This window comes from Pogoniulus pusillus, chromosome 22 (genome assembly GCF_015220805.1).
Source record: "Pogoniulus pusillus isolate bPogPus1 chromosome 22, bPogPus1.pri, whole genome shotgun sequence".
NCBI classification, from domain to species: Eukaryota; Metazoa; Chordata; class Aves; order Piciformes; family Lybiidae; genus Pogoniulus; species Pogoniulus pusillus.
The window spans coordinates 4,590,626-4,724,978 of NC_087285.1; the positions used below are offsets into that span (position 1 = coordinate 4,590,626).

The 134,353-nt window shown below is 52.6% G+C and overlaps 1 protein-coding gene across 3 annotated transcripts; it reads right to left on the reverse strand.

Annotated features, from left to right (window-relative positions):
• Positions 1-8,770: 8,770 nt before the first annotated feature.
• Positions 8,771-82,454, reverse strand: PDLIM4 (PDZ and LIM domain 4). 3 transcript variants are annotated; one of them, XM_064161510.1, is made up of 7 exons: positions 82,299-82,454; positions 60,626-60,777; positions 45,578-45,662; positions 25,242-25,417; positions 19,290-19,447; positions 13,252-13,372; positions 8,771-9,200 (listed from the first exon to the last, which is right to left on the reverse strand). In XM_064161510.1, the coding sequence occupies exons 1-7, from the start codon at positions 82,389-82,391 to the stop codon at positions 8,996-8,998; spliced, it is 990 nt and encodes a 329-aa protein (XP_064017580.1). In that variant the 5' UTR covers positions 82,392-82,454; the 3' UTR covers positions 8,771-8,995. The 3 variants fall into 3 exon arrangements, with proteins under 3 accessions (XP_064017580.1, XP_064017581.1, XP_064017582.1); XM_064161511.1 differs by lacking the exon at positions 82,299-82,454 and adding an exon at positions 79,837-79,905; XM_064161512.1 differs by lacking the exon at positions 82,299-82,454 and adding an exon at positions 79,650-79,784.
• Between the last annotated feature and the right edge of the window lie 51,899 nt (positions 82,455-134,353).

Genomic DNA, 134,353 nt, shown 5'->3' on the forward strand with positions numbered 1-134,353 from the left:
AGCAGGATGTGGGAAATGAGGTTGGAGAGATTCCTGCAAGGTGAAATCCGATCCTGAGGAGCCGGCAGAGGAAAGGGAAAGGTGCCTGTGCCCCAGGAGGAGAGGGAGCAAATCCTAGAGTAGCTGAGAATCCCCCTCTTGTGCAAGCATTTTGTTGTGCAAACAGACTTTCTAAAGTGGCCTAAACCAGTCAGGCAGGGGCTGGGGGAAGAAGCAACACAGGCAGGCTGCTGGGATGCTGCAACAAGCCCAGAGGCCATGGAGCAGCCCAGGCCCTGCTCCTGTATTGTCACATCATCCCCACCCTGGTGACACTGCTGCCAGGCATGGCCATCACCAGAGCTGGTCTGCTCTGGGTTAGGGTAGTTACTCCCTTTCTGCTCTTTCTGTTCTGCTTGAGCAAGACCCTTCTCAAGGGATCCTCTGCTTTGGTGGGACTCACTCTCCCAGTAGCCCCCCAGAGAGCTGAGAATTAAGGAAAGAGGTGAAAATGAGAGGTTTGTAATTGCCTGTTGCTCATGAAGCACTTGGGTTATGGAGATGCTGGAGCATCCATGGGGCAAAGCAAAACCCTTTTCTAAGGGGCTTTTAGTTTGGCCATGCTCTGCCCAAAGTCTTGGCTTCACACTGCTGCCAGCCTGCTGCCCACCCTGGCATGGCTGGAGATGGTGAAACCATATCCCACTGGATCCATGGCAGCTGCTAGAATGGAAATGAAAAGCCTTTGGAAACTCCTGAGAAGGCACTTGGGATATTTCACCCTTCCTGCTCTGCCAGCAGTGCTGAGCATGGCCCAGGACAAAGCTCACTTGAAACCATGTTAACTGCTGGGACTTAGAGCTCCTAGGGGCACTGTGGGCAGTGGTGTGTGAGCTCTTCCTCTCCTAGGCAAGGGCTGGGCAGATAAACCCTCAGGGGGGTTATTTCTCACAGAACTACAAGTCTGGTTTGAGTGGAAAGGACCTTTAGGATCATCCAGTCCAACCACTAACCCAGCCCTGCCAGGTCACCACCAAACCATGTCCTTCAGCTTTGAAACCCCTCCAGGGATGGGCAACCCTTCTGGGGAAGAAATTGTTCTTCATGTCCACTCAAACCTCCCCTGGTGCAACCAGAGGCCATTTCCCCTTCTCCTATTACTTGCTGCTTGAGAGACCAACCCCCACCTGGCTCCAGCCTCCTTTCAGGGAGATGTAGAGAGTAATAAGGTCTCCCCACAGCCTCCTTTTCTCCAGGCTGAACAACCCCAGCTCCCTCAGCTGCTCCTCACCTGGGCCTGGGAAAGGTCTGCCAAACACATCTGGTCCAGAGGAAGCAGCTTTTCTAAGACCTTCCAACCACTCACCAAGGACTTAAGTAGTTTTACCTGTTGCAATGCCTCTCTGGTCAGGTTAGGCACAGTGGTGTGGGTCAGAGTGGGTAGGGCTGCATCAGAGGAAGGGAAGGCCAGGGGAAAGGGGGTGAAGTTGTGCCTGGGGAGGTTTAGGCTGGGTGTTAGTGAAAAACTCTTTGCTGCAGGAGTGGTCAGGCATTGGAACAGGCTGCCCAGGGAGGTGGTGGACACACCATCCCCAGAGGTGGTCAAGAACCATGGCAGTTTGGGACACCTTTTAATGGCCAGAATGGACTTAGGTTGGACTTGATGATGTTAGAAGTCTTTTCCAGTCAAAGCAGTTCTGTGATTCTCTGTCTGACAGCATGGAAGTGCTCAGGGGATGAGCTCCAAGCCATTGCTACTGTCCAAGACCACTTAAAACCAGAGCATCCCTTGCAAGCCTCAGAGCGGGTTTGGCTAATTCCCACCCAGAAAAGCACCCCACAGGAGCTCAGGTTCTCCTTCCCTCCTGCCTGCAAGCGCTGGATGTTTCGGTTTCCATCACTAGGTGGTGCAGCAGACAGGCAGAGAGCCCTGCGGAGCTGGGCTGAAGCTGGATCATCCTCATCACGTACCTCATGTGCCTCCCACATTACAGAGTCCACGACTGGGCTGTTTTGAAAGGGAGTTAAAGCTCATCCAGTCCAACACTCAGCAGGGACTCCTGCAACCAGGGCAGGTTGCTCAGAGCCCCAAACATCCTGACCTGGAATGGTTCCAGGGATGAGCAGCTCCCACCTCTCTGGGCAACCTGGGCCAGGCTCTCACCACCCTCAGTGAAATACATTTCTTACTAGCATCTAACCTGAATCTTCCTCTTTTAGTTTAAACCAACCCCCCCTTGTCTTGTCACAGGCCCTGACAAAGTCCTTCCCCATCTTTCCTGTACCAATCCTGAAGCACTGCAAGGCCACCAGAAGGTCTCCCTGGAGCCTTTACTTCTCCAGGCTGACCAAGCCCAACTCTCTCAGCCTGGGCTCACAGCAGAGCCCTTCCAGCCCTGCCAGCGCTGCTGTGGCCTCCTCTGGCCCCACTCCAACAGGTCCCTGTCTGTGCTGAGGACCCCGGAGCAGGACCCAGTGCTGCAGGAGTGGTGAAGCAGATGCTGCAAATACACTGGAATGGTGCCTGGGGGCAGCTACTCTCCATCCTGAAGACCTCCTGTGAAGGCTGTAGGTGGCTGGTGTTGTCTGGGAACAGTAGCATGGATTGAGTGGCCTCTGGAGGTCCCCTCCAGATGCCTTTTCCACTGATGCTGTTCAATGTGTCTCAGGTGAGCCCCAGCCCTGATGTCCCACAGTATCACAGAATCAGGCAGGTTGGAAGAGAGCTCCAAGCTCATCCAGCCCAACCCAGCACCCAGCCCTGGCCAACCAGACCATGGCACTAAGTGCCCCAGCCAGGCTTGGCTTCAACACCTCCAGCCACCTCCCTGGGCAGCCCATTCCAATGCCAATCACTCTCTCTGACAACAACTTCCTAACAACATCCAGCCTAGACCTGCCCTGGCACAGCTTGAGACTGTGTCCCCTTGTTCTGTTGCTGGCTGCCTGGCAGCAGAGCCCAACCCCACCTGGCTACAGCCTCCCTTCAGGCAGCTGCAGGCAGCAATCAGCTGTGTCCCAGGCCCCTCCCCAGCTTTGTCGCCCTCCTGTGGACACCTTTCAGTACTGCAACACCTCTCTTGGCTTGAGGAGCCCAGAACTGGACGCAGCACTCAAGGTGCTGAGTCCAGGAGCAGAATATCCTCCCTTGTCCTGCTGCCCACACTGCTCCTGAGCCATGCCAGGATGCCAGTACCTTCAGTTTGTGTCTCATCTAAGCCATCTCAGGGTGGAGGGAAGATGCTCATCACCCTGCAGGGTTTCCTTCTAGCCCTCAGGTTTGGGAGTGCAGAACAGTGGTGCTGCTTCCAAACACAAGTAGCAGTTTTCATTCATGAAGCTAAAACCCCCAAGGGCTGCTCAAGCAGCAGCTCTGCACAGCCAGAAGATGACCCTGTGCACTTTGCCCACCCAAAGCAGCCACTCTGGCCACGGTCCCAGCCCTCCCTGCACAATGAACTGCTTTAGGAGCACATCAAAAAGCCAAACAGTTCAAGTTCCCTGCTGGAGAAGCTGCTGCTGGGCTGGGGTGGGGGAAGCTGGGTGGATGTTTCCAGCCAGCCTGGGCTTTCCCCGAGGAGAAAAAGGGAGACAAAACCAACTCCCAGCAAAGTCCCCTCACAGGCAGGGGCAGCTCTTCGTGTGGGGAAGGTTTGTTTGCCCCCCTGAGTTCGTTAAAGTAGCCTCTTGCACAGCTGAGAAAAGAAAAGGAGGAGAGGGCACTTGTCCAAAGAGCCTCTTTCCCTCCTGTGCCACAAGGACCTTTGTCCCCATACAAATAGACCCACGGAGAGGTTTTGTTTTCTGTTTTTAAGGTCCCTGGGGCAAGCAGCCAGCAACCAAAGTCAAACAGCTCCAAACAAAAGCAGCAGCAGCAGCAGCAAAGGGGTGTGGTGGTGGAAATAATGCCCAACCAAGTGGGAAAGGTTGATGATGATACATGGGAAAAGTTAAACAATTAGGACTTGGATCAGTTTGGCTCCAATCCCACCTCGTTTACTTAATAAATGAGACCTTCGTTGTGCCTGATCTGATTTGCCAAAGCACTGAGGAGCCTGGAGGAGGAACCTGGGCTTGGGCAGGGCAGATGGTGGCTGCTGGGTGGGCTGGAGCTGTAATGGGGACAGCAAGAAGGGGGTCTCAGAGGGACCTGTGTCCCCCTTTTGGGGTTGGTCAGGTCAGGTGGTGGCTGTTGGGTGGAGTAGGTCTCAGAGGGACCTGTGTCCCCCTTTTGAGGTTGGTCAGGTCAGGTGGTGGCTGCTGGGTGGGCTGGAGCTGTAATGGGGACAGCGAGAAGGGGGTCTCAGAGGGACCTGTGTCCCCCTTTTGGGGTTGGTCAGGTCAGATGGTGGCTGCTGGGTGGGATGGGTCTCAGAGGGACCTGTGTCCCCCTTCTGAAGTTGGGCAAGCCAGATGGTGGCTGCTGGGTGGGCTGGGTCTCAGAGGGACCTGTGTCCCCCTTTTCAGTCTCACACTCAGGGGTGACCTCATGGAGCTCAGCAGCATGGCATCAGCAGAGGAGCTGGTCGGTGGCTGTGGAGCATGAACCCACCTGGCAGCTGTGTGATGCCAGGAGGCAGCTGTGACCATGTCCCCTCTCTGGCTATGTGCACTAATTAGATGGGGAGCTCCTAGGCCCTCGCTGGATGGAGATCTGCTGTGCCCCAGGTGGGTCCTCAGAGGCTGGGTCTTTCTAAACGTTTTAAGCACATTCAACCAACAGTTTCCACATAGGAAGAGCAGGAAGGTAGAGGCTTGGCAAAGGAAACCTCTCAGATCAAACCTTTGCTGGAGGCACTCCACAGACACAGCTCCTGCCATGCCCACATGCCAGTGACTGGACACCAACCACTAAACTGAGACCTCTTGAGGTTTACCTTCACAGGCACATGGAATCCCAGCACAGGAGTCTGGGAAGGACCTCTGGAGATCATCCAGCCCAAGCAGCCTGCCAAGGCAGGGGCATGCACAGCAGCTTGCCCAGGAACACAATGTCCAGGGTGGGGTTGGAATCTCACAAGGCTCCACAACCTCTGTGGGCAGCCTGCTCTGAGGCTCCAGCACTTTTCACAGCTAAGGTTTTCCTTCTGTTCAGATGGAACCTCCTGGGTTCCAGTTTGTGCTCACTGCCCCTTGTCTTGTCACTGGGCACCACTGAGAAGAGTCTGGCCCCATCTTCTTGCCCCTCACCCTTTAGCTCTTGCTGAGCATTGCTCAGTTCCCCTCTGGGCCTGCTTTTCTGCAGGCTCTCAGCCCCAGGGCTCTCAGCCTTTGCTCCTCACAGAGATGCTCCAGGACCCTCAGCATCTTAGCAGCCTCAACTGGACTCTCTCCAGTAGTTCCTTGACTCTCTTGAACTGGGGAGCCCAGAGCTGGACCCAATACTGCAGCTGTGGCCTCACTGCAGCAGAGCAGAATGGGAGCAGAACTTAAGTAGTAGAGGAAACACCCCTCAGTTATACAGCTGCTGGACCCCAGTGAGCCTGCCTTCACCCTCCTGTCCTCCACCCCCCAAACAGGTTTCTGTGGTTCAAGGGTCAACAGGCAATGACAAGGTGAGAGAGGGCTTCAGGGACCAGCTTTGCCCCTGCCATGCTGGTGCCACAGCTGCAGGTTTCCAGGGCTGGCTCATGAGGAACAAACCTGAACGGTGCCACAGCCACCAGGGTTTTCAGGAGCACTTAGGGCTGTATCATGGTCCACATCCTGGGGAGAAGGGAGTTCTCCAGCCTGGCTGCTGCAGATGACATTGCCAACCCCAAACACCTGTGGCTCCATCAGGTGGAAGAAGGCAGCCCTGGAGCAGCATTGTGGCTGGTTAAACACTGCTGACAAACCAAAGTCGTTTGCCTTCTGTAGGGGAGGTGCAGGAAATCACAGATGGTTTGGGTGTCAACATCAACCCCCCTGCACTCAGCAGGGCCATCTGCAACTCCAGCAGGGTGCTCAGAGCCCCAACCAACCTGACCTGCAATGGTTCCTGGGATGGGACATCTCCCACCTCTCTGGGCAACCTCATACTGAAGATTTCTTTCCTTCTCTCCGGCCTGAATCTCCCTCTTTCAGTTCCAACCATCACCCCTTGTCCTGTTACAACAGGCACTGCTCAAAAGTCAGCTTTCTGATCGACCCTTCTCAGTTAAAAACCCAACCAGCCCCCACCAAACCAGACACCCAACCTCAGTCAAAGCTCTCAACACACAATGCCATGAGAAGTGCAGCTCCCCAGGATGCTATTTAAGGTTTATCCAGTGTCCTCCTTACCTGGATGCCAAGGGACTCCTCTGCATGTAGTGGTACCACCATGGGAGAGACCAAACCAGGCTCCAGACAAAGCCCAGCTGAAGTGATGTGAGACATAAAACCACCAATACAGCTTTATTTTGTATCTCATACAAACAGCATTACCTGGTGCCATGAGACCCTCACCTCTGGCAGCACCTACAGACCCCAGCAGCTGAATGAGGTGGCCCAAAGCCAGGATGCACCCCAGAATGAAGCTGTGAGAGGCAGCTCCAGCTCTAAGCTCCATGGTGGGATGATTGGAGTTGGTCACTCCTAAGGGAGCCAACTGCATGGAAAAATTGGATCTGTGGGAACTCAATTTGCAATGGGAAGAAGTGCCCCGTGCCCAGCACTTCCAGTGCTGTGCAGGTGCAGCAGCAGGGTGGGACCCCCAGGGGTGCCCCAGGCAGCAGCCTGGTACTGTTCAAACTGAGGCCAATGAGGCAACTTAGGAATTTCTCAGATGCTGCTGGTGCCTGGGCTGCAGGACATGAGCATCCCCACAGGACACAGCCACCAGCTGAGTCCAGAGGGGCACGAGAACTGCCACAAGTGACACATCCCTGGCTGGCAGCTGGGGAAGGTGGGAAAAGCTCCTGTGCCATTTGTGTCATGAGTTTTCCATGCCTTAGCCAAGCTGGGCTCGGTCCCAGGTCTGGGTGGCACCTGCCCTTCCAAGCTACAGGCTCAGCTCAGCACTGCAAGAGGTTAGTGGAGGAATCCAGGACAAATGTTTATGCCAGTGGCCAGCTGAGGAGAAGCTCCAAGCAGAGGCTGCAAACAAGGGCACTAATTCCCCCTGATGATTGTTCATCTCCTCCTCAATTACAGTTGTCCCAAGTATTTCCCTTCAGATGGTCACAGAATCATAAACTGGTTTGGGCTGGAAGGGACCTTAAAGATCATCTAGCTCCAATCCCCCTGCCATGGGCCTGGGACACCTTCCACTAGCCCAGGTTGCTCAAGACTCCATCCAACCTGGCCTTGAGCACTTCCAGGGAGGGAGCAGCCTGTTGAGCCAGGCCAAAGCCATGCAAATACTGGCAAAGTTTCCTGTGTTTTTCTTGTCCTTTAAACATTAAAGCTCCTGATGGCAGGGAGGAGGAGGAGGTTGTTCTGCTGAGAGCAGGAACCTGTATGACCCGCATCCCACCACAGCATGGTGGTATCCAGTGAGGATACTGCCAGGCACAGGGCAGGAACTGCCTCAACTCCTGTAAGGCACCAAGTGGAAAGGATCAGTAACAGCCTAAACCTCTTAGCCCTTTCTGGGGAGGAAACCAGTAGGAAGAAAGCCACAACCAGGATAATACAACCTTCCTCCAGTCCCAGATTTCCTCCTTCCACAGGTGGAAGGGGAAGGAGTGCTTTGACCATCACCCCATCTCGTTTCCCTTGTCCATGGAAGGGAAGCCAGCACAGACCTTTCTTTTTCTTCTTCATGTCCTCCCTCTCCAAAGTGAGGAGGAAGGAGGTTGTCTCAAAGCAGAAGGAACCTCATGGTACCAAACCAATGGCTCCCCCAGCACCTGACTAAACCCTCTCTGCTCCAAACACTACCACGAACCCCACATTTCTCCAACCAAGTACCCCCCCAAGAGCTTGTCCCCATCAAAGAAAGTGGATGATGGACCCAGCTGAAAGCACAGCCTTGGGATGTGGGGGTAAACCTCCACCTGCTGCCTCTGGACTCAGGCCTTTCCACCACTCCAGCCACTTCCCAAGGGCTTGGAGGGATTTTATCACCGGCTCCCTGCTGGGAGGCAGACCCAGATGACAGCAGCCTGGAGATAAAGGACCACAAAAATAAGGAAAAAGGTGGGAAAAAGTCAGGACAGGGGCAAAGCAAGGGCAGTAGGAGCGTGGGAGGTGGCACCAGCCAAGGTGGGCTCTGTGCTGCTTCAGTGTCCTTTCAAGGTGCGGTGCCTGGGGGGTTAGATGGCACAAAACAAACGAGCGAGCAAGCACAGGAGGAAGAAAAAGCATCGCTGCATGCTCACTAACGACATCTCCTGGGGAGCTCAGACCCACCCATGTCAGCCTCAAACTGCTGTGCCCTGATCCAGGGAATTTCCTAGCAACTGCAGTCTGAGGAGATCTCCCTTCCTTGGCATATCTGGTGGGACGGGGCTGAGCTGGGGACCCCAACCCACCGGTGCCACATCCCTGACTCCTGGGGTGGGGCTGGTTGTAATCACCGGGGGCAGGAGATGAAGGGCAGGAGACAGGAGTCAGCTTCTTTTAAAGTGCCTTATTTCCTTTGAGCTTTTCAGACATCTTCCTGTTCGTTTGTTTGTTTGTTTGTTTTTTCAGGAGGAGAGGGAGCAAAAATACAATATAAAATAAAGGCAAACCGATTTGCTAGGAAAACAGGGCAGAGAATTAACCACTATTTACACAGACCTTGGAGGAGCTTATGGCACAGCCTAACAACCCACCACAGCAACCCAGAAAGCAGAGTGTCAAGAAGAAAGGGGACAACAACAACAAAAAACAACACCAAAAAACACCACCAAAAAAGCCCAAAACAACCCAAAAAAAACCAACCCTGTGGGGATGCTTTCAACGCCATCCCCTGCAGCTCCCCAGTGTAAACGTTTTTATCTAGGAGAAGGCGATTGGAACTTGGGCTTTGGTAAGGGGAGTGGGTTCCAGCTCGGCGGCGGCGGGGAGGACGTGGGTGGGCGGGCGGGCAGGCGGCCACCCGAGCTCTCCAGAGCTCAGCCTGGCTTTAGACGAGTTCGACTTTGGCGTTCGGATAAACAGCCACCACGTCATAGCCCTCGGGGGGCTTAACCCTCTCCTTGGCGTGGGTCTCGCAGTAGAGCTGCTCCTCGATGAAGAAGTAGCCTCGCTGCTTCAGGTTGAGCCCGCAGTCGTCGCACATGAAGCACTCCGGGTGGTACAGCTTGTCCCGGGCTTTGACGATGGTGCCCCTAGGGGAGGGAGGGATGGGGAGAGCTTGGGTGAGGTGGGAGGATCGCAGAAGGGGAGGGGTTGGAAGGGAGAGGCCTTGAGCACAGCCCTACGAGGAGAGGCTGAGGGAGCTGGGATTGGTTAGCCTGGAGAAGAGGAGGCTCAGGGCAGACCTTATTGCTGTCTGCAACTACCTGAGGGGTGGTTGTGGCCAGGAGGAGGTTGCTCTCTTCTCTCAGGTGGCCAGCACCAGAATAAGAGGACACAGCCTCAGGCTGTGCCAGGGGAGATTTAGGCTGGAGGTGAGGAGAAAGTTCTTCCCTGAGAGAGTCATTGGACACTGGAATGGGCTGCCCGGGGAGGTGGTGGAGTCGCCGTCCCTGGAGCTGTTCAAGGCAGGATTGGACGTGGCACTTGGTGCCATGGTCTGGCCTTGAGCTCTGTGGTAAAGGGTTGGACTGGATGATCTGTGAGGTCTCTTCCAACCTTGGTGATACTGTGAGTCTGCCCTCCCCAAGGCAGGTTCACCTAAAGGAGGTCACGCAGGAACACGTCCAGGTGGGTTTGGAATGTCTCCAGAGATGGAGACTCCAGTACCTCTCTGGGCAGCCTGCTCCAGGGCTCCATCACCCTTAAAGAAGATCCTCTCCGTGTTCTGAAGGAACATCTTATGGGAAGCAATCAGCACCAACAGCTTCCTCTGCTGCCTCCAGTACAAGGCAATAGAACAAGGGGACACAGTCTCAAGCTGTGCCGGGGGAGGTCTGAGCTGGATGTGAGGAGGAAGTTGTTGGCAGAGAGAGTGATTGGCATTGGAATGGGCTGCCCAGGGAGGTGGTGGAGTCACCATTCCTGGAGATGTTCAAGAAAAGCCTGGCTGAGGCACTTAGTGCCATGGTCTGGTTGACTGGATAGGGCTGGGTGCTAGGTTGGACTGGATGATCTTGGAGGTCTCTTCCAACCTGCTTGATTCTATGATTCTATGCAAGGGTGTTAGCATGGGTTCCCATCTCAGCCCACCCAAAGCTGCCACCCTGCTCTTTTTCCTCATGAAGGGATGCTCCACCTCCATCTGGAAACACAGAATTGTAGAACTGTTCTGGTAGGAAAGGATCTGCAGGACTAAGCACACCATGGCCATTAAACCATGGCTCCAGGGGCCATGGCCACCCCTTTCTTCAACACCTCCACCACCTCCCTGGGCAGCCTGTGACAAACCCTGACCACTCTTGCAGCAAATAAATTTTTCCTGAACTCCAACCTGAACCTCTTCTGGTACAATTTTTGGCCATTTCCACTTGTCTTATCACCTGATACTAGGGAAAAGAGACCAGCTCCCACCTGTCTCCTTTCAGGGAGTTGTAAAGTGCCAGAAGGTCTCCTCTCAGCCTCCTTTTAGCAGGCTGAGCAACCTCAGTTCCCTCAGCTGTTTCTCACCAGCCAGGTTCTCCAGACCCTTTCCCAGCTGTGTTGCCCTTCTCTGGACCTGCCCCAGCCCCTCAATGTCCTTCTTGGAGTGAGGGGCCCATAACTGAAAGCAGTGTTTGAGGTGTGGCCTCACCAGTGCCCCGTAGAGGGGCACAATGACTGCCCTGGTCCTGCTGGTCACACTATTGCTGATCCAGGCCAGGATGCTGCTGGCCTTCCTGGCCACACTGCTGGCTCACGTTCAGCTGGCTGTCAACCAGCACCCTAGGTCCTGTTCTGCCACATCCCCTGCTGCTCCCCAGCTCAATCCAAAGCTGAGCCTCAAATATCTACTAAGCTCAGCAAGGACCAGCAAGGAAAGGGTTACAAGCTTTTGCTGAGCAGACTCTCAGCCAGCAGATCTGGCTCAAGCAGAACATAAATTACAACAGGAGGGAGCAGAAATCCCCCTGCACTCCCTGAAAGCAGACCCAGCATCCATCCATCCCAGAGTCCCTCTTCAACAAACAAACAAAGATCACCCACAGATTATTCTACTTGACCCCCAAAGTGTTTCTCCCTTCTCAAGGCACTGGAGGAGTGTCAGCTCCACCAGCACTCGTAGTGCCTGGGCAGCCACTACAGATAAGCAGGAACCACCCCATGAATCATCCCCATTTTGTGGCAAGATTCCCTTAAAAGGGGCAATCCAAGCTGTGCTCCTCAGGTCCAGCTCCACATGCGGCCACCAAAGAACCCAGGGAAGGATTCAAGGGGTGTCTGGGGGGAACTCTAACCCCTCGTGTCTGCTGCGACCCAACCTAGTCTGGTCTTACCAACCCCAGCCCAGCCACACGTCCTGGTGCTTGCAGCCCCAGCACAGCCACCTCCTGATGTTACCAATCTCAACCCAGCCAGGTCCTGCTGCTTCTGGTCTTACCAACTCAGTCACACATGCCAGTGCTCCTGGCCTCCAAACCCAGCCAGGTCCTGCTGCTTGCAGCCCCCAACCCAGTTACACATCCCAGTGCTCCTGGCCTCCAAACCCAGCCAGGTCCTGGTGCCTGCAGCCCCCAACCTAGTCACACATCCCAGTGCTCCTGGCCTCCAAACCCAGCCAGGTCCTGGTGCCTGCAGCCCCCAACCCAGCCACGCATCCCAGTGCTCCTGGCCTCCAAACCCAGCCAGGTCCTGGTGCTTGCAGCCCCCAACCCAGCCACACATCCCAGTGCTCCTGGCCTCCAAACCCAGCCAGGTCCTGGTGCTTGCAGCCCCCAACCCAGTCACACATCCCAGTGCTCCTGGCCTCCAAACCCAGCCAGGTCCTGGTGCCTGCAGCCCCCAACTCAACCACACATCCCAGTGCTCCTAGCCCCAACCCAGCCACACATGCTGGTGGTTCCATCCCCAACCCAGCCACATCCCAGTGCTCCTGGCCTCCAAACCCAGCCAGGTCCTGGTGCCTGCAGCCCCCAACTCAACCACACATCCCAGTGCTCCTAGCCCCAACCCAGCCACACATGCTGGTGGTTCCATCCCCAACCCAGCCACATCCCAGTGCTCCTAGCCCCAACCCAGCCACACGTCCTGGTAGTTCCATCCCCGACCCAGCCACACATCCCAGTGCTCCTAGCCCCAACCCAGCCACACATCCTGGTGCTCCCATCCCCAACCCAGCCACATCCCAGTGCTCCTAGCCCCAACCCAGCCACACATCCTGGTGGTTCCATCCCCAACCCAGCCACATCCCAGTGCTCCTAGCCCCAACCCAGCCACACATCCTGGTGCTCCTAGCCCCAACCCAGCCACACATCCCGGTGGTTCCATCCCCAACCCAGCCACATCCCAGTGCTCCTAGCCCCAACCCAGCCACACATCCTGGTGGTTCCATCCCCAACCCAGCCACACATCCTGGTGGTTCCATCCCCAACCCAGCCACACATCCTGGTGCTCCCAGCCCCAACCCAGCCACACATCCTGGTGGTTCCATCCCCAACCCAGCCACATCCCAGTGCTCCTAGCCCCAACCCAGCCACACATCCTGGTGGTTCCATCCCCAACCCAGCCACATCCCAGTGCTCCTAGCCCCAGCCCAGCCACACATCCTGGTGGTTCCATCCCCGACCCAGCCACACATCCCAGTGCTCCTAGCCCCAACCCAGCCACACATCCTGGTGGTTCCATCCCCAACCCAGCCACATCCCAGTGCTCCTAGCCCCAACCCAGCCACACATCCTGGTGCTCCCAGCCCCAACCCAGCCACACATCCTGGTGGTTCCATCCCCAACCCAGCCACATCCCAGTGCTCCTAGCCCCAGCCCAGCCACACATCCTGGTGGTTCCATCCCCGACCCAGCCACACATCCCAGTGCTCCCAGCCCCAACCCAGCCACACATCCTGGTGGTTCCATCCCCAACCCAGCCACATCCCAGTGCTCCTAGCCCCAGCCCAGCCACACATCCTGGTGGTTCCATCCCCAACCCAGCCAGGTGCCACTGCTCCCAGCCTCAACCCAGGCAAGTGCTGGTGCTGTCGACGCCAGCCCAGGCAGGTCTTGGTGCTGCCGGCCTCAACCCTGGCAGGTGCCGGCGGTGCCCAGGGCGGCCAGGTGGCGGCGCTGCCCTCCCCACCCGAGCAGCGGCCGCGGCGGAGCAGACACTTACACGATGCCGTTGCCGCAGCGGGTGCACTCCGGGAGCATCTGCAGCCCAGCCACGGCGCCACCGAGCTTTGACACCGGGGGCTTGATGTTTCGGGGGTTGCTCAGCCTGTCGAGTTTGTCACCTGCCAAGAATTTTAAACAGACACAGACTGAAAGCTTGTCCCCTCGGGGCTTTCATTTGACCTTCTCCCAAGGCAAAGCAGCCTTACTGTCACCCCTCTGGAAAGGCTGGACCAGGCTTGGAGCCACCTAGTCTAGTTGCAAGGGGTTGGACTGGATGAGGTCCCTTCCAACCCACACCATTCTGTGATTAATCCAGACGTGAGAAATGAATCTGGCTGCAGATGTGGCTGGGTTGGAGGGCAGAAGGGCTCTGCAGAGGGACCTTGACCGCCTGGACAGATGGGCAGAGTCCAGTAGGATGGGGTTCAATAGCTCCAAGTGCAGGGTGCTGCACTTTGGCCACAGCAACCCCATGCAGAGATACAGGCTGGGGTTGGAGTGGCTGAGAGCAGCCAGACAGAGAGGGATCTGGGGGTGCTGATTGATACCCACCTGAACATGAGCCAGCAGTGTGCCCAGGTGGCCAAGAGAGCCAGTGGCATCCTGGCCTGCATCAGCAATGGTGTGGCCAGCAGGAGCAGGGAGGTCATTCTGCCCCTGTACTCTGCACTGGTTAGACCACACCTTGAGTGCTGTGTTCAGTTCTGGGCCCCCCAGTTTAGGAGGGACATTGAGATGCTTGAGCGTGTCCAGAGAAGGGCAACGAGGCTGGGGAGAGGCCTTGAGCACAGCCCTACGAGGAGAGGCTGAGGGAGCTGGGATTGGTTAGCCTGGAGAAGAGGAGGCTCAGGGGAGACCTTATTGCTGTCTACAACTACCTGAGGGGAGGTTGTGGCCAGGGGGAGGTTGCTCTCTTCTCTCAGGTGGCCAGCACCAGAACAAGAGGACACAGCCTCAGGCTGTGCCAGGGGAGATTTAGGCTGGAGGTGAGGAGAAAGTTCTTCCCTGAGAGAGTCATTGGGCACTGGAATGGGCTGCCCGGGGAGGTGGTGGAGTCGCCGTCCCTGGAGCTGTTCAAGGCAGGACTGGACGTGGCACTTGGTGCCATGGTCTGGCCTTGAGCTCTGTGGTAAAGGGTTGGACTTGATGATCTATGAGGTCTCTTCCAACCCTGATGATACTATGATATGATACTACTCAGTGAATGAAGAAAGAAGAAGTGCTGTCACACCAGCACTGCAGGTATGCACCAGTCACAAAATGCCAGGCAAGTTAAACCAAACCATGACAGAACTTTGGACAAGTTTCTTCCTAGAACACTCATTTTACCTCAAGGAATCTACTATAAAGCATTGTGACAGAAGAGTGAGCCAGCAGTGTGCCCAGGTGGGCAGCAGAGCCAGTGGCATCCTGGCAGTGTGGGCAGCAGGACAAGGGAGGTTCTTCTGCCCCTGTGCTCAGCACTGCTCAGGCTACACCTTGAGTGCTGTGTCCAGTTCTGGGCTCCTCCATTCAAGAGAGATGTTGCAGTACTGAAAGGTGTCCACAGGAGGGCGACAAAGCTGGGGAGGGGCCTGGAGCACAGCCCTGTGAGGAGAGGCTGAGGGAGCTGGGGGGGTGCAGCCTGCAGCAGAGGAGGCTCAGGGCAGAGCTCATTGCTGCCTGCAGCTGCCTGCAGGGAGGCTGTAGCCAGGTGGGGTTGGGCTCTGCTGCCAGGCAGCCAGCAACAGAACAAGGGGACACAGTCTCAAGCTGTGCCAGGGGAGGTCTAGGCTGGATGTTAGGAGGAAGTTGTTGTCAGAGAGAGTGATTGGCATTGGAATGGGCTGCCCAGGGAGGTGGTGGAGTCGCCGTGCCTGGAGGTGTTGGAGCAAAGCCTGGCTGGGGCACTTAGTGCCATGGTCTGGTTGGTTGTCCAGGGCTGGGTGCTAGGTTGGACTGGATGAACTTAGAGGTCTCTTCCCACCTGCTTGTTTCTATGACTCTAAGGTCTTCTGGGCACCAAGCCTCCTTTCATAAAGGTCCAACAATGGGATTTAACATCTGCCTTCGTGCTTTGGACAGCACAACTGTGTTTGTTCCCCACCACTGGGACACTTCAGAGCTTCCAGCATTCATTGTGTGGATTTTTGTGGCTCACAACTGACTGCTCTTTTGGGTACACATTGATCTGTGGTTCCTCTGTGGTAGCTTTAAGGTTACAGGAAGGAAAAGCTCATGAAGGAGGACAAAGGATTTCACTCCATCATCTACCAGAGCTTGGAAAAGCAGCAGAGAAGCTCTTGGATGAGCCTGATATTCTTCAGTGCTTAGGCTTCTCTTGCTGCCCGAGCTTCCAGGGTGGTGTTTCAGCTCCTGGTCAGTCTTAAAGCTCCCAGCTCCCAGAAGGTCTCAGCAGCAGCCCAAGCACCTTCTGCCCCAGCTGTCCACATGCACTGCACCAGTTTTGCAAACTCCCACTTGGATTTTGCCCTGAGGTGCCATCCATGGCTCCAGCAACGTCTCTGCCTTTCCTGAAGGGAACTGTTGGTGCCTGAACTGCTGCCTCATTGCTGATGGATCCCATGCAGCTTTACAGGGTCTGTTCTGAAGGGCATTGCTTGGCAGAACTTCAATCCATGGATAGAGCCCTGCTCCCTAATCCAGCATGTCTTGGGAGTGCCCACTGTCCTGGGCTGGGGAGGTGGGAGCACACCCAACCCTGACTCCCTGGGGGCTTACCTTTGGGGTGCATGAGGCTTCAATCATCTGCAGCTGTGGCTCTGATCCAGAGACCAAGGCTCCAAAACCCACAAGGACTCACTTCCCACCAAACCTCTCTTTCCCAAGACAGAGTAGAGATGCTGAGAGCCTCAGTATGTGCGAGTCAGCCTGCCCAGGAGCCAGCTGGGGCTGCTCCACCCCAGGGGTCCTCCAAGTGCTTGGTTTGTTCCAGCCAAGCTCTCTTGTGGACTCCTTCTGCTGCCTTGCTGGGAACAAACCGAAACTGCTCAAGCTGTTGGCTTCTCCAGCGTGAGAAGGGACGTGCTTGGACCAGACACACTCCTCTGCCAGCATGCAGCAGTGAAGCTGTCACTGTCTCAGAGCCTTGGACAAGCTGCTTAGAAGAGAGAGAGGAGAAAAAAGACCTGGTGAAAGGTCTGCTTCTCATGTCTCCAAACTAGGGATCATTTCCTTCCATTTATCAGCCCACACCCTCAGTGTAACTTATGGCCTTTGCAAGGCTGTGAGATGCTTTAACTCCACAATCTGAACCATCACTGCCTCCATTTGTGGCTGCAGTGCCCAATGCACAGAGATGGTTCCTCCAGCTTCCATCAGGTCCTTGGCACAAAGCTCCTTATGGGCAAGGGACGAGGTTGGCAATGCTGAAGAGAATACATCATCCAGGAGAAACAACTTCCATATAAACCTGGCTGTTGCCTGAGGCACTCAGCTCCTCAGGAGAGGAGATCTTGACTTTAAAAGGACAACATACAGCAGGCTCAGGCCAAAATGTATGCTCTAGGGCTTAAGGAAATAGGAACAGGGATGGAAGCTGTAAAACAACCTAGCAGGAACACTCCCAAGGATTTAAGCTGTGCTGGAACTTTATGGCAGGAGAGATGCTTCTCACTTAATTTCTCATCCTTTATGAAACAAACAGAAAGTTGTGCTGACCAAGGCCTGAGTGAGACTGTGCCTGCAGCCAGTCACATGTGCCTCTTGCCCAGCATGGCTGAGGAGAAGGCAGCTTGAAGTGGTTTGGTTTTAATGCTCACTTAGTCTAACCCCCACCTGCCCCAGTTGGCAGGGACATCTGCAACTAGAGCAGGTTGCTCAGAGCCATAAACAACCTGAGCTGGAATGGTTCCAGGGATGGGGCATCTCCCACCTCTCTGGGCAGCCTGGGCCAGGGGCCCACCACCCTCAGTGGAAAAAATGTCTTCCTCCTCTCCAGTGAAAATCTTCCTCTTTTGGTTTAAAGCCATCACCCCTTATCCTGGATTTCTGCCCGGGGATGCAGGGGCAGGCAGCAACAAAACAGAAAAGCTCCACTGTTGCTCCTTTCCCTGGCACAGATGAGGCAGGCAGGCAGGCAGCAGGGTCATTAACTGGGATTAACACAGTCACTTCCCATTTGCCTCTTCCTAACAAGGAGACCTGGGGGTGCAGCAGGCACCTCACTGGGATGGCTGCTCCCAGTGAGTGATCTGAAGGTACACCTGGAACTTGTAATTAACCTCACTTTTCCTGCCAGCCTCACAGGGGCTGTCGTGTTTGCATGGCTGAACCCATCTCCTGCTTTTCAGCCATGCCCAAGTACCACTGAGGGCAGCTGGTGGCAGCTCGAGCCTCAGATGTGCCCCACCACAGCCGTGCTGCTTGGGAAGTGAGAAGCAGTATCCTTCAAGCCAAACAGCATCACAGAACCAGAGAATCCTTTTGGCTTTAAGATCACTCAGTCCAAACACTCTCTAACTCCACCAAAGCTGGTGCTAAACTGTGGCCCTCGGCACCACACCTTTGAAACACCTGCAGGGATGGGGATTCCACCACCTCCCAGGGCAGCCTCTTCCAGTCCTTGAGAACCCTTTCAGGGAAGAACTTTCATTTGCTGTCCAGCCTAAAACTTCCCTGGAGCACCCTGAGGCCGCTGGATGAGGCACTTAGTGCCATGGTCTAGTTGATTGGACAGGGCTGGGTGATAGGTTGGATTGGATGAGCTTGGAGGTCTCTTCCAACCTGGTCGATTCTATTCCATTCCATTCCATTCTGATTTCCTCTTGTCCTACCACCTGCTCCTTGGGAGAAGAGACCAGTATCCACCTCACTCACTCCAGCTTCCTTTCAGGGAGTTGTAGAGGAAGAGGAGGTCTCCTTTCCTCCTCTGTCATGTCACACAGACAGAAGCTGAGGAGCAGCAGCCCGACTCGCTGCCTCTCGCACCTTCATGATGAGATTTGCAGCAGCTGGGATTTTCCCATCAAAACTAAGTTCCTGCATTCACATGATCCAAAAGTACGAGGCTGTTGGAAGGATGCAGAAGGAAGAGTCTTGCCCTGATGATTGTAAAGTGAAGCCTGAACGTTTGAAGGTGAAAGTCCCGATGGACTCAAGGTTGAAAGGCAAATAAGCAGCAGCTGAAATGTGGTTTGGGGACTTGGTTGTTTAATGCTCAGGACTGGCTCCTTCCCACATTAGCAGCGCAGACAGGAAGCTGTGACAGACCTGAGAAGCGAGCCAAGAGCTCCTGATCTCTATCCCTGCCTCACTGAGGACCATCCCACGTCCTTATGCAAATGCCATTCAGTGGAGCTGGTTCTCCACCAGTGATCTTACACAACTGCTTTGGCCGTGACAGCTCCTAGCCCGTCCCAGGAACGCAGCTGCTGTGCAGGAGCTGTTTGCAAATCAGCTTTCACACGATGCTCAAGTCAACTAGAAAATTAGGTAAGCCTCCAGATGCCTGAGCATCTGAAACCTGCCAGCTGGGTGTTCCACCTCACAGGGAGCTTGGACCTTCAAGCTTCACTTGAACTTAAGGAGAAACTTCTTTAGCTCGAGGGTGCAAGAGGCAACGGGCACAGACTAGAACCCAAAAGGCTCCATCTGAAGATGAGGAGAGAATTCTTTACTGTAAGGGTGCCAGAGCCTTGGAGCAGGCTGCCCAAAGACCATCCTTCTCTGGAGACTTTCAAAGCCCTCCTGGGCACTGTGATCCTGGGCAAGCTGCTGTGGGTGACCCTGCCTTAGCAAGGGGGTTGGACTGGATGGTCTCCAGAGGTCACTTGGAACTTCTCCTGTTCCATGATTCTATTCTACTGAGCTGAGCTGCCTCGACACCAACAGGTGGTAAAATGACAGAGCAGAAGAGTTTGCCAACCCACCCCATCACCTCTAGAGGTTTCACCAGCATCCTCAGCAAGGGAAGGGGAAGAAGGCTAAGCCTGCAGGAGCAACTCGGTGGGTATAGAGGGACCAGATGATGATTCAAGCCCATGGGGAGGAGTAGAGGACCTGCTGGGACATTGTATGGGTGCCAGAGCTCCTTACCATTCTCACCAGCCTCCAACATGCCCTGCAAGTATCGGAAGGAGCCGGACTGCTTGGGCTCTGAGACAGGCCTCTCGTAATCCTGGAGCATCTTGTAGACATCTGACTCCACATCAATCCCGTTCCTGTTCCGTGGGACACACTTCAAGGGGTCAAGGCTGTTGTAAAGAGGAGCAAGAAAGGCTCGAGTCAAATATAAACAGCAATTGTCAGCTCATCAGGAGGTAGGAAACCTCCCTATTCCCACAGAGTCATTAAGCAGCTCACCATTCCCATGGGAGTCTCTGCCTGGAGCTATGTCTGTCCCAGGCACAGCCACTGAAGTTGAACCTGTTCCCAGCTGGGCTTCGATTGAGCAACACGGGGCTGGCCCAGCTACCAGATGCTTCCAGGAAGGAGAGCAGCACCGTGAAGTGCTCTGCCAGAGGTGGGGTGGGTTGCCAAGACAGGAACAGCAATGTGTTGTTCTGCAGGCTCACTAATGAAGGAGCACCAGGGGACCCCCCAGCCCTCCTACTGCTGTCCAGCACGGGGACAGGGCAGCAAAGCCTTCACCACCCCCAGATGGCCCCTCTGAAGACAGCCTTTCTGTAGGTGACTGCAGCAGGAAATCTGTTTTCCAGGCACTGTTGTCCTGTACTGGCCACACTTTGAGTGCTGGGTTCAGATTTGAGCCCCTCACTCCAGAAAGGACACTGAAGTGCTGGAGCAGGCTCAGAGAAGGGCAGCGAAGCTGGGGAAGGGGCTGGAGAACAGGGCTGAGGAGGAGCAGCTGAGGGAACTGGGGGTGTTCAGCCTGGAGAAAAGGAGGTTGAGGGGAGACTTCATTGCTCCTTACAGCTCCCTGACAGGAGTTTGGAGTGAGTGAGGTGGGGGTTGGTCTGTTCTCCCTAGTATCAGAGGATAGAAGGAGAGGAAATGGCCTGGAATTGTGCCAGGGGAGGCTTAGATTGGAGATGAGGAACAATTTGTTTGCTGCAAGAGTGCTCAGGGATTGGCACAGGCTGCCCAGGGAGGTGGTGGAGTCCCCATCCCTGGAGGGCTTCAAGAAAGGTGTGGCCATGGCACTTGGGGACATGGTTTAGTGGTCGTGGTTGTTCAGCCTGGAGAAAAAGAGGTTGAGGGGAGACCTGATTGGTCTTTACAAGACCCTGAAAGGAGGCTGGAGCCAGGTAGGGGTCAATCTCTTCTCCCAGGGAACTAGAAGTAATGGCCTCAAGTTGCTCCAGAGCAGATTTAGGTTGAACATGAGGAACAACTTCTTTCCCCAAAGGGTTGTCAAGCCCTGGCACAGGCTGCTCAGGGCAGTGATGGAGTCCCCACCTGCGGAGGGGTTTCAAAGCTATGTAGATGTGGTGCTGAGGGCCATGGTTTAGTGGTGCCCTGGCAGTGCTGGGTTATTGGCTGGACTGGATGATTTTAAAGGTCTCTTCCAAACAAAGCAATTCTGTGATTCTACAACACAGCCCACAGCTCAAATGAGAAAACCACTCCTGTGCTGCTCTGCACCAAGGATGGGACACAAATACAGCCCCATAACTCCCCCCCAACCACATGCTGACCTTCAATATCCACACCTGATGCTGTTCCTTGTCTGTATTGCAAGATGATGGAGCTCAAGAGACAAAACCCAGTCATTTAAACCATTATTCCAGCTCATCCAATACATCAAAACATGGATTTGGCATCGAGTTTGGAACCAAATGAGTTTGGAATCAAACTTATCTGGGGGAGATGTTTAAGTGTCCTGCTGAGTAGAGCTGAATTCAAGTGCAGTTGTGCTCCACTGCGGCCTCACAGCTCAGCAGAGCTTTGGGGGAAGGGAGTCCTTTCCTTTTTTAAGGAGATCATGGTCATGGAAGCTGTCCCTGACCATGGCTAGGGCTTGGAACTACATAATCTTTAAGGTCTCCAAACCATTCTGTGATCAATATAAACCCCAAGGGCCTTGGAGCCCATCTCAACACATCTGAGCCATCACAGAATCAGTCAGGGTTGGAAGGGACCACAAGGATCATCTAGTTCCAACCCCCCTGCCATAGGCAGGGACACCCTACCCTAAATCATCATCTGACTCATGTTCTCTACCAGCATCCTATTCCACAAGAATCATCTAGTTCTAAACCCCCTGCCACAGGCAGGGACACCCTACCCTAGATCAGCATCTGACTCATGTTCTCTACCAGCATCCTATTCCACAAGGATCATCTTGTTCCAGATGCCCTGCCACGAGCAGGGACACCCTACCCTAGATCAGCATCTGATTCATGTTCTCTTCCAGCATCCTATTCCACAAGAATCATCTAGTTCTAAACCCCCTGCCATAGGCAGGGACACCCTACCCTAGATCATCATCTGACTCATGTTCTCTACCAGCATCCTATTCCACAAGGATCATCTTGTTCCAGATGCCCTGCCATGAGCAGGGACACCCTACCCTAGATCAGCATCTGACTCATGTTCTCTACCAGCATCCTATTCAACAAGGATCATCTAGTTCCAACCCCCCTGCCATAGGCAGGGACACCCTACCCTAGATCATCATCTGACTCATGTTCTCTACCAGCATCCTATTCCACAAGGATCATCTAGTTCCAACCCCCTGCCATGGACAGGGACACCCTACCCTAGATCATCATCTGACTCATGTTCTCTACCAGCATCCTATTCCACAAGGATCATCTCATTCCAGATGCCCTGCCATGGACAGGGATACCCTACCCTAGATCAGCATCTGACTCATGTTCTCTACCAGCATCCTATTCCACAAGGATCATCTCATTCCAGATGCCCTGCCATGGACAGGGATACCCTACCCTAGATCTGCATCTGACTCATGTTCTCTACCAGCATCATATTGATGGCTGCCTCAAAAAAGAAAAGTGAAAGGAAGAAAATTCCCTTTAAAGGAAATAAAGAGGGAAAATAAACCCCACCCAAAGAAAATCCACTTTCAAAGCAAAGCCAAGACTCTGCTTTCTGAGCTGGACCCACTGGGTGGTCCCAGTGCTTGTGGGCATAGGAGTGCTGGGCAGGGCTGCAGCTGCTCCCTCATTCTCAGCCTCTCGCAACAAGGAGCAGAAGTGCTGCTGCCAGAGGAGAGAGCCCACTTCCATGGCTCCCAACCAGCCCAAAGCCTGCCTGTGTGCCTGCCTGCCTGCCCCAGCCCCCTCCTACAGCAATTCACACCTTTTCAGCCCCAAAAGGCCACTTTTGGCCGGTCCAGCCTGACTTGGAGGATGCACTTTTGACCCGGTTCTACTCCAGCTAATCTCCTGCCCTTTGGCTCGCACACTGCAAACATCAGATTTTCTTCTCCGTGGTTTTTCTGTGTGGATCTCTCCTTTCCAACTTCCCTGGAGCAGCACAGGGAATACTCTGGCTCGCAGCATGGCTGGAACACGAATTCGTGCAGCACAGAGTTCCTGGGCTGAAGAGAAACTCTCTTTGCTCTTTGTGTTCAACATAGCCGTGAGCCTCTTGCAAAACCTTTTGCCAGCCTGGAGGACCATAAATCATCATCAGCAGAAGCCTTGTGAAAGCAGCACAGTCCACAACCTGGCCTGTCTCAAAGTCCACCCAGACCCTTCTTGGCTCCACAAAAGCTTTCTCTTTCCTACCAGCACTATTTATTTTCCCAGCCTCCTGGACAGCTGCAGTGAGCAGATCCTGCACTTATAAACAGCCCAAGTTGAGTGGGGTTCACCTTGAGTGCTGTGTCCAGTCCTGGGCTCCTCCATTCAAGAGAGATGTTGAGGTACTAGACCAAGGGTGACAAAGCTGGGGAGGGTCCTGGAGCACAGCCCTGTGAGGAGAGGCTGAGGGAGCTGGGGGTGTGCAGCCTGCGGAAGAGGAGGCTCAGAGCAGAGCTCATTGCTGTCTGCAAGTACCTGCAGGGAGGCTGTAGCCAGGTGGGGTTGGGCTCTGCTGCCAGGCAAGCAGCAACAGAAGAAGGGGACACAGCCTCAAGCTGTGCCAGGGCAGGTCTAGGCTGGCTGTTAGGAGGAAGTTGTTGTCAGAGAGAGTGATTGGCATTGGAATGGGCTGCCCAGGGAGGTGGTGGAGTGGCTGTGCCTGGAGGTGTTGAAGCCAAGCCTGGCTGGGGCACTTAGTGCCATGGTCTGGTTGGCTGGCCAGGGCTGGGTGCTAGGTTGGTCTGGCTGAGCTTGGAGGTCTCTTCCAACCTGCTTGATTCAATGATTCATTTTCTCCACTGATACCCTCAGCTCCCACACCAAGCCTGTGCTCTGGGGTCTGTGGAAGTGTGATCCCCATTCCTAAGAGGGTAAAATCCAATGGATGCATCCTGCCTCAAACATAAACTGTGAGAAATCAGGATACTGACACTTGTGACACCCCTTGGCATTCATTCCAGTTTAGGGACTGGATCTGATGCCACCAATCTACCCACACCCATGGAAGGATCTTATGCAGCTCTGGAAAACCAGCACCTTCACCTACAGAATCACTTTGGCTGGAAAAGACCTTTAAGATCATCCAACCACTAACCCAGCACTGCCCACCACTACACCATGTCCCTCAGCACTGTATCTCCACAGCTTTGAAGCTCCTCCAGGGCTGAGGACTCCATCTGACAGATAAATAGTTGAATGCTGCTTCAGCATCAGAAACTTGAACTCAGTGTTGCAGTTGCTACATCCTTACACGTGGCCACTTTGCTCAGAACTTGGTGCCTCCAAAATACCTTTTGTTGCCGTTTAGTTTTGCTGCCCTACATTCAGCAGCTCTGGAGTTCAGCTTGGCAACTCTAGAGCTCAGCCTGGCAGCTCTGGAGCCCAGCCTGGCAATTCTAGAGCTCCACTTGGCAACTCTATAGCTCAGCAGCTCTGGAGCTCAGCCTGGCAACTCTAGAGCTCAGCTCAGCAGCTCTGGAGCTCAGCCTGGCAACTCTAGAGCTCAGCTCAGCAGCTCTGGAGCTCAGCCTGGCAACTCTAGAGCCCAGCTCAGCAGCTCTGGAGCCCAGCCTGGCAATTCTAGAGCTCCACTTGGCAACTCTAGAGCTCAGCAGCTCTGGAGTTCAACCTGGCAACTCTAGAGCTCAGCTCAGCTTAGGAGCTCTGGAGCTCAGCCTGGCAACTCTAGAGCTCAGCTCAGCAGCTCTGGAGCTCAGCCTGGCAACTCTAGAGCTCAGCTCAGCAGCTCTGGAGCCCAGCCTGGCAATTCTAGAGCTCCACTTGGCAACTCTATAGCTCAGCAGCTCTGGAGCTCAGCCTGGCAACTCTAGAGCTCAGCTCAGCAGCTCTGGAGCTCAGCCTGGCAACTCTAGAGCTCAGCTCAGCAGCTCTGGAGCTCAGCCTGGCAACTCTAGAGCCCAGCTCAGCAGCTCTGGAGCCCAGCCTGGCAATTCTAGAGCTCCACTTGGCAACTCTAGAGCTCAGCAGCTCTGGAGTTCAACCTGGCAACTCTAGAGCTCAGCTCAGCTTAGGAGCTCTGGAGCTCAGCCTGGCAACTCTAGAGCTCAGCTCAGCAGCTCTGGAGCTCAGCCTGGCAACTCTAGAGCTCAGCTCAGCAGCTCTGGAGCCCAGCCTGGCAATTCTAGAGCTCCACTTGGCAACTCTAGAGCTCCGCAGCTCTGGAGTTCAACCTGGCAACTCTAGAGCTCAGCTCAGCTTAGCAGCTCTGGAGCTCAGCCTGGCAGCATTAGAGCTCAGCTCAGCAGCTCTGGAGCTCAGCCTGGCAACTCTAGAGCTCAGCAGCTCTGGAGCTCAGCCTGGCAACTCTAGAGCTCAGCTCAGCAGCTCTGGAGCTCAGCCTGGCAATTCTAGAGCTCAGCTCAGCAGCTCTGGAGCTCAGCCTGGCAACTCTAGAGCTCAGCTCAGCAGCTCTGGAGCTCAGCCTGGCAACTCTAGAGCTCCAGAAGCACCACAACCTCAACACTCCCTTGAAAACAAGTTTGCATGCAGAAGAGCAGGAGCCATGTTCTCACCCTACCTGTGGGCAGGAGCAATGTGGAGCCCACTCAGCTGCCCTGGCAGAGCAGCCTCGGAGCTGGTGTAGAGCCGGGTTGGGTGCTGCTGCTGCTGCACGTTCAGCATCTGCTTGGTGTCTATGGGGCTGCCACCAGCCCCGTGGGGCGACGACCTCCTGCTTTGGGCAAACCCATTGTCCTGGAAGAGAAGAAGCAGCAGAAGACACTGAGATTTATGGGTTTCAGCATGATGATGCACACTGGGATGTGCAGTTTGCAGGCTGAGAGACCTGGGGCAGTTTGGCCTGGAGAAGAGCAGCCTGAGTGGAGATCTTCACGATTCTGAGTGGGTGTCAGGAAGAAAGGGCCAGGCTCTTTTCAGTGGTGCTGTGTCATAGGACAAGGGGCAAGGGATACAAACTGGAACCCAGGAAGCTCCACCTCAACATGAGGAAAAAGACTTCTTTCCTGTGAGGATGCCCTGGAGCAGGCTGCCCAGAGAGGTTGTGGAGATTCTCTGGAGACTTTCAAAACCCACCTGGATGTGCTCCTGTGTGACCTGCCCTGGGTGATCCTGCTTTGGAAGGGGGAATGGAGCTGATCTCCAGAGGTCCCTTCCATTCTATGGTTGTGTGATTAACAGATAAAGAAGAGGCTGTAGAGAGAGAGGGTGCAGTTTGCTGAAGCTGGATGAAGGGAACAGGAACAGAGATGACCATCTCCAGAGGTCCCTGCCAGCCCCTACCATTCTGTGGTTGTGTGATTAACAGATAGAGGAAGAGGCTGTAGAGAGGCTGGGTGCAGTTTGCTGGAGCTGGATGAAGGGAGCAGGAATGGAGCTGAGCATCTCCAGAGGTCCCTGCCAGCCCCTACCATTCTGTGGTTGTGTAATTAAGAAACAAGGGAAGAGGCTGTAGAGAGGCTGGGAGCAGTTTGCTGAAGCTGGATGAAGGGAGCAGGAATGGAGCTGAGCATCTCCAGAGGTCCCTTCCAAACCTACAGTTGCTATAATGATGCTTTATAGGTGGTGTGGAAAACAGAGCTGGGCAGCAGGAAAAGGAGAGCTCAGGCTGGACCTGCAGTTACATGTGCAGCTCTCCTTGGTCTCCGAGCAGATGAACTTGCCTCTTTCCCCAGGGGCAGCCCCTGCCAAGCACTCTGCCTTTCCTCTCCTGCAAAAGCAGATCTGTGATCTCCTCAAAACCCGAGGCTGGGGATCTGCTTCTCATTTGCTCTTACCTCAGCCCAGCAGCACTTGCTGCTGCTGGGGCAATGCCTGCTGATGGCCTGCTGCAGAGCCTGGTGAACCCAACTGCGCAGCTACCCAGAGAGCTTGGGCAGTGCCTGCAGCCAGGGGGCCAAGCTGGCTGCTCTCACTTCAATGCAGCTGCCCTTGCCCACAGAGCTCCGTGCCCATTTTAGCAGCTTTTCTTCTGCAATAAGGTCAGCCATTCCCAGTGGGAGAAAGGCAGCGGGCGAGGGCTCAGCTGGGCATCCCTAGTTTCATTGCTTCTTTGATTCCCAGGGCAATCTTGTTGGGAGAGGACCTCAAGTCAGGCACTCAGCTGCCATCAAAACACAAACCTTCCACGCTATTTTACACAATCCCAGCTTGGTGGGGTGGGAAGGGACCTCTGGAGATCACCTAGTCCGACCTCTTTGCTACAGCAGAGGCACTCACAGCAGCTTGCCCAGCAGCACAATGGCTGGGGCAGGGTGGTTGGAAGATCTCCACAGAAGAAGACCTCACAACCTCTGTGGACAGCCTGCTCCAGGGACCCAGCACCCTCACAGATAAGTTTTTCCTTCTGTTCAGATGGAACTCCTGGGTTACAGTTTGTGCCCATTGCCCCTTGTCCTGTCATTGGCCACCACTGACAAGAGTCTGGCCTCATCCTCTTGCCCCACACCCTTTATCTCTTGCTGAGCATTGATCAGATCCCCTCTGGGGCTGCTCTTCTCCAGGCTCTCAGTCCCAGAGCTCTCAGCCTTTGCTCCTCACAGAGCTGCTCCAGGCCCTTCAGCATCTTTGCAGCCTCCACTGGACTCTCTCCAGTAGCTTCCTGTCTCTCTTCAACTGGGGAGCACAGAACTGAACCTTGTCCTCCAGATGCAGCCTCACTAGGGCAGAGTAAAGGGGTAGGAGAATCTCTCTTAACCCACTGGCCAGTGTTCCTCATGCAGCTCAGGACACCATTGACCCTCTTGGCCACAGGCACACTGCTGGCCCATGGACAACTCACTGTCCACCAGCACTCCCAGATCCTCCTCCAGAGAGCTGCTTTCCAGCAGGTCCCCCCTCACCTGTAATGCTGCAGGAGGTTACTCCTCCCCGGGTGCCTTTGTTGACCTCCACGAGGTTCCCCTCACCCAACTCTCCAGCCTGGCTGCCTGGCACCACAACCTGACTGTGTCAGCCCCACATCCCAGCTGCGTGCCCGTGCAGTCCGTGCCCTCACCCAGGTCACTGCTGGAGGTGCTGAGCAAGGTGATTACCTGCATTGCCCAGGTGCTTTCCCAAAGCTGTGCCAGTCAGCCCACGCACACCACCAACCCAACGCTGCCCACTGCTCATCTCACCACGTCCACCTGAGACAGGCTTTACCAGCTGGACTGCAGAGAAGCTAATTCCAGCCATCAGGCAAAGCAGCAGAAAGCTGGACACAGCCCAGGGACTTATGCTGGCTGCTGCTGTCTCCAGCCATGTGAGTCAGAGCCAGGGAAGAGAGAGATGCTTGTGTAAGAGGCTGTGAGCTGCTTCATCTGCTCTAATCTGCTTTAATCTCTTTAATCCAGGTTAATCTGCTTCAGGCAGCGATGCTGCCTTGCACCTTCAGCAGACTGAAGTAGAAAAAGAAAGCTCACAGTCCTGGAGAAAAGAAAGCTCCAGGGAGACCTTAGAGCAGTCTTCCAGTACCTGAAGGGAGCCTACAAGAAAGCTGAGGAAGGACAGGATGAGAGGGAATGGACTGAAGCTGGAAGAGTGCAGATTTAGACTGGAGATTAGGGAGAAATTCTTTCCCGTGAGGGTAGTGAGACACTGGAACAGGTTGCCCAGGGAGGCTGTGGATGTCTCCTCCCTAGAGGTCATAGAATCAGGCAGGGTTGGAAGGGAGCACAAGGAGCAGCCAGTTCCAACCCCCCAGGGACACCCTACCCTAGAGCAGGCTGCCCACAGCCTCATCCAGCCTGGCCTTAAACACCTCCAGGGATGGGGCCTCAACCACCTCCCTGGGCAACCCATTCCAGCCTCTCACCACTCAAGGTGTTCAAGGCCAGGGTGGATGAGACCTTGGGCAACCTGGACTAGTGGATGGTGTCCCTGCCCACAGCAGCAGAGTTGGAACTAGATGGACCTTTCAGGTCCCTTCCAACCCAACCCACTGTTGATTCTACGATTCCCTGCAATAACCAAGTGCACAGATTGAGGGGCTCCAACACAAAGCTGGCTTTTGACTAAACCACTCCAATAAATACTAATTGGAAGCAAATGTCTGTCAGTGGTGCACAGCAGAAAACACCTCCCAAGCCTTGTAAAAATGAGCAGCTAAAAGAAATAAAAACCAGACCCTGCTCAGACAAAAAAAAAAAAGAGATGCTGCAAGTCCAAGCCTTGAGTTTTTCTGAAGGCAAAACTCCCATTGATAAAAACTGGGCTGAATGAAAGCCTCCAGGAGGCTGCCTCTGAGGCTTTTTTTTTCCCCCCCTGCCACCAGCTGAAAAACTGCAGACTTCAGCAAGCTCCCAGTGCTTCCATCACCTCAAAATCCTCAGCAGCCACCCTGAGCACTCCTGGCAGTGCTCCTTCCACCCCATGCATGCACATGCACGTGGGGGAAACTGCTTCCAAAACCATAACTGCAAATTATCTATTCAAGAAGGAATTTTGCTGCCAGCATTAATGCAATGTTAACTGCTCCCCAATTTATTAGCTGAAAATAAACTAAAACACAAGCAGGCTTTGGGGTTTCCAGTTCCCAGACTCACATAATTATTTCAAGTGAATTCCCAGAATCCCAGCATGGTAGGGTTTGGAAGGGACCTCGAGGGAGATGTTTAAGGCCAGGATGGAGGAGGCTGTGGCCAGGCTGATCTAGAGTAGGGTGTCCCTGCCCATGGCAGGGGGGTTGGAACTAGATGATCATTGTGGTTCCTTCCAACCCTGCCTGATTCTGTGGTTCTATGATTGTCCAGTCCAACCCCCCTGGCTAAAGCAGGATATCCACAACAGCTTGCCCAGGATTGCAATGGCCAGGGGGGGTTGGAATCTCTCCACAGAAGGAGATTCCACAACCTCTCTGGACAGCCTGCTCCAGGGATCAAGCAAGTTCCTCCTCCTGTTCAGAGGGAACCTCCTGACTTCCAGCTTGTACCCATTGCCCCTTGTCCTGTCCCTGGGCACCACTAACAAGAGTCTGGCCCCATCCTCTTGCCCCCCATCCTTTATCTTTTGCTGAGCACTGATCAGATCCCCTGTTAGGGCATCCTGGTTGTCACCAGCAACTTGTCCCTGTGGGAGCAGCGTGCTGCTGGTGGTGGCATCTCACCTTTACATCTGCTCAGCCACGTTACAGCAGTATTCACAGGCACCAACAAGCTCCTTCTGAAGGAAACCAGAGTGCTCTCACTACCCTAAATCCTACCAGCACAAGATAATGGAGATGAAGATGTGGATTTCTCCACCAAGCCCTTTGCAGGGTCTGGAGAGCCACACTTGGTGGCAGTGGCTCTGTGGGAAACACACAGGAGGCATTTTCCCCTCTGAGACCACAACGCCCTTTGCCTGCCTGACTGCTCCCAGTTTCTTCACTGCTGTTGCACAAAAAGCTGTTCCTGGGCCAGTGCTTGGTCTCCTTCTCATCTCAGAGGGTGCAAGATCACAAAGCTTCAGATTGTTTCTCCTCAGAAACCTAGAACCAGGATTTCTGCCTGGTTCTCAAACGCAAGATCACAAAGCAAAACTTCCTCCCCATCCCCTTTGGGACCTAATTTGCTTTTCTCTGCTGCTTTTTTCCTTCCTGCTTTTTATGGCCTCTCTTAAATTATGAGGCTTTGCAAACCCTTCCTAAGAGCTGGCCTGCAAAGCTGCACCGAGGAGAGCTCTTTTAGCTGATGAACCAGAAGCTCACTCTCTGCTTTCTCACACTCGCCTTCCAGGACCATCAGTTAGGAAGCGTAACCAAGCTCCTGACACGCAGCCTTGGGAGCTCCTGGAGCCCAGGCCTCCTCCTTCCTGGCAAGTACAACTCATGCAGCTGGTACCACACCAGATAAACATGGAGCAGAGCTAGAAAGGAGCTGTTTGAAGTCCAAGTCCCAGGAAGCAGATGGGTTTTGTGTGTGGTTCCAGTCTGGACTCCAACTATGATTGGGGTCAAGCCATTCTGTGATGCTGTGAGTTGGGTCTGCTCAGCCTAGAGAAAAGAAGGCTCTGAGGAGACCTCATAGTGGACTTGCAGAACTCAAACAGGGCTCCAGGAGAGCTGGAGAATTATTTGTAAGGGCCTGTGGTGATAGAACAAGGGGTAGTGGTTTTAAACCAGGGCAGAGGATAGATTTAGAGCAGACATTAGGAAGAAATGCTTTCCACTGAGGATGGTGAGACACTGGAACAGGCTGACCAGAGAAGCTGTGGATGCCCTCTCCCTGGCAGTGTTTAAGACCAGGCTGCACGAGGCTTCAAACAGCCTGACCTAGTGGAAGGTGTCCCTGCCCATGGCAGGAGGCTGGAACTGGAGGATCTTCACAGTCCCTTCCAACCCAACACAATGATGTGCAACCAGACCAACCTATTCTGGTGACTGCCTTGCTGGAGATGCTCAGCTTGTCCCTTCCCACCAGGAATAAGCAGAGGGAAAGGGATTATTTGGAGAGGAATGAGCCAGAGCACACACTAAAAAAAGATGACCTGCATCAACCCACCTGCCTTGGCTACCCCATCCATGGCCTCATCAAATCATCTCCTCCCCTGGATGCTTTTATCAGCACTGCACTAATGCAGCCTCTGCCTTATCAGGCACAGGTAAGGGCTGCCCTTATCAAGCCAGTATTTACACCCCTGAGGAACTATTTCCAGCAGGAGGCAAACATGACAGGGTGCAGGGGAGTGTTTCTCTTGGCAGGAAGTGCAGGAAGCCAGGGCAGAACTACAAGAGCAAGACTGGCAGCAAGCAGCACCTTGTCCCAAGCTGCTGGAGGCACCGGTGAGGCACCTGGGGTTGGCCATTTTGCTGCCTCACATTTCCTGTTCTCAGGAAATAGGATTTGTTTGGGGGCATTTTGTACACTGACCTCTTCCAACTCCAGCCATTCTAGGAATCTGTGAATGCCCTGCTTGTCCCTCCAGCCTTGTCTGACCACAAGTCTAGAGAGCACAGGGCTAAGAAACAGCTTTAGAGGACATCAGACTTCATGTTCAGATCCAAAGCTCAATCACGGAATTGTCTCGGTTGGAAGAGACCTTTAAGGTCACTCAACCCAAAAGTTAACCCAGCATTGCCAGGTCACTACTACACCATGTCCCTCAGCATCATGTTTCTGCCTCTTTGAAACACCTCCAGGGATGGGGATTCCACCACCTCCCTGGGCAGCCTGTGCCAGCCTTCGAGAACCCTTTCAGTGATGAAGTTTCTTCTGACGTCCAATCTAAGCCTCCCCTGGTGCAACTTGAGGCCATTTCCTCTTGCCCTGTCCTTTATTCCTCAGGAGAAGAGACCCAACCCTTGCCATGCTCCAGCCTCCTTACAGGGAACTGTAGAGAGCCCAAAGGGCCCAAAACTCAACCTGAACACCAGATCAGGAGTGATGGCACCAGAGAGGTGAAAGCTAAATGCTTCCTACCAGCTCTAAGAATGTCACTTTTGGCAGGAGTCATCTACAATGTGTTTGCACAGGCAGGGGAGTTTCTAAACCATCTGCAAACAATGCTTGGGAATCTCCTGATTTCCAGGAGGAAGACATCCAGCCCTTCCCAAAGTGCCCTCAGGAGAAGCAGCTCCAGGATGTACAATGAGGTATTGCTAAAATAAAGTGTTGCTAGGGGGAGCTGGGCAAACAGTCCAGCTCTCCTGGCACACACCCTGCACTCCCTGTGTTCTGACAGGGGGTGAGGGGGTTAAGCCAAAAGAAGGTGGATTCAGACTGGAGAGAAGGAAGACATTTTTTCCACTGAGGGTGGTGAGAGCATGGCCCAGGCTGGCCAGAGAGGTGGGAGCTGCCCCATCCCTGGAACCATCCCAGGTCAGGTTGTTTGGTGCTCAGAGGAACCTGCTCTAGTTGCAGATGTCCCTGCTGAATGCAGGGGAGTTGGACTGAATCACAGAATCAGGCAGGGCTGGAAGGGACCACAAGGAGCAGCCAGTTCCAACCCCCCTGCCATGCCCAGGGACACCCTACCCTAGAGCAGGCTGGTCAGAGCCCCCTCCAGCCATGGGGCCTCAACCACCTCCCTGGGCAACCCATTCCAGCCTCTCACCACTCTCCTGCTCAACAATTTTCTCCTCACTTCCACTCTGACTCTCCTCACCCCCAGTCCTGTCACTCCCTGATTAGCCTAAAAAGTCCCTCCCCAGCTTTTTTGTAGCCCACTTCAGATCCTGGCAGGCCACAAGAAGGTCCCCTGGGAGCCTCCTCTGCTCCAGCCTGCACAGCCCCAACTCTTTCAGTCTGTGCTCACAGCAGAGCTGCTGCAGCCTCTGAGCATCCTCCTGGCCCTGCTCTGGACACACTCCAGCATCTCCACATCCCTCTTGTCCCAGGGTTTCCAGAGCTGGATGCAGTACTCCAGGTGGGGTCTCAGCAGAGCAGAGCAGAGGGGGAGAATCACCTCCCTGGCCCTGCTGGCCACACTGCTGCTGCTGCAGCTCAGGCTCTGGTTGCTCTCTGGGCTGCAAGTGCACACTGCTGGCTCCTGTTGAGCTTCTCCTCCAGCAGCAGCCCCAAGTCTCTCTCCTCAGGGCTGCTCTCCAGCCACTCACTGCCCAGCCTGAATTTGTGCTTGGCATTGCCTGACCCAGATGCAGGACCTTGCACTTGGTCTTGTTGAACCTCCTGAGGTTGGCTTGTGCCCACCTCTGCAGCCTGTCAAGATCTCTCTGAAACAGCTCTAAAGGTCCCTTCCCAGCCAAACCATTCAGTGATGCAGGACAGCACAAGGACATCACCCAGCCAGCCCATCTCACAATTACAGCTAAGCTCCACAGGCCCTTCTGGAGGAACAAAGCCTTTTCCACCTTGGGGCAGTCATGCTGATAGCCACTGGCCAGGATCTGATGACAGCTGGCTCTCAGAAGCTCCACAAACATCTTCACTTTGGCAGAGAGGTTGGACTGGGTGATCTCTGGAGGTCCCTTCTGACCTCTAAGGTCCTGTGGTTCACCCCCCTGGAAAAGCCACAACCCTGGCACAGCTTAACTCACACGGGAGACTTGAGCTGCAGCACCACGACTCAGTCCCTGAAGCTGCCTGCCACCCCAGCAGCCTCTTAAAAACCCACAGCCATGGAAAAACCTTCCCTTGGACCAGCAAGATTAAAATGTGTTTCCATTTACCTGGCTTGCTCCAGTGCAGAGGGCAGGGCTGTAAGATGCAGGGGGCATGGGGACGTTCAACAAGCAGACAGAGGCAGGGTTTGTACAGGGGCCTGGGGCTGATTAACACCTTCATAAAGGAAGCCAGAAGGCTGAGAACCAGGGGCTCTGTTAAACTGAAGGTCACATCTGGAGCATGAGGCCACAGCTGGAGTGCTGTCTCCAGTTCTGGGCTCCCTGGTTCAAGAGAGACAGGGAACTGCTGGAGAGAGTCCAGTGGAGGCTGCAAAGATAACCAGCAATAGAACAAGGGGACACAGTCTCAAGTTGTGCCAGGGTAGGTATAGGCTGGATATTAGGAAGAAGTTCTTCACAGAGAGAGTGATTGGCACTGGAATGGGCTGCCCAGGGAGGTGGTGGAGGCACCGTCCCTGGGGGTCTTCAAGAAAAGCCTGGATGAGGCACTTAGTGCCATGGTCTGGTTGATTGGATAGGGCTGGGGGATAGGTTGGACTGGATGATCTTGGAGGTCTCTTCCAACCTGGTTGATTCTATGATTCTATGAGGGGCCTGGAGCAGCTCTGTGAGGAGCAAAGGCTGAAAGCCTGCAGAAGAGCAGCCCCAGAGGGCATCTGAGCAATGCTCAGCAGAAGATAAAGAGTGGGAGGCAAGAGCATGGAGCCAGACTCTTCTCAGTGGCACCCAGGGACAGGACAAGGGGCAGTGGGCACAAACTGAAACCCAGCAGGCTCCATCTGAACTGGAGGAGAAACATGTTTGGTGTGAGGGTGCTGCAGGCCTGGAGCAGGCTGCCCAGAGAAGTTGTGGAGTCTCCTTCTCTGGAGAGCTTCCAACCCCCCCTGGCCATTGTGCTGCTGGGCAAGCTGCTGTGGGTGCCTCTGCTGTAGCAAAGGGGTTGGGCTGGATGACCTCCAGAGGTCCCTTCCCACCCCACCACACCGGGGTTCTGTGTAAGGCATTAGGCATACTGGCTGCACTTCCAAAACACCTTCAGGCAAAGCCCTGCAGACCAATCCCTTCTGCACAGGCAGCACAAACACATCTGGAGGTGTGTTGCAGTAACAGAAACCCTGCTAAGGCTCAGCCAGGTGTGACTCTCTCCAGCTCTCCCTGTCCTAAGCCACAGTTTCACGTGTGAACACAGCACTAACACTCACCAGGGAAGATGCTGCTGTTTCCATTCCAGTGCCACATTGAAAGCTGCCAGTAAATCACTTTTCTCACCATCTGGTGTTCGGCTTAACCTCAGGCACTGAACCCTAGCAGGCAACATCCTGGTTTCATCCTTTTCAGTGTTCTGCCTTTCCCTTGCACTCACAGCTGGGGAATTGCTGCTTTTTCAGGTGTTATCATATCACACTTTCTCATTTTCTTCCCATGGCTGCTACCAGTAGCTAGTTGAGAGCAAGCAAAGCTTCAGATTATACAAACATCACTTCTTTAAACCCCAAAGCTGCTACCTCATCAGTGTGGCTTACCCAAAACATCTCTTTCTGTAGAAGCCAGGGTGAGGTACACAAGAAAAGAACCACCAAAAGCTACAGGATAGATTTTTTTTTTTCCCCCCAGTTTGGAATGCCCCAAAATTTTGCTTTTACTCATTAAGAGTGAAGATAAAACTCAGCTCCAGTCAAAACCTCAGCCTGGACTTCCCTGCTCACAAACAAGCCCTGGCAGTGCCCATGGAATATCCCAGCAGGAGTGAGGTGTTGCAGGGGATGGAAGCAGCCAGGGAACTTGGCCATCTTGAGCTCCCCATGCACCCAGGCTGCCATTTACCAACCCCTCCTGCCAAAGGGAGCTGTGAGGGCTGCTCACCCCATCCCTTTCACCCACTGCTTCACCCCATGCTGCTCTGCTGGCTGCAAGAAGTTAGAGGGAGCACAGCGAGCATCCCTCCCACACCAGGCATCCCCCTCCCTGCACCCAGCACCCCTCGACTCACATTCAGCATCCCCCTCCTCTGCACCCAGCACCCCTCGACTCACATTCAGCATCCCCCTCCCTGCACCCAGCACCCCCTGACTCACATTCAGCATCCCCCTCCCTGCACCCAGCACCCCTCAACTCACATTCAGCATCCCCCTCCCTGCACCCAGCACCCCTCAACTCACATTCAGCATCCCCCTCCTCTGCACCCAGCACCCCTCGACTCACATTCAGCATCCCCCTCCCTGCACCCAGCACCCCTCAACTCACATTCAGCATCCCCCTCCTCTGCACCCAGCACCCCTCGACTCACATTCAGCATCCCCCTCCTCTGCACCCAGCACCCCCTGACTCACATTCAGCATCCCCCTCCCTGCACCCAGCACCCCTCAACTCACATTCAGCATCCCCCTCCCTGCACCCAGCACCCCTCAACTCACATTCAGCATCCCCCTCCTCTGCACCCAGCACCCCTCAACTCACATTCAGCATCCCCCTCCCTGCACCCAGCACCCCTCAACTCACATTCAGCATCCCCCTCCCTGCACCCAGCACCCCTCGACTCACATTCAGCATCCCCCTCCCTGCACCCAGCACCCCTCGACTCACATTCAGCATCCCCCTCCCTGCACCCAGCTCTCTCCACACGTTCTCATCCCAGCAGGCCACACATTACTACAAAGAGCAAAGCCTTCATCTGAACTGAGCACCAAGGCAAGACCACAGCATCATCACCATCTCTCAGGTTGGAAGGAACCCATGGGAGTTGTTTTCCCCCTCTGGATAAGAAGAGGAATGCTGTGACATATAGGTGTGCTTCCAGACAAACACCTACTGCCCCTGAGCACACCAGCTGGCAGCTCCCTTGCCTGTGTGAACAGAGTCATCCTCACTGAAACTGATGTTATCAGGCAGAACAACCCAGTGCACAGCTGTGCTCGCTCTTCACCCAACAGCATTTGCTGGGCTGTCCCAAACCACCCCACACTGTCACTCTTGCACCAGAGCTCCCATTGACCTGCATAGAACCACTGAATTGTTTTGGTTGGAAAAGGCCCCTCAGATTGAGTCCAACCCCACCATGGCCACTAAACCATGTCCTCAAGTGCCATGGCCACTGGTTTCTGGAACACAGAATCAATCAGGTTGGAAAAGACCTCTGGGATCATTGAGTGTAACCTATCACCTAACCCTTCTAATTAACTGACCCATGGCACTAAGTGCTTCATCCAGCCTCCTTCTAAACACCTCCAGGGATGGGGACTCCACCACCTCCCTGGGCAGCCCATTCCAATGCCAATCACTCTTTCCACAAAGAATTTCTTCCTAACATCCAGTCATTGGACACTGGAATGGGCTGCCCGGGGAGGTGGAGGAGTCGCCGTCCCTGGAGCTGTTCAAGGCAGGACTGGACGTGGCACTTGGTGCCATGGTCTGGCCTTGAGCTCTGTGGTAAAGGGTTGGACTTGATGATCTGTGAAGTGTCTCTTCCAACCTTGGTGATACTGTGATACTAAACCTGCCCTGGCACACCTTGAGGTTATGTCCCCTTGTTCTGTCACTGGGTTCCTGGCAGAAGAGCCCAATCCCACCTGGGTACAGCCTCCTTTCAGGGAGCTGCAGACAGCAATGAGCTCTCCCCAAGCCTCCTCTTCTGCAGGCTGCACACCCCCAGCTCCTTCAGCCACTCCTCCAGGGATGGGGACTCCACCTTCTCCCTGGGCAGCCTGTTCCAATCCCTGACCACTCTTGCAGCAAAGAAATTGTTCCCAACCTCTAATCCAACCCTCCCCTGGCACAATTTCAGGCCATTTCCTCTTCCAGTATCACCTGATGGTAGGGAGAAGAGATCAACTCCCACCTGTCTCCAACCTTCTTTCAGGATGGTCTCATTTCAGTGTCCTTTTCTCTAGGCTGACCAACTCTCAGCTCCTCCTCACCAACCCTCTTCTCCAGCTTTGCTGCCCTTCTCCTGTCCCACTCCAACACTTCAATGTCCATACTGGAGTGAGCAGCCCAAAACTGAACCCAGTTCCCAGGAGAGGCATTCTGTGATGAGAGCAAACTCCTGAAGCTGCCTGGCCAGAAGAAAACACCACATTGAAGTTTCCATTCTTGTCTTTTCCCCCCCTCCTTTTCCTTTGGGCTTTTTCATTCCTCTCCCATGTACCAGGATTACTGAAGCTCACTTAGAGCTGCTGATTTATGGGATCCAGAGGATTCCACACAGCAGTTACAGCCACGAGAGGCCAACTGGTGAATGGTACTGAGAAAATCCTTCTGTTGTCAAACGATTCTATGGGGAGGGGGAGACCACAGCTGGAATTTTCACACTGTATCACAACAACAACAACAACAAGAAGAAAAGAAACCCCCAAGTATGAACCAATTTGTGCTTAACCTCTTCTGGTGCTGTACCAACCTCTGACATCCGAGATGCTGCCCCAGGAGCTGCAGCCTGAAGGCTGAGCTCACTTATAGACAGCCGTCAGGATCTAGCATGTTTCTGCTCTGAAATCAAGCCCTCAGACACCATGGGGGAGTTCCCCTGCAATGGGAATGTGAGCCAGGGCATTAGCTCATCCTTTGTTTTCCCAAAAATGGGAGGCAGACATCTTCCCCTCCTCCTTCTGCCCCAACACCACCAGGGAGGCGATTCTCCCCCTCTGCTTTGCTCCCACGACCCCACCTGGGGTGCTGTGTCCAGTGCCCCCAGCACGAGGAGGACATGGAACTGTTGGAGCAGCTCCAGAGGAGGCCATGGTGATGATCAGAGGGCTGGAGAAACTCCCCTCTGGGCACAGGCTGAGGGAGTTGGGGCTGTTCAGCCTGGAGAAGAGAAGGCTCCAGGGAGACCTTAGGGCAGCCTTCCAGTGCCTGAAGGGAGCTGGAGAGGGACTTTCTACAAGGGCTTGTAGTGACAGGACAAGGAGCAATAGCTGTGAGCTGGAAGAGGGGAAATGGAGACTGGAAGTTAGGAAGAAATTCTTTCCAGTGGGGGTGGTGAGACACTGGAACAGGCTGCCCAGGGGGGTCATGGATGTCCCCTCCCTGGAGGTGTTCAAGGCCAGGCTGGATGGGGCACTGAGCAACCTGGGCTAGTGGGAGGTGCCTCTGCCAATGGCAGTGGGGTTAGAACTGGATAACCTTTAAGGTCCCTTCCAGCCCAACCCATTCTGTGACGCTGCAGAGCCCACACTGCCTGCAGGACACATGCAAAGGGAAGAAGCAGATCTTCAGCCAGGCTCCAGCAAGCAGAGCCACCTGTGCCCAGCCAGCACAATACTAGCCCTGCAGCCACACAGACCCCACCACCACGTTTAACAGAGCAGGTCTGGCCCCTTCTTCATTGCCCATCAGTCTGCCCTAAACATGGCTTTGGGCTTCTTGCCCTGCCTGGCTAAGCCTGTTTAAACAGCTCTGGTAGGTCCAAGTCTGCCCCAGTTACTCCTCTTCACCCCATCCTGGTTGGTATTTTCCTATAGCAAGCTGCACACCTTGCACCTGATTTTGGGCAGAGCAACAAACAGCAGGGACTAGAAGATCTCAGGAGGTTCCTTCCAACCCCTACAGACTCAGAACTTGGTGTCAAGCACAAACCAACACACTAGAGAGAAAGACCTGAGGCTGAGCCCCTGGCAGTGGAGAAGGACCAGATCTTCACTGCTCACAGCTCAACCCTTGGCTGGGCTTGGAATGCTGCTGCTCGCCAGGCACAAAGGGCAAGAGGAACCAGAAGCCACTCGCCCAGGCAGAAGGCACTGAGATGGCATTGCCATGGGGATGGGGAAGTGTGGGAAGTGCCTCTCCCTCTCCAGGCAGCCAGAGGAAACCCAGCCTCCCACCCCAGGCTGCCGACATCAGCCAAGTGTCCAGGTCTGGAGGACTCACATCCTATTCCAGCTCCGGCTCTGTGCTGCCAGCTGAATTCCTGCTGCAGCAGTTCTCACACCCAGACACTTGATCTACCACCAATTAGCACTGATGGGGCTCTGCCCCAGGGCCCAAAGCCCACGTTTCCAGCCCCCACCCAGGCCAGAAAGCTGCCAGTTCTGGCAGTATGAGAATGGGCCAGGAGACAAACATCCTCTGCTTTTATTAGCACCACATGCTGCTATTTTGACTAGAAGCTGCAGACAGTGGGACTTCCAGAGCCTGATGGATGGGTGATCCTGCTCTCTTGGGAAGGGATGGCCAGGGATGGTGCACAGAATGATGCCAAGCCTGGCCAGGCAGCTATGGTAAACCAAAATGAACTCAGCACATCAACACTGACACCAGGATTCCCACCAAGTAGCCATGACTTCACGTAATGGCTCTGGAGAGAGCACTGAGCAGCTCAGTGACATCTCTGTGGGTCCCACCACCACTCACAGGGACTAAGGATGCAGCCCTTTGTTATTGGGGTTCATTATTTAGGATGCAGGTTCCCCAGGAGGTGGTTCAAGCCCCATCCCTGGAGGTATTGAAAAGACAGAGAGATGTGGTGCTGAGGGACATGGGTTAGCAGCAGCCTTGGGAGAGTTAAGAGTTGGAATCTGTGATCTTAAAGGTCTCATCCAAGTTTCAGAGCATTGAATTTGAGTCCTGCTCTCTAGACCCTTGCTGTTAAGGACAGGCTGTAACCACCTGATAACCACAGTCTACCCTTTAAAAACATTCCTTGAAGGTGGCTCCTGAGCATCCTGCCCAGAGTCTTTCCTGCTCATTGTCTTCACTACAAGGAGGACACTGAAGTGCTGGAGCCAGTCCAGAGAAGGGTGACAAAGCTGGTGAAGGGTTCAGAGCACAAATCTTGTGTGGAGCAGCTGAGGGAACTGGAGTTGTTCAGCCCAGAGAAAAGGAGGCTGAAGGGAGAATCCATTGCTCCTTACAGCTCCCTGCAAGGAGGTTGGAGCCAGGTGGGGCACAGTCTCCTCTCAAGGAATGAGTGACAGGATGAGAGGAAATGGCCTCAAGTTGCACCAGGAGAGGTTCAGGTTGGAAGTTAGAAGAAACTTCTTCACTGGAAGGGTCTTCAAACACTGGAGCAGGCTCCCCAGGGAGGTGGTGCAAGCCCCATCCCTGGAGGTGTTGAAAAGGCAGAGAGATGTGGTGCTGAGGGTCAAGGTTTAGCAGCAGCCTTGGGAGAGGTAGAGAACTGCTGGATTCCAGGATCTTAAAGCTCCTCCCTAAGCAAAGCCATTATCTGATTCTATGCCTCTGAGCAAGCAGCTCCCTCCACGTCCAGCTGCTGCAGCATGAGGACACTGCTCCCTTGCAGTCAGCATCTCTCCCAGCCAGCCAGCAACAGAACAAGGGGGGACAGCCTCGAGTTGTGCCAGGGGAGGTCTAGGCTGGATGTTAGGAGGAAGTTGTTGGCAGAGAGAGTGATTGGCATTGGAATGGGCTGCCCAGGGAGGGGGTGGAGTGGCTGTGCCTGGAGGTGTTGAAGCCAAGCCTGGCTGGGGCACTTAGTGCCATGGTCTGGTTGCTTGGCCAGGGCTGGGTGCTAGGTTGGGCTGGCTGAGCTTGGAGCTCTCTTCCAACCTGCTTGATTCTATGACCTTTAGAGGCCCTTCCAGCCCAAACCTATCCATGATTCTATGGTTTGGGACTGGCAGGCAGAACACCAGCAGAATTCTTTGCCCTGTTTCAAAGCTGATGGTGTTCTTCCAGGTGTGAGGAGGTGCACCTAAAGGTTGCAGGTTTAGAGCCAAGCTCTTTCTGAGGAGTCTTTCTCCCCAACCCTACTCTAATAAGTGCCTTTGCTACAGGAGCTGAATGGAAACAGCATGGCTCAGCCCTGGGTCATATGGCATCACATGGAACTCCAGAGGAGGCCACCAAGATGCTCAGAGGGCTGCAGCAGCTCTGCTATGAGCACAGGCCAAGAGAGTTGGGGCTCCTCAGGCTGGAGAAGAGAAGGCTTCAAGAAGACTTTATAGTGGCCTTGCACTATCTGAAGGGGACTACAGGAGGGCTGGGCAGGGACTATTGACAAGGTCTTGCAATGGCAGGACAAGGAGGAATGGGTTTGAACTGGCAAAGGGGAGATTCAAAGTGGATGTTAGGAAAGGGCTCTTTGCAGTGAAGGTGGTGAGACACTGGCACAGGTTGCCCAGGAAGGTTGTGGCTGCTCCCTGCCTGGAGGTGTTCAAGGTCAGGTTGGATGAGGCCTTGAGCCACCTGTTCTAGTGGGAGCTGTCCCTGCCTGTGGTAGGGGGTTGGAACTGATCCTTGAGGTCTCTTCCAGCCTAAACCACTCTGTGATTCTATGATCATGCCAGAGAGGACCCCAGCCAGGACTGGGAAGGCTGCTCCTTAGGGTTGGGATGCCTGCTGCAAGGGTTTATGCTCTTGGGTGTTGACCATCGCCCTCAGCATCATTCAAGCCAGAGGACATCTGCAGTAAGGCAGGGGTTAGGACAGCTACTGGCACATGTCCTGAGCAGGAAGCATGATTTACACTCCAGGCACAGTTAGTCTGAAGATGGAGAGAAGTCCATCAGAACAGCATGGGTATAACCACAGCAAGAATGCACTCATGTGCATGTGGCACCTCCTTCACCTCCTCTCTGGGAAACAAAAGCAGCCACTAAGCAAGAAGATGTAGGAACACAGGCACTGAAAAACATCACAAGAGACATTTGCTGCCTGGACCTGCTCAGTTTTGTTCACAGGCTTCTCTGACTGCCTTGCCATGACCACATCTGCTTTGCTTACCAAGTAGAATCATAGAATCAGTCAGGACTGGAAGGTACCACAAGGAGCAGCCAGTCCCAACCCCCCTGCCATGCCCAGGGACACCCTACCCTAGAGCAGGCTGCACACAGCCTCAGCCAGCCTGGCCTCAAACACCTCCAGCCATGGGGCCTCAACCACCTCCCTGGGCAACCCATTCCAGCCTCTCACCACTCTCAGGCTCAACAACTTCCTCCTCACAGCCAGGCTCAATCTCCCCACCTCCAGCTTTGCTCCATTCCCCCCAGTCCTGACACTCCCTGAGAGCCTAAAAAGTCCCTCCCCAGCTTTTCTGTAGCCCTCTTCAGGTACTGGAAGGCCACAAGAAGGTCACCTGGGAGCCTCCTCTGCTCCAGCCTGCACAGCTCCAACTCAATCTGTGCTCATAGCAGAGCTGCTGCAGCCTCTCAGCATCCTCCTGGCCCTGCTTTGGACACTCTCCAGCACACCCACATCATTCTTGCAATGGGGGCTCCAGAAGTGGCTATAGTGCTCCAGGTGAACACAGTGCTCCAGGTGAACACAGTGCTCCAGGTGAACACAGTGCTCCAGGTGAACACAGTGCTCCAGGAGTAGTCCCCAGATTCAGCCACGTTCAGTGTGGGTCTGGCCTGAGGAAACTCCATCTCTCCTTCCTCATTACATTCCCTGCAGCTGTCTAATTTTTAAGAAGCTCCATATGTGACATACATTCATAGCCAGATTCAAATCCAATCTGCATTAAACCTCAGAAATGTTGTCTCTGGCAGCAGAACCGCTGCACATTTGGTCCTCATTTAATCTTTCAGAGGGGTTTGGGGCACATCAAAGTCTATTAAGAAAAAAAAATCTCTGTCAAAAAGAGATTGCTGTAATTGATTAATGAAGCAAACATGGCCAGAACTCAAAACCCAAGCTGACAGATCTCCCTGCTCCGTCAGTCAGGGCAGGAGAGATGAGCAGATCCATGCATGGTTGGGTGTGATGGTGCCATTCTGCAGTCAGTGCAGCTCCAAGACCCTCTGCCTTCTGCTCCTGGGCAGAAATGGAGCTTACATACAGTGAGGATGGTGAGAAACCACAACAGCTTGCCCAGGGGGGTTGTGGATGCTCCCTCCTTGGAAATGTCCAAAACCAGGTAGGACAGGGCTGTGAGCAACCTGGTCTAGTGGAAGGTGTCCCTGCCCATGGCAGGGGGTCTGGAACTAGATGATCTTCAAGGTCTCTTCCAACCCAAGCCATTCTGTGATGTGGTTGTGTAATACCTGCCAATCCTACGTGGCTGCAATGGCCCAACAGACTCAGCTGTGACTATACATGTCTGCTCTTTGTGGAGCTTGGAGAAGCTCACCTTCACCCCTATCATTTAAGGGAATCATGGAATGGTTTGGGTTGTAAGTGACCTTAAAAATCCTCTAGTTCCAACCTCTATTTGAAGCAGTCTCTGTTGCCAGTGCTCTCTCCTCACTCCTCCATGAAGGAAAATTAGGCCAACATCACTTCTCACAGCATCATCCTATCCTCTTCCACACTTTCCTGTCTTGGCATGGCTGTGAGGGACCTTAAGACCCTCACCAGGACACTTTAGGAGCCACTTCCAGGAAGGAGCAGCAGGACTAAGCCAGCAGCATCTGTAGGCATCCAGTTGACAAGCACTGGAGAAAAAGCTCTCGTGGAACAGCTCATTACACAAATCACCTCAGTGGAGAAAGAAACCACAGGAGCAGGAGCTGAACACTCAACATCAGCACACAGTGCTCCCAGCATTGCCATGGCCATCACAGGAGCTGTTTTTGAACTGATACACTTTTGTTTTCCATAGCTTGCAGGCAGCTCAGGTGTTTCTGTTCTGGGAGGGGGTGGCCAACCTGCAGCAGTGAGAAGTCTCAGGAGGCTTCAGTCCTGCCACCTGTCACCACACATGCCCTGAGAAAGCCTGCAGCATACACATCAATTCAGCACCCACCTGAGAAGCAGCAAGACAGCAGAGTCCCCTCCTGTCCCGTCCCCTCTCCTTGTGGTCTCCTCTTTATTCCCCAGGTACCTTTTCAGCAGGCATCACAAGTCAGCACATCCAAAGCCCAAGAGTCAGGTAGCTCAGAGGAGCAGGGGCAAGACACTGTTCCTTTTTGCTTTGAGAAACAAGCAAAACCGGGGAGGTGGTGGAGTCACCATCCCTGGGGGGCTGTTCAAGGCAGGATTGGATGTGGCACTTGGTGCCATGGTCTGGCCTTGAGCTCTGTGGTAAAGGGTTGGACTTGATGATCTGTGAGGTCTCTTCCAACCCTGATGATACTGTGAGAAGACAAGAGTCATGTTTGACCTTGCTAACAAGCCATTAGTTAAGAGATGGGTAAGCTAGATGGAGATCTGTTCAGCTCCATCCACCTCCTGATAGCAGGCTGCTGCTGGAGGTGGCACTGCCCTTGTCCCACCTCTTGGAGACAGGGAAGGGAAAGTAAGGGAAGGGCAGGGCAGGCAGAGTGCAGGCAGGGGAGTCTATGGAAGCAAGCTGAAGCCAAGCTGCAGAGCAGAGAGAAGGAAGAGACAGGAGTGAGACAGAAGAAAGAGAAGAGCCTGCTCCAAGAAGCCATCCAGCACCACCTGGAGTGAATCCCCACGGCAGCACCGTGAGGAGGGTGCGGTGCATTTTGGAAGCAGCCAAGCCAGAGGCACGCTGGCCAAGGCAGGTGCAAACAGACCCTGGGCATGCTGTGTTCCTGGAAGGGCAGGCACTGGGCAGCACCCCTCAAGGAGGCTCCCAACAGCTCCATCACAAGTAATGCTGACCACCATTCTGTGATTCTATGAGCACGGACACTGGCTTTGAGGGGGGTCCAGTGCTGGGGGCAGGAGGGGCTCTTAGTGCTGCCCAACCTGCCCCTGCCACCAAGCAGCTTCAGCAAAGCCTAACTTGGGTGGAGGACAATTACAGAGCTGGGTTTGAGCCACATCAGGTCAAGGATCTGGTTCACCACAGCAATCTGGGCTTTACCAGCTTGAGGAAAGCACAAGCAAGACCTGCGTGGAAAAGTCTAACACGAGGTTTAAAGCCACTCCACAGACTCTGAGAGGACTGCAGGCAGAGCAGAGGCCTTCCCAGATTCCAGACATGGATCTGTTCTCCCAAAAAAGCAAGTTGGAAAACCAGTCTGTGTACAAGGCTGCTGCTGCCCTACCTGTGGATCTGGCTCGATGTTGATCCGATACGCTTGAGCCTTGCCATCTTCCAGGACAGGAGGTGACCAGGTCTTCCCTTCAGCTCTGCAGGGGGGAAATTCAGCCAACTCAACTTCAATTGCCTTTAAATAAACCCCACAACAACCACCAAAAAAACCCACCCAACAACCCAGAAAGCCAACAACCCCCAAAAAACCCCAACAACGACCAAAAAAACCCACCCAACAACCCAGAAAACCAACAACCCCCAAAAAACCCCAACAACAACCAAAAAAACCCCACCCAACAACCCAGAAAGCCAACAACCCCCAAAAAACCCCAACAACAACAAAAAAAACCCACCCAACAACCCAGAAAACCAACAACCCCCCCAAAAAACCCAACAACAACCACAAGAACCCCAACAACAACCAAAGAAATCCCAGTAACAAAAAAACCACCCCAACAACCACCAAAACCAACTCCAACCACCACCAAAAAAACCCCAACTGCAACAACCATAAAGCTTCCAACAACCACCACAAAAACCCCACCCAACAACTGAAAAAAACAACCCCCAAAAACCCCAACACCCCTAAAACCCCCAACAACAACCCAAAAAACCCAACAACAACCACAAGAACCCCAACAAAAAAAACAACAACCCAACAACCACCAAAACCGACCCCAACAACCACCAAAACCAACCCCAACAACCACCAAAACCAGCCCCCCAACAACCACCAAAACCAGCCCCCCAACAACCACCAAAACCAGCCCCCCAACAACCACCAACAAAACCTCCCAACAACCACCAAAAAAACCCCACCAAAAAAACCCCAACCACAACAACCATAAACCCCCCAACAACCACCAAAAAACCCACCCAACAACCCCCAAAAACAACTACCCCCAAAAAACCCCAACAACCCCAAAAACCCAACAACCACAAGAACCCCAACAATCACCAAAAAACCCCAACCACCACCACAAAAAACCCAACAATCACAACCAAACCCCAACAACCACCACCAGAACTCAAAAATCACCACCAAAACCCAACAACCACCACCAAAAAACCCCCCAACTACTAAAAAAAAACCAACAACCACCACCAAAAAAAACCAACCACCAAAAAAACCCCAACAACCACCACCAGAACCCAAAAATCACCACCAAAACCCAAAACCCACCACCAAAAAAACCCCAACTACTAAAAAAAACCCCAACAACCACCACCAAAAAAACCCCAACCACCAAAAAAACCCCAACCACCAAAAAAACCCCAACCACCACCACCAAACCCCAACAACCACCACCACCAGAACCCAAAAATCACCACCAAAACCCAACAACCACCACCAAAAAAACCCCAACCACCACCAAACCCCAACAACCCCCCAAAAAAACCCAACAACCACCACCAAAAAAACCCCAACCACCACCACCAAACCCCAACAACCACCCAAAACCACCCCTAGACTTCCTAAACCAGGGCTTGAAAGGAAATGAATAGAATGAGAGAATCATTGAGGTTGGAAAAGTCCTTTGAGATCATCAAGTTCACCACCACGGCCACTAAACCATGTCCCAGAGTGCCATACCCAGGGATGGGGACTCCACCACCTCTCTGGGGAGCCTGTTCCAATCTCTGACTACTCTTGCAGCAAAGAAATTGTTTCTGGGGACCAACCCAAACCTCCCCTGGCACAACCTGGGGCAATTTCCTCTCGTTCTATTGCTTGTAACTCGGGAGTAGAGCCCAATCCCCACCTGACTCCAACCTCCTTCTAGGCAGTTGTGGCATATATGTTTGTCTAAGCCTCTCCTCAGGAATAAGAGGCAGAAGATGCCAGTTCCATGCTGTTAAAAACATGAAGCTTAAAACCCTTTTGACCTACAGGTTCCAACTTGGCACGAAGCTGGAGACACAAAGTCCCTTCAGTTGAAGAGAGCAGCAGGCAGGCTGGTGGTGGCTCTTGTGCTGCACACTCCTGGCTCTGCCCCTGGTTTTTGGCTCTGGACCCTGATGATGTGTGTATGTATATATATACACACACACACATAATGTATATACACTCCCTGGCAGCCCTCTGTGCTAGACCACAGCAGGAATGCTATAAATTCCTTTTGGGAAGCAGGTTTACGCAACCCTCCGTGAGTCATCTTAACCCTTTCAACCAGTGCCAGACAGAAAAAAGCCCTAAAAATACATTTTCCATTCACAAATGCATCCCCAGCCAAGCCAGAGCAGGATGCAGCCACTAGCCAAAGATTTTTCCATATGCTTGATCAGTTTTTTTTCCCCTGCAGAGGCATCTGGGGGCATGGTTGGGATGTGGTCTATGGTGTGGCTGATGCTTGGGTCAGGAGGGAGCTCCAGGGGCCTGAACAAAGTCCAGTAGGTTCATACACAGACTTTCCTGGATGCTAAAAGGTTGAATTGGAAGGGGGAAGCTCCATGAAGTACCAAATGAAGTTCTTCAAATGCAAACTGTTCTCTTCACCCTCATCACCTGCACATCGAATCGTAGACTGGTTTGGGTTGGAGGAAACCTTAAAGCTCATCTATGAAACCTTAAAGGTCATCTACTTCCAACCCCTCCTACCACGGGCAGGGACACCTTTCACTAGCCCAAGTTGCTCAAGGCCCTGTCCACATACACCACAATGAGAATCACAGGATGCCAGGGGCTGGAAGGGACCTCCAAAGCTCATCCAGTCCACCCCCCCCTGCCAGAGCAGGAGCACCCACAGCAGCTCACACAGGAACACATCCAGGCAGGTCTTGGATATCTCCAGAGAGGGAGACTCCACAACCCTCCTGGGCAGCCTCTTCCAGTGCTCTGTCACCCTGACAGGGTAAAAATTCCTCCTCCTGTTTCCATGGAGCTTCCTATGCCTCAGCTTCCACCACTGCCCCTTTTGCTGGCACTGGGCATCACCCAGCAGAGCCTGGCTCCAGCCTCCTGCCACTCACATCTTCATCAACATGAATGAGGTCACCTCTCAGGCTTCTCCTCTCCATACAGCACAGCCCCAGCTCCCCCAGGCTCTCCTGATAACAGAGATGTTCCATTCCCTTCATCATCTTTGTGGCTCTGCACTGGACTCTCTAAAGCAGTTCTGGGGACCCCAGTTCAAGAAGGACATAGAACTGGGCACAGTACTGCAGATGTGGCCTCAGCAGGGCAGAGCAGAGGGGGAGGAGAACTTCTCTCAACCTACTAACAGCCAAGACAGACATGGCTCCCTCACTGCCACCCAGCACCATCCTAGAGACTGTGGCCTCACCACATACAACATTCAGCTATGGTTTGAAGAGCTGCAGAGCCCAAGCATGGTTTCAACCCAGAAATTCTTGAGGTGATTCTCTACCTCAGATATTTTGCACCCTGACCAGGCAGTGTACAAACCTGCCTTGCCAAATTCAGGGTCTCACCCCAAAGCTAGCAAGAGGAAAGGCTTCCACAGGCTTTAATCCACTTGGGATCCACTGCCTAATGATCCAAAGTTCATCATGAGCCAGCAATGTGCCCTTGAGGCCAATGGTCACCTGAAGTGCACCAAGATGAAGGCTATTGGCACATCAAGGAAGGTTTTCCTTCCTTTATACTCTGCCCTAGGGAAGCCACAGCTGGAGTATTGTGCCCAGGTCTGGGTTTCCCAGCTGAAGTGGTACAGGGAAGTGCTGGAGAGACTCCAGCAGGGGCTGCAAAGATGCTGAGGTGCCTGGAGCATCCCTGTGAGAAGAAATGGCTGAAGGACCTGGGGCTGTTGAGCTTGCAGAAGAGCAGCCTGGGAGAGGATCTGATCAACACTCACCAAGAGATAAAGGGTGGGGGGCAAGAGGATGGGGCCAGACTCTTATCAGTGGTGCCCAGAGACAGGACAAGGGGCAACAAGCACCCCAAAAGGAGGAAAAACTTCTTTGTTGTGAGAGTGCTGGAGCCCTGGAGCAGGCTGCCCAGAGAGGTCGTGGAAATCCCAAACCCACCTGGACACTGTGACCCTGGGCAAGTTGCTGTGGGTGCCCTTGCTTCAGCAGGTAGGGATGGACTGGATGAGCTCCAGAGGTCCCTCCCAACCCCCTCCATGCTGGGACTCTGTGAGCCCTCCCTGGACCAGCAGCATTCCCAGCAATGCTGCCTGTTTTCAGCACGATGCAGAGCTGTGTATATTGCTTCCACATTGAGACTTTCATCCGGAGGCCCAGAACAATGGAGATGTCCTAATTACCCTGGCAGACCCACCAGGATCATTTCCCCTCTGTGGGCTGAGAAGGGGCAGTTCCAACATCTCCCTTTGCTCAGCTCTGGAGCCCACATGCCAAACAGCTTAAAGGGGCCCTGAAGATCTCCACTTGCCAGTAAAAAAGAGCTGAGACTCGGCAAGAGGCTCTGATTGCAGAAGATAAGAGCAGCAGCCAGAAATTCATTCTGCATGAAGCTACAGCACTTGATCACCACTACTGCCAGCACTTTCTAGGTGGAATTTCCCCTGTTCCTCACAGCCTGATGAACAAGGATCACACCATCTGCACCAGAAGGCAGCCACACTTGTGTTCCCCAGAAGTCATGATGAGTTTCTTCATGCTTTATGAAAGACATGGCCAGGCTCAAGCTGCATGCAGAAAGCCCCTTCCTATTTTCTGCTTTTCATCATTGAGTTCAGTGCTTCAGCATCAGCTCTTTGCAGCTGTGACCAGAAAGTCCCTGCTATAAGCAGGACAACCTCACCCAGCTTCCAGCAGCCTGAGCGAAGCCTCACCTCAGCCACAACTGCCACTTGAACTGCTCTGAAATTCAGCTATTGTGGCACAGCTTAGGTTATAGTTGGCACTTCTAAAGGCTGCCTGCAAAGCCAGAGGGACTGGGAGAAACAACGACCCCAAAGAGAAGTGGAAGTTGTGTGTCTGATGAGCGCTTGCAGTCACAGAATGAAGTTCCCTCTTCCACGGAACAGAAACACTGTGGACCAGGGAAGTGATTGAATCTTGGGTTCACTTCTGGGCCCCTCACTCCAGGAAGGATGCTGAAGGGCTGGAGCAGGTCCAAAGAAGGATAACAAATCTGGTGAAGGGTCTGGAGACCAGGGCTGAGGAGGTGCATCTGAGGGAACTGAGGTTCTTCAGCCTGGAGAAGAGGAGGCTGAGGGGAGACCTTCTGGCTCTCTACAACTGCCTGAAAGGAGGCTGGAGCCAGGTGGAGGTTGGTCTCTTCTAAGGAGCAAGTGACAGGATGAGAGGAAATGACCTCAGGTTGCACCAGGGGAGGTTGAGGTTGGATATGAGAAAAAAATTCTTTCCCAAAAGGGTTGTCAAGCCCTGGAATGGACTGCCCAGGGCAGTGGTAGAGTCACAGAATCAACCAGGTTGGAAGAGAGCTCCAAGCTCACCCAGCCCAACCTAGCACCCAGCCCTGCCCAACCAACCAGACCATGGCACTAAGTGCCCCAGCCAGGCTTGGCTTCAACACCTCCAGGCACAGCCACTCCACCACCTCCCTGGGCAGCCCATTCCAATGCCAATCACTCTCTCTGACAACAACTTCCTCCTAACATCCAGCCTAGACCTCCCCCACCACAACTTCAGACTGTGTCCCCTTGTTCTGTCACTGGGTGCCTGGCAGCAGAGTCCAACCCCACCTGGCTACAGCCTCCCTTCAGGTAGGTGTAGACAGCAATGAGCTCTGCCCTGAGCCTCCTCTTCTGCAGGCTGCACCCCCCCAGCTCCCTCAGCCTCTCCTCACAGGGCTGTGCTCCAGGCCCCTCCCCAGCTTTGTCACCCTCTTCTGGACACCTTCCAGCATCTATCCCTGGAGGGGTTTCAAAGCTGTGTAGATGTGCTAAGAGCCACGGTTTAGTGGTGACCTGGCAGTGCTGGGTCAGTGGTTGGACTGGGTGAACTGAGAGGTCTCTTCCAGCCTAAAGGACTGTGATTCTAGCAGCAGAGCCAAAGGCAACCCAAAGCCAGGAGGAGACACCAGGGGCAGCTCACACACTAACCCCAGCTTCAGGAGCACACCCATGCCCGTGTCCCCAGTACGACCAGCAGTAAAGGAGATCCTCTGCAGCCCCACAGGACAGGGGAGCAGAGCAAGCAGAGACCTCAGGGTCAGCATAACCACCCCAAAGGCCCCTGGCAGGAGGGTTCGTGCTACTCCCAGCCAGATCTCTGTGTTTAGGCAACAGCAAAGGACTACCCCACACTTGTCTAAGGTAATGGCTAACAGATCAGACTCAAATGTTCCACATCCTTCCATTTACAGCTCAAGGATGGAAAAGTGTTTTCAGATGTGTTGCAGGGGATTAAATCAGCTATGTGGAAGTCATTACCTACCACTACCAAGTTTTGGTCTATTGAAAGGGCTGCTAGGACCATCCTCAGGAATAAAACCCCAACTTGACCTGGGTTAGTGGTGGACATTCAGCCTGGAGCTTTGTGAGAAGCAGACCCCTTAATGAGCCATAGCTAAGAACACTTCAAGCTGCAGACACCTTTTATCCCACCATTTGCTTTGTAAAGGGCTCAGCCTCACCCTCAGGAGATGACTTGCACATGCTCACATACTTCACCAGACTGCTTTTTCACCTGATAAAGATCTGCACCTCGCTCTCTCGGCATGGGTAGAGCTGCTTTCAAGTTGCAAGAATTCCTCAGCCTCACTGAAGTTCTGATTTCTCCATCCTCTCCCAAACTGACATTCAGCTCTTGGGAAGGAGCCAGAGCAGACCCAGGACGTCACTGTCTGTTACTATGCAGCCACGTAGGTGTGAGCAGGAGACCTGCAGAACTGCCACCTCACTGAATTTCACCCCTAAACTGCACAATCATTACTGCAGGGGACACACACACACACTGCAGGCTCCTGCCTGTCTCCAGTAGGCTATTCACCATCCACAGTGGCAGGTCACCACTGGATTTGAGCACTGATGCAGCCTTCTAGGAGCCAAACTCAGCCCAGAAGCTGATGGAGGGGATAGGTTGGGCTGGATGACCTTGGAGGTCTCTTCCAACCTGGTTGATTCTCTGATCTGGCTCTCCAGGACCGTGAACCACACCAAGGTGCTGGCCCCATCCACACAGCCTGACCATGCAAGGCTTTGCACAGCCAAAGAGGCTGAGCTCTGCTGAGCACCCCGATGGACCCAGCCCCTCCAGGGTACGTGAAGAAGCTGTGGGATTTCTCCTCCCTTCATCCCTCTCAGCTGAAAGCAGCTCTGTGTATCCAGGCTCTGGAAAGCTGCCGGTTTCCCTCTCCAGGAGCCCTCGAGGAGCTCCAGAGGGGAAGCTGTGATTCACTTCTTCAGTTGTTCAAGTTTCCAGTAAAAAGCCCATCAGACATTGTCACCTTTCCCATCCTCCAGCAGCATGCAGCAAACGGACCCCAACGGAACCTGCACCAGCTGAGCAGGACACGGAGGAGGAGGAACATCAGCTAGGTGAGGCTCCAGGGACTCCTGGGACTGCACACCCAGCAGACTCCTCACTGGCCTTTTTCCCACAGGAGCTTCATCTTTGTACAGAGAGCAGGAACAAAGGAGGAAATCTTCATGTTCAACTTGTGGGACTCAAAAGGACAGGGCCAGACTCTTCTCGGTGCTACCCAGTGACAGGACAAGGGGCAACAGGCACCAACTGGAAGCCAGGAGGTCCCATCTGGAGAGGAGAAAAAACTTCTTTGCTGTGCCATTGCTGGAGGCCTGGAGCAGGCTGCCCACAGAGGCTGTGGAGTCCCCTGCTCTGGAGAGATTCCAGCCGCCCCTGGCCATTGTGATCCTGGGCAAGCTGCTGTGGGTGCCCTGCCTTAGCAGGGGGTTGGACTGGCTGATCTCCAGAGGTCCCTTCCAACCCCACCATGCTGGGAGTCTGAACATTACTTTTCTCTCCTTGGGAACATCTGGACCAGTTGTGAAGCCCACAGGAGACAAGGGCTAGAGGTGCACTGCTGGGGGGTGGCTCTGAAGATGTGGGGTGCTGGTGGCTTGCAGTGAGCAGAGGGCAGCTCTGCATCTGCTCTTTCACATCCCTTTGGAGAGACTGAGGCAGGACCTGGGGGTCATCAGCAACAAAACAAAGAGCGTGGTGAGAAGCTGGCAGAATCTGGACGTTCTGTCTGCAGACAGTGGCCCCCTCAGATGGAAAATCTGTTTTGTTTTCCAGCAGTAACAAAGGATCCAGCAAGGAGAGGCTTGATAAATCACCTCTGGCTTCTCTGCAGTGCTGCATGTGAGCAAGGCTTGCACATCAACATCAGTGGTGTCTCTGGCAATCAACCATTTCTTATCATGAAAGTCTCAGTGTCCAGGCAAGAGTACATAAGCAGCTCAAGGATCCAGAGATAAGCAGCTCCACGGTGCAGCTTGTCCTGCTCAGGCTGGATGTGAGGAGGAAGTTCTTCAACATGAGAGTGGTGAGAGCCTGGAGGTCTCAGGGTTGCACAGGGAGGTGGTTGAGGCTCCATCCCTGGAGGTGTTTAAGGTCAGGCTGGATGGGGCTCTGGCCAGGCTGATCTAGGGCAGGGTGTCCCTGCCCAGGGCAGGGGCGTTGGAACTGGCTGATCCTTGCGGTCCCTTCCAATCCTGCCTGATTCTACGCTTACAGCCAAGGGAGGAGCTTCTCTCCTCAAGCCTTCCCAGCTCCTCTGTATGTTGCCACCTCTCCGGGCTCTGCTGCAGCTCCGGTTCTCAGGGAAGACCCATTGCTTCAGATCAGGTCATGCCTCAGAGAAAAGCAGCCACAGGACTGGGCTGGAGCTGTGCTTTGCTGAAACCACACCCGAGAGCAGGGAGCAGAGCAGCCAAAGGACCCGAGGCAGCGGGCAGGAAAGCTTGCGGCATCGCTGCTGCTGCTGCTGCTGCTCTGCCGACGCACAGCGCCGGGGAGCCCTGGCAGCGCTGCCCGGACCTGCCCGGCTGCGCCGGAGGGACAAGGCGAGCCCAGAGCCTTCCTCGGGAGCTTTTGTCGTCTGCCAGCTGGAAGCATGAAGGCTTCTGCTGCATCCTCCCTGGAGGAGCTATCCCCAAGCCCACGTCGGGAAAGCTGCCGGGACGGGGATGTGACAGCTTTCCAAACGCGGCAGGGCTGCGGCTCTGCTGTCCCTGCAGCCCAGGAGAGCGGATCCTGCCCCTGGCCCTACTGAGACTCCTCCTGCAGTGTTGGGGACAGCGCTGGAGTCCCCAGCACAGACAGGGAGCTGTTGGAGCGGGGCCAGAGGAGGCCACAGCAATGACGAGAGGCGCTGGAAGCCTTCTGCTGCCCTTTGCGCTGAGGACCTTTCCCCCTGCCTCAAAAGCTTCACTTCCATGGGGGTCCAGGTGTCACTGATCCTCACTTCCAGAGCTTGGCACAGCTCCCACCGAGCAGAGCCACACCAGATGTGCTTTCCAACAGCTGCCACTGTCCTCCACACTCTTCATTATGGAGCTTGGAAATGATATAGAATCACAGAACGGTTTGAGTTGGAAGGGACCTTAAAGGTCATCTAGAGCCACCTCCCCTGCCACGGGTAGGGGCACCAGGTTGCTCAAGCCCTGTCCAATGTGGCCTCGAACACCTCCAAGGAGGGGGAATCCACAGCCTCCCTGGGCCACCTGTTCACGTCTGACCAGGACCTCTCCACTTTGCTCCTTCCAGACTGCACAGAAGCACAGATTCTGCTGGGTAGGAGAAAAACCCTCAGGCTCAGGGTGACATTGCCAATAACAGCCCGGGCTAGGGACAGCCATGCTGAGCTATTTGCAACCCACCCACACGGGCACACCTCTCTCTGCCCTGCTCCAGAGACCCACTGACTCCACTGGTCCCCTATCCAGCACAGGGAAGGGAAAGCTTCACACTCCAGCTGTTTATTCTGTCCACTCCTCTGGGCTCTTGTCTTCCCACTGCTGTATCCAAAAGTCTCCATGCACTGCATTTGATAGGGCAACCAGCTCCTCCCATCCAGTTCAGTGGGCTCTCTGCACCCCCAGCTCCTCCTCCCATCCAGTTCAGTGGGCTCTCTGCACCCCCAGCTCCTCCTCCCATCCAATTCAGTGGGCTCTCTGCACCCCCAGCATCTCCCATCCAATTCAGTGGGCTCTCTGCACCCCCAGCTTTTCCCATCCAATTCAGTGGGCCCTCTGCACCCCCAGCTTCTCCCATCCAGTTCAGTGGGCTCTCTGCACCTCCCATCACCTCCAATATCTAGATCATAGAATCATTACAATAGATGAACTCCTTTCAGATCAACAAGCCCAAGTGTCAGCCCAACACCACCACGTCCATGCTGACAGCACCACTTCTACATGGCTTTGAAACCCCTCCAGAGATGAGGACTCCACCACCTCTCTGGGCAGCCTGGGCCAATGCCTGACCACCCTTAGAGCAGAGAAATTGTTCCACGTGTCCAAGCTAAGCCTTCTGGTGCAACTTGAGGCCATTTCCTCTTCTCCTATTGCTTGTTACTTTAGAGAAGAGACCAACCCCACCTGGCTCCAGCCTCCTTCCAGTAGGGCATCAGAAGGTCTCCCCTCAGCCTCCTTTTCTCCAGCTCAGCTGCTCCCCACAGGACTCCAGCAGCCATGCAGGTCTCAGGACATCCCATCAGACCACCCAAAACCTCTCCCTCCATGTCCTCCCCTGCATGTTTTCCCCTCATTTTGATTTTCCCACTGAACTTCCTCATCAAAGAGCTTTTACTGACCACAGCTTGAACACAAACCCAGTTTTGTTCCCTGCCTTGGCAACACAGAATGTCAAGGGTCTGTAGGAAAAGGGAACAGGATGGAAGAAGTCCAGAGGGCACCAGAGGGCTGGAAGCCCTTTGCTGCCCACCTCCCTGTGCACCCTTGGCATGTGTACCCAGATGGAGAAGCCTCCTCCAATATAACTGACATCCAGTTTCATCATCTTCACCACAGACACACAACAAATGAGCTCCTTCTTTCAGACACAGAATCACAACACTGTTCTGAAGTGACCTTTAAGATCACCCAGCCCAGCCACTAACCCAGCACTGCCAGGTCACCACACAACCATGCCCCTCAGCACCACATCTACGCAGCTTTGAAACCCCTCCAGGCATGGGGACTCCATCACTGCCCTGAGCAGCCTGTGCCAGGGCTTGACAACTCTTATGGGGAAGAAAATTATTCCTCATGTCCAACCTAAACCTCCTCTGGCACAACTTGAGGCTGTCTCCTCTTGTCCTGTTTCCTGGGTGAAGAGACCAAGCCCCACCTCACTCCAGCCTCCTTTCAGGGAGTTGTAGAGAGCAGGAAGAAAACTCAACCTCCCAAAACAGAAACAAACCAACTCCTGGTGCTGTTCAAGCTATGTTTCGTTGAGGGGCATACAGAGAAGACACTGCTTGGAGAGCATCCTTCTGCTCAAGGGGGAAGACACTAACCCAGGCCTCTGCAGATGAGGCTTTCCTGGAGCTCAGCCTGACTCCACCACAGCACAGGACAGTGATTCACAGCTGGCACAAACAGCAGCTCCTGGACACATGCTCCTCCAACACAATCCCACCTCAAATCCCACCTCACTGCCCCAGGAAGGAGGAATATGTTCAGCATGAGAGTGGTGAGAGGCTGGAATGGGTTGCCCAGGGAGGTGATTGAGGCCCCATGGCTGGAGGTGTTTGAGGCCAGGCTGGCTGAGGCTGTGTGCAGCCTGCTCTAGGGTAGGGTGTCCCTGGGCATGGCAGGGGGGTTGAGACTGGCTGCTCCTTGTGCTCCCTTCCAACCCTGCCTGATTCTATGATTCTAGGACACTGTTCCCTCAGCAGCAGCAGGTCACCCTACTCTCTAGGAGGCAGGTCCTGGAGCAGGTCTCTGCTCACCCTGAGGAGGCAGCATCTGTTGTACTTCCAGCAATGACTAATAGCTGGGCAGGCTTGTCTGGATCCAACAGGTCACTTAGAAGAGAGATCCAAGAGCTGTGTCACTGAGCATTTGCTTTGGGCCAGACCAAAAATAGAGCTGATGAAGCCTTGCTGGAGCTGCTGCTCTGCTTGCTGTAGGAAAAAAATCAACTCCTCAGTTTTTCCTCTCAAGAGACAGGTCACTCCCACAGGCTTCTCTGGGCACAACCAAGGTGTGGCTTGCCCTTGGAGGAGCCACCTCATCAATCCAACAGTACCACCTCATCCCTGAGAGGATCCACCCCACCTGGAACAGGTCCTCACCATCTCCAGTTCCTGCCTGCAGAAACCTCAGCAGTTAGTTTTGCCTGACTAGGGGACAGGGGAGCCTTTAAAACCTGTGTTTAGGAAGGCTAAGGTCTGCCAAAACCACTGCAGTTCTCTTGCCTGCCTTCCTGCCTAGCAAAACCAGCAGCATCTGGATCCACCTCTCCTCTGGGCACACTGCAGGCTCTCAGTTAACAAACAATCCACCTTGCTAGGTGCAGCTGGCCAAACCCAGCCCAAAGCCACAGACCCTTCTGCTGCCAGCAGTCTTCCAAGCAGCAGCTTCCAGACCACCCTCATGTTGTTAATGGACATTTCTGCACCCCAGTGAAACTAAATAGATCACTTTGAACCCCACCAAGGCCCATACCAGCATGGCTGAGAGACCTCTGTCCACTCCTCTCATGGTGGAGCAGGGCTGTGCCAGCGTGACACCAACCTCAGCCTATGTCCATGCAAGAAGCCACCTCTTCAGAGAGGAGATGTGCTTCTGTGTGCACTGATGTGGAAGCTGCCACCACCAGCATGGTCACAGCTATCACCAGCAGGTTTGCAGCACCCCTTCCTCACCTTGAAGACCAGGTGGACATCAGCAAAGAGCCGAGTGTGTACTGCATGCCTCCCATGGAGGAGCACTCCAGGGGCTGATCTCAGCCAAGAAACAGACCTCAATTGATACTGATGGCTAAAATGAGCTGTAAAAGTGGGAATCCAGCCCATAACTGCACACAGGAGGAACCCTAACACATGAGAACAAGCTGCTGCCACGCTGCAGGTGAAAGCTGTTTTCAGCAGAGCTTCAACCTAACTCCTGACAAAGCTGTTCTGCTGCCAAACCACCTCAGCAGCTGGTAACTCACCCAAACCTTCCATCACTACACAAGGATTTCCACCTTCTCCAAGGAGAGCTCCACCAGCCTGCAGACAGCCAGGAAGGGAACCCTTGTCCTGCTCTGGGGACAACCCCTGTTGGGGGGGGGAGACCACCCAGTCTCCCTAAAACTGCTCCAGAGGGAAAGCAAAAATGATCATTCTCCTTGGCTAGGGAAACCTCAGGGAGGTTTCTTGGGTTTCTTTCTTTCCTAAATCACAGAATGTTAGAGGTTGGAAGGGACCTCCAGAGATCACCCAGTCCAACTCCCCTGCCAGAGCAGGATCACTTGGAGTAGGTCAGACAGCAACACATCCAGGCTGGTTTTGAATCTCTCCAGGGGAGGAGACTCCACAACCTCTCTGGGCATCCTGCTCCAGCATTCAAGAGAAGACTGAGAGGGGATCTGATAAATGTTTATAAGTATCTGAGGGCTGCCAGGAGCAGGGGGCACAGTCTCTGCTCACTGCTCCCTGGGACAGAACAAGGAGCAATGGGTGTAAGCTGCAGCAAAGGAGGTTCCACCTCAACACAAGGAGGAACTTCTTTACTGTAAGGGTCACAGAGCACTGGCACAGGCTCTCTAGAGAGGTTGTGGAGTCTCCTTCTCTGGAGCCTTTCCAGGCCTGTCTGGATGTGTTCTGTGTGCTCTGTGTTAGATAGCATTGTCCTGCTCTGGCAGGGGGGTTGGACTCGATCTCCTTGGGTCCCTTCCAACCCCTAACATCCTGTGAGCTGTCACTCTCACAGTGGGACACCCCTATGGCATGGGGTCACTACTTCAGCTGGGCCACCACTGCCTGATGAATCACAAGGAACAAGGAGGTTGGATGATCTTTAAGGGTCCCTTCCAACCCAAACCATTCACTGAGTCTCCGAGGAACCAGCGAGGCTTTGCTCCACTTAGGACAGTGTCCTTCCCTTCTGCCCAGGCTTCCAGTCAGAAAGTCCAAGAGAAGGATAAACAGTTGGTGATGGCTCCTCACGGCAGGAAATGCCTTTTCCATCTGAAGTGGAAGGCTGTGTGTTGACATCTGCCCCAGAGGAGAGGGGCCCTTCTGTGAGCCTCACGAGGAGCACTCGTGTTCCCCTGGGTGATGTGTCCCTTGCACTGGGAAGCCTTAGCTGCAGAGCTTCAAGGGAGAGCAACAGAAAGGCCCAAATCTTTGTTTTGCTGGGAAACAGTCTGACAAGGTGAACTGGGCAGGAGGTTCAAGTGTCTGAGCAGTGAACAGATGCTCAAGAAAATGAGAAGTGAAGGTTAATGAACTGGGGGGCTTTTGATATTGAGATATTGATCCCATTGCTACTCTTGCTTGAGTTGGGTTGAAGGACCTGAGCCAGCTCTCAGCCTGGACAGGCCTTGTGTGGTACAAGAGATAATCCACACAGATATGAGCTGAATCATTTTGGCTGGAGGAGACCTTTAAGATTGAGTCCAAACATTAACCCAGCACTGCCAGGTCACCACTAAACCATGGCTCCCAGCACCACATCTATGCAGCTTTGGAACCCCTCCAGGTATGGGGACCCCACCACTGTCCTGGGCAGCCTGCCCCAAGCCTAGGGAAGAAATTGTTCCTCATGTCCAACCTAACCCTCCCCTGGCACAACTTGAGGCTGTTCCCTCTTGTCCTATCAATCATCTTCTTGCAAGAGGAGTCCAACCCCCATCTGGCTCCAACCTCCCTTCAAGGAGGTGAAGAAAGCCACGAGGTCTCCCCTCAGTCTCTTTTACTCCAGGCTGAACACCCCCAGTTCCCTCAGCTGCTCCTCACCAGCCCTGCTCTCCAGACCCTTCAGCAGCTTTGTTGCCCTCCTCTGGACCCACTGCAGCACCTCAGTGATCTTTGGAGGATGAGTTGATGTTGATGGTTTTACAGACACAGAACAACTACACAGACTCTGAGGATGCTCCAGCAGCTGAGCCTAAGGGCACATTTGCTCCAGAACCAGCCACAAACCTGCTGCAGAAGAGCCAAGCAAAGCTGCCACAAGAGCATGTCAGGCAGAGGAAGACCTACCTGTTCACAGAGAGCAGCAGCTGGTCCATGCATGCTTTGATCTTGTTTTGTGCTTCCAGGTGTGTCATGTTCTCTGTGCTCTCTCCATTAATGGCCAGAATGACATCTCCTGGGCACAGGTTTGCCATGGCTGCTTTGCTGCCAGGGTTAATCTAAGCAGGGAAAGAGAAAGGGGTTACCAAAAGATTCATACAATAGAACCATAGAATCAGTCAGGGTGGGAAGAGACCACAAGGAGCAGCCAGTTCCAACCCCCCTGCCATGCCCAGGGACACCCTACCCTAGAGCAGGCTGCACACAGCCTCCTCCAGCCTGGTCTTAAACACCTCCAGCCATGGGGTCTCAACCACCTCCCTGGGCAACCCATTCCAGCCTCTCACCACTCTTATGCTCAACAACTTCCTCCTCACATCCAGGCTGATTCTCCCCACCTCCACCTTTGCTCCATTCCCCCCAGCCCTGTCACTCCCTGACAGCCTAAAAAGTCCCTCCCCAGTTTTTTTGGAGGCCCACTTCATATACTGAAAGGCCACCAGAAGGTCACCTGGGAGCCTCCTCTTCTCCAGGCTCAACAGCCCCAACTCTTTCAGTCTGTCCTCAAAGGAGAAGTGCCCCAGCCCTCTGAGCATCAAAAAGGATGGGGGACCAACAGAAAACATGGAGGAGAAGTGTTTTGCCTACACAAACAGCATCTACCCGAGGGTGGATGGCAGAGCCAGGGCTCCCAGGTCAGCTCTATTTCTCTGAGGGCCATCCTCTAAAACAAGAGGTTTCTGTCAGCAACAGCCAGGGTGTGACCAGCTCCTCTCCAGACTTGCCTCATCCTTGAAATGACTCAGTACCCTCTTCCCAGAGATGCTTTAGGTTTGCAGGCCAAAGAGTCAGCCCCCCAGGAGCACACAAAATGCTCCTCTTGGGCCAACTATGCAACCAGAAGATGAGCACCATCACCCCTGGAGAGAGGTCACACAGGCTTTCAGTATTTCCCTGACCAGCATTCAGAAGACTTCTCTCTCCCTCGCCCTGCCTGGAGCACCACACAGCTCATTAAGTCTCCACAAGCCTCTCCCCCTGGCTTTGCAGGAATGCCAGGACCTTGTAAGCACTCCATTTCTTCCCTGAAGAACTAATGACAGGTTCAGGTAGTGTTTGTGGTCAGCCAGAAGACCAGCCCTGCAGCCCATCAAAGACTTTCTCCAGAAGCCAGCCTTTCATTTTCTGCAGCCCAAATGTGCTTTTAATTCCTGCAATAAAACACAGTCATGCAAGGTGCAGGCAGGGCAGGTAAATGTCTCTGTTCAAGCCCTGGATGGCTACCTGCTTGCCCTCTAATTGCCTCTTCAGTCATCCCAAAGTGAACACTCCACTAACCTTCTCACCACATGATGAGAAGGATCCAGCCAGTCTAACTTTTGGTTATCTCTATCTCATTTAGAGTGTGATGCTGCTTGGATTTGCAATAGGCTGCCCAGGGAGGTGGTGGAGTCAGCATCCCTGGAGGTGTTAAATGTGTGGACATGGCACTTGGGGATGTGGTTTAATGGCCGTGGTGGTCTTAGATTTACAGCTGGACTTGATGATCTTAGAGGCCTTTTCCAACCAAAACATGATTCTATGAGTCCTTTTAGCCTTGATTTGAATGGGTAGCATCCCCCATGTCAGGAGAGGGGTCTCTGCTCCATCACACCCTGCTCTGAAGGGCCAGGGGACAGCATCAGTGCTCTGTCCTCTATCTCCCCTTGAACGTGGCTGATGTTGGTGGCAACCAGATACTAACTAACCAGGGATGGTTTTTCAGTCTATTTGAGGCCAAGTGGTGGCCACCTGCCCCACAGTGACTACAAACCAACTTCCCCTTGACCCCTGCAGGCTGCCACTAACCAGGCAGGCTTGTAGGAATGGTAGTAGGTGCTCCTTGATCTCACCTTCTCCAGCTCTGTTTTCACAGGGGACACAAAGAGGACCTGGTCTTACCACCAAAGGTCTCTCTGGATCAAGCTGGGGCTGCTCACAGGATTGAGGCCAGCAAAGCAGCCAGCACCTAACATAACATGGACCTGCTGCACTGCTCCCTGTGTGATATTAGCCACCAACACCACCGAAACCTGAGCCTGAGAGTGCTTGAAGAGCCCCAAACCACTTCTTACGTGTAAGTAGAACTGGCAGTCTGAATTAAGGCTTTTGTTGCCTTGTCAGTGCTAATCAGCATTTGACATTTGCCCTTCAATAGTTTCAGCTGAGCTGGTTTGCTCCAAAAAACCCTGCCCAGCCAACTCCTCCTCCCGGGTGACTCAGCCCACAGCAAACAACAGGAGGTCTTTCTGCTAGCTGTGAAGCTCTGACAGAGGACATTTCAACCCTGGGTAGATTTATTGCCCTGGCATGCATTTGTTCTGCTGGGGTTTTTGAACCTATGGATGAAGATGAGGCATTCATAGACCTTCCAAGCCCACAGAACCTGTCAGACCCACCAGAAAGTCAACCAGAAGTTCAACCAGCACCTCCAAGGAAGCATCTCCATGCACTTGCTTGTTGTTAGCTGCTTCCCTCAGTGCTCACCCCACAGCCCTAGCTGCCAGCAGGCTTTTGGACTAACAGACCTTCAGCTTGACCCAGGACAGCTGTAGTTTGTCCTTGTCTGTTCAATGCTGTCGAGATGTCTGATGGGTTTTTCTCTCTGTGCTGATCTTAGCCAGCTTGTAGCTCCCTTGGAGAATAAGCTGCTCATAAAAGGGGCTCTTAGCTGGCTCCTATTTTTAGCTCCTGGTTTATTTCAAATTATGTTTTGGCAGCACCTTCATATGAGCATCTTATGCTGGCCCTGGAGATGACTGAGGGCTTGAAACAGAGCTGCATTCCAAGAGCTCATTAGACTGAGAGACAGCATTGGTGTCACAGCAGCTTGGGAACCACTACTGAAACGTTTGTCAGGTCCAAAGTCTGACTTTCAGTGAACAGTGCTTGAAATACTTCAGACCAAGTTCTCCTAACTCCCAGCTGCAGAGCCAGGCACCAATCACATCACAATGTCCTGCGAGCCTGCTCATGGAGCAGGGCTGCATCTGAACTCTCATGCAAGGGTTCACTCCATGCAGACAGCTTCCTGCAAAAGCAGGACCACCGTAAGGACAAGGATGCTCCTGTCAACACTGTCATTGCTGAAATGAGATCAGTGCTTGGAGTGAAGCACTCAAGAGAGACATGGAAACGAAGATAAACAAGCAGGGAGCAGGAAGGAGCTCAGAGTCTTGTTCAAGGACCCACTGAGCTGCAAGCAGCCAGCACCCACACCCAGCTACCATCAGAATGCTCCTTTGCCTGCCTCTTTTCCCTACACAGGTCAGCTACTGCCTTTGTAGAGCTGCCGAGCTTCTGCTACCACACATACCAGCAGAGTGGGTTTTTGTTCAAGTGATAAGCCTTCCTTTGTGACTCTTCTCTACATTAGTCTGTTCTCCAGGGACGTGGCCCTAGGTGATGCAGTATCATGGAACAACAAGGTTGAAAAAGGCCACTGAGATCATCAAGTCCAACCACCAACCCAACACAGAATCACAGAATTAACCAGGTGGGAAAAGACCTTTGAGATCACAGAGCCCAACCTAACACCTTCTAATCAACTAACCCATGGCACCAAGTGCCTCACCAAGTCTCCTTTAAAACACCTCCAGGGACAGTGACTCCACCACCTCCCCGGGCAGCCCATTCCAATGCCAATCACTCTTGCTGTGAAGAACACCACCACACCGGCTAAACCACGTCCCCAAGTGCCATGCCTACCTGTTCTCTGAACACCTCCAGGGCTGGTGACTGCATCACCTCCCTGAGCAGCCTATTCCAATGGAACCACAGCTGCAGGAGTTGCAGGTCTCTCCAGGACAGTGACACTGAAGCCCTGCAGTGCAGCAAGGTTTTGAGGTGGCGCTGTTACTAGAGACACTCACACCTTGCTCCAGAGGGGCATCAGGTCTGTCACAAGCAAAGTGTGTGTGGATTTGTGAGCAACAGGCAATGAAGTTATGAAGTCCCAGCTCACAGCAACAGGTTGCTCAGGAAGACTGTGGATACTCCATCCCTGGAAGTGTTCAAGGCCAGGCTGGATGGAGCCTTGAGCAGCCCGGGCTAGTAGGATGTGTCCCTGCCCGTGGCAGAGGGGTTGGAACTGGATGACCTTAAGGGTCCCTTCCAAACTATACCAGTCTGTGTTTCCTGAAAGGAGGCTCCAAAGGAACTGAGGTTTGAGGCTAGAGGCACATGGTTTGTGTTTGATTTTGAGTTCTCCATCATGCTAAGAACAAACTGTTTTAAAGATCAAGTTTGAAGGAACACAGAACAAGACAGGAGGGCAGAGAACTCAGGGTGGTGAGTGGTCTCCCACAGACCGTGACACCTTGAGTCTCCTCACCAACAGGCTGCCTGTCTACAAGCAATGCTGAGTACCCTAGAGACAGGGCTTCGAGCAGCCTGCTCTGGCTGCAGATGTCCCTGATGACTGCAGGGGGGCTGGTCTAGATGACCTCTAAAGGTCCCTTCTAACCACTGTTGATTCCAAGGCAGAGTCCCAGCTCACACAGCAGTGCCAAACATGGGCTCTGCCCTATGGTTGCCTGTTGAGCCCTGCCTCTACCCTGCCTCATCTTGCCCACACTGGATGCCTGCCAGGATGTGGGCTGTTTGTCTGCTTCTCTCGGTGCTCAAGCAGGGCAATTAAACGCTAGCAAGGAGCCAGCCTGGTCCTTCACACCCTGCTCACCCCAGGGGCCGCAGGGTCCCCCTGGCTGATGACATTTTGTGGCTGAAGAAAGGTGCTGGTGGAGAACTCCACGGGTGGATGGGGTGATCTGAGCCTTCACACGCTTGGCAGCTCCTGGGTTCTCCCTCCCTTCAATGTCCCACAGCTCCAAAAGGGCTCTGCTAGTGCCATGGGTTGTCACCAACCTCAGCACACATTCAGAGCAGTCAAGTGCAAGGAACCAAGAGCCAAACCCACAGCAAACGCCACAGGCTTAATGAAACATAAATGTTTTCATTAGGGCTTTTCTTCCTCAGCTCGACAAGAATCCTGCCTCCTCTAGAAGTGCTGAGCTCCCAAAGCCACCACTTCACACAGCAGCAAAGCAGCCCTGATGTCAGCTGGCCACCAGTTAATCTGCTCTGCTAGCTGTCATCACCCTACACTGGAAGACATCCTCCCAGCCTGATGGAGACCTGCAGAGAGGATGCACACAACAGCCCAGTCAACCCCACAGCTTGTCCACAAGAGGAGAGAAGACCTCCTCTCTGCCCCTTTCTGTTCCTGGATGCCATCCAGCCTCTTGCCTTGTGCCAGCCCTGGTGCTCAGCAGGTTTTAAGCACAGCCTGGGATGTGCTCCAGAAAAGGTAAATGGTTTCCTGAGTGAACTAAAGCGACTCAGAGAAAGGAGTCCAGTGTGCTGGACCCATCATCTGGGACCAGGGGAAGGATGGAGTTAGCTAGGGCAGAGCTCTTCATGAGCACTGGAGGTGGAATAGAGTCACAGAAGTGTTTTGTTTGCAGGAGACCTTTAACGCCGAGCCCAGCTGCTAACGCAGCACCGCCAGGCCACCTCTGAACCGCATCCCTCTGCACCGCATCTACACAGCCCTGAAACCCCTCCAGGCATGGGGAGTCCACCACTGCCCTGGGCAGCCTGTCCCAGGCCTTGACAACCTTTCTGGGGATAGAAATTGTTCCTCACGTCCAACCTAACCGTGCCCTAGCACAACTTGAGGCCGTTCCCTCTTGCCCTATCAGTATTCACCGCCCACCTGGACACTGCTGCATCTCCACCAGGAAGGATGGGAGCACAGAGCAGTGCGGCGGGCACCGGCGGCGCGCCGGGCGGGCGGGTGGCACCGGCAGGGCGCTGGGCAGGCGGGTGGCACCGGCGGCGCGCTGGGCAGGCGGGTGGCACCGGCGGCGCGCTGGGCAGGCGGGTGGCACCGGCGCTGGCACAGCTCCTTCCGTGCCCATAGGAGCACATGTGCGGGGCCGTGGCCGGGGCGGCGGCGCACGCAGCGCACGGCGGCCGCTGCAGGAACGCAGTCCGAGCGCCCAGGCGCTTACAGCTCTCCCCCAGCTTAAAGCCAGCCAAGAGAGAACAATGCTCTGCAGTTAACCTCGCCGCCGAAAAGAAGCAGCTGCTGCTTCGCTTCTCTCTCTCTCTCTCTCCAACCAATAAAATAAGGCAGATGCAGAGCAGTGTTTACAGAGAGAATAGGCTGAGCCCAAGGAAACCCACCCGCGGGCAGCCACTCCTGCCAGCAGGGCACGGGGCGCTGGGCGGAGGGTGCCCGTGGGAGGTAGCTCCGGGCGCTGGAGAGCCTAGGCAGCAGTGTCTCCCCACGCAGCATGTGCCCTCTGCAGGGATTCGCTCCAGCAGGAAGCCAGAATCCATAATCCCCAGGGAGGCTACAAAGGAGGGGGACTGCAGCACCTCTGCGATGAGATAGGGGAAGAAGAAACGGCCTCAAATTGCACCAGGGAAGCTTTAGGTTGGACGCGAGGAATGATTTCTTCCCCAAAAGGGCTGTCAAGCTCTGAAGCAGGCTGCCCAGGACAGTTCCCATCCCTAGGAGGGTTTCACAGCCCTGTAGATGTGGTGCTGAGGGCCATGGCTCAGTGGTGACCTGGCAGTGCTGGGTTAACAGTCGGACTGGATGATCTTGAAGGTCTATTCCAACCTAAATGATTCCACCAATCAACCTCTTAAGTACATCTGCACAACTACAAACAAATGCAAAGATTTTTCCAGCTGTTTTTCCCACCACCTCTCCCAAGATTCCCACCCAGCTCTCCTTCCCCCTGAAGCCTCCAGCAACCCCCTCCCCACCCCTGTGGTTACTCTGAGGCAATGGAACAGACTGGACAACCTTCCCCCCCCCAGGCAGCAGTAGTTACTCAGGCACTGGGGCCCCGTCAGGATTTGCTAAGTGTGAGCATCTGACAAGAGACCAATAACAGAAAGCCCATTAGAGCAGCTGGTGCTGGAGGCCCTGCAAGTTCACTGAGTAAGCAAGATTATTTACACCCAGGGGAGTTTACTCTTCAAACACACATGGTGTTAAACTTTCACCCCGGAGAGCAGGCACAGGAGCATGTCAGCGCTGCACGCAGCAAGCATCTGGGGGCAAAGTCCACCGTGTGCACATCCCACTGCCCACGCCAGGACAACCCTGTCCCGAGGGGATGGCTCAGCTCAGGAGCACCTTTGCACAAGACACCTCTAGAGCTGGGAGCTGGAGCAATGTCACAAGATGAAACAACTAATGCTTGAGAGGCATAGAATGGTTTGAGAGGGAAGGGACCTTTGCGGGTCCCAGCTCCCCTGCAGTCAGCAGAGACAGCTGAAACTAGAGCAGGTTAGACAGAGCCCAAACAACCTGAGCTGGAATGGTTCCAGGGATGGGCATCTCCCACCTCTCTGGGCAACCTGGGTCAGGGTCTTACCATCCTCAGTGGAAAAGACTTCTTCCTCTTCTACAGTCTGAATCTCCTTCTTTTTAAACCCATCACCCCTTGTCCTATCACAACAGGCCCTGCTAAAATGTCTGTCCCCAACTCTCAGTCCCTTTAAGCATCAGAAAGGCCAAGTTAGTGTGTTAGCATCTGGGCTTTTACACTCTTTTTCCCCAGCAACTTGCCTCTGACATCACCTGTGCCAGGACTCAAGGTCAAGGGACCTAAGGTCAAGTTCTTCCTCATTGCCTGCACAGGTTTCAGCAATGCTACTGGAAAGAACTTGGGGTTTGCTCTCCCAGTGGTTTTTACTCCAAGCAGATGAAGTTATTCCTACACAACAAAAGCAGTTTTAATTCTGCCAGATCAGAGAATCAGTCAGGGTTGGAAGGGACCACAAGGAGCAGCCAGTTCCAACCCCTCTGCCATGCCCAGGGACACCCTACCCTAGATCAGGCTGCCCACAGCCTCATCCAGCCTGGCCTTAAACACCTCCAGCCATGGGGCCTCAACCACCTCCCTGGGCAACTCATTCCAGCCTCTCACCACTCTCATGGTGAGGAACTTGCTCCTCACTTCCAGTCTGAATCTCCCACCTCTAGCTTAGCTCCATCACAAAATGCTACAGGTTGGAAGAGACCTCTAGAGACCATCTAGACCAACCTCCCTGCCAAGATCTCTTTAAAAGCAACCAGCTATTGCACCAGCATGGGCTGCATCCATCCCATCCCTTACCTAAGTTCTTTCCAATGAGAGTGGTGAAACACTGGAGCGGGTTGCCCAGAGATGTGGTTAATGTCCCACCTCTGGAAACATTCAAGATCAATCTTGATGGGGCCCTGGGCAGCCTGATCTAGTTGGAGATGACCCTGCTGGCTGCAGGAAAGGAGATGGACAAGGTGACCTTTTAGGGTCCCTTCCAGTATGGTGCACTCAGAACCACCTTCCCAGAATGTAAGGGGTTAAGAGATGCAACCCCACACATGCCTCTAACAGACACCACCACCCTGCTCTTAAACCAATGGCAAGTCTGGGGACATTTTCTGTTCTGCCAGCACGATCAAAAGGCCTTGATTAAAGCCTTGGAGAGGCCTTCAAGAGAGTGTGACAGAATTCTCAGCTTTCCAACAAAGGCAGCCTGTTGTGTTGGCAGGAAGCAGCCAAGGGGGCAGCAGATGCTCTCAGGGTAGCAATGCCTTTTAGAACAGGAAGAGCCAAGAGTTAAATGAATGACTAATGAAGATAAATTCCCCAAATCCTTTAAGCATTCCTCCCAAAGAGTCTCCTCGGCTTTTCAAAGCATCCTGCCTGCAGCTGACACAAGCATTCCTGGGACAAGACATTAGCGTTTTGCTAATTGCCTTTATGAAGCCCAAGGTAGTCAGGCATTCTTCTTCAGGTATGCTGCACAGCCCAGCACATAAAGAGCATGGGGTATGCAACCTGAAGTCATTTCACTGCTGGGGAACAAGAAGCTTCAGAGCACTGAAGGGAATGAAGCAGACCAGAAATGTTCTAAGAAGTTTTGGGGAGCCCAAAACTTGAAAATCCTTTTGGATCCAAGTAGTGATAGATCCAAATCCAAATGTAGAGCCAGGTTCAGCCACTCTGGCCCCAGCCTGTAACAGGAGGTTACAGGCTGGGGACAGAGTGGCTGGAGAGCACCCAGGGAGAAAGGGACCTGGGGGTGCTGGTAGAGAGTAGCTGCAGAGGAGGCAGCAGTGTGCCCAGGTGGGCAGGAGAGCAAATGGCATCCTGGGCTGGCTCAGGAGCAGTGTGGGCAGCAGGAGAAGGGAGGTTCTTCTGCCCCTGTGCTCAGCACTGCTCAGGCCACCTCTTGAGTGCTGTGTCCAGTTCTGGACTCCTCAAGTCAAGAGAGCTGTTGAGGTGCTGGAAGGTGTCCAGAGAAGGGCAGCAAGGCTGGGGAGGGACCTGGAGCACAGCCCTGTGAGGAGAGGCTGAGGGAGCTGGGGGGGTGCAGCCTGCAGCAGAGGAGGCTCAGGGCAGAGCTCATTGCTGCCTGCAGCTACCTGAAGAGAGGCTGTAGCCAGGTGAGGTTGGGCTCTGCTGCCAGGCAAGCAGCAACAGAACAAGGGGACAGAGCCTCAAGTTGTGCCAGGGCAGGTCTAGGCTGGCTGTTGTTAGGAAGTTGTTGTCAGAGAGAGTGATTGGCATTGGAATGGGCTGCCCAGGGAGGTGGTGGAGTGGCTGTGCCTGGAGGTGTTGAAGCCAAGCCTGGCTGGGGCACTTAGTGCCATGGTCTGGTTGGTTGGGCAGGGCTGGGTGCTAGGTTGGCCTGGATGAGCTTGGAGCTCTCTTCCAACCTGCTTGATTCTATGATCAAGCCCAACTCCCCTGCCAGAGCAGGACCACAGCCTCTCCTCACAGGGCATTGCTCCAGCCCCTTCATCATCTTCAGAGCCCTCCCTTGGACTCTTTCAAGCAGATCCCTGTCCCTCTTGAACTGGGGAGCCCAAAACTGAACACAGCATTCCAGGTGAGGTCTCACCGGGGCAGAGTAGAGAGGGATTCATAGTGCAGACCTTACTCTAGTTTAAAGGTTGAGGTCTCTGAGCGAAGAGAAGGCCAAGGAGCAACAAAATCAGCTACGAGTTTGAGAGCAACCAACCACCACCTGAGTGCAAAACTCAAGTTGTTCAGCCACACCTGGCTCCTTGGCTGAATCTCCAGCAGCACTTGGACCAGCAGCCACGCTCCTGGTCAGCAGGAGCCTTCCTACCCACTCCTTCAAGGGCAGGATGCAAACACAAAACGAACTGCAGCTAACAGCCATGGCTGCTACTGCACTTCAACCTGCTCTTTTCTCACTCTGTAAGGCAAGAGAAGGGCATGACAGAAATTGTTCCTAAACCTGCCCTGGTGCAGCCTGAGGCTGTTTCTACTTTTTTCTGCCACTTATTACTAGGGCCCAACCCCCACCTGCCTCCAGCATCCTTTCAGGGAGCTGTAGAGAGCAATGAGGGCTCTCCTCAGCCTCCTTTTCCAGGCTGAACCCCCCCGGGTCCCTCAGCTGCTCCTCACCAGACCTGCACTCCAGACCTTTCATCAGCTTCAGTGACCTTCTCTGGACCTGCTCCAGCACCTCAACAGCCTTCCTGATGTGTGGGGCCCACAGGTGAATCCAGTATTTGAGGCTTGACCTCACCACTGCCCAGTAGAGGGGAACAGTCACTGCCCTGAGCCTGCTGGTCAGACCACTGCTGGTTCAAGCCACACTCTTCCCAGCCAGAAGCCTTTCTTTCCTCCCAAAAGGCAAACAGCCACAGGGGCATCTCTAAACAAGCAGAATTTCTCCTACACAAAGCTGGGATTCAGCTGGTGAGCAAACCTGGAGCTCCTCTCTGGTGAGCCAGGCAGGGGCTGAGCTCACAGCTCATGGGATTTGTGCCTCTGCAACGTGCTGCTTTCTCCCAGCTTAATTGTGACCACCAAATATTCCACAGGGTTTAGTCTTTTGTACCAGAAGCTTTACACATCCTAAAAGCTTCTGGGAAATGTTTTGTGGCTTATGGTGAATGGCAGCATTCAGAGTCAGCCTGCTGTAACCCTACCAACTGAGCTTCTGCTCACAGTGCCCATTACTGAGCAAGCCTGGATTTATCCCTTCAGGACAGTTCACACAGAATCCCAGCATGGTGGCCTTGGAAGGGACCTCTGGAAATCATCCAGTCCTACCACCCTGCTAAAGCAGGGCACCCACAGCAGCCTGCCCAGGATCACCAGGGCCAGGCAGGTTTGGAAGCTCTGCAGAGAAGGAGACTCCACAACTTCTCTGGGCAGCCTGCGCCAGGGCTCCAGCACCCTCACACTGAAGAACTTGCTCCTCCTGTTCAGATGGAACCTCCTGGCTTCCAGTTTGTGCCCACTGCCCCTTGTCCTGTCACTGGGCACCACTGACAAGAGTCTGGCCCCATCCTCTTGCTCTGCACCCTTCAGCTCTTGCTGAGCATTGCTCAAATCCCCTCTGGGGCTGCTCTTCTCCAGGCTCTCAGCCTTTGCTCCTCACAGAGCTGCTCCAGGCCCCTCAGCAGCTTTGTAGCCTCTGCTGGACTCTCTCCAGTAGTTCCTTGAATCTCTTGAGCTGGGGAGCCCAAAACTGGACCCAGTCCTATATCTAAGGTCTTATTAGTGCTGAGTAAAAGGTGTGAACCTCCCTCAACCTGCTGGCCTCTCTGTAAGCACCCCAGGGCACCATTGGCCTTCTTGGCCATGAGCACACATTGCTGGCTCATGGTGAACTCCTTGCCCACCACAACTCCCAGCTCTTTCTCCATAGAGCTGCTTTCCAGCAGGTCCCCCCTCACCTCCCCTGCTGCAGGAGGCTATTCCTGCCCAGGTGAAGGGCCCTACACTGGTTCCTCTTCTAGCTCTGCCTTGCCCCTATCTGCTAATTAAGGAGAATCACTTTAATCTGGTGCATTTGGCTTTCTGGAGCCTGCTCCACATCACTCACACATCATCTGCTATCAGCCCACACAAGATGTAAGACTGCTCAAGGGTTACTGGGTGTGAACTGGAGTTGCTGTGGTTGACAGGACAGATTGAGTGAGGCATGGCCTTGGGGACACCCTGATGGTGTTTGGACACCTCATGGGCTGGAATACTCTTGCACAGCAGCTTTTGGGTTTAAAGAGAGCCCTGTTCTCCACGGTGGGGAAAGGGTTTACTTTAGGTCTCTGCTGGCTGTAAAAGCTTCTCAAATGCCACACTGCAGCTCCACATTTTTGCAATTACTCCAAGTAACCTGATGAGTCCTGGCTTTGCCTGAAGTTTTGAAGTCCTCAAGTAGACACCAAACAGAACCTTATCTCCCAGCATGGTGTTAATGGCTGTGGACAAATCCGGGGCATTAACAAGCTCTGGGACTTTGCTTTGGTCCACATCTGGCCCTGGAGCTCTGACAACAAATCAAGCAGAGTATTTGCTTGGGAACATGCTTGGTTTCAGCTTGTTTTTTCTTTCATTTTTGTTTAATCAGTGCTACTAGATCTTGAGAGACCTGCTGTTTTCTTCACACTCTGGCACCTGTGGTCACAGATGCCTCCAAAAATACCCCCCCCTGCACTTAGTGTTCGGATGTCAAGGAACTGTGATTTGGTGAGCTTCAAGAGCTCAGAAATCAAACAAGTTCACTTGCAAGTACTCATTTCAGAGGACTTTACCTTCTGTGACTCCTGCAGACCTCTCAGGAAGAAAGGCTGAGAGCCCTGGGGCTGTTGAGCCTGGAGAAGAGCAGCCCCAGAAAGGATCTGAGCAATGCTCAGCAAGAGAGAAAGGGTGGGCAGGAAGAGGATGGGGCCAGCCCCTTGTCAGTGGCACCCAGGGACAGGACAAGGGGCAGTGGGCACAAACTGGAAGCCAGAAGGCTCCATCTGAACAGGAGGAGAAACTTGTTTGGTGTGAGGGTGCTGGAGCCCTGGCGCAGGCTGCCCAGAGAGGTTGTGGAGTCTCCTTCTTTGTAGAGCTTCCAAACCTGCCTGGACACTGTGATCCTGAGCAAGCTGCTGTGGGTGCCCTGCTTTAGCAAGGGGATTAGACTGAGTGATCTCCAGAGGTCCCTTCCAACCCCCACCTTTCTCTGAAGTGAAAATGAAAGGTCTGGGCTATCCCCAGCAGGCTCAGGATTTCCACCATCTACTGTGCTACACAGAAACCAGCTTAAGAAAATCATCTCATGTATCCCTTGAGTGCTTCCTACACACAAGCAGGAAGCATCTGAGTACATCTGCTCTTCAACTTCATTTTCTTTTCCCCCTGCATTAAATGGGATACAGCCATGCACTTTCCCGAAGGAACTCTGAATACCTGCCCCAACAGGCAATCTTGCAATCTGGAAGAAGTCAGAAGAGTGACATCACCAGCAGTTAAAAGGAAAAAGGGAAAGGGAGGGAGGAAAACAAAAGGGGATTAGAGAAAGGGAGAGAGGAGAAAAACAGGGGAAAGAGGAAAGGGAAAGGGAGAGTGGAAAACAAAGGGGGAAAGAGAAAGGGAGACAGAAGTGGGGAAAAACAACAGGGGGAAAGAGGAAAGGGAAAGGGAGAGTAGAAAACAAAAGGGGAAAGAGAAAGGGAGATAGAAGTGGGAAAACACAGGGGAAAGGGAAAGAAAGGGAGAGGAAGGAAAAACCTAAAAGAGAAGGGAAGCGAGACAGGAAAACAAAAAGAGGGAAAGAGAGGAGGGAGACAGGAAAGGGGAAAGAAACAAAAGGAGAAAGGGAGGGCAAAAAGACAAAGGTGGGGGGAGGAGAAAAGAGAAGAAAACACTAACCTCAACCCCCTATCCCAGCTCCAGCCCCCCCAGTCACACTCCCCCCCATCCTGCTCTGGTTGCCCTGGCAGAGACCAGAGCTGTTCTCCAGGGTTTACTTTGCTGAACTCACCCCGAGGTCAGCCCTTGCATGAACATCCAGGAATCATTCTTCCCACCTCTTTCCTGCTCTGCACTACCAGTGGGCTTGACGACGGCCATTAGCAAGAGGCTTTCACCCCAGCATGTTCTCCTAAGCCAGCATGTTCTCCTGAGCCAGCACTAGCAGTTTTCCTCCCTTGCTGATAGAATAGCTCCAGCAGCCAATCTGTTTGTCACATACTTCAGCTCGCTGCTATCTACAGTTCAGATTAAGTCTTGCACCACTAAAGCTCCAAGTGCAGTCACCCAAATCTCTCACTCCAGACCTTCCAGCAGCCATCAGCACAAAAAGCAATGAGAATAAAACGAGGAATGCCAGGCCAAACTACTTCCTTCCACTTCAAAAGATCATCCCACTTCAGCTGCTACCTACCACCAACCTTAATACGCAGGGGGAATCACTTACATCTGCACAGGCAATAATGGGGACAGCCTGAGAGAGTAGGGGTTGTTCAGAATGGAGGGGGAACCTAAGAGCAACCTTCCAGTACCTGAAAGAGGCTACAAGAAAGCTGGGGAGAGACTTCTTGTAGAGCTAGGATGAAAGGGAATTGGTTGAAGCTTGAGGAGGGCAGATTTAGACTGGAGATTAGGAAGAAATTCTTTCTACTGAGGGTGGTGAGACACTGGCACTGGTTGCCCAAGGAGGCTGTGGATCTCCCCTCCCTGGAGGTGTTCAAGGCCAGGTTGAACAAAGCCTTGAGCAACCTGGGCTGGTGGGAGGTGTCCCTGCCTGTGGAAAGGAGGTTGGAACTTGATGATGTTTACAGTGCCTTCCAACCCAAACCATTCTGCAATTCCATGAATAAACCCACCAAAGGTGAGCAGAGATCAGCTGGGTTCATAGTTTTAGGGGTCACTAACACTGAGCAACTACATCAGTCCACCTGTGAGCTCACCAGGTGCATAATTTCCATTCAGCAAACTAATACATACAACTTGCACTTAAACTCAAGACAAAACCCTTATAGAAAGCAAGGACAAAAGCCTTGTTCCCTAATAAGCTAATACATACAACTCACACTTAAACCCAAGACAAAACCCTCATGGAAAGCAAGGGCAAAAGCCCTGTTCCCTAATAAACTGATACATACAACTCACACTTAAACCCAAGACAAAAACCCTCATGGAAAGCAAGGGCAAAAGCCCTGTTCCCTAATAAACTGATACATACAACTTACACTTAAACCCAAGACAAAACCCTTAAGGAAAGCAAGGGCAAAAGCCCTGTTCCCTAATAAACTGATACATACAACTTACACTTAAACCCAAGACAAAACCCTTAAGGAAAGCAAGGGCAAAAGCCTTGTTCCCTAATAAACTAATACATACAACTCACACTTAAACCCAAGACAAAACCCTCATGGAAAGCAAGGACAAAAGCCCTGTTCCCTAATAAACTGATACATACAACTTACACTTAAACCCAAGACAAAACCCTCATGGAAAGCAAGGGCAAAAGCCCTGTTCCCTTAGCTGGCACCTCTGGGTCTTGCTTTCTCCACCATACACAGAGTTCCCTAGGGTAAGCAAACCCCCCCCAGCAGTGCCCTCCATGCTCTGCCATCGCCACCCTATGAGCACAAGGAGAACCCTCCCAGCTCAGCCCAGGCTCCAAGCCTGCATTCAGGTGGGATGGCAGCAGCCTGCTCGGGCATTTGCTGCCTGCTCCAGCAGAGCCAAGGAGATGACTTTTGCAGAGATCCCTCCCTCAGCAGAATTCCTAACCTTTAACAGCAGCACATATTTGCTCAAATACAAAAGCTACTTAAGTTTGGAAGCCGACCTTAACTCAAACAATACCTGGATAATGGATTGCAGGCCAATTATTTCTCACCCTTCTTGTGTTACAGTTCCAAGCCAGCACTGAAAGCTGCATTTTTTTTTGCTGCTCTGCTGGGCAAACTGATGTGGAAGCCAGCAGAAGGAAAAAAAGAGGGAAATCTGTGTGAAAAACATGGCTACAAACACTGGAATCTATCCCTTTGCCAGTGATCTCTTTAGGCAAGTCATGGATTGAAGACTCTAAAAGCAGCAAATGCTTGAAGAGCAGCAGAGGCAGGTGGATGACAGCTCTGGGAGCTGGAGGAGCCAGTTGCAGTGATTAAGCACTCTGGGCTCCTCTCCTTATGCTAATGACTGATTATCTTTTAATCCCAGGCAAGGGGGAGATCAACTGCAATCCCACCCAGAACCACAGGCTCACTGATGTGGTAACCAGCACAACGCCCAGGGCAGCGGAGGAGGCGATTCCATTGCTGTGCCTGAGCCACAGTTACTGGTCACAGCTGATCAAAGAACCATCAAATCACAGAATCAAGCAGGTTGGAAGAGAGCTCCAAGCTCATCCAGGCCAACCTAGCACCCAGCCCTGCCCAACCAACCAGACCATGGCACTAAGTGCCCCAACCAGGCTTGGCTTCAACACCTCCAGGCACAGCCACTCCACCACCTCCCTGGGCAGCCCATTCCAATGCCAATCACTCTCTCTGACAACAACTTCCTAACAACACCCAGCCTAGACCTGCCCTGGCACAGCTTGAGGCTGTGTCCCCTTCTTCTGTTGCTGATTGCCTGGCAGCAGAGCCCAACCCCACCTGGCTACAGCCTCCATGCAGGCAGCTGCAGGCAGCAATCAGCTCTGCCCTGAGCCTCCTCTGCTGCAGGCTGCACCCCCCCAGCTCCCTCAGCCTCTCCTCACAGGGCTGTGCTCCAGGCCCCTCCCCAGCTTTGTCGCCCTCCTGTGGACACCTTTCAGTACTGCAACATCTCTCTTGAATGGAGGAGCCCAGAACTGGACACAGGACTCACAGTGTGGCCTGAGCAGTGCTGAGCACAGGGGCAGAAGAACCTCTCTCATCCTGCTGGCCTTCTGCTTGATGCAGGTCATGCAATCATGGAGGCTGGAAAAGACCTCTAAGATCATCAAGGCCAACCTTGGCTACCCAACACTGCCATGACCACTAAATGTTTAAGATCACTGAGTCCAGACATCAACCTTACACCACCATGGGTGTTGTCACTGCCTTGAGCAAGAGCCACAGCGAGGTCTCTTTCCCATGACGGGCAAACAGAGCAGCCAGTTGTTAACCTGCTCAACTAAGGAAAAGCAGCTGTCAGCTACTAGAAGCTTCATCACATCTTCAAACCAAGCCATTATGACCAACTCCAAGCAGATGTTTTGGGTCATTCCCCCATCCCTGTAAATCTCAAGAGGAGGAACAACCATCATTACATGATGTGCTACGCCCAGCATTACCTTGCTGTAACTGGGGGTAGAAAGTGAGCCAAATTTCTTCCCTACAGCACAGCCTTGGGCTACAGTTCCCTTTCCAGCACTGTAATGACCACCCACCAGCATCACCCTTGCATATAGCACTCTCCAGAGCTGTGTGTCCCCAAAGCAGCCCACAGGGTCTAGCCCTGTTTGTGTGGGTCCTCCAGAAAATGCAAGAAGAAACAGGGGATGGGTAAAGGGGACACTAATACACCTGGATTTTTGTGTGACCACGAGAAAGGTGCCCCAAGCACACCCTTCTGGATCTGCATTTCTCTTTCCTGGTGTTTAAGAAGCAAAGACCAAAACACTCCAAGCTCAGCCCTGGATTCTCTAGGGCAGTGCTCAGCCAGCATCAGCTGTCCCCAGTCACCTGGGCAATGAGATCTTTACCACTTGTCCCTTCAGACTGATCAGAGCACAGGGGAAGGTGACCTACTTCCCACAAAAACAGATCAGCTCTTGATTCCAAACAGCTGCAAGGGCTGGGCTCAACACCACCAGCTCCACCTGCACCGTGCCCTGACCTCACAGCTTGAGCTTTAGCAGCTCAACACCCACTCCAAGCAGCACTGTGTGATTGCTGTTTTCCTTGCCACATCCACAGTTTTCCAGGTTTATCCCTTAACAACACTGTCAAAAACCACTTTTGGGGACAGCCTTTGGCTTTCCTTCCTGTCCCATGCCTGGCACCTCTCCCTGCCCAGCATTCAGCTGTACCATGATGTCCCTCACTCAGCTCAGCCTAGTCTGGCAGCTCCTTTCACACCAACAGCTTCATTATTTCCACTCCAGCAGTGACACTTCGGCTTCAGGTCCCACAAATGCAATGTGAAGGAACTTTGCCTTCACTTAACTTGGAGCAGTGACACTCACACAAGAATCACAGAACCATCCAGGTTGGCAAAGCCCCTCAAGATCACCAAGACCAACCCACATCCCTACTCTACAAGGTGCACCCTAAACCGTATCCCCAAGCACCACATCCAAACGACTTTTAAACACCTGCAGGGTTGGTGACTCCACCACCCCCCTGAGCAGCCCATTCCAATGCCTGACCACTCTTGCTGTGGTCCCACCAGCAGAACACCATTGGCTGTGGCTGCTGGGGCAGCAACACACCTTTGTGCTGCTACAGCTCCTGAGAGGACCAGGGAGAAAGTATTTCCTGCAATAGCTCAGCAAAGAGTAGAGAAAAATCTCTCAATCACCCAATAATTATTTTTCACCCCCTACACAGGTGAATTTGCCTTTTGTAAGCAGGCAGCCAGCCTCAGGCACCTAGAGCTGAATGTGGGTGGCTTTGAACCCCAAATTATGAATTCCCAACATAACCAGTACAGGTAGGATGCCTGCAGAGCTGTACCCCTTGTGGTATGTTGGTCCTCAGCCCCTCCTTGGGTACAAGGTGGGGGTGGGTACAGCAAACCCACATCCCTCAGGCAGCTCATCCCACCAGGAACATGCCAAGCTCAGAGCTGGATGTAGGAGACCCACAGTCTGGTCCCTCCTCCTGGCTGAATCTCTGCTTTTCAAGAGATGGTTGTAATTTAAGTGGCATTGAAATAGAAAATAAATACAATTAAACAAACAAAAAAAGGCACTTTGAAGGAAGCAGAAGGCAGCCAAAAGCTGACAGGCTACAGCAAGAGGCTCTCTCACTCCTGCAGCCACCAAAACATGGGCAAGGGGGCTGGGGGCTCACTGGCCATGCTCCTGCATGGACAGTGAGCCCCCAGCCCCGTTGCCCAGGTTTTTCAAGCTGGGAAGAACAGAGCTCCTGGTTAGACACAGAATAAAAGTGTATATGACATCACATCAGCCTCCTGCATGAACTCACCACCAAAGCAAGCCCTGGTTCCCTGGGGACCTCCTCCAGCAGCCCCTTCCCACATCTCCACGGCTGGAAGCTATGGCTGAAGTCAATTCTTCCCCAATTTTAACAGTTCCAGGTATCATTTCTAAAGCTAGTGAGGTCTTCCCTCACGTTAAGACATGAGAGCTCAAGCAGAACATCCCACACTCACACTTCCACCCCAGAGAGCTGCTTGTCAGCCGTGAGCACACATGAGGAGCAGCACATCAGGGCATGGCTCCTCTCTTCAGAGCAGCATTAATACAGGATCTAATTTAAAAGCCTGCCACACTCAGTCTGCTGTCTGTCACAGCTGATCAGGATCCACAGGATCCACAGCAAGAGTGGCTCTGATGAGAATTAGCCTCACACCTCCCAGGTTTGCTGAATCAAAGGAGGAATTTGGCCAGCCACCTGCCGAGGCAAAAAGCAGACTTTGTTTTTTTTCTTGTTGAATATTAAACCAGGCTTTTTCATCCTAAGCAACGGGAAAGCAGGCTCCTTCCACTGAATTAGGGTGTTCATCTTCACAACAGCACCCTTTTTGCATGCCCTGAGAGGTGGTTTTGCATTCTATTGGGATCCATCCCATGTTACTGGGGGAGAAAGGGGACTTCTCCACGGCCAGGAGATGAATGCTGAGGCCCAAAAGCCTCCCTTTGCCACACAGACATCCCAGCAGCTCCCTACATCACTCCAGCTCTCAGAATTGTAGAAAGGCTCAGGCTGGAGAAGATCTCTAAAGAGGATTATCAAGTCCAACTGATAACTTAACACCACCGTGGCCATTAAATCATGTCCTGAGGAGCCATGGCCACATGTTCCTTGAACACCTCCAGGGATGGGGACTCCTCCACCACCACCTCCCTGGGCAGCCTGTGCCAATGCCTGAACACTCTTGCAGCAAAGAAATTGTTCCTAATCCCCAACTTAAACCTCCCCTGGCAAATTTCAGGCCATTTCCTCTCATCTTATCATCTGATACTAGGGAGAAGTATCAGAAGTGCCTTCCCTCCTCTCCATCCATCTCCTCCTGCCACTCCTCAAAAAAAACCCACCCTTTGTGGGAGACTTGGGGAGGGACAAGGTAAAAACAGAGCCAGGACGCCGTGACACAGGCACATTTGGACTCCAATAGACACCAAGCCTCACTCAACACGCTCTATCCCATAATTATTTCTTCAGAACTCATGGTACATGTTTTCCCTTTTCTGTCACAGCTTTGGCAGATGAAGGAGAAGGCAGCAAACCGCTTGTACATGTTAGGACAATATTTTTAAGCTACAGCTCCTCTCCAAGCCTTTCAAGCCTCTCAAGCGTTTGCTCAAGCTGTGCAGCCACAGCTGCCCAGGAGAGCTGAGCTGAGCAACACCACCCAGCTGGGCAGAGTCAGAGCTCCAGCCCGACAGTGATGGGAACACCAGTGCCCACAGCAGCGTGCCCAGCCTGGGCTCAGCACCTCATCCATCACTCCAACCCAATGTCCTGCACAGGGCTTCGTTTCCTCCACCCCCCCCTCCCCATCTGTCTACACACAAAGCCCATTTCAAGCCAGTCGTGCTGTGCCTTTGCAGAAGAAGTTTCCAGAATACATCTTGGGGAGGTTAAACACGAGTGTGAGTGCACTTACACGGTAATTACTACCAGCCCGTGGGGACCCCGTCGTACAGCAGAAAAACTTCTCTCCGTGCCTTTACTCCTGCTTTCTTAATACCCCACCACCACCACCACCAAACCAGCCTGTGAACTCGGTCCAGGGCAGCAATCCAAAGCCTCTGCAGCACTGAGCACTTTGAAAGCAGATCTCTATGAATTAACATCCCAAAAAATAAATAAAGCATGGAGAATGCCCTGCTCGGACGCACTCAAACCCTGCTGCAGGCGGAGGGGAACGTTTACTCGCTTCCAGTTAGAATAATATACGCTTCCAAACAATTCAAAAGCTGCTTCCCACCAGCTACGGGGACCAGTAGCTCGGCTCGCCCTGGAATCAGCAGCCTTGGGACCCCCCCAACCCGCCCCGGAACCAGCAAAAAGACCCCGAGGACCAGCAGCCCGGCGAACCCCCCCGCCACGGTGGACCAGCGAAACGACCCCGGGGACCCTCGGGGCCAGCAGCCCGGCGACTGGTCTAGAATCAACAGCTTGGAGGCCCCCGGGGGCTAGCAGCCCGGCGAACCCCCCCCCCACCCCGGGGGGCCAGCAGCCCGACGAGCCCACCCCCGGGGGCCAGCAGCCCGGCGACTGGTCTAGAATCAACAGCTTGGCGGCCCCCGGGGCCAGCAGCCCGCCGAGCCCCTCCGGGGACCAGCAGCCCGCCGAGCCCCTCCGGGGACCAGCAGCCCGCCGAGCCCCTCCGGGGACCAGCAGCCCGCCGAGCCCCTCCGGGGACCAGCAGCCCGCCGACTGGTCTAAAATCAACAGCTTGGCGGCCCCCGGGGGCCAGCAGCCCGGCGAACACCACCACACCCTCCCCCCCTCCCGGGGACCTGGGGACAAGCAACACCCCGGGGACCAATAACCTGAGAACCGAGAATCCTCAGCCGGACCTAGTCCCCTCTTTCCACCACCTTCCTCCAGCTCTCTTCTCCTCTACCCCCCCTTTCCCCGAACCTCTCCCCGTCCTCAGCTCACCCTGGAGATGGTCAACGGGGCGCTGAAGTCTTTCCCCCCCACCAAGCGAAAACCCCACGGCGAAGGACCACGCAGGACCACCGAATGGGACATAGCGGCAGTGGCACAATCCCTGCCCGCAGCTCCGGATCCCGCTCCCGATCGTTCTGCTCCGAATCCCCGGGACGGGTGGATCCCGCCTCCCCGACACGCCCCGAGGCGTGTCGGAGAGGCGGGATCCACCCGTCCCGGTTGTCATAGGGGGAGGTTTAGGTTGGATTTTCCCCTCCAGAACGAGCATGAAGCTCAGCATCTGTGTTTGGTGGGGTCAAAGTCTCCACTTTCCGATCCTTCATCCTTTGGAGGGGAAGGAAAATGATGCAATAATTCCAGAAATACGCACTGCTGGAAAGAGAAACTTCCAAGAACACAACTAGGTGGAGTTTGAAACAGCTTGAGAATCCTTCGTGGTTATCACTTGGCCAAAAGGTGAACTTCCAAGAAAATAGTCGAGCGAGGTTTCAAGCAGTTCGGGAAGCTCTTGGCCAACACATCTCAGCATCCCGGTGCCTCTGAGGGTATTTCTGGGGCAGCACCAGGCACTACAGAGGAGCAGCCGGGAGAGGTGCCCTCTGCAGAGGGTCCCCTGCGGCTCATGCGCTGTAAGCACGCAGCAGTGGCTGGGAGGTGGTCAGCAAAGCCCTGAGCAGAGCTCCTTTGGCTCCCAGAAGCTGAGAACGGATCTGAGAACACCTCTAAACCTCCCTCCCTTCCTGGAAAGGGCTGGGCCGGATTATCCCACTTCAAAAAGAGGACCTAAGAAAGGATGCATTGTTTGGCAGGTCCAGTTGCATCAAGCACCGTCTTGTCGCTGTGAGTTTGATTGATGATGAGCTCTTTGCTGCGAAAGCTTCGGTGCGCTTTTTTTTTGGCCGGTGACACAGAAAGGTTTGTGTGACAATCTCACCGCCCTGCCAAGAGGTTTTGGTCTGGAGCTGCGGTGGGAGCTGAGACTTTGAAGCACGCTCCCGAGGCGTGCTGCAGCCTGGTGATTCAGCAGCGTGCATGCGGCGAGGGGATTGAGTTACCAACCTGAGATACAATGACCTTTGTTTGCTTTGCTCCAGCGGTGCCCACGGAGCAGCAATTCAGCTGCAGCTGGCACCAGCAGAGCTTTCAGCCGCCCTCTGTGCCCCATGCCGGTGCGTGCCTCCATGGAGAGAGGCCAGGGAAGCTGACCTGTGTCTGTGTGCCCGGTGATGAATCACTCCCCGTTCCTGCGTGATATCACCCAGCCCGACTGAAGCCTGCGACTGGGCTGGCCTGAGGTCTCCCTGCTTGCCGGGAAATCCACAGGGATTTCTGTCCCAGCTCTCCTGATCTCACTGCCTGGAGCATTACCCCGCAGGGCTGACTGAACGGTGTGCACAGATGCAGCATGTTGCTGCCAGCATCTCCTTCCTCTTAGGAGGGAAAAGAAAAAGAAACCTTTCTGTAAAAGAAGCTAAGTGTCACTGGTGAGGGCTGGGCTGGCCACCAAAGTGCCAGAGGCTCTCTAGGAACCCCTCTGCTTCCCAAAGGGGAGAGAAAGGGGAAGAAGGGAGAGAAACTGATGGGCTGGGAAAGGAACTGAACCAGCTGGGATGGAAATGAGAACAAACCAATGAAACAGAGACAAAAGGACACAAACCAATATGGAACCCAACCCTTGATGGCAACGAGGTCACCGTTGTCATCTCTGGTGCCAGGGGCAGGCACTGGGCAGGCCCCAGATTGGACACAGCAGCATCTTGGAACCAGATTCAGGAGATGGGTTCTGGAACTGGATTCAGCAACATACAGATCAGGATCAAGGGCAGAAGGGACAGAGTCCTCCTGAGGCAGAAACCATGGAAGAAGAGGCTTGACCCTGTTGATCCCAGAGCTTTCTGTTGAAGATGCCATCCATGGGCTGCAATCCCTTGTTGGGCAGCTAAGGGTCACCTGTCCTGACTGCTCCTCCCTGCAGATGCCACCTCTGACTTCCTGCACCCCAAGGTGGGGCCCCAGCTGTAGCAGTGCCCTTGGTCTGCACAGAAGCAAGTCTCAGGCAGAGCCTTTAAACAGCCCAGCCCTTGGCAGGAACTCCCCTGCTCAGCTTCTCCCTGCTAGCAGCAGCCCCTGGCTGTGCAAACCTGACCTGAACTGCAGCAAGTGCCTCACTGAGCAGAGCCTGAGCTGAAAAGTCAAATCCCTGAGCAGAATTAGTTATGGTCTTAATCAAAGCAGGACACCACGTTTGCTGGAGAGCAGCAGCAATAAAACAATGGAAAAGGAAAAAAGCAGAGATGAAGAAAAAACAAAAGGGAGGTGTGTGGAGTCAAACACTTCCACTGGCATCTGTCAGGGCTTCATTCCTGGGGTGGTTTCTAAATCACAGTGGGCCTGTCAGGGGCAGCAAATCACTGGGGCTTTCAAAGTCATTCTTTTGGCAGAGGAAAGAGATGATCCACACAGAGAAATCCCTGCTATTAAAGTATTCATTTCAAAAGCTGCTGGGAAGCTGCTGGCTCCCAGGCACTTTCTCCTCAAGGCCCTTTGAATGCTCAGCCTTGGTTACTCCTCACGCGACTTAAGGCTTGTCAAAAGCTTCACCCAAGGAAAACAGAGTCAGGGAAACTGGGATAAACTTCGGGGTATGCTTGTTCCAAACAAGACCAGATTCCAAAATCCAGTCAACTGAGCTAAAGCAGAGGCAGTTTGAGCCTGAATAAAAGCATCTACAGACCCATTGCTCCTGATGGGATATGACCACATGTAGGGCAGCCCTGAGGTTTCAGAGCCACCTCAAGAATTAATCTGGCACCCCTCTAACAGCAAGAGGAGTTTCCCCCCAGGATTTGGAGGATGAGAACTCCACATTCTGCAGGTGCCTCATTTTCTTGCAGCTGCTCACACACCTTCTTCCCTGGGCATTGGTGACACCAATAGAGACCTGCAGGCTGCAGAATACTTCCTTGTGCTCTCACTGCTACCAACCAAAGTGGGCTCATACAGTTCCATTTTTATCTTTGATAAATTGAGAATCCACTGCATGGTGGCAGTTGGAAGGGAGATCCTCTGGAGATCTCTGGAGATCATCTTGTCCAACCTCCATGCTAAAAGCAGGAGCACCCACAACAGCTTAATTAGGATCACAATGTCCAGCTAGGTCTGGAATTTGTCCAGAGGAGACTCCGTAACCTCTTAGGACAACCTGCTCCAGGGCTCCAGCACCCTCACACCAAAGCATTTTGTCCTTCTGTTCAGATGGAACCTCCTGGCTTCCAGTTTGTGCCCACTGTCTCTTGTCCTGTCCCTTGGCACCACTGACAAGAGTCTGACCCCACCCTCCTGCCCCCCACCCCTTTATCTCTTGCTGAGTATTGCTTGGATCCCCCTCTGGGGCTGCTCTTCTCCAGCCTCACCAGCCCCAAAGTCATTTTCAAAAACTAATTTGAGTTCCACTTCTGGATGAGCAATCTGCAGGAGCAAACCTCACCTCCCAGCTGAAGCACAGCACCTCTGACATCCTCATTCCTCAGCTGGGTGCTGAAACCCAGGTGCAAGCTCCAACAAAGACAGAGGTTACTCAGAAGAGAGGTCAAAGATCTCCATGGATTCAGCCTCATCACTCCATTCACTTTATCTTTCCTCCCCCCCCAGGGTTTTCCTCAGTGGTTTTTCCCCAGTGATTTTCCACCCCAAAGCCTTATCAGCTCTTTGTTTCTATTTTCTATGCTCCACTCTGGCTCTCCCTTGCCACTGGTGACACTGTTGGTTTCCTCCCTTTGTTGTCACAACCCAGCTGAATCAACTGCTGGTATTCAGCTTTGTGCCCTATTCTGAATGAACATTCAGGTTTTCCATCTGCCACCCTCCCAACATCTAGCAGAGGTCCTGTGCTTATCAGGGGGGCCTGATAATGACACCCCACCTCACTCCTCACACACACACACACCCCAAGCATTGTTTTTGAGCTGCTGCCTATGCAAGAGTGATTTCAAGCATCATTGTGGCTTAGTAGTTCTTTTCCATGGCAGGAGACTTCCTTGCTCCACAAACTGCCTTAAAAGCCATCTGGAGAATCAGAGCATCATAAAATTGACAAGGCTGGAAAGGATCTTTCAGATCAATAACCCAACACTGCCAAGCCCACTGCTAAACCATGTCCCTAAGATGTAGATGTGGTGCTGCGGGGACCTGGCAGAGGTGAGTTGTACTCAAGGTCTATGACTGTTTTGGACAAGGCTTTCTCCTCAGAGTGGTTTCAGGAGCCTGAAGTTAGCCATGAGTTCTCCACAGAAGCAGGCTGGGTTTGGTGGAAGTAAAAATAAGACCTTTTGATATTTTCACATCAGTTTGAGGGAGAGAAGTCACTGTGTAGGTTGTTAGGAATATTTTCTTCAGTGTTTTCCTTCTCATCTGCTCCTTGTCACTTTTCCTATCCCTGGGCACCACAGACAAGAGTCTGGCCCCATCCTTTTACCCCCCACCCTTTAACTCTTGCTGAGCATTGATCATATTCCCTCTGGGGCTGCTCTTCTACAGGCTCAACAGCCCCAGGGCTCTCAGCCTTTGCTCCTCACAGAGCTGCTCCAGGTCCCTCAGCACCGAATGAATGATCTCTCTCAAAGAGTTTTGGTTGCACTGACATCGAACACAGCAAGCATAGAAGTACAAACTCCAGGTAATTTAAGCACCTGAGAATGTTAAACACTTCTATCTGTAAGGACAATATTCTTACAGTCACTGTTTCAACTCATGGTGGTGACCCAAGGCATGAGATCTGTTTCAATGTAGCTGCTGTTGCCACTGTTCTAAGCTAAGGTGCCTACAAGTTTCATAGGATGTAGGTTTTAATCCATACAAGCATCCATATTTAATATTTAAATGATAGAATGGTTTGGGCCAAAGGGGTGTTAATGATCATCCAGTTCCAACCCCCCTGCCATGGGCAAAGACACCTTCCACTAGCCCAGGTTGCTTATCCTTACCCAATCTGACTTTGAACACCTCCAGAGAGGGAGCATCCACAGCTTCCCTGGGCAACCAGTTTCAGTGTCTCACCACCCTTACTGGAAAGAATTTCTTCCTGATCTCCAGGCTAAATCTGCCCTCTTCCAGCTCAAAGTCATGCACCATGTCCTATTACTTCAGTCCCTGTAAAATGTGGAGTGGCTGTGCCTGGAGGTGTTGAAGCCAAGCCTGGCTGGGGCACTTAGTGCCGGGGTCTGGTTGATTGGACAGGGCTGGGTGCTAGGTTGGGCTGGATGAGCTTGGAGGTCTCTTCCAACCTGCTTGATTCTGTGATTCTGTGTTCCTCCCCAGGTTTCTTGCAGGCCCTTTTCAGGTACTGGAATGCTGCTCTAAGGTGTCCCTAGAGCCTTCTCTTCTCCAGGCCGAACAGCTCCAACTCTTGCAGCCTGTAGATGGGAATCCTGATTCCTTGGCTGCAGAGTGGAACAGTCAATAATAATGTCTCATTAGACCACTTGGGAACAGTTTCTTGCAGACAGCTGACGTTTAAAAGTAGCTTTAAGCCCCAAGCCAGAAGCTGCCTTGTGGGTTGGGTGTCAGATTTGGTGGCTCATGGCTGCTGTTTGAAACTCCTATGTTGTGAATGGTCAGTTGCAGGTTCCAAGGATGGTTGTTCCTCCTGGTATCTGTGATTGGGAAGGGTCCCTGAAAGCAACATCAAGTGAAAAGTCTTGTGGGTTTAAAGACTCCAAGCAGTGTTTCATGGCTTGGGTGTGATTTGCCTTCCCAGCAAGTGTTTCTCAGAGCAGAATCCCCCTTTTTTTCCCCTCTCTCTTACATCAATCAGTAATCCTTGACATTTTCATCTTCATTTCCATTTCCATTGCTCAAATGAGTCTTTTCTGGTGTTTTCCTAACCCAAGGGGATTTACCTACAAGAGATTCTTGAGGCTTTCAGCTTATTTCTTTACTTAGTAGTTTAAAAAAATCCCAAATATCCTCAAAACCAACATCCTGTCAAAACAGTTAATTCAAAACCTCATTATCTGGATTAAGTCCAGGCATATCTCAACCCTATGGCAGATTTCACTGCAGGTTTCCAAAGGATTCCTTAATTTCCCTGCTTTGCAGGATCTCTCAGATCTCAGTTATTGTTTTGGCTTTTGAGAGCTCCTTGGCAGATGCCCAAGTGTCAGGAGCTGTCATTTTGAATTCTAGTTAATTTGTGTGTTTGTCTAAATCATTTTTCCAACGTTTATCTCATGGGTCTAAGTATCCCACAGAGCAGAATCCAGCTGTGGTAGAAATTGTTGGGATAATGAAAGGAATCCAGAAGAATTTCTTTTGTAGTCACCTTCAGGTGGAGAAGGCTGCTGCCTTCCGAGGCTTTTTAGCTTTGTTGGATGGATGTGGAGGTTGTGCCAGGGGAGCTCTAGGCTGGACGTTAGGAGGAAGTTGTTGGCAGAGAGAGTGATTGGCATTGGAATGGGCTGCCCAGGGAGGTGTTGAAGCCAAGCCTGGATGAGGCACTTAGTGCCATGGTCTGGTTGCTTGGCCAGGGCTGGGTGCTAGGTTGGACTGGATGAGCTTGGAGGTCTCTTGCAACCTGGTTGATTCTATGATTCTATGACATGGGATGGAAAAAGCTGCACTGTGTATGGTCAGGTCTGTCTTTGGTTCTCAAACACCGTGGAATCATAGAATCATTAAGACTGGAAAAGACCTCTAAGATCAGCAAGTCCAACCTTGCACCCAGCACCTCTGTACCACTAGGCCATGTCCCAAAGTGCCACACCTGTTTTTTGAACACCTCTAGGAATGGTGACTCCTGTTGTAGCCTGCTCCAGTGCCAGACCACACTTTCAGTAAAGAAATTGTGGCTAATATGCAACCTAGACCTTCACTGGCACAGCCTGAGGCCATTTCCCCTTGTCCTGTTGTTAGTTACTTGGCAGAAGAGGCCATCACTGGCCTCACTACGACCTCCTCTCAGATAGCTTTAGAAAGCAATGAGGTCTCCTCTCTGCTTCCTCTCGATGCTAACACAGAAGCAGCAGACACAGTAAGGACCAAGGTAAATCCTTTGTCTTTGCCAGACATGTGCAGGGGGTAAAACCCAGCAGCATTAGAGCCAAACCCCAGTTTGCTCTTCTGCTCTGGCAAATATTAATGAGACATTATCTCAACCCTTGCTCATCAGGCCAGCAGTCACCTAGCAGACCCTCACACAGCCAGGCCCACTGAGCAGCAAGGATAAATCCTGGCCTCCCAGGCGTTCCAGACTAAACACAAGATAAGAGCTGGCAGATTCGCTTCCCAGGGGGAATACCGGCAAGCGATGGCACAGCGCAGTCAGAGCCTGGTGCAGCAGGGTGCAGCCTGCTCTTCAGCAATGGCAACACCAAGGAAGACTCTGGGCAGTGAAGGGCTGGTGGAGATGGGCATGGTCTAGGCTGAGAGCGAGGATGTGATGGCTGTAGTCAGAAGATGACATCAACATCCCTGTTCACAGCAGCTCAAGCACTTCTCTGTCCATCCCTTCCACAGAATCACACAGTGGTTTGGAAGGGATCTTCAAAGCTCATCCAGTCCAAGCCCCCTGCACTCAGCAGGGACATCTGCAACTGGAGCAGGTTGCTCAGAGCTCCAAACAACCTTACCTGGAGTGGTTCCAGGGATGGATCATCTCCCATCTCTCTGGCCAACCTGGGTCAGGCTCGCACCACCCTCAGCAGAGAAAAATCCTTCCCTCTCTCCTGCCTGAATCTCCCCCTTTCAGTCCAAACCATCACCCCTTGTCCTGTCACAACAGGCCCTGCTCACAAGTCTCTTCCCAGCTGTCTGCTCAGCCCCTTGGAGCACTGCAAGGCCACCAGAAGGTCTCTCTGCAGCTTTCTCTTCTTCAGACAGAACAAGCCCAGCTCTGCCAGCCTGGCCTCACAAGCACCTCCACTCTGCTCTCCTCAGGCTCTTGACATAGCATTATGTGGCCAATAAGCTGCAGCCTGTTCTTCAGGAATGACACCCCCAAGGAAGGCTGTGGAGAAGGACAAGGCTCAAGGAGAGCACTCAAGGAAAGCTCACAGAATGTTCTCTCTTTCTGCACACAGACAAAACAAGGTCTTTTTACATCCCCTGCTCCTTCCGAGGGGAGACCTCCTCCATCTCTACAGCTCCCTCACAGGAGGCCAGAGCCAGGTGGGAGTCGATCTACTCCCAAGGAGCAAGTGACAGGACGAAAAGAGATGGCCCCAGGCTGCACCAGAGGAGGCTGAAGTTGGACATGTGGGACAATTTCTTCCCTAAAAGGCCATGGACAGGCTGCCCTGGGCAGTGGTGGAGTGCCCATCTCTGGAGGGGTTTCAAAGGCATGGAGATGCAATGAGGGAACTGGTTAATGGTTGGACTTGATGATCTTAGAGGTCTCTTCCAGCCAAAGTGTTTCTCAGATCACTGTTGCTGGAAAATGAATTGGTTCCACATTCACCCTGTTCTCAGCTCCACTTCCCATCTGAGGCAGCAGAGCAAACAGATGAAAAAGTGCTGTTAGCTCAGGTCTAACCCTTCTCCTGCCTTCTAATCCCCAGGCTGAGACTAACCCGATGACAAGCGGGCAGGTGGGGACGCTGCCACCTCCAGCTGCCACACAGGAGGAGATGGTCAGTTCCTTTTGATCTCACCCATGAGGTTACACGCCTGGAATATATCAACTAGATGCAAGGAGCTGCTCTGTTTGCTCTGGGGGTGTGTGACCTCCTGAGGGCTTCAGCTGCTGCCCCAGTGCTGACAGCGAGGGCAGGATTAACCCTGGCTCTCCCCTACGCCAGCTGTGACCGCCGCACACCGTGACCCATGAGTGGCAGTTGAGAAGACAAGAAGCAATACTGGCAGCAGGTTGTGAGCAGAAGAGGAGATGCCAAGTGGCCTGTTGTTTCTGAAGGGCTAATTGTTCTCATTATGGGATTAAACTGATTGATTTCCCGTCAAGAAATGGTGCCTGGAAGAGCAAAGACAAAAACCCTCTGGTACAACATGAGTCACTTCACTGAGCAGCTCAACACTGAGCTTTTGTGTTTCCTTCTTGTGAAACCCTGACAGATGTCAGCTGTTGGTGGTGCTCCACAAACAAGTCTGGGGTATTTTTAGCCTCCTTATTTCATGTGGTAGGAACCAAACCATTGCACCTATTTAGGAGAGGAGGTCCCCAGCCTTTCATTGGCCTTTCAGTATTTATCACCCAGCTCTTGTCTCCCTTGGTGGTGATGCTTCCTTATTTGGGAGTTGTACAGCTCCAGAATGCAGACAACTGGAGAAAATTTGAGCTGAGCATTCCCAGTTTATGCAGGTCAAGGGAAGTTTGCCTTTTATCACTCAGAGATAAGCACAGCAAACTCCCTGGGTTTGAAAGGCTGAGTTCCACAGATGTGTGAAGCCTCAGTAATCACAGAATCACAGGGAAGCACAGAATGCCAGGGGTTGGAAGGGACTTCTGGAGGTAAGAGTTAGACTCCCCTTGCCAAGGCAGGGTCACCTAAAGAAGGTCACACAGGAACATGTCCAGATGGGTTTGGAATCTCCCCAGAGAAGGAGACTCCACAACATCTCCCACCTCTCTGGGCAGCATGATCCAGGGCTCCAGCACCCTTAAATTCATGAAGTTCCTCCCCAGGTTTAGATGGAACTTCTTCTGTGCCAGTTTGTGCCCACTGCCCCTTCAGTGGACATCAGTGAAGGAAGTCTGGTCCCATTTTCCTGACACCCACCCTGTAAGTATTGATCAGCATTGATGAGATTCCCCCTCAGTCTTCTCTTCCAGATTAAAAAGCCCAAAGTCTCTCAGTCTATCCTCATGGAGATGCTGCAGTGCCCTCAGCATCTTTGCAGCTCTTTGCTATACCCTCTCCAGCAAGTCCCTGTCCCTCTTGAACTGGGGAGACCAGACCTGGACACACTGTTCCAGAGTGCCCTCACTAGGGCAGAATAGAATGGGAGGAGAACCTCCCACAACCTGCTGGTCACACTCTTCTTGATGCACCCCAGGATGCCATTTGCCTTCTTGGCTGCAAGGGCACATTGCTGGCTCATGCTGATTCTGTTGTCTACCAGGACTCCCAGGTCCTTTTCCCCAGAGCTGCTCTCCAACAGCTTAGCCCCCATCCTGTAGTGATCCATGGGGTTGGTCTACCCCAGAGGCAAGACTCTACCCTTGCCATGATCTAATTTCACTAGACCCCTTCCTGTCCAGCCCTCCAATCATCAAGGTTTCTGTAGCTTTCCAGAATGTCCCACAGTCCTAAACTGATAGGGACAGAAGGACAAACAGTACTCTGAAAAATGAGGAGATGAACCTTGTGATGTCTCATACCTGTGCACTCTGCCTGAATTTGTTCTGCCTGGCTCCTTAGCTGCTGTCTCACCCTGTGCTGAGGAATTCATCCTGTGCTGAGAGTATCCAACATGCTGCTCCAGGAGAATCCAGTGGGAGTGATCCTCACTCAGTGTAACGGGGCAGAAGCTGCATGGCAAGGGCAAAGCAACACTGATCAGTTATAGAATCATAGTCGTGGAATCACAGAGTCATGGAATGATAGAGACATGGAATCATAGAATCATGGGGTCACAGAATCATGGGATCATGGAATGATAGAGTCATGGGATCATAGACTCATGGGATCATGGAATCATAGAACCATGGGGTCACAGAATCATGGGATCATGAAATTCTAGAGTCATGGAATCATAGAGTCATAGAATTATGGGATCATGGAATTATAGAGTCATGGAATCACAGAACCATGAGGTCATAGAATCATGGGGTCATGGAATCATAGAATCATAGAGTCATGGAATCATAGAGTCATGGAATCATAAAACCATGGGATCATAAAATCCTAGAGTCATGGAATCATAGAACCATGGGGTCATTGAATCATGGGATCATGGAATCATAGAGTCATGGAATCATAGAGCCATGGAATCACAGAACCATGGGGTCATGGAATCATGGAATGCCAGCTTGGAAGGGACCCCAAGGATCATCTGGTCCAACCTTTCTAGGCAATAATATAGTACCAGCACCCTGTCAAGCTAAGTCTTCAAACTGTGCAGTGCAGGGAAATCCACTGCTTCCCCTCAGAGATGACACCAATGTCTGGCTCTTCTCATGGTGCCTAAATTGCTTAGAGGTGAGGGCAGGAGCTCCATATTTGCTCCAGATGATTTCTCCCTCCACTCAGGCTCCTTGTCACTCACAGGACGCCTGCAGAAGTTACCCACAGAGGCACAAACATCTTCAGACTGCAGAGGAAGCCACCACCACCCAGCCACACCATCACTTCTTAGCCTCGAGGGACCTCCAGGAGACATCCCCCAGAAGCCGGTGGAAAAGGCAGGGCGTGTTCGGCGGCGTTTCTCCTGGAAGCGAGAGGTGTGTTTAACAATCCCAACTCTCCCAGTTCCCTGAGTTCATCACACTGCTGGAGGAAGACTTCCAAAAATCTCTGGAAAAATATTTTGCTTGAACTTGGAGGTGAAACCCTATGAGGTGCTCAAAGCTCGACAGAAGAATAAAGCATTCATCATCCGCGAGCACTACATGAAGGAACTCAGCAACGGTAACATCAAACTGAAGAAACTCCCTCCTGAGGTCATGAGCTTTGGCTCAACTCACATTTCTTGGTTTATTGCAAAGGCACAAATGGACTCCATGGAGAAAGACCTGGGAATGCTGGGGGACATTTTCCCCATGAGCCAACATTGTGCTCTTGTGGCCAAAAAAGGCCAATGGTCTCCTGGGATACATTCAGAAGAATGTGGCCAGCATGAGAGGTTCTACTCTGCACTAGGGGGGTCATATTTGGAGCCCAGGGTTCAGTTCTGGGCTCCCCAGTTCAAGAGAGACAGGGAACTACTGGAGTCCAGCAGAGGCTATGAAGATGCTGAGGGGCCTGGAGCAGCTCTGTGAGGAGCAAAGGCTGAGAGCCCTTGGGCTGAGAGCCTGCAGAAGAGCAGCCCCAGAGGAGATCTGATCAATGCTCAGCAAGAGCTAAAGGGTGGGGAGAGAGAAGATGTGGCCAGGCTCTTTCCAGCAGTACCCAGTGACATGAGAAGGGGCAATCAGCTCAAACTGGAACTCAGAAGGACCTGTGAGGAGATTTTTTTTCCTGAGGCTGCAGGAGGCCTGGGACAGCCTGGCCAGAGAGGTTGTGAAGTCTCCTTCTCTGGATTGATTCCAATCCCCCTTGGCCATTGTGATCCCAGGTGAGCTGCTCTGGGTGCCTTGCTCTAGCGGGGGGATTGGACTGGATGGTCTCCAGAGGTCCTTTCCAGCCCTTACCATGCTGGGATTCTGGGATTCTGTGACTAAGCCTTTCTCTCACTGCCAGGGCCTGCAGGCCAGGGTGAGGTTGCTGTGGTCATAGACTCACAGAATCAGCCAGCTTGGCAGAGAGCTCCAAGCTCAGCCAGCCCAACCTAGCACCCAGCCCTGGCCAACCAACCAGACCATGGCACTAAGTGCCCCAGCCAGGCTTGGCTTCAACACTTCCAGGCACAGCCACTCCACCACCTCCCTGGGCAGCCCATTCCAATGCCAATCACTCTCTCTGACAACAACTTCCTCCTCACAGCCAGCCTAGACCTCCCCTGGCACAGCTTGAGCTGTGTCCCCTTCTTCTGTTGCTGGCTGCCTGGCAGCAGAGCCCAACCCCACCTGGCTGCATCCTCCCTGCAGGCAGCTGCAGGCAGCAATGAGCTCTGCCCTGAGCCTCCTCTGCTGCAGGCTGCACCCCCCCAGCTCCCTCAGCCTCTCCTCACAGGGCTGTGCTCCAGGCCCCTCCCCAGCCTTGCTGCCCTGCTCTGGGCATGAGAAGAGCATCCAAATCCTATTTCTGGGAGCACCAAGGCACCAAGTCAGACCAAAAGCTGGCAAGGTGCAAAAGTGACTGTGAGGATCGGCAGAACAGCCCAAGACTCACCTTGAGCCGTGCCGTGTCCCTTGCCTCACTCCTCGCCTGGCGCTGGCGGCGGTGGCAGCGGTGCGCCCCGACGGCATGGAGGCGACGGCGCCAGCCCGGAGCCCTGGGCGCGGGCATCGACCGCACGGAGCGGGCAGAGCCCCGGAGCAAAGGCCAATGTTTGCTGCTAGCACATTAGCAGGAGTTTCTAAAGGCTCGCAGGAATGTAACGTGTCAACCCCCTTCAGCAGCCATATCCTGTTCCTTTTGTTTCCTTCCCCGCTTTTGCAGTGACTGTTGCCACAACACCATCCATCACCGCTCCTTTCAGCTGCCAGGCCCTCCAGCTGCCCGCCCACAGCTCCCTCCCTGCCCCTCGGGTCAGAGCTGGCTGGATTTCCCCCCCGTGTTTGCTGTTCGGCGGTGTAGATGCGTGTCCTTCTTCAGCCGGAGCTGTGTGGGCGAGGAGATTCTCCCCTCGGCTTGCTCAGCTCCCTTCCCGTAGCTGCCTGGCTGGCTGCCATGGAGAGGTTGCAGCCAGATGAGATTGGTACTGGGCAGTGAAGTGCTGGTGGAGATGGGCATGGTCTAGGCTGAGAGCGAGGATGTGATGGCTGCAGTCAGAAGATGACATCAACATCCCTGTTCACAGCAGCTCAAGCACTTCTCTGTCCATCCCTTCCACAGAATCACACAGTGGTTTGGAAGGGACCTTCAAAGCTCATCCAAGTCCAAGCCCCCTGCACTCAGCAGGGACATCTGCAACTGGAGCAGGTTGCTCAGAGCTCCAAACAACCTCACCTGCAGTGGTTCCAGGGATGGATCATCTCCCATCTCTCTGGCCAACCTGGGTCAGGCTCGCACCACCCTCAGCAGAGAAAAAACCTTCCCTCTCTCCTGCCTGAATCTCCCCTTTCAGTCCAAACCATCACCCCTTGTCCTGTCACAACAGGCCCTGCTCACAAGTCTCTCCCCAGCTGTCTGCTTGGGGCACTGCAAGGCCACCAGAAGGTCTCTCTGCAGCTTTCTCTTCTTCAGACAGAACAAGCCCAGCTCTGCCAGCCTGGCCTCACAAACACCTCCACTCTGCTCTCCTCAGGCTCTTGACATAGCATTATGTGGCCAATAAGCTGCAGCCTGTTCTTCAGGAATGACACCCCCAAGGAAGGCTGTGGAGAAGGACAAGGCTCAAGGAGAGCACTCAAGGGAAGCTCACAGAATGTTCTCTCTTTCTGCACACAGACAAAACAAGGTCTTTTTACATCCCCTGCTCCTTCTGAGGGGAGACCTCCTCCATCTCTACAGCTCCCTGACAGGAGGCCAGAGCCAGCTGGGAGTCGATCTGCTCTCCCAAGGAGCAAGTGACAGGGTGAAAAGAGATGGCCCCAGGCTGCACCAGGGGAGGCTGCAGTTGGACACGAGGGTCAGGCTCTCACCACTCTCAGTGCAAATAAAGATTCTCTGTCTCTAGTCTGAGTCTCCCCCTTTCAGTTCAGACCTTCACCCCTTGTCCTGGCACAACAGGCCCTGCTCAAAAGCCTGTCCCCAGCTTTCTGCTCAGCCTCTTGAAGCGCTGCAAGGCCACCAGAAGGCCTCCCTGGAGCCCTCTCTTCTCCAGGCTGAACAAGCCCAGCTCTTTCAGCCTGGCCTCACAAGTACTTTCACTCTGGTCTCATTAAGTTTCTTGACATATAATTATGTGGCTAATAAGCTGCAGGCTCCTGCTGCTGGAGATGCCTCTCTGATCTCCTCAGAGCTTTGGGCTGGTTCACCTCCTGGAGCACATCCCTTGAAGAGACTAATTCAGCACAACTGGTAATCCAATTGCATTTTCCCCCCCATCATTCCAAGAGTGCAGTTACTCAGACATGGAAAAGCTGAGCCTGAAACAACCATTTAAAGGATTCTGAAGGATTTGTCATTACTGGAGGGCGAGGAAGTGGAGAGAAAGAAATGAAATGTGCTGCTCAGAAACTGCATCAGCCAGGCCAAGCTCCTGCCTTTGGCTGCATCTGGGCAACTCATTTAGATTGAGAGAGCTGTGCTGGATGATTTGGAGCAGGATTTGCCCTCAGAGTTTAAAGGGAGCAAATGGTGCTTAAGGACCTGTGAGGCTGTTGGGTGATATTATGCAACCCCCTGGCTAATGGTGCCCAAAACCTCAATCCAATACTCAGTGACATCAACAGGCAAGCTCCCACCAGGGATGGTGGGAATGTCATTTCCATGAGCAGCTTGGCCATTATCCCAAGTGTTTAGAGGGCATTAGGATAATCAGTGATTCCACCTAATAAAGACTTGGATCTCACCGTGTCTTTTTTAACTCATGAAGGCCTTTATGTTTTTCTGGCATCTTAGGAAAGGATCTGAACTGATGATGGAGTGAAGATGCCTCGTGTTCTGAACAAGTAACAGAAAGCACTTAACACTCAAGGAGAATGGAAAAAAAACATAGGATCACATTGGCTTGGTTTAGAAGGGACCTTAAGGATTAGCCAGTTTCAACCCTCTTGCCACAGGCAGGGACAGCTCCCACCAGCCCAGGTTGCTCAAGGCTTCATCCAACCTGGCCTTCAAAACCTCCAGCCCATTCCACTGCCAATCACTCTCTCTGACAACTTCCTCCTAACATCCAGCCTAGACCTCCCCTGGCACAACTTGAGACTGTGTCCCCTTGTTCTGTCACTGGGTGCCTGGCAGCAGAGCCCAACTCCACCTGGCTACAGCCTCCCTGCAGGCAGCTGCAGGCAGCAATGAGTTCTGCCCTGAGCCTCCTCTTCTGCAGGCTGCACACCCCCAGCTCCCTCAGCCTCTCCTCATAGGGTTTGTGTTCCAGGCCCCTCCCCAGCCTTGCTGCCCTCCTCTGGACACCTTCCAGCACCTCAGCATCTCTCTTGAATTGAGTGGCCCAGAACTGGACACAGCACTCAGGATGTGTTCTTTACTTTGTGAAGTTGTTTACTTTGTGAAGGAAGTGAAATTGCCGAGTTAGTGCTTGGGCTGTGTTAAGGGAAAGCAAGTCAGGCTGCCCAGCTCAGCTCCAGATCCTTTTCCACCTTCCTAGGGGCTGCCACAGGAGGCACAACTTGGCCATGCCATGGCCATGGGCAGCATCCCTCCATAGGCTGCATCATAGAATCATTAAGGTTGGAAAAGACCTTTAAGTTCAAGTCCAACTTTTAACCCAACACCACCATGCCCACTAAACCATGTCCCAAAGTGCCACGTCTGCACATGTTTTGAATAGCTCCAGGGATGGTGACTCCACCACCTTCCTGGGCAGCCTGTTCCAATGCCTGACCACTCTCACAGGAAAGAATTAGTTCTAATAGCCAATCTAAACCTCCTCTGGCACAAGGTACTTGGGAGAAAACCCAAACTCCAGCTGAGAGCAGGAGCAGCTTTGTGGATAGACTTCATTTTTAAGTCAGATGGGGTTTGCCCAGCTGAAGGAAGCAAACTGTCTCATGTTCTTGGAACACCACAGAAACCTCAAGCATCTTAATGGTTCCTGAACTGAATGAAGCTGGGCTGGAGCAGGCATGTAGCTGAGTTCAACAGCGTGGAAGTCCAGTTCTGGGCTCCCTGGTTCAAGAAGGGCAGAGACTTGCCAGAGAGGGTACAGCAAAGGGGCTGCAAAGATGGTTAGGGGACTGGAACATCTCTCTTGTGAGAGAGATTTTAGTCTGGAGAAGAGAAGAATAAGGAAGAATCTCATCAATGCTTGGAAATCCATAGAGTGGGTGTCAGGAGCATGGGACCAGGCTTTTTGCAGTGGTGACCAGTGACAGGATAAGAGTTAACAAACACCAGCTGGAACATAAGAAGTTCCATCTAAACATGAGGAGGAACTTATTTAAAGGTGCTGGAGCACTGGAGCAGGCTTCCCAGAGAGGTAGTGGAGTCTCCATCTCTGCAGACACTCAAAGCCCACCTGGACACTTTCCTGTGTATCCTTACCTAGACAAACCTGCCTTGTCAGGGGCATTGGACTGGATGGTCTCCAGAGGTCCCTTGTGTGATTCTGTGAGGTTCCTCTGCACCTCAGTCATTGAGCATCAGTGAGGGTGACAGAGCACTGGAACCAGCTGCCCAGCAGGGTTGTGGAGTCTCCCTCTCTGGAGATATTCAATAGAATGGTCTAGGTTGGAAGGGACCTCAAGGATCATCCTGCTCCAAGCCCCTGCCTTAGGCAGGGCCACCCTTCATCAGAGCAGGTTGCTCAAAGCCTCGTCCATCTGGATGCGTTCCTGTGTGATCTGCTCTATGTGGTCCTCCTCTGGCAGGGGGGCTGGACCAGATGATTTTTTGAGGTCCCTTCCAGCCCCTGACATTCTCTGATTCTATGATCATTTGCTAATGACTCACTTGGAAGTGATTTGCTGGCAGGGAGTCCCCATCCAGCAGGCAGCCTCCATCCAACCGCCCCCACAGACCCCCTCGCTGTGCGCATCGGGGCAGGGATGAAATCCAGCTGACAGCAACAGATAGCAAGGGGAGAAAATTATCCCTAGGAGTCACTGATCACACAAGGGATTTGATAAAGGAAGCAGTGGAAGCCCTTTTACTGAACTTGGCTAAAGAAAAAGGTTTGGAGAGTGGCCTCAGGAAAATATTCTTCACCCAGGCAAGTGACGCAGCTCCTTAGCTCTCTGTTTCTGTGGCTGTGGAGACAGACTTCGTGAGTAAGAAGCTGTCATGGCCAGAGTCCAACTGAATGGTTGCAACATGCTTGGGGAAGCACAAATTTTCTTTCCTTTCAGACAATTCAAGGTGGTATTTTTAGCCCTGCACGGAGCTTTCACCTCTGTTGGCTCCTCTGTAAACTCATCAGATTGGGCTGCCCATTGGAAAGAAGCTAAAACAAGACAAAAGTGTACAGTCAATCAGAGAGTCATAGGATCAGTCAGGGCTGGAAGGGACCACAAGGAGCAGACAGTTTCAACCCCCCCTGCCATGCCCAGGGACACCCTGCCCTAGACCAGGCTGGCCACAGCCACATCCAGCCTGGCCTTAAACACCTCCAGCCATGGGGCCTCAACCACCTCCCTGGGCAACCCATTCCAGCCTCTCACCACTCTCATCCTGAACAACTTCCTCCTCACATCCAGTCTGAATCTCCCCACCTCCAGCTTTGCTCCATTCTCCCCAGTCCTGCCACTCCCTGAACTACCAGTGCATCAGGTCTGAGCATCAGCAAGATGAGGGGGAGGTGGGATGTCCCTTTGGAAGAATTTGGGGAGTATCCACCAAATCTGGGGGGAAGTTGACCAAGTTTTGAGGTTCTCATCCAAATCTGGGGGGTCCTTAGCAAATGTTGTGGCTTTTTTTCCACCAAACTCGCAAGATTCCTACTGAATTTTGGGGGCTTTCCATTAAAAACAACAATTGAGGTTGCCCTGAAAGTTTGGAGGGTTAATTTTGCATCAGATTTTGGAGCTTGCCTCAATTTTTTTTGGAGGTTCCCCTTACCACGTTTGGATGTTTTCCACCAAACTATGGAGATTCCCTCAAAATGTTGGGGGTTTTCCCACCAAAAACTGAGCTTCTCCTAAAGATTTGGAGGCTTCTTCCAGCAAGTGGTTTGGTTTTATTTTGGGGGGGATGTCCACAAAACATTGAGCTTCTCCTAATGATTTGGAGGCTTCTTCCAGCAATGTGGTCTGGTTTTATTTTGGGGGTGGGTTCCACAAAACATTGAGCTTCTCCTAATGATTTGGAGGCTTCTTCCAGCAATGTGGTTTGGGTTTATTTTGGGGGTGGGTTCCACAAAAGATTGAATATCTCCTAAATAATTAGAGGCATCTTCAGCAATGTGGTTTGGGTTTTATTTTTTGGGGGGGTTCCACAAAAGATTGAGCTTCTCTTAATGATTTGGAGGCTTCTTCCTGCAAGTGGTTTGGGTTTTATTTTTTGGGGGGGTGTTCCACAAAGTATTCAGCATCTCCTAAAGATTTGGAGGTTTTTCCACTGAACTTGTGGGATTTCCTCAAAATCTGGGGTGTGTGTGGTGTGGGGTGAGTGTGAGTTTCAATCAAAACAGTTGAGGTTCTCCTAAAAATCTGGTGGGTTGTTGGTTTCCCTTCCCCACCCCACCCCCCCCCCCCCCCCAAAATTGAGAGTTGCTGCTGCTGAAACTCACCCAAGCAGAACAGCAGGCACGATGCAGGAGCCCAAACAAACCATGCTCTGGTTTGAGCTGAGCTCTTGCTAATTTATCTCCATTTATGGAGTTATTTCACCTTAGACACAACTTTATGCTACTTTATGGCTGCTTCAGCTGAGATCAAATATGTGATGACCTAACCAAAGACCAAAATCCACAAATTGCACCCAGGTGGCAAATCTCTGGTTGGTGTTTTTAAAAGCCTTTCTTTAACCTATTGCTCCCCGTGGGCAGGTGGTCAGCCAGGCTGGATCTCTGTTAGGCTGTGGAACTGTGCCCAGGCATGCTCATCTCCACTGCCTCCTGCCAGCTAATGCTTTGCCTCATGTATTTCATGTTGTTCTACTGGGATGCCAAGGGTTAGGGCAGGGCTGGCCAGCAGATGACTGACAGATGCTCTCTATAGAATCATAGGATCAGTCAGGGTTGGAAGGGACCACAAGAATCAGCCAGTTCTAGCCCCCCTGCCATGGACAGGGACACCCTACCCTAGATCAGCCTGGCCACAGCCTCATCCAGCCTGGCCTTAAGCACTTCTTCACTGTAAAGGTAAAACTTCTTTACTGCAAGGGTCATAGAGCACTGGAACAGGCTCCCCAGGGAGGTCATAGAGTCTCCTTCTCTGGAGCCTTTCCAGGCCTGTCTGGATGTGTTCCTCTGTGATCTGTGTTAGATTGTATTGTCCTGCTCTGGCAGGGAGGTTGGACTCGATGATCTCTTTGGGTCCCTTCCAACTCCTAACATCCTATGATCCTATGACCTCCAGCCATGGGGCCTCAACTACCTCCCTGGGCAAGCCATTCCAGCCTCTCACCACTCTCATCCTGAACAACCTCCTCCTCACCTCCAGTCTGACTCTCCCCACCTCCACCTTTGCTCCACTTCCCACAGTCCTGTCACTCCCTGACAGCCTAAAAAGTCCTTCCTCAGCTTTTTTGTAGTGCCCCCCCCCATGAACCCCCCTCCTTCTCAAAGGGAAGAGAGGGAAGAAGAGAGAGATGCCAATGGAGTGAGAAAGGAACTAACCCAGCTGGGATGGAAATGAGAACAATCCAATGAAACAGAGACAAAAGGACACAAGCCAATATGGAGCCCAACCCCTGATGACAATGAGGTCTCCACTGGCACAACTGATGCTGTGGGGCAGGCACTGGGGAGGTCCCAGAAAGGACTCAGCAACAGATGGGAACCAGATTCAGGAGCTGGATTCTGGAGCTGGATTCAGCAACACTGATCAGGATTGCAGGCAGAATAGACAGAGTCCTCCTGGGACTTTGGCCAGTGAAGAAGAGGCCTGACCCTGCTAAGCCCTCGGCTGTCTCCTGAAGATGCCATCCGTGGGCTGCAGTCCCTTGTTGGCCATCTGAGGGTCACCTGTCCTGTCTGCTCCTCCCTGCAGATGCCACCTCTGATTCCTGCACCCTAAGATGGGGCCCAAGCTGTGGCAGTGCCCTCTGTCTGCACAGGGGCAAGTCTAAGGCAGAGCCTTTCTGCAGCCCAGCCCTTGGCAGTGACTCTCCCCATCAGCCTCTGGCTGTGCAAACCTGCCCTGAACTGCAGAAAGTGCCTCACTGAGCAGAGCCTGAGCTGGGAAGTGACAGCACTGAGCAGAACTGGTTCTGGTCTAGCTCAAAGCAGGCCATAAGAAAACCTCCAACTTTTGTTGCAGCTCTGATATTTTCAGCAATAGGCAACTTAAAGCCAAAGTGGTTGTTTTAAGTTATAAATATCTTAATTTCCAGGGTGTTGCTTTGCAAGAGGCTGTCCCATTTGGAGCTGACTGCAGTCCCTGGTGGCTTTTTTTTTTGTGGCCAAGACTTTGGAGTGGCTTTGGTCCTGCAGCTGCTCAGCAGAGCCTTCTCCATGGCTGGAGCAGATCCCTTTGCATCTCCCCACTTCTGCATCCCAGCATCTCTCTGCTGTGGACATGGTTTCTGTGTTGCTGGAGGTCTCTGCTCACAGCCACGGGGTTGTGTAACTCAGCTATAAAATGTTCTCTGGAGGGTTGGGGTTTTTTTTCCTGTCTCCTGTTTTTTCCCTCTCGTAGGCAATCAAATCACACTCACCTACAGCTTTTCTGAGCAAGAAACCCAAGTAATTTCCTTTACACATTCATTGGAGGCTTGTTAGTTTATAAAGAGCTCTGGTTCTCTTCCATCGCCCTTCCCAGGCACTTCCTCCACATTCCTGGCCAGCCTGTCAGGAGGAAATGCAGGTGCCTCAACCTTGGGCTGCTGGCACCCATCACCGTGGGAGAACACAAGTGTGAAGCTCTGTGCCTTCAATACTCAGCTCAACGATTTCCTAGACCCTCCCAGCACACACAGTTTGCAGCTCCTGATTGCAGCTGCTCAGCTCTCCTGAAAACCCCCACGTCTAAGGTCAGTTCCTCACCAGCTGAGGGTCAGTGGGGCTGCTGCGTGCATGGAGACACTTCCACGGTGCATTGTAACTTGACTTTTCCTCCTGGGCTGCATGGTCCCTCCTTGGCTGCTGAAAGCAATAGCACATTTGAGGCGGGTGGGTGCAGACAGCTATGAGTTCCAGGTGTTGTCTCACGCACAGATGCACCCCAAAACAACTTTGGGCTGCAGAAAAGACTTTCCTGACCCACTGGAAGAACCTAAGAGGGGGATTTCTGAGCGAGGCTGGAGCCTAAATGGGATTGACTTTTGCTGAAGGCACTAAGGGGCCCCTAACCATTTTGTGTGCTGGCTCCCCTCCAGCCCATGTGAGCCTTCCCAGCACTGTGGCTTTTTCAGAGCAGGCCAGGAGAAGGAATGGATTGCTTGTGATATTTCCCAGGCATTTGCTTTACAGTTGCTGAACACAAAATGGATTTGGTTTCTAATGAAACAGGGATGTCTCTGCACATAATGAAGTTCTTGCCTTTGTTTTGCTTTTCATAGCCCAGCCTGGTGTGCCATATAAACCTAACCCATTTGTTTTCCATTACCTTGAGTAATTTCCCCCCTAAGACCACCACTGCGCAGGCAGAATCATAGAACCATGGAATTGTTTGAGTTGGAAAAGACCTCTAAGATCATCCAGCCCAGTCCAGTCATCAACCTAAGACCACTATGGCCATTAAATCACGTTCTCAAGTGCCATGTCTACACGTTTCTTGAACACCTCCAGGGATGGGGACCCCACCTCCTCCCTGAGCAGCCTGTTCCAATGCCTGACCACTCTTTCAGCAAAGAAATTGTTCCAAATCTCCAACCTAAACCTCTCCTGGCACAATTTCAGGCCATTTCTTCTCGTTCTATCACCTGATACTAAGAAAAAGAGACCAACCCCCACCTTGTCACAACCTGATAATATCAAGGAGGCCAGGCCTGCTCTCCTGGGCTCAGCTAGACCCCTGCCCCCCTTCACTTCACCACAGAGTCATTAACCCACTGGGTGATGTTGGATGCCTTCATGCAGTGCCCGCCCTGGCAAGCAGCAGACACTTCCCAGTAGGATATAGCCCAGACAGGCACAAGACCATCTCTGACATGAAGGTGTCACAACAGATGTTCAGTCCTAAGTCCCATGGGTCCTTTTCAGCTGGGTACTCCTCAGGTAACATCCCTGAGTCAGTGCAAACACCTTTGCCTGGTTGAGAATGGTGCTTTGTCTCCTCCAGAAGCAAACCACAGCCATGTCATGAACCGTGGTTGTAGAGAATGAAGCTGCAGGTTGGACGTGAACAGGGTACAGCTGGTTTGGCTTTTGAGCATGAAGAGGTTTTGTGGCAATAGTTTCTGTTTCTAGAGTACCATCACAGAAGCAGAGAATTGTTTTGGTTGGAAGAGACCTATAAAATCCTCCAGTCCAAATGTTAACCCAGCACTGTGTGCAGAAATGAAGTGACCTCACAGAGACCTTTGGGATCAGAAGTGCAGTCTGTGCCTTTGCAGTCTGAATCCCACGAGTTAATCCAGAACCATCCTTCCTGCTGCCCTCTGGCTGGATGCAGATGTGCTTTTGCTGCTCAGGGATCCAGCACTGCTCCTGGAAGCTCCCTGAGGAGCAGAAGCATGGGAGCAGGAGGTGCTAGAAGCCAGGCTGGAGGTGTCCCACCCAGAGGGGCCCACAGCTCCTCTCCCACAGCACTTGCTGCTGGATTTTGAAAGCACCTGGAGAAGGACAGGGAACTGCTTGAAAGAGTCCAGCACAGAGCCACAAAGATGCTGAAGGGAGTGGAACACTTCCCTTGTGAGGAGAGCTTGAGGGAGCTGGGGCTCTTGAGCCTGGGGCAGAGCAACCTGCCCCATTTGTGTTGATAAAGACATGAAGGGTGAGTGTTGGGGAGACACAACCAGGCTCTGCTCAGTGGTGTCCAATGATAGGACAAGGGGCAATGGCTGCAAGCTGGAGCAGAGGAGGTTCCACATGAGCATAAGGGAGGTTGTGGAGTCTCCTTCTCCAGAGAGATTCAAAACCAGCCTGCATGCATTCCTGTCTGACCTACTCTAGGTGATCCTGCTCTGGCAGGGGGGTTGGACTGGATGATCTCTGGAGCTGCCCTCCAACCCCTACCATTCTGTGATTCTGTGTCTCAGGAACGTTGTGATGGAGGTTTGCCATGTGAAGCCTGCTGCCTGCCAGAGCTCAGAGGCTGTGCTTCATTCCCTTCCATGCCAGGAAGCCAGGTTAGGAGCACCTGCTTCTCTTCATGGGCAACACCTAGCACACACTGCTAGATTCCTTCTGCATGTGATGAAGGAACTGCTCCCCAAAGGGCTCAGCACAGAATTCCTGCATTGCCAACCTTTCCTTCCCAAATCTTTGGTTCCTCCTGAAGCCAGCGGAAAGATGTCTTTTGACTTGCTTTAGGGCTGGGTTGGGGCCTTAAATAGAGTTCACTTCAGGATAAACCCAAGGAAATTTGTTTTCTCCATGTGGATGAAATCAGATTCCAGTTGCTGTGATTGCCAAGGGGAAAAGATATGGATTTTATTTTTCAGCTTTAGGCTTCTTGCTTTTGCACTCAAGGACCAGGTGCTGCCAAGTGCACGTATGCTCATCTGCATCGTGGGTGTAAGCCTAACATCACTAACAACAGGGCCAGGAAAATGATTTGATCTTGATGAGACAATCAGTTCCTGCAACACTGGAACTTCACTAAGTGTTTGGGTATCAAAGAAGTGTGGGTCAAGAGCAGCACACAGTCCAAGAGCTCCCAGATCAGCCAAATTCAGTTGGAAATATTCATTTCAGGAGTATTTGTTTTAGGATTTGCTGTGTTACTCCTGTAGACCTCTGAGGAGGAAAAGCTGAGAGCCCTGGGGCTGTTGAGCCTGGAGAGGCTCAAGAGGGGATCTGATCAATGCTCAGCAGGAACTAAAAGGTGGGGAGCAAGAGGATGGGGCCAGACTCTGGTCATTGGTGCCCAGGGACAGGACAAGGGGCAATGAGCAGTGGGAACAAACTGTAACCCAGGAGGTTCCATCTGAACAGCAGGAGAAACTCCTTTGTGTGAGGGTGCTGGAGCCCTGGAGCAGGCTGCCCAGAGACGTTGTGCAGTCTCCTTCTCTGGAGAGATTCCAAATCCAGCTGGACATTGTGATCCTGGGCAAGCTGCTGTGGGTTCTCTGCTTTAGCAGGGGGATTGGACTGGATGATGTCCAGAGGTCACCTCCAACCCTCCCCATGATGAAATTCTGGGATTCTGCATTTCTCCCTGTATCTTGTGGGGGTTCTGGAGAAGAACTCAGTCAAGTTGATTGATTGCTGTTTGCCTACTGAATCCACTGCTGTAATTGAATTGAGGGCAGCAGCTCTGCTCTGCAGAACCTGGGCTTCCAATTAATTGCAACAAATGTTCCATTAAAGGCCATGGAACTTCTGCTTGGATCTATCAGCTCTCACTTCTCACAGTGCTTAGCAGAGGAGAAAACACAGCAGCTGAAAGCCAGCTCACACCGGCAATTACTGCCACAGATAATCCCTCCTCCAAGTGAGAGTTTTCAGGATGCTCTCTCTGCAATCAGTTTATAAAGCAGCTCACTTATAAAGCAGCTTATTAGAGGTCTAATCTTTGGGTGATGGATGCATCCTGAATGTCAGCATCAGCCAGTTCCAGGCATAGAGAGAGCCAACCTGCCTTCAGATCTCTTTGGAGCAACAAAAGGAAGCCAGGCTCCTTGAGTTGTTTAAACCAGAGGACTACAGATTTGTTTAGTGTGGAAAATACCTTTAAGATAACCACATACAACTATAAAATGATGGAGTGGGATGGCCTTGAGCTGACTCTTGAGTATCTGTGTGGCCTTGCCAAAAGCATCTGCTCCAGCCCCAGCTTTGCTTCTCCTAGAGCTGCACCAGTGCCATGATCCTCCAGCTCTGTCCTAAACCAGCTTTTGCTGGAAAACCACATTGGAGATCCATGAGGAAAGGAGCAGCATCTTTGATCATTGTTATTGCTCTGGGCATAGAACCCCTCTGAAACAGCCTCTTTGTTTTGGAGGCTGTGCCCCAGGAATAACCCCAATGTTCTGGTTTATTGACTCAGTTAGAAGCTCCACAGAGACACTGTGCTCAGAGAAGGTTTGAAAGAAATTGTAGTTCAGATTCCTTTTCAGATAGACTCTCAGGTTCACTGAAGTTCACTCAAGGAGCTTCCTAAAGAGAGCATCACAGGATGTTAGAGGTTGGAGATCATCAAGTCCAACTCCCCTGCCAGAACAGGACCAGACAATCTAGTGCATGTCACACAAGGCCCAGATGGGTCTTTGAGTGGGCTGCCCAGGGAGGTGGTGGAGTCACTGTCCCTGAAGGTATTCAAGACTGGATGGGGCACTTAATGCCATGGTCTAGTTGACTGGACAGGGCTGGGTGCTAGGTTGGACTGGATGAGCTTAGAGGTCTCTTCCAACCTGGTTGATTCTACAAAAGTCTCCAGAGAAGGAGACTACACAGCCTCACTGGGGAGCCTGTTCCAGTGCTCTGTGACCCTCACAGTGAAGAAGTTGAGGTGGAACTTCCTGTGCTGTAGTTTCTGCCCATTGCTCTTGTCCTATCACAGGGCAAAAGTGAGCAGAGCCTGTCCCTTTCCCTTCCTTCCTGCCTTCCAGCCCTCAGATATCTATATATTTATTGAATCCCCTTTCAGCCTTCTCCTCTCCACAGCAAACAGCCCCAGGGCTCTCAACCTTTCCTCCAGGGGCAGTGCTCCAGCCCCTTCAGCATCCTCATAGCCTTCCATTGGGCTCTCTCAAGTAGATCCCTGTCCCCTTCAAATTGCTCTTGATTTATTCCTTGAGCCCAACTTGCAATGTTTTGCCTGTTTGCTACGTGCCAGTAGCCTAAACAGCCATTACAAATCTTCAGTTGAATCACTGGGTGAGTCAGTGTCTGCTCATCCAGCAGAAGGCAAGCGAGGGTTACCATGGGGGTTGTTTATATGGAATCACATAAGATACGCTTTGGGTTGACCTCACCTCATTGTTATTGAGCCATGGTGCTTCTCTTGGCTAAACAGGGTTTATTTTCAGCTGCTGCCCTCTCTTTTTCCTTCCAGCTGTTCATATTCATGTGCCCCAGCATGAAATGTATGGAGGTGTTTGAGCCAGAACCCCCAAACTCCTGTCACCACCTTCATGGTGGTTGCAGCTGTGACTCCTGGCTTGGGACAGCAGTTCGGAGTGGTTGGAGCCTGAGTTGCAGGGAGCAGAGTGGGGAGCAGCTCCTCTGCAGCTGGAAAGGGCTCTGCCAATTAGTCACTTGCCCAACTCCTGTGAGCACCTCGTTCAGACTCTGTTTGCTTTCAAGCCTGCAGAGCAGCACCTCTGCTAATGAAGCTTTGCCAATTTGTCTCAGCTAAGCTCCTGGCCCCACACGTTGATTGACTCACTGCTAATTATTTATTAGAGGAAATTAGCTGTGGTTCACAGAATCCCAGAGTGACAGAATGGTGGGAGTTGGGAGGCACCTCTGGAGATCAGCCAGTCCCAACCCTCCCTGCTGCTACAGCAAGAGGCACCCACAGCAGCTTGCCCTGGATCACAATGGCCACATGGAGTCTCCAGAGAAGGAGACTCCACAACCTCTCTGGGAAGCCAGCTCCAGGGCTCCAGCACCACTCCCAGCAAGGAGCTTTCTCCTCCTGTTGAGATGTAACCTCCTGAGTTGCAGTTTACGCCTGCTGCACCCTGTGCTAACTCTGGGCACTACTGACATGAGCCTGGGCCCATCCTCTTGGCCCACAGCCTTTAGCTGTTTGTTTGGGGGGTTGTAATATTTAAGTGCATTGATTTTTTTTTTTAATACTGTTATTTATTCAGATATTTATTTCTGGCTTCTTAAATATGTTCTTAATATTCCACCTAAACCTCTCCTGGTGCAACTTGAGGCCATTTCCTCTTGTCCTTAGGAGAGGAGACCAACTCCCACCAGCCTCCAACCTCCTTTCAGGGAGTTGTAGAAAGCACTGAGGTCTCCTCTCAGCCTCCTTTTCTCCAGGCTGAACAACCCCAGCACCCTCAGCTGCTCCTCACCAGCCCTTCCCTTGCTTTGTTGCCCTTCTCTGGACATGCTCCAGCCCTTTGATTTCCTTCCTGAAGTGAGGAGCCCAAAACTGAACCCAGTATTTGAGCTCCCCAGTGCTGAGTACAAAGGGACAATCACTGTCCTGGTCCTGCTGGCCAGGGAGGATACTAAAGTCAGGAGGACTTAGAAGGGCAGAAACACACACTTGACTCTCCCTCCAGACCCAACAGTACACAAAACTAGGAGCAGCATCTGCGGTCTGTGAGGTGGACAGCAGATGTGAGCAGGGCCCACAAGCTCTCCTGCTAATTTAGTGTAATGATGGTGGGAGCCAAAGGCCAAATTGCTGCCTTGGTGCTGAATGAAAAGAATCATCCTGCCAGAGCACTGCCACCAAAAAAACTTCAAACCAATGAAAACAGCCTGGCCCAGAATGAAATCCACTCTTTGTATCCAAATGACCATAACATCTTGTGCGTGTTCGTTGCCAAGCAGCTTGGCTTTGGGGTTCCTTGACAAAATATGGCCTCAACTGCTCTCTGCTCTTTGGCATCGTGTCAGGAGAGCATGAAAAACAGGGAATCCTGTTCCACAGGCTGTTAGAAAGGGAGGGAAAGGAAAAGAAAGTCAACACAGTGTATTTTTTTCTTACAGCAGTGTCTTAATTGCACAAGCACTGTGATTGATTTTGTGTGGGGTTTATTTCCTGGCTACAAAGGGGATATTTTAGTGGGGGGGTGGTGTTCATGAAGCCTCTCTGCCGTTTATCCGCCTCGACCTCTGCGTTACCCCAGCTGTGGCTGTGCTGACAGATGTGCAGCCATGCACTGGGAGCACTGAGGTCAGAAGGAAAAGTGACTCATGCAGTATGAAACCCCCAGGAAAAAAGCAATCCCTGCGGACAAAGAGAGGTGTTAGATCAGCTGCTTAAGTTTGGCTGCTCGCTGCTGTCCCACTGGGCTCCTACTGAGCAACCACAGCTGATCTGGGGTAGACTTTTGGGTCTAATCCCTGGGAAGCATGCGAGAGCAGGAGCTGGAGGTTGTCTGGCCATCAATGTTGACATCCACGTGTAGGTCACCCCAGGAAGATCCTGGCTCCAGTGGAACAGAAAACTCCTTCACCTTGAGTGCCCTTATCCAATGCAATAGGTACTGGGTTGCTGAGAGCGGGCAGCTTGTCAGAGCTGGACAAGACACAGAGCTGAAAGAGGCTGAAAATTCATCAGAGGGCATCATGTGAAGGAAGTAAGAAGCAGCTCAGCAACTGAGTTGCAAGGCGAGGAAGAGCAATTGCTTTTGCTGGGAATCGATGGTGGGCATCACCATCTGCCTGAGTCCTGCTGAGACAGCCCAAGACAGAGTAGAAGAAGGAGGGCTTACCATGGCACAGCAATGTGCCCTTGTGGCCAAGAGAGCCAATGGCAGCCTGGGGTGCATCAGCAAAAGTGTGGCCAGCAGGGCAAGGGAGGTTCCTCTCCCCCTCTGCTCTGCCCTGGTGAAACCACATTTGGAATACTGTGTCCAGTTTTGGGCTCCCCAGTTCAAGAGAGGCAGGGACCTGCTGGAGAGAGTCCAGCAGAGAGCCACGAGGATGAGTGGGGGACTTGAGCATCACCGCTATGGAGAGAGACTGAGAGCCCTGGGGCTGGTTAGTCTGGAGAAGAGAAGGCTGAGAGGAGATCTGAGCAATGTGCACAAATATCTGAGGGGTAGGTGTCTGTGCCTGGGGCCAAGCTCTTTTTTGGTGGTCAGCAGCAATAAGCCAAGGAGCAACAGCTGCAAACTGGAACAGAGAAGGTTTCAGCTCAGCATAGGGAGAATCTTCTTTACAGTGAGTGTGACAGAGCCCTGGGGCAGGCTGCCCAGAGAGGTTGTGGGGTCTCCTTCTCTGGAGACTTTCAAACCCACCTGGATGAATTTCGGTGTTAACTCTCCTGGGTGACCCTGCCTTAGCAGGGACTCGATCTCTGGAGTTCCCATCCAACCTCTAATGTTCTGTGACCCTGTGATTCTCTGCCCACACTGGACTTCTCCAGAGCTGAGCCTCTGATTCATTGCTGTTTGCTCCAGCCCTTCCAGAGCACCTGCCTGCCCCTGTTCTTGGATCCCCTCGTGGTCACAGGACCCTCCACCCCTGGGCAGAGGGAAATTGCATGATCCTGGGGCCCTCCATCCCTGGGCAGAGGGAAATTGCATGATCCTGGGGCCCTCCATCCCTGGGCAGAGGGAAATTGCATGATCCTATGGAAAATACCATTAATGTTGTGGAGTTTTGTCACCATGGGAATGGGAGCTGCAACCAGAGGTAGAGGCCATCGGGTGGTGGAAGGCTGCCTGTTGTGGAGGATGCCCAGAGTTCTGTCCTTAAACAATGGCATTGCAAAGGAATGAGACAGGAAAGGCTGAGAGCTGCTCTCTGGGTTAGTCTTCCATCTCTTCTGACCTTTAACGATGAATTGTCCCTCTTAGGACTGTCTCATCACAGAATGGTAGAGGTTGGAAGGGACCTCTGGACATCATCGCGTCCAACCTCTCCTAAAGCAGGTTCATCTGGATCAGGTTGCCCAAGACTGCCATGTCCAGGTGACTTCTGAGTCTGCTGAGAAGGAGATGCCACAACTTCTCTGGGCAGCCTGGCCCAGGGCTCCAGCACCCTCAAAGTAAAGAAATCTCTCCTGAAGTTCAAGTGAACCCTCCCACGTTCTAATTTGCACCTGTTGCCCCTTGTCCTATCACTGGCCACCACGGAGAAGAGCCCAGCCCCATCCTCTAACCTCGCCTGGTGTGTCATCCTCCACTAACACATGGGACTGTGGCTTCCATTCTTTGTCTCTTTGAGCATCTTTCTCTGACTAAATTCACCAGGGAACGAAAGCTTCTGTTCACCTTTGTCACAAACACAGGGTAAGCAAGTGCAAGGCAGTGACACCCCAATCTGGCCACTGCTTCGATGATTCCAAGCACAGAAAAGCCGCAGTGAGAAGTGGGCTTGCAGGAAGCTCCCTGGTGGACACTCGAAAATGATTGTTCCTTCAAAGCTGGTGGGAATTACATCTTCTGCTGGCTTTCGACATCCACATCTGTGATGCATCACCATAAGGCAGAGCCAAGCAGCATATCAATAGAGGAGGAGGAGGAGGAAGGAGCTCGGGTGAGCACAGAGGAGTGATCTGCCCAGGGCAGGGTGGGGTGATCCCAGCACGGTTCCCTCAGCCCATGATGACGGCGCTGAACACGACCTGGGCTGGCTGACTCAGCCTTATGCAGCAGGGAGCAGGGTTATGGATGGGCTTTCAGGGCCCTCCCGTGGGATCTGCCTTTAGGAGCTGGCGTCACAGCTGCTGGCCTCCGGCCAGGGGAGGCTCAGAAGTGCTTTAAAGAAAACTCTTGAAGAGAGAGTGGATTAAACATCCTCTGCTGGAGTGAGGAACAGACCAGGCTGACAACAGGGGCTGCTCAGGACGAGCTGGATTCCTGCAGGTTTTCACATCTTCATCACCTTTTGCATCTGTGCTAGCTTCAGGACTTGTGTTTGGGTTTGGTTTTATGCTCTCTCTCAAGAAAGATTTCAGCCCCAGCTCCTCACAGTATCACAGTATCACCGAGGTTGGAAGAGACCTCATAGATCATCAAGTCCAACCCTTTACCACAGAGCTCAAGCCCTCTACCCTATCCCAAGAGGTAGGGACTCTGTGCTGAGCAAGTGGCCAAGAGCAGCCACACTCTGGTCTGAACATCTGAATATTTATTACCTAGAAAGCTTGGACCAAGCAATCCTTGGGGTCCCTTCCAGCCTGGCATTCTGTGATCTGGCTCATCTGTGCTCCAGGATGTAGTCAGAGGGGTTGTCAATGACTCCATCCCTTCTCCCTCTGCTTCTTTTGCACCCTTGTCCTGCAGCCACCCCAAAACCAAGGCCAAGAGCATGTGGGGTGTATGCGCTGGCTCTGAGCCTTCCCTGGTGATGGCTCCTTGGGACAGAGCTGGAACCAGAGGTGTCTGGCTGCAGGGAGAGGTGCATAGAATTACAGACTGGTCTGGGTGGAAATGGGCCTCTAAAGATCAACTAGTCCCAGTCAGCAGAGACATCTGCAACTGAAGCAGATTGCTCAGATCTCCAAACAACCTGACCTGAAATTGTTCCAGGGATGAGGCATCTGCCACATCTTTGGGCAACCTGGGCCAGAGTCTTACCACAGTGAGTGTCAAACATTTCTTCCTTCCCTCCAGTCTGAATGTCTCTCTTTTAGTTCAAACCATCACCTCTTGTCCTGGCACAACAGGCCCTGCTCAAAGTCTGTTCACCCCCAGCTTTCTGATCAGCCCTTGAAGCACAGAATGGCTACCAGAAGGTCTCCCTGAAGCCTTCTCTTCTCCAGGCTGAACAAGCCAAAGTCCCTCAGCCTGGCCTCACAGCAGAGCCCTTCCAGCCCTGCTAGCATTGCTGTGACCTCTGGCCCTGCTTCAACAGGTCCCTGTCTGTGCCATGCTGAGGACTCCAGAGCTGGCCCCAGCACTGCAGGGGGGCTCTGAGCAGAGCAGAGGGGCAGAATCTTCTCCCTGCCCCTGCTGCCCACACTGTTGGGGGTCAGCCCAGGACATGCTCAGAAGAGGTGAGGATGCAAAGTAAAGTGCAGGCCACAAAATGATGAACTTTGGTGTCAATTCGGTTCACCTTCCTTTGAGATGGTGTCTCTGAGACCACACAAAGAAATTGTCCTGCTGTGTCTCAGCTGCTTCTTCAGGAGCAGAGCCTGTGCTACAGCTGCTGGCTGGGCAGTGTGAGGTCAGACACAGCAGCTAACACTGCTCCCCACCCACCTGAGTGCCCACCCAGGAAGTGACCATGCCAGTGTAAGTTAATTTAGAAGCAAGCTCTTTAGGGCCATACAATCTGTAGGTTGCTGGAGAGAGAGAGCCAAGGAGGAGCCTGTTCTTTCCTGCTCACTTGTTTTCTGGCCTCCCTGGAGAAGTGGGGACAAAGGCTGCATTTAGCAGAGTGGCTGCAGCAGCTGATGCCAGCCAAGCATTGCTCTGCTTGTGCCAGGGATTCACAGAGGCCATCACAAACCATCTTCCCTTCAGAGGCAGCTTGGGCTCCTGCACTGGCAGCCTGCTGGGAGCAGATTTCCCTTTCAGTGGAATCAGACCAATCCAAAATATTTCTGTCAGGATGAGGAGGCTCACTGTGGCATTATTCACCCTGAAGTAATTGAGAGCCTCTGGATCCCACTGGGTCTGTGTTTCACCAGCAAGCTGCTGAGCCCATCACTGGTCTGTATTTGGGTATGTTTAATGCTGCCTAGGGTGAGGTAAGGATCTGTGAATGTTCCAGGACAGACTTCTACACTTTTACTTTAAGAGAAGCATGGCACACAACACAGAATCCCAGCATGGCAGGGATGGAAAGGACCACCCAGTCCTACTGCCCCTGCTAAAGAAGGGGCACCCACAGCAGCTTGCCCAGGATCACAATGTCCAGCTGGGTTTGGAATCTCTCCAGAGGAGGAGACTCCACAACCTCTCTGGGCAGCCTGCTCCAGGGATCCAACATTCTTACACCAAAGAAGCTTCTCCTCCTGTTCACATGAAGCCTCCTGGCTTCCAGTTTGTGCTCATTGCCCTTTGTCCTGGACCTGGGCACCACTGACCGGAGCCTAGACCCAGCCTCTTGCCCCCCACCCATTAGCTCTTGCCGAGCATTGCTCAGATCCCCTCTGGGGCTGCTCTTCTCCAGGCTCAACAGCCCCAGGGCTCTCAGCCTTTGCCCCTCACAGAGATGCTCCAGGCCCCTGCCTTGTTCTGAGCACCTACAGCAAGTCAAATGTCCATCGTTTCACCCTCTCCTGGAGCGGTGGAAGTTTCTCGGCTGTCCATAGATGAGGCAGGACCGGAGCAGCCCTTTCCCCTGCTCGGGAGCGGAATGCTCCGCTTGGCCCGAGCTCGTCCTGCCCTCTCCCGGCAGATGCTGGAATCGCAGCCCGGCAGCCGCCGGAGCATCCCGGGCCGGGCCAGCCCCGGTTGCCGCTTCCCTGCGGAATCGCAGCCCGGAGCATCCTTTGGCCCCATTGCGGGGCATGCGGTGCGCTGGCATCGCTGCTCGGCAGGGTGGCGCTCACACTGCGCCTCGTCTGCATCAAAGAGTCACAGACTGGTTTGCGCTGGAAGGGATGGGAAAGATCTATTTTCAGCCTCCTTGCCGCGGACAGGGGCATCTCCTACAAGAGCAGGTTGCTCAGTCTCCGACAGCCTCACCTGGAATGCTTCCAGGGATGGGGCATCTCCCACCTCTCTGGGTAACCTGGGACAGGCTCTCACCACCCTCAGCGGAAAAAAAGTCTTCCTTCTCTCCAGTTGAATCTCCCTCTCTTCATTTAAACCAGCATGTCTTGTTCTGTCAAAACTGATCCCGCTAAAAAGTCCACCCCCAGCTTTCTGATCTGCCCCTGAAGCACTGCAAGGCCACCAGAAGGTCTCCCTGGAGCCTTCTCCAGGCTGAACACCCCCAACTCTCTCAGCTTGGCCCCACAGCAGAGCCTTTCCATCCCTGCCAGCATTGCTGTGACCTCCCCTGCTCCAAGAGGTCCTTTTTTGTGCTGTGCTGAGGACCCCAGAGCTGATCCCAGCACTGCACGGGGGCTCTGAGCAGAGCAGAGGGACAGAATCCCCTCCCTGCCCCTGCTGCCCATGCTGCTGGGGGTCAGCCCAGGACAGGCTGGCTCTGGGTTGGCAGCGCTCAGTGCTGGCTCATGTCCAGCTCTACATCCCCAGCACCCCCAAGTCCTTCTCCATAGGGCTGCTCTGCAGCCCTTCATCTCCCAGGCCGTGTTGACAGCAGGAGTTATCCAGACCCATGTGTAAGACCTTGCAGTTGTCCCACCTCTGAAGCCTGTCAAGGTCCCTTTGGGTGACATCTCTTCCCTCCAGTGTCTGAGGTCACCAATTGCAATGAGGTGAGGACAGATCTTATTTGAAGTGCAGTGAATTAGTCAGAGGATGTGGCCTGCCCAAGGGGAAAGGGAGGGTGATGGCAGCAGCAGGAGGTAGGGTGGTTCTCCAGCACATGTAGTGTCCTGTCCTTGCATGGAGATGTGTTTTGGTAACCCTGGCTACAGCGAGAGCGAATGGGTCCCCAGCAGAAAGTAAAGCTGAGCTGTGGGGGCCCTGGGGTGAAGATTAGTGCTGCCTTTCAGTGAGATGCAGCTCAGTGAGGCAGAGCTAATGAGGAGCTCAGCAACTATTAGGAACATTATTTAATTCTGCACCATGAAAAAAGGGAGGTTTTGTCTTCCTGGGAAAGGGTTGGTGGGTTGCCTGGGCCAGAAGCCAGGGTCTGGGGAGAGAACAGCTGTGACTCCATCTTTTATGTGAGGAAACACAGCTGGAGATGTGATATTTGAAGGATATTTCCATGGGGTCCTTCAGAGACCTGGGGATCAGCACAGAGCCAGCACTGCAGTGATGCCTCAAGACATTTCATGATGTTGTCTTGAGATGGCTTCTGTGAAATGGGGACTCACAGAATGATTTGAGTTGGAAGAGACCTTTAAAGGGCACCTAGTTTAACTTCCCACCACCCCAAGCCAGCAGGGACAGCTGCAACTAAAGCTGGCTCCTCAGAGCCCCAAACAACTTGACCTAGAATGGTCACAGAATTCATAGAATCATAGGTTGGAAGAGACCTCCAAGCTCAGCCAGACCAACCTAGCACCCAGCCCTGCCCAACCAACCAGACCATGGCACTAAGTGCCCCAGCCAGGCTTGGCTTCAATACCTCCAGGCACAGCCACTCCATCACCTCCCTGGGCAGCCCATTCCAATGCCAATCACTCTCTCTGGCAACAACTTCCTCCTAACAACATCCAGCCTAGACCTCCCCCACCACAACTTCAGACTCTGTCCCCTTCTTCTGTTGCTGGCTGCCTGGCAGCAGAGCCCAACCCCACCTGGCTACAGCTTCCCTTCAGGTAGTTGCAGACAGCAATGAGCTCTGCCCTGAGCCTCCTCTGCTGCAGGCTGCACCCCCCCAGCTCCCTCAGCCTCTCCTCACAGGGCTGTGCTCCAGGCCCCTCCCCAGCTTTGTCGCCCTCCTGTGGACACCTTCCAGTACTGCAACATCTCTCTTGGATTGAGGAGCCCAGAACTGGACACAGCACTCAAGGTGTGGCCTCACCAATGCTGAGCACAGGGGCACAAGAGCCTCCCTTGTCCTACTGGCCACACTGCTCCTGAGCCAGCCCAGGATGCCACTGGCTCTGCTGCCCACCTGGGCACACTGCTGCCTCATCTTCAGCTACTCTCTACCAGCACCCCCAGGTCCCTTTCTTCCTGGCTGCTCTCAGCCACTCTGTCCCCAGCCTGTAGTGCTGCTTGGGGTTGTTGTGGCCAAAGTGTAGAACCCTGCACTTGGCCTTGTTCAATCTCATCCCACTGGCCTCTGCCCACCCATCCAGCCTGGCCAGGTCCCTCTGCAGGGCTCTCCTGCCCTTCAACAGCTCCACTCTGCTCCTAGCTTGGTGTCATCTGCAAACTTACTGACGCTGGACTCAATCCCCTGGTCCAGCCCTCCCAGCATGGCTGTGGCCTCCTCTGGCCCCACTCGCTGCTTTATTCAAATGTGCTTAGAAAAGAAGGTGCTTCCACCACATGCTGTCCCCTGCAGAACCAGTTATGACAGGAGGGACTCCTGCACTAAACCAGGAAAGTGCCAGCAGTGTCTTCTGTGTCCTGCCACAGGCAGAGCAAGGAGAAGCCTTTGCTCTGGAATAACCCCAGCAAGTGCACGGGGAGAGTCTGCAGATGGAACTGGAGCACGGGTAGGTGCAGATGATGTGTCTTCCACTTCCTGCAGCTGAAGGGAAAGGAATCCACTGCCTGACTTAATACCTCTGCATGCCTGCTTGTGCTCAGGCATGCACTGTTTACTTCTGCTGAGCATACAGTGCACACTCTGTCCTTCTTCTCCTGCCTGGGAAGGAATAAAGATCTACTGTTCCAGGCAGCCAAGTATGTTTAAAATTGAGCTCTGTGCCAGAAGGGATTTCTGGGACTCCAGAAGTCAACACTTCCACTGATGCACTTTGCTGCAAAGAGGAAGAACAAGGATGCATGCTGCCAGCATTGCCCTGCTCCAACCTGGAGTGGGGATTCTGAGCAGATCCTTTGAAGGAGTGGACTGAAGATGAGTGATCTCTGGGAAGAAAGCTGACCCCGGCACCTTTTGGCCTGGAAGGCTGCTCATGATATGGCACAAAACACAGATGAAGAGGTGTTGTGTGTGAGAATGATGAGGAGCTGAAGGACTAAGTGCTCTGCAGGTGCAGCGGAGATATGTGGTTCCCTTTGCTTGCTTGCTGCTGGCTGGCCTGGGGACTGAGGAGGAGCAAACAGTGCCCTGTCAGTGTGGAACACAGGCCTGTGATCAAGCAGAAGGATGCTGCCATCCTCCCTCTGATTTCAATTCTGAGATTAGGAACTTTGTGAAATTCAGCAAGGGCAGACATAGGGTCCTGCACCTGGGGAGGACCTCCTGACCAGTGCAAGTGAGGGGGTGACCTGCTGGAAAGCAGCTCTGTGGAGGACAGGGGACAACAAACGCTCCATGAGCCAGCAGTGTGCCTTTGGCCAAGAAGGCAAATGGTTTCCTGGGGTGCATCAAGGAGAGTGTGACCAGCAGGTTGAGAGAGGTTCTCTTCACCTTCTGCTCAGTCCTAGTGAGGCCACATCTGCAGTACCAGGTCCACTTCTGGGCTTCCCAACTCAAGAGAGACAAGGAACTACTGTAGAGAGTCCAGCAAAGGCTACAAAGATGCTGAGGGGCCTGAAGCATCTCAGTGAGGAGAGGCTGAGAGCCCTGGGGCTGCTAAGCCTAGAGAAGAGCAGCCCCAGAGGGGATCTGATCCATGCTCAGCAAGAGCTAAAGGGTGGGGGGAAACAGGATGGGGCCAGACTTTTCTCAGTGATGCCCAGGGGCAGGACAAGGGGCGCTGGGCACAAACTGGAACCCAGGAGAATGGCTGCCCAGAGAGATTGTGGAGTCTCCTTCTTTGGAAAGAGGAGCATTACAATACTGGACAAGTTTCTCTGAGTGACCTTGCTTTGAAAGGGGGATGGACTGAACAACAGGCACAGGTCCCTCCCGACCCCATCACGATGGAATTCCAGGGTCTCAGAATCTCAGCACAAACCTAACGAGTCCTCTGCACAAGCATTTCTCACCAGCTGGGTTCCTCCTCCAAAGTGTCTGTAAAAGGTCTGTGAAGAAGGGCTGTGAGAAGCCAGCCCAGGCTGGTGCAAAATGAGTAAGGATCTGGAGCTGATAGCACTGGAGCCAGTCAGCAGTGAAACCGCAGAGTCTGCCTGAGCAGCCTGGGCTGCTGCCTTTAGCACAAAAAATAGAGAGGCAGTGACCCTTTCCTCCTTTGTGGAATCTCCTCTGGATAAATATATCTCAGCTCCATGTGGAAAAGCCACACACATAGAAGGAGCAATGCCTGGAAGATGATAGCCACCTAAACCACAGTGACTGCAAATTATCCTCTCTCTGGAGGGGAAGGTTTCATTCTGCTTTGACTTCAGCCTGGCTCACTGTTTGTTTTTTCAAGGTCTGGCTTTTCATCCACTAATTGGCAGCCTAAATAAAAGGCAGGTTGAGATTTTTGTGGCTTCTCTTCATGGTTTCATAATGTCTCTCACCCACGTTTCTTAACTACATCTTTCCCTAAACCTAAAAGGAACGATGTGACCAGCTGGCCTTTCCTATTTCTGGATCTGATTTCTGCTGCAGCCCCTGGAAGCATGACTCACAGAGCCTGCTTCACATCAGCCACTCAGCCTAGCACAAAACCTCTGCTGAAAGCCACGGCGTGCAGGGAGGAAGGTCTGCTGCGTCCTCTTCCACGCTCCCTCTTGCATGTTCTCTGTCTGCAGCAAGATGAGCTTCTCCTCCTCAATCAGAGAATCATAGAATCAACCAGATTGGAAGAGACCTCCAAGCTCGCCCAGTCCAACCTAGCACCCAGCCCAATTCAGTCAACTAGACCATGGCACTAAGTGCCCCAGCCAGTCTGCTCTTGAACACCTCCAGGGACAGCGACTCCACCACCTCCCTGGGCAGCCCATTCCAGTCCCTCCTGTTAAATGTGTTGCAAAGAGAAATTTGCAGGTTGCTTTCTGAGCTTCGGCCCAGGTGGTGTTGCTGCCTTCAAAGCCTTTGTTTCCTTCACTTAACAGTAAGAATTGCAGTTATATGGTGAGCACAGAGGTCAGCCAGGCAACAGTCAGCGTCTGGGAGCTTGCCAGCCACCCAGGTACATTCCACAGTGCTTACAGCCTAGGGTGTGGTGGCACCGGGAGGGGGAATGTGTCCTTCTGCCTCAGCTGAGTCTGCTGCTGGGTTTGGCTGCAGCTATCAGCATCTAATGCTGGACTTTGAGGACTTGCAGTATTTTCCCCTCAGATCAAACAGAGAACAGAGGGTAGTTTTGGGGTTGTTGGTGACTGCCAGCTGAACATGAGCCAGTGTGTGGCCAGGTGGCTAAGACGGCCAACAGTATCCTGGCCTGGATCAGCAATAGTGTGGCCAGCAGGACCAGGGCATGGATCATCCTCCTGTACTCACTGGTGATGCTGCACCTCAAATATTGGCCTCAGTTTTGGGCCCCTCACTCCAAGATGGACATTGATGGGCTGGAGCACGTCCAGAGAAGGGCAATAAAGCTTGAAAAGGGTCTGTTGAGGAGCAGATGAGGGAGCTGGGATTGTTCAGCCTGGAGAAAAGGAGGCTGAAGAGAAACTTTCTCACCTTCTACAACTACCTGGAAAGAGGACGAAGCCATGTGGCAGTTGGCCTCTTCTAAGGAACAAGCAACAGGACAGTAGGAAACGGCCTCAGGTTGTGCTAGAGGAGTTTTAGGTTGGCCACGAGGAACAGTTCTTTTCCCCAAAAGGGCTGTCAAGCCCTGGAGCAGGTTTAGTGGTGACCTAGCAGTGCTGGGTTAACCATTAGGCTTGTTGATCTTAAAGATCTCTTCATCCAAAATGCTTCTATGACTCTGTGATTCATGGCTCCCTCTAGCCAAGCTTACAAAAGAGCTTACTCATTTGCTGAGGAGGGGGCCAAGCTTGAACTAAGAAGCTTGAAAGCTGGATATGATTTTCAAGACGTTTCAGGCTGGCCAGTGCCTCCTCTGCATGCAAACGATGGGACCGCAGCCACTCGGTGCTGCCACAGAGCTGCTCGCCTTCAGTGCCCACGGGCAGACTCGGGAGCACGACATCAGCTCAGCCTTTATAAAAGCTGCCTCACAGCTTGCAAACCCCTGCGGGGCTCAGCAAGGGCAACGATTTACATCCCTGCATCTCCAGCTTCTTTGGAGCATCCCCGGAGAACTCGGAAAACCTCATTAAAACAGGGGCAGTGTCATCTTACAGCAGAGAAAGGGGAGGCTTTGTGCCTTTCTGCCTTCCTGCAGCCAGACACCTCTCATGCTGGCCGGGTGCGGTTTTCAACAGGCTCCTCAGGCAACTCCTCCTTAGTTCAGTGTCTGCAGGAGCCTCCACGACCTTGCGAACGTGCAGCTGGGCACGGCTGTGAGCGCAGCCTCCACTGTACCATAATTACAGTAAAGAGCGAGGCGCCGTCGGATTCCTCCCGAGGCTCCTCTATCCCCACGCTGAATCCAGCTTTGGACTCCCAAACCTGGCACGGAGACAGCTGGAGCTCCTGCTCAGCATGACAGACCTTTTCCATCTGCCTGCTCAGTGTTTATCTCACCTTAACGCTCCTCTGGCTTATCTGCAGCCGAGTTTAACTGAAGTGTTATTTAGCATCAGGAGAGGGGAGGTGGTTTCTTGCCCTCTGCTCTTGTGAGACCTCACCTGGAGCACTGCGTCCAGTTCTGGGGCTCCCAACATAAGAAGACCTCAAACCTTTAGAGCAGGTGCAGAGAAGGCCATGAAGATGATCAGAGGGTTGGAGCACCTCCCTTATGGGGACAGGCTGAGAGAGTTAGGGCAGTTCAACCTGGAGAAGAGAAGGCTCTAGGGAGACCCCAGAGCAGCCTCTCCAGTAGCTGAAGGGTGCTACAGGAGACCTGGGGAGGGAGTTCATAAAAAGCCTGGATGAGGCACTTAGTGCCATGGTCTAGTTGATTGGACAGGGCTGGGTGATAGGTTGGACTGGATGAGCCCATCATCCAACTTGGTCAATGCTATGATTCTATGATTAATAGGACAAAGGGCAATGGCTCTGATCTGGAAGAGTGGAGATTGAGACTGGAGATTACAAAGAAATTCTTTCCAGTGAAGGTAGTGAGACACTGCAACAGGTTGCTCAGGGAGGTCATGAATGCTCCCTCCCTGGAGGTGTTCAAGATGAGCCCCTGAGCAGCCTGGTCTAGAAGAAGGTGTCTCTGCCCATGGCAGGGTGGTTGGAACTAGATGACCTTTAAGGTCCCTTCCAATCTAACCCATTCTATGAATTTAATTGAAATCCCACAGTTTCTTCTCTCTTGGTTGCACTTTGGTGTCCTCAAGGAGTGCAACCCTGAATAACACTGACCCAGTCTGCATCAGTATCAGGGGGGCTCAGGATCTCACAGCACTGAGCTTCCATACTGGTGCAAAGAGCATTTTCCCCATTCTGGGAAGACTCTGGCACAGGTCTGACTGCTCCAGAAGCTGTTGGGTCAGGAACTTGTTTGCAAGTTTCTGAGTTTTGTCTGAGGACAAACCGTGGTCAAGTTGACACCTCAGTGTTTCCCACACTCTGGGTTTGTTCAGACTGAGCTTGGCCTGAGCTGCTTGTGAGACAATTTTACTCACAGTCCAAAAAACAGATGCTGAGTGGAGGAACAGCACAAATGTGAGGAGCAGAAGGCTGAGAGAATTGTGGCACTGCCTGGTAGAAACAGAGCAAGCTGGTGCAGCCTTCTGATGCTGCTGTGCACAGTGTATGATTTGAAGAGGAAATTACACCCAGGTCTGCTGGCAGTGAGGTGTGTATCTCCAGCCACATGGCCTTATTCCCATGGCTGGCCAATCCTAGGTCTTACTCATGCCTTCTCCAGGTGGTGGTTCATGCCTCCCTAATGCTCAAGGGTTCTGATTTAGGATGGTTTCCTGACAAATGCTCAGGAACTGTTCTGTCAGCAAAGGCTCCAGGATTTTGCTGTCAGCTGGGTGCCAGATAGAGACTGAGTAATACCAACATTAAGCTCACAGGCACAGCCAGCCCAGGAGACTTACATCCACCCTCTCCCTCACTTGAGACCTCCTCTGCTTCTGTCCATCATCAACCAAGGAGTTTGCACTTCCTTTGATGCACTCAGTCCTCAGCTTGTAAGCCCCAACCTGTGCACACACTAAAGGAGGGCTAACAATTAGGGGATACTTCAGTAGACAGTGCCACAGCATCATCTGTCAGCCCTGCTGGACTTTTGGATGAGTCTTTGAGCAGCACAGGAAGGATGTTGGCTTGCACTGGACTGACTCTGACTTCTGTTCTTGCTCTTCTAGAACACAGCTCTTGTGAGGAGTGGTTAAGGGACCTGGGGTTGTTCGGCCTGGAGAAAAGGAAGCTGAGAAACCTTCTGGCTCTCTACAACTGCCTGAAAGGAGGTTGGAGCCAGGTAGGTGTCAGTCTCTTCTCCCAGGTAGCAAGTGACAGGATGAGAGGAAGTGGCCTCAAGTTGTGACAGGAGAGGTTTAGCTTGGATGTGAGAAACAATTTCTTCACTGAATGAGTAGGTAATCCCTGGGACAGGCTGCCCAGGGCAGTGGTGGAATCACTGTCCCTGGAGGAGCTCAACAAAATGTAAAGATGTGGTGCTGGGGGACATCGTTCAGTGGCAACTTGGCAGTGCTGGTAACAGTTGCCCTGGTGAGACCCCATCTTGAGTACTGTGCTCAGTTTTGGGCTCCCCAGGGACAGGGATCTGCTTCAGAGAGTCCAATGAAGGGCCAAGAGGATGATGAGGGGACTGGAGCACTGCCTGATGAGGAGAGGCTGAGGGACCTGGGGCTGCTTAGTCTGGAGAAGACTGAGGAGAGATCTAATAAGTGTTTATAACTATCTGAGGGCTGGGGGTCAGGAAGGGGGGACAGGCTCTGCTCACTGCTCCCTGGCATAGGACAAGGAGCAATGGATGGAAGCTGCAGCACAGGAGGTTCCAGCTCAACACAAAGGGTAACTTCTTTACTGTAAGGGTCCCAGAGCCCTGGCACAGGCTCCCCAGAGAGGTTGTGGAGTCTCCTTCTCTGGAGCCTTTCAAGGCCTGTCTGGATGTGTTCCTGTGTGCCCTGAGCTAGAACGTGTGGTCCTGCCCTGGCAGGGGGATTGGACTGGATGAGTTCTTTGGGTCCCTTCCAACCCCTAACATCCTGTGAGCCTGTGACTTGAAGATCTTAGAAGTCTTTTCCAACCTTAATGATTCTGCACTTCTACAATCTGCTGTGATTATTTTTTGTCATTCCTAAAAGAAACAAAGGAATAAACAGCAGACACGCAGCTAAATTTAGACCAGGTTCATGCAGGAGCTCTTTTGATAGACTTTTTAGCTACAGCTCCAGGGAGAAACCTGAGCTATGCTGAGGTCAGAAGGAATTCCGTTACCCAGACATGCCCCTGCCTCCTCCCTTCTGACTCAGTGCTTTGTTTCATGGGAAATACTACACTGCACCATGGAAGGGCTTGCAGGGAGCTTTAATATTTCCTCTGCAAAGGCCTTGGACAGAAGCCACGAAATACAAGACACAAGGGGGCATCCAGAAACACTCGTGTGTGCACTTGGCAGCCAAGAGCCCTGGCAAAAGGATTTTGAGTCTACTTTTAAGGAAGGTAAGGGATTGAAACACTCAACAAGATATTTGAATCTCTTGGGTTTAGAATCATACATTTTCCTTCCATAGCATCATAGATTTTTTTCTTCCATAGAATCATAGATTTTTATTCCATAGAATCATTTTTTTTCCACAGAATCCTATATTTTTTCCATAGAATCCTATTTTTTCCATAGAATCCTAGTTTTTTCCCCATAGAGTCATAGATTTTTTTCCCCATAGAATCATAGAATTTTTCCATATAATCTTAGATTTTTTTCCCCATAGAATCCTAGATTTTTATTCCATAGAATCCTAGTTTTTTCCATAGAATCATAGATTTTTTCCATAGAATCCTAGATTTTTCCACATAGAATCCTAGATTTTTATTCCATAGAATCCTATTTTTTTCCATAGAATCACGGATTTTTTTCCATAGAATCCTATATTTTTTCCACATAATCCTAGTTTTTTTCCTCATAGAGTCATAGATTTTTTCCCCATAGAATCATAGAATTTTTCCATAGAATCATAGATTTTTCCCCATAGAATCATAGATTTTTCTCCCATAGAATCCCCGATTTTTCCCCATAGAATCCTAGATTTTTTTTCCATAGAATCCTATATTTTTTCCACATAATCCTAGTTTTTTTCCTCATAGAGTCATAGATTTTTTCCCCATAGAATCATAGAATTTTTCCATAGAATCATAGATTTTTCCCCGTAGAATCATAGATTTTTCTCCCATAGAATCCCCGATTTTTCCCCATAGAATCCTAGATTTTTATTCCATGGAATCCTATTTTTTTCCATAGAATCATAGATTTTATTCCCCATAGAATCATAGATTTTTTTCCATAGAATCATAGATTTTTTCCATAGAATCCTAGATTTTCCCCCATAGAATCCTAGATTTCCCCCCATAGAATCCTGGGTTTTTCCCCCATAGAATCAGAGATTTTTTTCCATATACTCACTGAACTCTCTTCATAGAATCACAGAATTTTTCAATAGAACCATCCTTTTTTTTAATAGAATCACAGAAGTTTTTTTTCCCATAGAATCAGATTTTGCTTCATAGAATCACAGATTTTTTCCCCATAGATTCACAGATTTTTTGTAATAGAATCACAGAACTTTCTTCACAGAATCATAATTTTTTTTCCCATAGAATCATAGAATTTTTTTGATACAATCAGATTTTTTTTTTCCATAGACCCAAGGAACTTTTTTCACAGAATCATAGATTTTTTTCCATAGAATCACAGAATGTTTCCCCACAGAATCATAGAACTCTTCCCCGTAGAATTATAGAATTTTTTTTCCACAGAATCCTAGAACTTTTTCCACAGAATCACAGACCTTTTTCCATAGGATCCTAGAACTTTTTCCACAGAATCATAGACCTTTTTCCATAGGATCCTAGAACTTTTTCCACAGAATCACAGACCTTTTTCCATAGGATCCTAGAACTTTTTCCACAGAACCATAGAACTTTTTTCCATAGGATCATAGACCTTTTTCCATAGGATCCTAGAACTTTTTCCACAGAACCATAGAACTTTTTTCCATAGGATCATAGACCTTTTTCCATAGGATCCTAGAACTTTTTCCACAGAACCATAGAACTTTTTTCCATAGGATCATAGATCTTTTTCCATAGGATCATAGAACTTTTTCCACAGAACCATAGAACTTTTTTCCATAGGATCACAGACCTTTTTCCATAGGATCATAGAACTTTTTCCACAGAACCATAGAACTTTTTTCCACAGAATCACAGACCTTTTTCCATAGGATCATAGAACTTTTTCCACAGAACCATAGAACTTTTTTCCACAGAATCACAGACCTTTTTCCATAGGATCATAGAACTTTTTCCACAGAACCATAGAACTTTTTTCCATAGGATCACAGACCTTTTTCCATAGAATCCTAGAACTTTTTCCACAGAACCATAGAACTTTTTTCCATAGGATCATAGACCTTTTTCCATAGGATCATAGAACTTTTTCCACAGAACCATAGAACTTTTTTCCACAGAATCACAGACCTTTTTCCATAGGATCATAGAACTTTTTCCACAGAACCATAGAACTTTTTTCCATAGGATCACAGACCTTTTTCCATAGAATCCTAGAACTTTTTCCACAGAATCATAGAATTTTTTTCCATAGGATCATATATCTTTTTCCATAGAATCCTAGAACTTTTTCCACAGAATCATAGAACTTTTTTCCATAGGATCATAGACCTTTTTCCATAGAATCCTAGAACTTTTTCCACAGAATCCTAGAACTTTTTTCCATAGGATCATAGACCTTTTTCCATAGGATCATAGACCTTTTTCCATAGAATCGTAGAACTTTTCCCCACAGAATTAGAGATTTTTTTTCCCCATAGAATCATAGAACCTTTTTCACAGAACTGTATAATTTTTTTCCACAGGACCATAAATTTCTTTCACAGAACCATAGAATTCTTTCCATAGAATCATAGAACTTTTTTGCATAGAATCATAAACCTTTTTTCCACAGAACTATAGAACTTTTTTTTCACAGAACCATAGAACTTTTTTTTTTCACAAAACCATTGATATTTTTCCACAGAATCATAGAACTTTTTTCACAGAATCACAGAAATTTTCCCCAGAATCATAGAATTTTTCCACAGAATCATTTTTTTTCCATTGATTTGTAGATTGTTTCCCATAGAATCATAGAACCCTTTTCACAGAACCACAGAACTTTCTTCCATAGAATCATAGACCTTTTTCCCCCAGAATCATAGAATTTTTTCCCACAGAATCATAGAATTTTTTCCCCAGAATCATAGAATTTTTTTCCATAGAACTACAATTTTTTTTCCCACAGAATCATAGAACTTTTTCCACAGAACCATAGTTTTTTTTCCACAGAATCATAGAACTTTTTCCACAGAATCATAGATTTTTTTTCCATAGAACTACAGATTTTTTTTTCCCACAGAATCATAGAATTTTTTCCACAGAATCATAGAATTTTTTTCCATAGAACTACAGATTTTTTTTTCCCACAGAATCATAGAACTTCTTCCACAGAACCATAGATTTTTTCCACAGAATCATGGAACGTTTTGCACAGCATCATAAAACTTTTTTCATGGAATCATAGAACTTTTTTTTCACAGAACCATAGAATTCTTTCCACAGAATCACAGAACTTTTTTCACATAATCATACATTTTTTTTCCCATAGAACCATAGATTTTTTCCATAGAATCATAGAACATTTTTCACAGAATCATAGAACTTTTTCTCATATAATTATAGATATTTTTTACCATAGAATCACAGAACTTTTTTTTCATAGAACCATAGATTTTTTTCCACAGAACCAAAGATTTTTTTCCATAGAGAATTTTTTTCCACAGAACCATAGAACTTGAACCAGCAGTGTGCCCAGGTGGCCAAGAGAGCCAGTGGCATCCTGGCCTGCATCAGGAATGGTGTGGTCAGCAGGAGCAGGGAGGTCATTCTGCCCCTGGACTCTGCACTGGTTAGACCACACCTTGAGTCCTGTGTTCAGTTCTGGGCCCCCCAGTTTAGGAGGGACATTGAGATGCTTGAACGTGTCCAGAGAAGGGCGACGAGGCTGGGGAGAGGCCTTGAGCACAGCCCTACGAGGAGAGGCTGAGGGAGCTGGGATTGTTTAGCCTGGAGAAGAGGAGGCTCAGGGGTGACCTTATTGCTGTCTGCAACTACCTGAGGGGTGGTTGTGGCCAGGAGGAGGTTGCTCTCTTCTCTCAGGTGGCCAGCACCAGAACGAGAGGACACAGCCTCAAGCTATGCCAGGGGAAATTTAGGCTGGAGGTGAGGAGAAAGTTCCTCACTGAGAGAGTCATTGGACACTGGAATGGGCTGCCCGGGGAGGTGGTGGAGTCGCCGTCCCTGGAGCTGTTCAAGGCAGGATTGGACGTGGCACTTGGTGCCATGGTCTGGCCTTGAGCTCTGTGGTGAAGGGTTGGACTTGACTATCTATGAGGTCTCTTCCAACCTTGGTGATACTGTGATACTGTGAACTTTTTCCCAACTACAGAACTTTTTCCCACAGAACCACAGAACTCTTTTCACAGAATCATAGACCTTTTTCATAGACTCATAGACCTCCAAGATCATTGAGTGCAAACATCAGATTGGACTTGAAGGTGGATTTCCACGTCTTAGCTCTTAGGGTGCCAGTTCTATGATGCTGAAGAGATATCAGCCTGGACTGGTAGAATCTGATGATCGAACCCCACCTCCTGCCACTGCCTTCTCTTCTCCCGGTGTCGTGGCAGAGCAAGCAGTGTCTCCTACTACCACCAGAAATCTCTCACCTTCATTGCTGGGGCAGAAGCAAAGGAGCTGAGATGTGCTCCTGGTGGTGGTTAGGGCCAGACTGCAAGCCCAGCAACTCCATGTAAAAGAGTTTCAAAGCCAACAGAGCCAAACCAAAACTGCTGCTTTATGAGGATAGCACTGCAGATGGTATTGACAAGCACCACATAGGCTCTTTATGCTCTGTATACACACTTAAAAGGACGGCAGAGCTGGTTGAGGTTCTTCAGTTTGGAGAAGAGAAGGAGACCTGATTGTGGCCTTCCAGGACTTGAAGGGCACTACAAGAAAGTTGGTGAGCGACTTTTTAGGGTGTTGGGCAGCAGTAGGACCAGGGGGGATGGATCCAAGCTAGAGAAGAGGAGATTTAGGTTAGATGTTGGGAAGAAGTTCTTCACCACGAGGGTGGTGAGACACTGGAACAGGCTGCCCATGGAGGTGGTGGAAGCCTCATCACTGGATGCTTTTAAGGCCAGGCTGGATGTGACTCTGGACAACCTGATCTAGTGGGACGTGTCCCTGCCCATGGCAGGGGGGATTGGAATGAGATGATCCTTGAGGTGCCTTCCAACATTGACAATTCTGTGATTCACAGGAGCAAAGGCAGATTTGTTGCTCTTGAGTCCCTTCTACAAACACTGAAAACAAGGGGGGGGGGGGAAAAAACAGTCTTCTTTTGCTTCTCCATAGCACAGGAGCAAAAAGTCTGTAACAAAAATGGGTTAAAAGAGAAGCACCAGAACTGAGCAAGCAGCCTGGCTCTGAGTCACATCATTGCCTCTGAAGATTAATGTTGCTTTCAGAGTCCCTGAAATGTACTGATATCTTCTGTGCCATCACAGCCCTACAGATTGCTTCTTTCCTTGCCACTAATGCAATCTCTTCTAAATGTATGATGGAAACTAACTTCACCCAACTAAATGTCACTGCCCACAGCGTATGTGCACACAGCATAAGGAGCTCTGATGACAGGACAAGCCAGACCCTTTTATTATGGTTTGCCATATTAGCAGTTGCTAAAAGCTTCAGTGAAATTGCACCCTTGTGTTATTTCTTTCCTTGCTTTTCCACTTTTCCTTATGGATTCTGATATGGTGACTCATCTCCCTAGACCTTGCTTTCTCAGTCACATTTTGTTAGATTTCTGCTTACTGACTGGACTTGTGATGGTGGAGTGAATCTGAAAAGCAAGAGTTGGCTTGTTCCTGGTGCCTTGTATGGTCTGACTGGTTTCTGGCTGTGTTTAATATTTAACAGATGTTATTTTTGGCTAAGATAATTGTCATAATGATTTGTAATCATAAAATCATTGACTCGTAGAATGCTTTGAATTGGAAGAGACCTTTAAAAGTCATCTAGCCCAGCCCCCATCAAGTCTGCAGAGACATCTTCAACTAGCACAGGTTGCTCAGAGCCACAAACAACCTCAGCTGGAATGGTTCTAGGGATGGGGCAGCTCCCACCTCTCTGGGCAACCTGGGCCAGGGTCTCAACACTCTTAGCAGAAAGATTTCTCCTACTGAGTCTGCATCTCCCTCTTTTAGTTCAAACCATCACCCCTTGTCCTGTCACAATAAGCCTTGCCCCAAAGTCTGTTCCTAGCTTTCTGCTCAGCCCCTTAAGCGCTGAGAGGCCACCAGAAGGTCTCCCTGGAGCCTTCTCTTGTCCATGCTGAATAACCCCAAGTCTCTCAGTCTGGTCTCACAGCAGAGGGCTTCCAACCCCCCATCACCTCCAAGAACAACAAACAATGATGATGATGGTTGTTCCAAGCTGGTGTGAATACTGGTTGGCATGGGGAGAAGTAAGAATCATAGAATCAACCAGGTTGGAAGAGACCTCCAAGATCATCCAGTCCAACCTAGCACCCAGCCCTATCCAGTCAACCAGACCATGGCACTAAGTGCCTCATCCAGGCTTTTCTTGAACACCTCCAGCCACAGCCACTCCACCACCTCCCTGGGCAGCCCATTCCAATGCCAATTACTCTCTCTGACAACAACTTCCTCCTAACATCCAGCCTAGACCTACCCTGGCACAACTTGAGACTGTGTCCCCTTGTTCTGTTGCTGGTTGCCTGGCAGAAGAGCCCAACCCCACCTGGTTACAATGTCCCTTCAGGTAGTTGTAGACAGCAATGAACTCTGCCCTGAGCCTCCTCTTCTCCAGGCTTAACACCCCCAGCTCCCTCAGCCTCTCCTCACAGGGCTGTGCTCCAGGCCCCTCCCCAGCCTTGCTGCCCCTCTCTGGACACCTTCCAGCACCTCAACATCTCTCTTGAATGGAGCAGCCCAGAACTGGACACAGCACTCAAGCTGTGGCCTGAGCAGTGCTGAGCACAGGGGCAGAAGAACCTCCCTTGTCCTGCTGCCCACACTGCTCCTGAGCCAGCCCAGGATGCCATTGGCTCTGCTGCCCACCTGGGCACACTGCTGCCTCCTCTGCAGCTCCTCTCTACCAGCACCCCCAGGTCTCTCTCCTCCTGGCTGCTCTCAGCCACTCAGTGAAATGCTCTTTGCTGCCTTTGTTTCAGCCCTGTCCATGCCTGTCGGTGAGTCCATCCTCACCCCGAGGTGTGCCGTGACCCCGTGAGCCCCACTGGGGCTCAGGCCACCCCTGCCCCCGTGGGGAGTGGCTGCTCTCAGCCTGTCGTGCCCTGCTTGCATGTTCCAGCAGCCGATACCCTTCTCGTTTCCCTTCTCCTCCTGACGCTGCCGGCTGCATGGGGCCTGCAGGAGCTGTAAGGCCTTGGCAATAACCTGATTCCTGCCGGCTCAGGGGCAGCACCGGAGGGCAGGCACAGGCAGCCTGCAGGGAGTGCTCTCAGACCGGGCAGGCAGAGTGCTCAGAGACCAAGCCAGTGGTGTTTCACAGAGCCATGGAACTGCTGAGGTTGGAAGAGGCCTTTGAGATCACCAAGTCCAACCGCTGGCCTAGGGCTCAGAATGGCACCGCTGCTGCTGCCCCACCGCCTCCGAACCGCCTCCCTCAGAGCCACAGCCGCGCAGCCTACCAACACTGCCCGGGATGGTGACTCCACCACCGCCCGGGCAGCCTGCTCCAGGGCCTGAGAACCTTTCCTGGGAAGAAATATTTCCTGCTGCCCAGCCTAAACCTCCCCTGCGCAATTTGCGGCCCTTGCCTCTCCTCCTGTCACTTGTTGCATGTGAGAAGAGCCTGACCCCAGCTGGCTCCAGCCTCCTTGCAGGGAGCTGCAGAGAGCAGCGAGGTTTCCCCTCCGCCTGCGCTTCTCCAGGCCGAACAACCCCACTCCCCTCAGCCATTCCGCACCAAACTCCTGCCCAACACTCCCCTGTGGAACCGCTTTCCCCCGCGAACAGCCCAGCCCCGGGCGCGGCCACCCCTCCCGGGACGTGCGGCGCTGTCCCGGGGCGGGCTGGGCGCTGCCGCCGCTACTCGCGGTACTACGGCAGGGGAGGCGGGGAGCGGGGCAGGGCTTCGAACGTGGCGGCGGCTCAATAGGAGCGGAGCCGGGGCGGGGCGGCTGGCGGTGGCGCGGCTGGAAGCGCCGGGGCGGTTCTAGAAGCGCGGCGAGCGGAGCTGCGTGCAGCCGGTGAGCCGGGCGGGGGGTCGGCGTCCAGCCGGTGAGCCGGGCGGGGGGTCGGCGTCCAGCCGGTGAGCCGGGCGGGGGTCTGGCGGCAGGGCAGGGCATGGGACGGGACGGGACGGGACGGGACGGGACGCGACGCGACCGTAGGCGAAGCTGCTCCCCAGCGTTGAGGGACCCATGGGGTGAAGCCGGGGGGAGTTCCCACTCAGGGCTTTCAGTCCCCCAACTCCCACGGGCTCTTAGTGCCCCCGCGGCGTGCAGCCCCCTCAGTGTGTCCGTCCCCTTAGCGCTGACAGTCTCTGTAGGGGTCGTGGCGTCCCTCCACACCCCCAGGGCTCACAGCCGCTTCAGAGCTGGTCGTGCCCCCCTCCAAGGGCTTGCAGCCCCGCCAGGGCTCACCGTGTCCCGCTTTCCAAGGGGGGCTGTGTCCTGCCTCCCTGCTGCCCGTATCTGATAGGGAATTGCAGTTTAGTTGGGGTGGGGAGAAGCCCCAGGCGGGGTAAACATCGGTGCCAAAGCCGTGGAAGGGCTGTTTGTCCTTTGCTGTGCCCTTCGCCTTCGGATAAGGCTGCTGTTGGGAAGCTTGCTGAGCGTCAGCTGCATCGCTGCCTGTGCGCGCTTCCAGCCTGCTGTAGACAGAGCAAACCACATCTTCAGCTTCATAAAGGTGTTCGGCTCCCACCTGTTCTACCCTTGCCTCATTTGGTTTTAGCCTGAGATTTGTTCTCTG

Coding starts and splice junctions, on each gene's coding strand:
- PDLIM4 (XM_064161510.1), bottom strand. CDS start 82,391: ATGTCCCATTCGGTGGTCCTGCGTGGTCCTTCGCCGTGGGGTTTTCGC. Junction 25,418..45,577: donor ACATCGAGCCAGATCCACAG/GTAGGGCAGCAG, acceptor CTTCTCTTCCAG/GACAATGGGTTTGCCCAAAG. Junction 13,373..19,289: donor GTTGGAGGCTGGTGAGAATG/GTAAGGAGCTCT, acceptor AATTCTTGGCAG/GTGACAAACTCGACAGGCTG.